Here is a 144179-nt window from a genome sequence, read left to right as displayed (position 1 = left end):
ACAAGTGGAAGACTTGTATGACAAGAACTTTAAATCTTTGAAGAAAGAAATTGAAGAAGACATCAGAAAGTAGAAAGACCTCCCATGCTCTTGGATAGGTAGAATTAACATAGTAAAAATGGCAATATTCCTAAAAGCAATCTCCAGATTCAATGCAATGCCCAGCAAAAGCCCAGCGAAATTCTTCACAGCCTTGAAAGAATGGTACTCAACTTCATATGAAAAAGCAAAAAGTCAGGATAGCCAAAACAACCCTGTACAATTAAACAACTTCTGGAGGCATCATAATCCTTGACTTCAAACTCTATTACAGAGCTACAGTACTGAAAACAGCCTGGTGTTGGCATAAAAACAGACAGGAAGACCAATGGAACCGAATAGAAGACCCGGATATCAATCCATACACCTACGAACACCTGATTTTTGACAAAGAAGCAAAAAATATAAAATGTAAAAAGAAAGCATATTTAACAAATGGTGCTGTCATAACTAGATATCAACATATAGAAGAATTAAAATAGATTCATATCTATCACCATGCACAAAACTCAACTCTGATTGGATCAAAGATCTCAAAATGAACCAGTCATACTGAACCTCGTAGAAGAGAAAATGGGAAGTATACTTGAATGCATTGGCACAGGAGACCACTTCCTAAATATAACCCCAGTAGCACAGACACTGAGAGAATTAATAAATTAATAAATTATTAATTAATTAATAAATGGTACCTCCTGAAACTGAGAAGTTTCTGTAAAGCAAAGGACATGGTCAACAAGACAAAATGACAGCCTACAGAATGGGAAAAGATCTTCACCAACCCCACATCAGACTGATCTCCAAAGTATACAAAGAACTCAAGAAATTGGTCATCAAAATAACAAATAATCCAATAAAATGGAGTACCAACCTAAACAGAGAACTCTCAACAGAGGAATTCAAAATGGCTGAAAGACACTTAAGGAAATGTTCAACATCCTTAGTCATCAGAGAAATGCAAATCAAAACAACTCTGAGATTCCATCTTATACCTGTAAGAATGACCAAGATCAAAAACACTGATGACAACTTATGCTGGAGAGCATGTGGAGTAAAGGGAACACTCCTGCATTGTTGGTGGGAGTGCAAGCTGGTACAGCCCCTTTGGATATCAGTATGGCGATTTCTCAGAAAATTAGGAAACACCCTTCCTCAAGACCCAGCAATACCACTTTTGGGTATATATCCAAAGGATGCTCAATCGTGCCACAAGGACATGTGTTCAACTATGTTCATAGCAGCTTTGCTTGTCATAGCCAGAACCTGGAAACAACCTAAATGTCCCTCTACTAAAGAATGGATAAGGAAAATGTGGTACATTTACACAATGGAGTACTACACAGCAGAAAAAAATAATGTTATCTTAAAATTTGCAGGCAAATGGATGGAGCTATAAAACATCATATTGAGTGAGGTAACCCAGACCCAGAAATACAATTATCATATGTACTCACACATAAGTGGTTTTTAGACATACAGCAAAGAAAACCAGCCTACAAATCACAATCCCAGAGAACCTAGATAACAATGAGGACCGTAAAAGAGACAAACATAGATCTACTCTACATGGGAAGTAGAAAAAGACAAGATCCCCTGAGTAAATTGGGAGCATGGGGACCATGGGAGAGAGTTGAAGGGAAAGGGAGAGGAAAGGAGGGGAGCAGAGAAAAATGTAAAGCTCAATAAAATAAAAAAAAAAGAAAATGTGTTTGCAGATCATTGTTCAAAATAGTCTTTAATAATCTTTTGAATTCCTGTGATTTGAACTGTGGTATCTTCTTTTTCCTTTTTGCTATTGTCTTGCTTCTTCATAAAAGCATCTCATTTCATTGAGATTTTATTTTTGTTTCTATTTATTTGTTTGTTTGTTTATGATAAATTCTTCTTCTGTGTCCAGGCTTGAATTCACTGTGTATCTTGGGCTGATCTTGAACTTGTGTCTACTGTTGTGTTTCAATTGTGTTTACAGGCATGAACGACCAGCTCTGGCCACTCTGGTCTCTATTGCTTTTCAAAAGTTCTAACAAGGGGCCGGGCGGTGGTGGCGCACGCCTTTAATCCCAGCACTCGGGAGGCAGAGGCAGGCAAATCTCTGTGAGTTCGAGACCAGCCTGGTCTACAAGAGCTAACTCCAGGACAGGCTTTAAAGCCGCAGAGAAACCCTGTCTCGAAAAACCAAAAAAAAAAAAAAAAAAAAAAGTTCTAACAAGTTCCAGCAGCATTTAGGGCCTATCTAATATGCTGCCAGACTAAGCAAATGTCATTGACTGAGTGTGGTTTAAAAAGCACTAGAAGACTCTTCTGTCACTCAAATTTCTCAGACGCTGGTAGCATTATCCTCTGCCAGTCTATATGTTCTGCCACCCCTGGTCCATCCTTATCTAGAACATGCCTTAAACACTGCCCTATTTCTGCCCTTACTTAAACACTTACCCTTAATTCTGGTAGCCATTACCAGAATTACACATTGATTATTCAGACGACCTCTGCAGAAAACCTTCTTAAAAAGCCCAAGTCTGAAAAAGAAGAGGGCTTTGGAGTTTCCTCCCATCTTCTACCCTCCTCCTGATTCACACACACACAAGCATGCACATACACTCACACACACACAAACACACACACACACACACGTGCGTGCATACACACGCTCCTTTAGGCCACACATATCTTCATTCCCACTCTCCCCAATTCCATAGCAAACCATTCTCAAAACGAGAAGTCATAAATGTGTTTACGTTAAAGTGTAAAGTGGGAATTAGGTTCATCCCTAACATTGACAGAGTTGCTGCCTTGATAGACATACACATTAGGTCAAGCTTATGTTTATCTCATGCAAAAATGTCATGGCAACAGAAGGGGATCCAGGGCCTTCAGGAAAGTACCGCAGCTAAACCCCTAACCCCTGTACTTTTGAAAGAGGCTGAGAGAAACTCACGGCTGAAAAGCAAAATATCCCTTCACCAACTGCCATCTCCCTGAAAAACTCTGTTTTGAATGCAAAATTATCTTCTTTTAAAATGAAAAGCTCTAAGCATAAGGCTCGGGAGCTTATCTTAGTCACATATTATGCTATATATGTCATGTAGTTAGTTAACTTACATATAACATTAAAATAACTAAAAATTAAGTCAATTAAGTGTGATTTATGCAATTCTAAGGGAACCACAAACTCAAACTCAATTAAAAAGCTTTTTTTTTTCTCTTCTTTTTCTGGGATAGTAATGATTCCAAAACCCAAATAAAAGAAGGCTTCGGCTCCTGTGGGTGATGGGTCAGCTTTCTTGTGGCTGCTGTTGTTGACGCTGCTGTTGAATTCACCCAGCTTTTATCTCTTTCTGTTTCATTTTCCCAGAAATAAAAACTGTTTCCATCCCATTATTTCTACTTTCCAAATTAAATCACACACTAAGTGAATCATCCTTCATGCTTTGCCCCACACCGAAAGCATCCGACCCGCATTTCCCTTCAGACTTTTCCATATCAGAATCCAACGTAGTACTCGGTCTTGGTTCCTTCTATGGCTCCTCCTTATTTCAATAGCACACTGGTCCCTTCCTTTAGAAAGCACCACAAGAATCCAAGGGAATAGCGACTGTTGTAAATCTCTCATTACCATTCCTCCATTACTTGCGTCCCTGATACCAGCAGGCAAACCTACTATCAAAATTCCGAGGAAGTGAAATTCTGAAGCCATGAAAGGAATCACTCAAAGGTTAGACTTAGGGTCCTGCTCTTGGAGTGTCTGGGTGCAGGGTTAGACTTAGGGCCCTGCTCTTAGAGTGTCTGGGTGCAGGGCAACTGTACGTAACAACAGAATGGTAGAGAAGATCACAACTATGTAAAGCGTGTAGGTGACATATGGATTTCCTTCCAAGTTAAGATCCTATACGCTATTAATTAAAATTACTTTGGGGCAATTTCGTGGTCCCTGTCTTGATGGGCTGTCCCTCTCCTGGGGAAACGCTGCATTGTAAATGGTGTCTTCTACCGCTCTACAGTAGCTAAGCCTGGGCTCCCTGCAACTGCTGCCAACCCAACCCAGAAATGAAGCAGAAAATGGACACTGAGTGGGTAACTTTAAACACAAGCTGCTAGACTATGGGAGACTTTCCAATAGTTGCCAATGTGGTATATAAAAATGAAATCTGGAACTACCATGGAAGTTTGAAAAGAAAAACCACAAAGGATAAGAATCAAAAGATGTCAACTGGTCAATAGAAAATATTGTTTAATGTTACAAGTGAACAGATAGCTGGTTGTGGTGGTGCACGCCAGTAGGATTTGCTGAAGGAGGCAGAGGCAGGAGGATCACGAGTTCGAGGCCAGCCTGGGCTACACATTAAAAAAAAAAACCCAAGTGAATAGATACATTTTTTGTTTACTTGCTTTTTAACTTAATGGAATGGCTTGTTTTGTTTTGTTTTGGTGAACCAATGAGGTTTACGGGAGATACTTAAAGGAATATGGACAACAGACTCAAAGTTCCTATTATGAAACCCGCATTGATATGGCTCAAGAAAAGTGGACATCTAAAGAATATTGCACATCTACATGTGAAAGAGCATCCCATCTTGGTGGCTCAGTTTGTTCAATCCTCCTTTTCTTTTTTAATTTTTTATTCATTTTACATACCAACCACAGTTCTCCCCCTCCCCTTCTCTGGCTCTCCCCAACCCATCCACCACCCGCTCCTCTGAAAGGGTAAGGACTCCCATGGGGAGTCAACAAGGCCTGGAACATCAAGCTGAGGCAGGACCAAAGGGCTCCCTCATGTATCAAGGCTGAGCAAGGCATCCCACCACAGGGGATGGGGTTCAAAAAAACTAGCTCATGCATCAGGGATAGCACCTGGTCCCAATGTCAAGGGCCCCCCAAACAGACCAACCTACACAGCTGTCTCTCACATGCAGACTTTCAATTTCAACACGTGCCTAGTTCGGTCCCATGCAGGCTCCCCAGCTGTCAGTCCAGAGTCTGTGAGCTCCCACAAGCTGAGGTCCCCTGTCTCTGTGGGTTTCCCTGTCATGATATTGACTCGACCTTGCCTTATAATCCTTCCTCCCTCTCTTTGACTGGACTCTCAGAGCTCTGCCTGGTGCCTTGCTGTGGATCTCTGCATCTGCTTCCATCAGTTAGTGGATAAAGATTCTAGGATGATTATTAGGGTTGCCACCAATCTCATTCAGGGGAAGGCCAGTTCAGGCACCCTCCCCACTATTGCTAGGATTCTTGGGGGGGCAGGGCTGGGGGGTGATCCTTGTGGATTCCTGGGAATTCCCAGGTTTCTCCCTAAGGTCGTTTCTTCTGGGTTGGGATGTCCAGGTCTTGTCGTAGAGCCACTAGGTTCCGAGGGTGCCCTATTTCTCTTTTATGTTGCTGAATGTATCTTTGCACTGGCGTTTATCCATCTCTTTCTCCAATTGGTGCAGGCAGCATTACTCGTATTAGCCAGAACCTGGAAACAACCTAAGATGCCCTCAACCAAAGAATGGATAAAGAAAATGTGGTACGTTTACTCAGCTGTGAAAAAACAATGACATCATGAAATTTGCAGGCAAATGGATGGACCTAGATAAAAATCATCCTGAGTGAGGTAACCCAGACCAAGAAAGACAAACACGGTACGTACTTACTCATAAGTGGATACTAGATGTAAACCAAAGGATAACCAGACTACAACCCACAGCTGCAGAGAAGTTAGTAACAAGGAGAACCCTAAGAGGGATGCATGGATCACCCTGGGAAGAGGAAATAGATGAGATCTTCTAGGTAAACTGGCCGGGGGGGAGGGGGGGAGTCAGTAAAAGGGAGGATGGGGAGAAGAATGTCAGGAACGGAGTGGTCAAGTTGGGAGAGAAGCAGGGTAGGAGAGCAATGAAAAAGATGTCTTGTTAGAGCGACTCAGTGGGATGGCTTTTTAGTTTAACAGTCTGATGATTTGGTTGGGTTTGGTTACCTGGGAGCCCCAGAAGCAGCATGGAGGCAGAAGGCGAGATATATGTTCTCAATTTCCCCCACTTGCCAATGCACCGAAAGGCCTGCGAAGTTGCTCTATTCAAATCCCCATCAGGTCCGAATAAGGGAACCATGCCTTCCTTGTCTTGGGTCACGGTGAGCCCCTGATTCTTACATGCTCCTCAAACCATTGTAAATAGTCCCTGTGATAAAGTACCTTATCATTGCTCAATCGAAGGACGCCATTTGATAAAGTGGCCGGAAATCATAGTAAAGGCCCAGCAGCTGCAGTTGTAGACATGCTTGAGTCACATGATCATATGAATGCAGGAAAAGTCGTAATGCCTCGGTTGTAGATCATTCCTCACGTCTCAGACCTTTGTAACTCATCTGAGGATTAGCTTTGCCTTTAAAATAGGAAGGAGCTGGAAAGATGACTCAGCAGTTAAGAGGAGTTGCTGCTCTTGCAGGGGACTGAGGTTTCATTCCCAGCACTCACATGGTTGGTTACTCATGACTATCTGTACCTCCAGTTCCAAGGGATCTGATATCCTCATCTGGCCCCTTCAGACAGCAGGCATGCATGCGACGCACACACATAAATGTAGGCAAATATTCATACACATAAAGTAAAAATAAACATGTCTTTAAAAAGAGGGAAAAGAAAGTGAGTTTTGGAAGTGTGGGAAAGTTGGGGCTTTCATTTCTTTATTGGTTGTTGGAATATAAAATAGTAGAGCCACTATGAAAAACAGTTTGATTGGTCCTCAAAATGTTCAACATACAGTTGAGCATTTATTTAGTAGTGAGGAAGTTGCCAAGCAGGGGTGCAAGGTCCTGGGTTCAGTGCACAGGGTTGTGGGGATAGGAGGAGTTAAACACAGAATTACAATAAAACCCAGCAATCCTACCCCTGTGTAGAGGCCCCCAAACATGGAAAACAGATCATCAAATAGATTAATTATCATAAGCAGCATAAATTGCATAAATTATAATAGCTAAAGGTTATAATGGAAATAACTGATATATCTTCTATTTAACCATGGTCAGTAATTAAAAAAGTAGGATTCTGGTAAATATAAAACCATATAGACTAAACAATATCTTATTTAGTCTAAGCAAAGTAAACCAATCACAAAAGGTCACTTATGCTACTATGATTCCATGTATAGGAAACAGTTACAACTAGTAAACCTAATGAGACAGAAGATTTGGGTCCTGAGGGTTAGAATTAGGCAGGAATGAGAGGTAACTGATGGGAATTTGTTTTTGTTTTGTTTTGGGTTTTTTTTTTTTCCTGAGACAGGGTTTCTCTGTAGCTTTGGAGCCTGTCCTGGAACTAGCTCTTGTAGACCAGGCTGGCCTCGAACTCACAGAGATTCGCCTGCCTCTGCCTCCCAAGTGCTGGGATTAAAGGCATGCGCCACCACTGCCCGTTGATGGGAATTTGTGTCAGAGACTGTGGTGGTTTGACTGTGCCCACCCCCATAGGCTCATAGAGAGTGGCACTATTAGATGTGGCCCTGTTGAAGTATGTGTGGCTTTGTTAGAGAAAGTGTGTCACTGGGGGCGAGCTTTCGAGGTTTTAGAAGCTCAAGCCAGGCCCAGTTGACTTACTTTCTCTTCCTGCCAGTCCCGATGGAGAGCTCTCAGCTCTTTCTCCAACACCATGTCTGCCTGTGCACAGCCATGCTTCTCGCCATGATGATAATGGGCTGAACCTCTGAGCTGTAAACCAGACCCAGGTAAATATTTTCCTTTATAAGGGATGCTGTGGTCATGGTGTCGCTTCACCGCAATAGAAACCCTAAGGCGGCATGTAAATATAACCCAGCATTCGGAGGCTAGTGCAGAAGAAACTCAAATTCAAGGCTAACTGTTATGTTTAATCTTGGTTGTGAACCTGATGACGTTTGGAACCAATGAAAATCCGAGCTGCTGGGCCCATTGTCGTAGATTTTCTTAGGTTATTTGAGGTCAGAAGACCCACCCTAAATGTGGGCCACACCTTCTGGTGGCAGCCCACAGAAAAGGATATGAAAGAAGGAAGTTTTGCTTTCTGCTGGCTCACCCTCACTCTCACTGGACGTTCCTCTCTCGTGGCAACAGGTGTTAAAGTGTCTTCAGGATTCCAGTATGGAGAGACGGTTAGCAGCTCCCCAGGAATCCTATAGGACCCTAGTACCAGATCGGGACAACCTGCTTCCTCTCAGGGTGAACAGACACTTGTCCACGTCTCTCTAGGAAGTCTGTCACACAACAGTGTGTGTATGCAACCACACACGCGTGCACATGAGCGTGCATGAGGAGGTCAACCTTGGGTGTCATTCCTCAAGGCCCTTCTTACCTTGTTTTTTGGACAGGCTCTCTCATTGACCTAGAGAACACTGATAAAATTAACTGGCTGGCCAGTGAGCCCCAAGGATCCACCTGTCCTCACCTCCCTAGCGCTAGGATTACACACCACTAAACCTATTTGTTTTTTAAATGTGGGTTCTGAGAGATTCCACCCAAAAAGCCAGCACTTTACCAACTGAACTATCTCCCAAATTCCCTTACTCTTGTTTTTTGAAACTTGCCATGTAGGCTAGGCTGGCTGGCCAGTGGGCTCCAGGGAGCCACCTGTGCCCACCTCCCTGGAGCAGGGACTACAGATGCATGCTACCATGCCTGGCTGTTAAATGTGACCCAGATCTTCATGCCTGTAAAGCAATCACTTTGCGAGCTAAGCTGTTAACCCCACCCCAAAATTGTTTTTGAAACAAGGTCTTCCTGGTGGCCCAGGCTGGGTTTGAGCTCACCACAGTCCCCTCTGACTTGGCTTCCCAAGTGCTGGGCTCACAAACTTACTCCTCAAGGCTTAACTCCAGCCTCACAGCTACCTCTCTACTTTGTGTATTTCTTCAGCCTGTTGAAATATCCCTCCATGCCTTTCCCCCAAAGACTCAGTGAGGGGTTTCGTCATGACAGTCCCACATAAAAGAGAATGTATTTTGATCATATTCAGCCCCTATATTACTCTTTTTTATCCTATCTCTTCCCCTCCTTTCCTCTACATATTACATATGAGGGAAAAGGTGTCATATTTGTCTTTCTGAGGCTGGCTTGTTTCACTTAACATGATGATTTCCAGTTTCGTCAATCTCCCTACAAATAATTTCATTCTCTTTAAATCAAGCTCCACTGTGCCCATAGGCCACATTTTCCTCCCTCGTCCATTAGTAAGCACCCAGAATGATTCTGTATCTTGGATGTCGTATATACTGCATCAATTACACAAATATGCAGGTGTTCATATTTTTTGAGGGGAGGGATGCTATATATTTAAGCTGGATCATACATTAGTTCTATTTTTTAATTTTTGGAAGAACCTCTCTTATATGATCGCCACAGTACCAGACACGTTCTCACCATCACTGTGTACACTGTTTCCCCCAACACCCCCAAACACACATGTCCTTGCCAACGTCTGCTGTTTCAGGTTCTTGGTGATGCTCATTCTGAGCTCACGAGATAGACCCTCAATGTAGTTTTGATCTGCTTTGCTCTGAATAGCTAAGGATCAAGGGATTAACTACCCAGCAACACACTGATGGCACAGCTTATACTTTAAATCTGTAACATCATCCCTCTCGGTTTCCCTCACTAACACCTGTGGGGAAACATCATAAGACATGTTTTACCAAACCCGATGGTGTTATATAAACTCCCCCAAAGGCCCAGCCGTGGGAGGATGCTATTCCACTCACTGATCGGAGCCAAGGCTTCCCCTCAGTGTTATTTTTCCCCTCTGGGTATCAATAAAGCTGTTCCCTTAACCTGGTGCCAGAAGATAACAACCTGGCAGAAGAAGGATCCTCTCCTGAGCTTCAGTCCAGCCATCTTCTTTGCCTTCTTCACGGTGTTACCTCTTTAACCTGCCAACTGGGACCACCTAGAGTGGTATCTTACCTTCTTCCCATAAAAGAAAAGAGGGGAGAACTGTGGTGTGGTGGTTTGGATGAGAATGGCCCCCAATCATCTCATATGTTTGCATGCTTAGTCCCAAATCGGTGGACTCTTTGGGAAGATTAGGAGGTGTGGCCTTATTGGAATGGGTGTGGCTAAACATGTTCAAATAGAGATTATCTTGATATGTTGTTCTGAATTAATAGGACCAGAACAGCAATCTTCTCCTTTGTGAGACTCCTGTTAAAGATGAAGACAGAAGTCCTTCATTCCTTTCTGCCACCATATTTGCTGTGCTGTTCAATACATGGAGAAGATGGCCTTTGTTCAGGACTCAGATTCAAACAAGAGACAGGAGAACTCTTCTGAATACATCAGGCCCACTCTTGGATAAATGACATTGAAATAGTCTTCTTTCCTGCACCGTTGACACAAATGATTTTTTTAAATCTTTTTTTCAGCCATTTATAATTTTTCTATTGAGAATTGTCTTCTGATTGAATTATTTAGTTTGGGGTGTTTCTTTTTAATTTCTAAAAATATTCTGAATATCAGTATCTCTGACATGGATAACTAGAAAAGATATTCTTTCTTTCTGTAGGCTGTCTGCTCTATCCTCTGATTGTCTCCTCCTGTCTGCTGACAGAAACCTTCCAATTTAATGAAATCCAATTTGTCAGTTCTTGCTGTTATTTCCTATTCATAAAGTCACTACTTGAGCCTAGATTTTTTAGTATTTCCCCTGTGCTTTTATCTAGTAGTTTTATTGTTGTTATTGTTTGGTTGTTTGGTTGTTTTGGGGGGGGACAGGCCAAGAAAATGCCTTGGCCATTTTGATACTCACTATGTAGACAAGGCTGGACAAAACTCACAGAGATCTGCCTACCTCTGCCTCCCATCACCACACCAGGCCTCACCTAGTAGTTTCCAAGTTTCGGGTTTTACACTAAGGTCATTGAGCCAGTCTTAATAAGTACTGTGCACGGTGAGAGATTCAGATCTAGTTTTGCTTGTCTGTATACAGATATTCAGTTTTCTTGTCGCCTCTTGTTAAAGTCAGTGTTTTCTCCAAAACATGCTTTTTTGTTTTTGTTTTTGTTTTTGTTTTTTTTGTTTTTTTTGTTTTTTCGAGACAGGGTTTCTCTGTGGCTTTAGAGCCTGTCCTGGAACTAGCTCTTGTAGACCAGGCTGGTCTCGAACTCACAGAGATCCGCCTGCCTCTGGCTCCCGAGTGCTGGGATTAAAGGCGTACGCCACCACCGCCGGGCTCAAAACATGCTTTTGAACCTTTGTCAAAAATTAGATGACTATAGTGTGTGGATCGACTCTGAGCTTCCTAGCACCTAGAAATCTACATGCCTGATTTTCTTTCAATACTGTGCTTATTTTGCCACTACACTTTATACAGTATAATTTCAAGTCAGGTGGTGCTGTGATACCTGCAACCTTGTTCTTCTTCCTTAGTGTTACTTTTGCTCCTCGGGTTTGTTTGTTTGTTTCTTTGTTTTCTTTTTTGTCTTGTTTTGTTTACTTCCACAGGCATTTTAGGGTTGCTCTTCAATTTCTGTGGAGAATGACATTGAGATTTGTTGGGGATTGGGTTGGATCTATAAATCATTTTTGATGATATGGCTGTTTTCACAGTATTAATTAGACTGAACCATAAACAATAGACAGACTTCTCGGATTCTATTTCTTTAGTTTTTGAAGTGCTTTATTGTTTACATTGTAGAGATCTTTACCATATTTAGTTAAGTTTCATGCTTAGGATTTTGTTTGTTTGTTGTGAGATTTTTTTAATTATTACAAATGGGATCATTTTATTGACTTCTTCTTTTAGTGAATTCATTGTTGAGTATCATATATTCTTGTAGCTAAAAGTATCAATCTAAAAACATCCCTTCGTGAGCTGAGGTTACTTTCATTTTTCTGTTGCATTACAGAAAAAAACCCATAACTTTTAATATGTTAGTGAGTGATGTGGGATTCCCCTTTGTGATTACCATTAATGAATAAAGAAAACTGGCTTGGCCAGATAAGGTAGAACAGAGATAGGCAGGGGAAACTAAACTGAATGCTGGGAGGAAGAATGTGGAGTAAGAGAGAAGCTGTGGAGCCACTGCCAGAGACAGATATACTGGAACCTTGCCAATAGGCCACAAGCTTCATGGTAAAATATAAAATACTACAAATGGGTTAATACTAAATGTAAGAGCTAGCTAGCAATACACTTAAGTGAGTAGCCAAGCAGTGATTTAAATAATATAGTTTCTGTGTGATTATTTCAGGAGTCTGGGCAGCTGGGAAAACAAACAAGCAGCTTCCTACAACAAGTAAGTCTACAAGTCCTACAAGTAAGTCTCTGTGGCAGATTATCTAAGAATAAATAATAAGATCTCAACAATTTTGGCAGTAATATGAAAACCAGTAATAGCTAGTTTTCTGATGCTATGATTAAAACACTATAACCAGAAGCAACTTAAAAATCTTCATTCTGACCTATAACTCCAGGGAGTTAGAGTCCACAATGGTGGGGACAGCTCAGCAGCAGGGGAGGGGAGCTAGCTGATCACATTTTGTCTGCACATGGACATCAGAGGAAGTGGAAAGCAGGATGGTGTGTGGGATAATCTTTCTGCATACTGTGAATATGTATTCCTCTCATTGGTTAATAATAAAAGCTGTTTGACCAATAGGCAGGCAGGATAGAGTTAGGCAGAACAATCAAATTGAAAACTCAGATAAGGAGGGGCAGAGTGGAGAGAGATGCCAGCCGGCCACTGAACAAACAGGACATGTAGAAAATGAGGTAACAAGCCTTGAGCGATGTGGCAAAACATTGATAGAAATATGGTTTAATGTAAATGTAAGAGTTAGCTAGTAATAAGCCTAAGCTATTAGTCAAGTATTAATAATTAATGTAAATCACTGAGTGATTATTTGGAAACAACTGTGGGATGCGGTGAAACAGAGAAACCACTGTTTACAGAATGGGCTATAAACTCACAGAAAGGATGAGAAGAGACTCAAAGCAAGAGAGTAAAGTACACATCATAACAATCACTCAAAATATAGCTAATTTAAGCAAACTGATGATGACAATTTAAGGGTTAATTTATAGTATCAGATAATCTCAATTTTAATAGAAAAGCTATTGGTAAAAAACATTTAGCTTAATAAATAAAGACACAATTGGTGGAAGTCCTAAGAAATAATGTGAAAAGCACTATTTCTCTAGGGGTCCTGATTATGACAATAAAGAATTAGAAGAAATAAAGTATAAATATAGGCAAGATCAAAAAATTCTAAACCTGTGCTTCTGGAACACCATGTATCAAAAAGATAAAGTCTTTTTAAGAACACTACACACCTAAGTAGTTTATTATATTGCTTACAGTTTCTTTGAGTAACTTCTTCATGGAGAATCCTCCTGAGTCCACAGGCAAAACACAATTCTCTCTCCTACTTATAAAACACACTATTAAAATATCTACACAAGACTACAGAACTACTTCATAGAAATTCAAGATTATAAACCCTGCTTGGTCAAGGTTTTTGTAAAGCTCAGTTCCAGCTTCAATCTTAATGAAGACACTCTCTACAAGCAGAACATTAGTTTCTCTTGTTTGGCAAAAATTTTGCCTTTCGTTCTGCATGATTACTTGACTGTATCTTGGGGATAAATCAATAGAAATACACATCTGGGCACAGCATCTAATAAACAGAGCAAGCTGTTCAGATATATTATACACCCCGGACTGTCCTCAGAATCAGCTCTTACAAGAACTGGATGAGAGTACAAGGCAAGCATCCTTGTCTCCCGCGGCTTTCAAAGAGCAGCTGAATATGGTGGCACATGTATATAATTCCAACACTATGGAGGCTGAGGCAGGAGGAACGATTAGGCTGAGGCTAGCTTGACCTACATAGTATGAATTTATCTCTTTTGTCATTTTTTCCATCATTTGCACAAGCCAGCCCTAAAATGCCCAGCTGAGATGGTCCAGATGTGAGCTTCTCCGGTGAAGCAGCTCATGGGGTCGGTGTGATATTGGCTTGACGCTCAGTCCTTGCATGTGCAGCTGCGGCTCCTTCCTGGTTCTTCACCCACTGGTCTCCACTTCCCCCTGAGCCCTCTGCAAGCCTTCCCAGCATACCCAAGAGGAACTGTTCTCACCTCCAGAATTCGACAAGCTGACTGGAAGGGCTGCCTTTCCTCTGTTAGCAGACCTAACAACGTCGGCTTTGAGCCTAGCCCCGTGAGCATCACAAGAGCACCATGGGAACTCAAAACACGTGCTTCCTTTCCAAGCAATGCAGATTATAGAATGACATGTAGAAATCACTTTGCAATTATAAGAGAGGATCAATTCTATTTGCTAGTGATATAAACTGGGAAATAACTAAGACACATGAAAATGCTACTGATAACCTTAAAAATCTATACAAAGAAAATATTTCTTAGCCTGCTATCTCATCCAAATTACAAGCTCGAATTTTTAACTTTCTTTTGTAAAGAATGAGCATATAGTTCATTGATTTGAGCATTTATTGAGTCCAGCACTAGGGAGGCCGAGGAAGGAGAATCACAAATTTGAAGCCATCCTGGGCTACACAGGAATACTCAGTCTCAAAACCCATTTACTAGCCGGGCGGTGGTGGCGCACGCCTTTAATCCCAGCACTCGGGAGGCAGAGGCAGGCAGATCTCTGTGAGTTCAAGGCCAGCCTGGTCTACAAGAGCTAGTTCCAGGACAGGCTCTAAAAAAGCTGCAGAGAAACCCTGTTTCGAAAAACCAAACCAAAAAAAAAAAAAAACCATTTACTGATCATATATTAGGCCTGTGTTTTACAATGAAGACACAAGAGCAGAGCTAAGAAAGAGGTTACTTTCATAGTGACAAAAATAAATATTCCGTGTAGATAAAGGGTGTTGTAGAAGCGTAGACCAGTCCCCTAATTGTGCTACAGGAATGAACTAAATCCCCCAGGAAAGTGACTCCTGAAGAATGAGTAACATAGGGAGGGGCATGACTGCAAGCTGTTAGGAAGAAAGGGAGGGGAATGATGGCCTCCTGCCTAGGGGCAGGAGGGATGAAACTAATGGGTGGGTGGCCGAGCTAAAGAGGACATGAAACTGAAGAAATGGATAGCTAAGCAGTAAGACAAGAAAGGGAAGAATAGAAGACACGTGGGTGCCGGGTTTGGACAGGATGGTACCATTCCCCAAGACAGACAACACAGGAGGAGAATCATCATCAGAGGGGAATATGGCCGTAGGATTAGTTATGCTTCCAAGGGATAGGGAGAAAGAAAAGAACGGGAGAGGAGAGGGGGCAGAGGTGGAAGGACCGAAGACTGGTGGTCTGGGAGTATTGACGACTCCCTGGATTGTCGATGCTGGAGATAACAATTGCCCCGACTAAACTTATGTTTGCCCTTTCTCACTAGCGTGGGATCAGTTGCTATTACACCCCTGTGTTTGGAGACCTGGACCACATGCCACAGCCTTGCTTCCCTTCACTTGCTTAGGTTGGGAGCACGGTGAACGACTGAGAGCAAAGCTATCTTCTCGGCCTAATTCCCCTGGGATCGCAACTCACTAAGAGGAAGGATGATGTCTCAAAACAATAAAACCCAAACAATCAAGGTGCTGCAGAGATGGCCAGGGTTATGAGTGTGGCGGGCAGAGGACCCGAGGGCAGAGGACCTGAGGCTGATTCCCAGAACCCTCATCAGGCGCCTCACAGCTGCCTGGAACTTCAGCTCCAGAGGCTTCAATGCCCAGTTCGGATTTTGAGGACACCTGTACTTAGGTGCATCCATGCCCCACCCCAACATACACACGAAATTACAAAATAGTAAAAATAAAAAAATTTTATGAAGACCAGAAAGGAATTGATTCTTCAGAAACCTTAAAGCTGGTGAAGTTAACTCATAGTTCCACCTAACACCGAACAGCCAACCGTGACAGCTAGGACAACAAGACCAATCCCTATCTCAGTGCCACTAACTTGAGGCCCGTAGGAAAGGGCTCAGGAGAGACGACAGGGTGCTTCGGGGTGGAAGAAGAAAAGCAAAGCTATAGACTGCTGCAGAGACACGAAGATCAAGTGTAAGCTCAGAGTGCACGAGGGGTCCTCTTTACCACTCTGCGCGCGCACGATCACCTTCTGAACGGGCCCTCTTGTCCACGCACCACGGCAAACCACGCCTCTTTTGGTAGAAGATCCAGATGACTGAAGTCTTTGAAGTCAATGAGTAAACCTTCCCAGGAAATTTGCAGAACATCTCCGAGTAAATAAATATCTGATCTGGCACAGGCTCAGTCATGCACCTGTGGGCTAGGCAGGGTGGGACGGGCGTGCGCAATTTCGCAGCCTCCAGGGCAAGTCACGGGTCTGTTGTCACTTAGATTTGGCATCAGGAAAGCATAACGACGACCTGCTGAGTGTGCTTGTTTTCATCTTAGGGTGCAGCTAACTGAACAGAGAAAGTCCTTTAAGCCAAGTTTATGGAAAGACCCTTCGGACATTCACTTTGTCAGAAAAAGAGACCTTTGCTGTCTTCCCTTGGGAGAACAGGCAACCATCCTTTCCAAGTTGTGAAAGAGCCCTCTTCCAAAAAGCACAGGCTCCTAAACAGACCAGGGCCGGGGGGGGGGGGGGGGGGGCAAACTCAGGTTTACAAAAAGGCCTCTTAATTACTGTGATCAATTTTCCCAGCTAAATGCTTGCAGCTCCTATCCTGGAACCTCTAGGGCTGTGTTATGTTATTGGCCCTGGCAAGCATCGGTGGGGTCAAGAGGAAATCCAGAAGACAAGGTGGGGATGTCTGGTAATTGTTTGTCATTAGCAGAGAAAAAAAAAAAAAAAAGGTCCGCGGCACTGCCTGGAGAGCTGGCAAAACGGAGTTTCACCTCAAAAGTGAATTCTGAAGGGCAGTCCTTGCGGGTCACCTAATTCAGGCACAGAGCAGTTTGTTAGAAAATGTTTTCTTGCTTGAAAGAGTTTATTTATCTATTTACTTTTAGTTTATGCTATGGGCGCTTTGCCCGCACGGATATCTGTGCACTGTGTCATGCGCTGCCCTCAGAGGCCAGAAGTGGGCGTCAGATCTCCCTGGAGCTGGGGTTACAGAGGGTTGCAAGTTGTGTGGGTGCTGGGCATTGAACCTGGATCCTCTGCAAGAGCAGCCGGAGCACTTATCCCCTGAGCCATCCCCTCCCAGCCCCCTAGAAAATGTTCTCAATCACACTTGTTTTGCATGTACCAAAATGGAAATGAAATTATTTGATTATGTAGTGGCCATCTATAAAAGCAGAGAGTAGAGTAATGTTTTAAATGAATTCAGTGAGGAAGGATGTGGCCAGAGCTGACTTGACATCAGTGGATCAAGTTAAGAGTCGTCCAGCAGTTTGACTTGATCTGCAGATAAAGACCTAAAATTAAGGGGAAAGCACACAGACAGCATGTTCCTTTCTATTTCCTCAATTTGTTTCTCTCAACAAAGATTTTAAATAGGATCTGTGAAGGCTTAGCTTATTCTTGCTGGCAATGTACGACAAGAGTTAGCAACTGGCATCCACTTCCTATTTCTCTGTTGCTCACAGGGTAAAATTTTTTATGTTTTTTTAAATGGTTGAAAAAGTCAAATGAAGGGCTGGGGATACATTTCAGGGGTAGAGACTTTGCCCAGCATGTGCAAGGCACCCAGGTTCAACTGTAAGCACCACGGCAAGGGTAGAGGTTAAGTGGTGGGGGTATATTTTTTTCATATGTAAAAATTACGTGAAATTGAAATTTCAAATAAAGTTTTATTGGGACACAGCTATACCCATTCATTTACTTGTCTATAAATACTTTCCTATGACAATGACAAAGGGACATAGTTACAACAGGAACTATTACTTTTCAAAGTCTAAAATATATACCCAGTGGCCCATTACAGAAAGGTTTGTCAACATCCAGAATGTACTAATGATTGACAACAAACCTATAACTCCCTTGAAATCACACACCTGAGCAACAGAGTTCCATCACAGCGGCCACTCTTAGAACTCTAGGTTCCAAGGGATCTAGAGATGGAGTCAGAGTGTACTGCAGGAGGGCTCATTAAATCCTGCTCCTGCTGATGAGAGGTTTTATACCGTGTGTATGCGCATGTGTGTGTGTGTGTGTGTGTGTGTGTGTGTGTGTGAGGGGGGGGGGTCAAGGGCAGGGCCGATGAGTATGCCTCACCGTGCATGTGGCAGTCAGAGGACAACCGTGTGGGTAAGTTCTCTCCATCCGCCTTTCCCCAGGATTCAGGGATGGACTGCAGGTCTCCAAGGCAAGCACCTTTACCCACTGAGCCATCTTGCTGGCTGTACTCCTATCTTTACAGGTGGAAACAGACTTCAGGTAAAGGCACAAGTCACAGAATTTCTACTCTTGATACTATTAAAATAAACAAAAACAAGAGAAAAAATGTAAACCTACTAAATACCCACCCGAACCTGGCAATACCAATCTTTTCTGCACTTCAGGAACTGATTAGCAATGGAGGGGACACCGGCAGCAGCAGTGTGGAGGACGGGTGAGTTAGCAGTGACTTAGCTGCCAGAATCTGTGCACGAAAGGAGATGGGTCAGCAGGGCTGGGGGGCTCGGTACAGTCTGCAGGGACAGGAAGGACTCTCACTTTCCGTGATCCTGTGCTGACTTGCAGAACTGGAGAAGAGAAGGGAGACCTGACGTACTCCATTGCCTGAGGGAAGAGAACTCAAATCTTACTCTTCTGAGGTGCTACAAAAACCTCAGCAAACACAGCGGAGCCCAGATACAGCCTGGACTCAGCTCTGCCTGTCTCTCCTCTCCTAGCCAAGCTGGTTTGCAGAAAAATGGGGAGACAAGTAGCATTTTACCATTAACAGAGGCCAAATGAGAATGGATGAACAACTCCCAGGGAAGGTGGAGACAACAGCAAGTTGGATGGTTAGTGTGGCAGAAAATGAGAGAGATGACACAGGGGATAAATATATATATGCTAAGGCTACTAAGAGGAAGGAGGATACAGAGAACAAAGAAAAAAATCCTTCATAAAGATAACTGGCCTCAGGTCACACATTTGGACCTCAAGGGGCTCTTGCTGCAAGATAAGAAAGCTTTACTCTTTAAAGACAGCAAACATTTCCATGGAAGAAAGTTAACAAAGACAGGAGAACTGGAAATCTCAGGAATGTTGAACACTCCAAGAAAAAAAAAAGAGTTATTTCTAAGAAACTGCTCTCTAGGAGGCATCTGAAATCTTGCCAAGAAATGCTTTCAGAAATAGTCTTTCGGGCTCAGTAGTGTAACTTGGCAGAATTCCTGCCCAGGATGCGTGGAGACCTGGATCCCATGCTCAGGGGTACATACAATTACTCACTGTAGCGCACATCTGAAATCCTCAGGGATGGAGACAGGCAGAGCAGAGGTTCAAGTTCCCTCAGCTGCACAGTAAGTTCAGGGCCAAAGCACCACGTGGGACCTGTCTCCAAAAAACGAGACAGAGACTGGAGGGATGGCTCAGTGGTTAAGGATGCTTGCTGCTTTTCAGGAGGACTCAGGCTCTGTTCCCAGCATGGACATAGGAAAGGCTCACAACTGCCTCTATCTCTGAGGATCTAAAGCCCTCTTCTGGCCTCTGCAGGCACACACATGCACACACATACACACACATACACACACGTGAGCGCACACACAGATGCGCGCGCGCACACACACACGTAAATAAATACATAAGAGGTTAAAAAATAGAAAACACCTCAGCTGGAGACAAGGCTCATTTGCAGAGAGCACTTTGCCTAACATGAGGTCCTAAATTCAATTCTTTGCAATAACAACAAAACCACACTACCATAAAATTTGGGAGATTAAAAGACATAAAAAAAGGGGTTTTTTGTTTCCTTTTACAGTTTTTTTTTCTTTTGGAGTGTGTTGTACCTGAGAGACATGCACCTTCTTTTCTTCAAGAGAATCTGGTTCTCAAACATGAAGGTTTGAACAGGCTTAACTTTTCTCAAACTTAGTTGAAATTTAAAATTACCTAGGAAGATTTAAAACTCCCGACAGCTTATATCCTAAAACAAAATCCTAATCAGACTCTCAAAGGAAGCTAAGTATTAGTATAAAATTCTGACATGTAACATAGAAATTTTAAAAAAAACTTTCTTTATACTTTCAAGTGTGAGCATCACTGGACAGATGTCTAATAGCATCCAATTCCAACTCCTGCTTCCCTTTTGTGCTTCTTACTACTTTTAAAGAGATGCTATCTCCTTGTTGACTAGGCAGGCTTTAAATGTCTCAACTCAAGTGGTCCTCCTACCATAGCCCAGACTCAGCTGGCTCACACACTACAGTGCCTGGCTGTGACCTCAATTTTCTATTCATGTCTAGTCCCTCAAGTGTAAGTCAGGTTCACTCTATAGAAGCTGCAGAATCCCTGTTGTGGGGCAGAGGTGGGAGGGATCCTCCTATGATTGTTAGGCAGTTTCTCTTGTCCCAAATCCTTTGGGGCCAGGGGCCATCTCCCTCGAACCTTCTGGTTATCAGATAACCAAAGAATCTCTAGATATTGCCAAATGTCCTCTGGTAGGAGACACCCCCAGCTCACTAAGAATCCTGTTTTTCACAAGCCAGTGACCCAAACACAGTTTAGGTCAAAGGATCTAACTGTTTAGGTTTAGGACCGCCAAAGCCTCTTCAGAATCAGAGTGGTACAAGCTTGTGTGTTTCATCCCATTCTCCCGTACCTCCACCCCACCCTTATATTAAATAAATTAAGGTTCAGTCCTCAACAGCCAGCAGAGGGCACCTCTAAACCCCAACTGTTAGTTCCAGTTTCTTCTGAGCCCCTGGGGATAATGATAAGATAAGGGCAAGGGTTAGCTAGCTGCTTGACCCCAAAGCCCTGTGTATTAGAGTAGGGGAGTGTGGGCCAGAAGACAGGAGTGTGCCTAAAGATAAGAGATCTGGGGAACTGGCAGGCCCGGTGGTGAAGGATGTGGACCACTGGATTAGAAATTAGTTCTAGAAACTGAGAAGGATCCTAGTTAATGGGAGAACTTAGGTCACTTCCAGTTTCCTGGAAAGGCCAGGAAGGAGTGTGCAATGACATTTAAAATTCTTTTTCCTTTCATGTGACCTAACCAACCAAATTAAGCATTAACAGATGGAGCCATGCACTCTTGTTCTCCTAGGAGGTCGAGGCAGGAGGACTACGAGCACAAGGTGAGCCTGGTCTGGATAGGGAGGCAGTGGCACAGAAAACACAAACAGAAAACAAACCAACCAACCAAAAAGTAACAACAAAAAGGCTGTAGGGTGTAGCTCAAAGGCTGTAGGGTGTAGCCCAAAGGCTGTAGGGTGTAGCTCAAAGGCTGTAGGATGTAGCTCGAAGGCAAAGAACTTGTAAGACTCTTCATCTACTCCTGGCACTGCTCGAAATAAAACAACCCTCTCTGAATAGGACTTTAGACTCCTCCCCTCTGCCCCGACCTTGTCCAGGAGCCCAAAATACCACGTTGCAGCTGCCACCATATCTCAAATTATAACTGCCACAGTGTATTGTGCATTAAGTATATTTGTATCTGCAACTTTGTAATGGCATCTTTTGAACACAGACTGAGATTTTCAAAAGCCAAAATTCATATTGTTTATTATGGTCTTTGAAGTATATCTACTTGTAACTTTCAAAACATATTTAACTCAGTATAAATACCCCTAAAAAAGATGGCTGATTCTAGCCTGGGATCACAAAACTTCTACCTACACTCTATGTTGGGTCTGGGGCGGGGGGGGGTCACGCAAAGATGGGGACAGACCACCAAAGTCTAATAAATAATAAACCAGAATCCAGGAAAAAAATTAAAAAAAAAAACCTCCATGGGGCACAAAAAGCTTATCAGCTAGCTGATACCACAGCCAGAGATGGTTTTTGTAAGGCTGTGGCAAAAGGCCAGTTTTTGAACCCACCTTTTTATAGTAGGGGCACCAAGCATTAGGTCTGAACAAAAGAAGTTTTACAATCTCAAGGTAAAACTCAGATACAGATTGTCTTACTTTATAATCTCCATTAACAGAGTTTTTCAGTTAAACCAGTGTTTGTACTTATTCTATTGTCTTCCCTGGTACTTTTGAGTGGTGTTTACTGAAGCCCTGTGGTCTCCCCTTTGATACTGCCAGTTTCACATAGCAGGGATGATGCATAACCCAGGGGTCATATATCTATTTCCTAACAGTTGACTCAGCTCATATCCATAGGCTAGCTCTCAGTTTGCAGAGAGATGCTTTGGCCTTATAAATAGAGCTACGGGTTGTAAAGCGAAATAACCCACTGTTAATAGTTAATCCTTAAGCTACTGAGAAAGCTGCTGACATTCTGCTCTCATTCTCCTAGACTTATAACTTTATTTTTTTATTTCTAAATTTCTATTTCTGGAATCTACATTTTTATATTATTATTCTCAGACCCTTCACTCTAGAGAAAACACAGGCAGATTGGTCCTACAACCCCTTTTAAAGCAATCTTAATTCTATACACTTTTATACTAATTTATTAATGTCATTTGTTTTCATAGATGGCAGTCTTTGGTAAATTACAAACTTTGGACACTTTGACGTAAAATTGGCCTGTATTTGAATGCTGTTGATTCTACCTCTTGAGGTGAAGAAGACAATGGTCACCTTTGACCTAACATTATTTTCCATAGTCATGACTAAGACTAATGACCATACAAGACGTAATGCTTTGAAAAACATCAAGTTTTCCTTAAATCACTATTTTTTGTAAGAATGGTACAGAATACAATCATGCTTGATAGTAGATTAGTTACGTCTACAAGACTTTAAAAAAAGATACTGAGGACATAAAACACTTTAAACAAGTTATGGGTGGTAGATTTTTGTACCCTGATATTGTCTCTCCATCAATGCAATAAACCAATCAAGCCGAATTAAAGTCCAGGTTTTAATTTGGGCAAAGCATTTCCAGATGATCTCAGGGGAAGAGGAGAAACCACAAGGGGAAATCCATGGGCCAGACCTTAAATACCCTCAGGGGGTGGAGCCACTGCTTTGTGGGTTTTCTTTGGGCAAGGTCTGAAGAGGACAGCTTCAGGTGTACTTCAGGAGGGGCCACTGCTTGGTGTACTATAGTTGTGGCTCCTGGAGGGCAGCTCCAGGGGAGATCTCCAACAATGGGAACAAGCCAAAAGAAGACACAAGGGGGATATTATAGAATCTGAGAGAGACACAGAGGAACGCTTTATTAAAAGATTATGAGATATCTGTGAATCCACCCCATGAGAACTAAACTGAGAGAATTAAATAACAACCCAACTGGAATTCACTCAGAAAAGGAAATGAAGCACCCTGGGCAGTTTCATCAGGATGACCAAGTGTTTTACAATGGGTGAAGTCAACCAAATTCCATGAATTGCGCAGAATCCGGTCAAGATGAATAGAACGGCTAACTCTAAGATCACAAACAACCCTAAACTAACTCAACGTGGCATCTAGGGAAATGCACACTGAGTGTGCCTGCACAGAAACTGAAGCAAGTTTCTCCTTGAAATTCATTCTCAGGAACACCTGTTTTGCTGCTGATATTTGGTTGATTGCTTCTTAGAAACTCTTCAAACCCAGAACTCAGACATCCACAGCAAGAAGTCAATATAAAGTTCCAGATGCTCGTAAGGAAGCCACTATCAGAAACCAGCAACAGTAACAGGATGACAGCATAGTGATTGCCTTAGGCTGGGTTTCTGTTGCTGCGAAAAGACACCATGACTCTTATAAAGAAAACACTTCATTGCAGTGGCTCATTTACAGTTTCAGAGGTTCATTTCATTAGCATCACAACAGTGTGTATTCGCTGCCATTTTGACTGAGACCCAGGTCAAGTGACCAAGTTCCACTGTCTTTACTGAGGTATTCCCTGCCTGGTTCCCCAGTGTTAACTCTGTAACATGGGTGACCTTACTGCCATCTTAACTGAGGTCACGTGACTTTACCACCATCTTAACTGAGAGCTAGGTCAGGTGACCAAGTCCCGCCATCTTTACTGAAGTATACTCTTCCTGGTCTCCTGGTTTACTTATGTTTTTGTCTCTAAATTCCTCTTGTTGATTCTGTTGCATGTGTGTTTTGTGCAGTGGCATGCCTTTGGTAGGGCCTACCAAGAGCATCCACTTCACCCAATTTCTGTTGACTCTGTGTATATGTGTTTATACACGTAACTTAAACGCACCCATGTTACTGTTAAATGTTATAATTGTCTGTTCATTGCATCTCATTTCAGACTACAAAACAGTAAGTCTCATGTTTTAAACTGGTAGGTACTTTTAAGTCTCTTACAAAAATACTTTATATTTAATCCAACCCTCATTTAAAATATATTAAGGTGTTCTCTACTATTGTCAGTTCTGCCGTTAACCTATTGCAAGCAGTTTTTTCTTCTTTCTTTTTATGAGTGTAAATCTTACCTGTTAGTCAAGAGCCAGTACAGTCAAGCTCAAACCCAGCTCTCCAGGCAGATTCTATACTGTAGTTACACCTGATAAACAGCTCTCAACTGCTCAGAGATCTGGGGAATATGGCATTTAAATATTTAATTATTAAAATTTTTTTCATAGCAAAAGAGACAGGTTGACTTCTAACAGCAGCACACTACTTCCTCCAAAGAAGACAGAAGACAAATGGACACAGAACAACGTCCATCTGCAATTTGCTTCAACTGCCAAATGCTGACCACTGGGAAAAACTGCTTTTCATCTAAAGTGAAGATCACCAGACAGTGGACAGAATCGCTGGAATTGACAACCTAGCTGCTCAGGTCCAGGTAGGCTTGTCTTCCTATAGATTTCTTAGTCCACAGGATCTTCTGGAGCCTGGCAGGCCCTGCGCTAAGCAGCAAAAGGCAAATACGACCTTCAGTGACCATAGAGGACCCTGAGGAGTGGCTCTAGGTGCCAACCAAGTATTTGTTAGTTTTTAATCAATAACTCAAATAAAATTTTATCCTTTTCAAAGGTCTCTGATGCAGTTTGACAGCTGAGAGGTTTTGTCAGTTTAAAAGGACAACCTCATCAAACAAATACAGTAAAACACAAATACAAGACCTGAAAGTTATAAAGGTGTGAGGACAAATACAAGTTATCAAATTTCTCTCTCACTCTGCCTTCCATGGTCTCATTGGAACACAGAAAGGCAGTTCCTAAAAGGTCTAAACACAGAATTACTCGTGTAACAATAAAACACTGAGTCTTTGTCCAAAAGAAATGATAGCTGGACTTAAACAGACATCTGCACATAAATGTTTATAGTAAGATTTATCATAAGAGCCAAAACATGGAATCCACCCAAAGTCCATCAACAGATGAACAAATAAGTAAAATGTGTGCATGCATAGTGAAATATCATTCATTCATTTATTAATTGCTACAGGGTCTTACTGTATAGCCTAGTGAGGCCTTGAACTCTCAACTCTCTTGCCTCATCCTCATGAGTGCTGGATCACAGGTGTGCAACATCCAGATTGAGATTCAGCTTTTAAAAGGAATGAAATTTTGATACGTGCTACAAAATTAACAACATGGATTAACAACAAAACTATTATAATTTATGAACTAAACCAGACACAAAGGACAAATATTATACTTTTGAATAGAGAGCAGGTACTCAGTGAACAGATAAATTATATAGACCCAGAAATATAATAGAGGATACCAGTGGCTGGAGGATATTATAGTCCAATGAGTACAGGATATGAGATAGATATTGGTGATAATCACACGGCATAGCGATTATACGTATTGTCAATTCATTATACACTTTAAATGATAACTTTTTAACCACATTAAAAGAAACAAATAAGCAAGCAAGCAGATACTGGAGCAAAAGTCTTGCAGCCACTGTCAGCGCAAGAGGGATTCCTGACAGAATAAGAGAAAACACTATAGTTACCAATGTAGGTACCACAGAGAAAATGTAAATTTAATTATTAGCTTCCAACATTGGTTGCTATCAAAGAACCAAATGGAATAAAATGCAAATGAGTACATGGAAATCAAACACATTATTGACAAAATTAAAAGCCCACTATTGGTCGGAAGAGCTACGTGAAGATAGCTGAATAGTGAACCAGTGAGCTGACAGATCAAGCAGAAGGATTTTCCCAGGATTCAATGGAAAAAGGCAAGAGGCAGAGGTATAATGGGAAAGACTCAAGCCATGACAGAAGCATCTACAAGCTATGCTGTTGGTATAAAAGGGGTAGAATAGAGGACAGGGAGATGTTATCAAGGGAATTACAGGGGTCATTTTCCCTGAGGGGAGACTCCAGTCTTTGAGTTAAAAGGAGGGCACATAGAGTATCACTCATGGGGAAAAATACAGTTAGACCCAGGTTGGAGGAAAGAGGTCTGAATTCTAAGAAAAAGAGAAATTTGAAAGTCTGCAGCAAGGGACTGGGAAAGGAATACTTTTAAAGGCATGAGGGTGAAGTTAACACCAGAAGTTTCATCTTAGATGGATGACAGAGGACAATGGAACATTTTGACAGTGCTGAGAAAAATAATTTTGAGCCCATAATTCTATATTTAGCAAGCCATCATTTAAGCCTGTGGGCAAAATTAAACCATGTTTAGACAATTAGGGCTTTGAAAAGTTAACATTCTGAACTTTGGCTAAAATAATTACCTGCAAACAAGAAGAAAAAGAATGCAAAAATAATTTATAAATGTGTTAGTTACTTGTAAGTCATTGTTGGTAGCATACTTGAAAAGCCCAATGTAGGCACCTCTTAAGAAAAAGAAGGACTTAGGGTTTAGCCCCTGGGTCCTCTCAAGAGTGGCGCCCTCAGCCTTAGGCCATCAGACATGGCCTCATTGGGAGTTAACTTGGGGACATAACTTTCTTTGGATGGTTTTCAGCCAACACATAGCTATCTGAGGAAGACATGGAGCCCAAACTTCTTGTCTTAGTTCCTGTTCTATTGCTGTGAAGAAGCACGTGACCAAGGCAATTCCTGTAAAAGAAAGCATTTAATTGGGGTCTTACAGTTTCAGAAGGTCAGTTCATGATCATTAAGGTGGGAAGTAGGCAGGCATGGTGCTGAAGCCATGGCTGAGAGCTTTATATCCTGATCCACGGGCAGCAGGTAGAGAAAAAGAGGAAGGGAGGGAGGGGACCCAGGAAGAGAGAGTCTGGGTCTGACATGAGCTTTTGAAAGCTTAAAGTCCATTCCTAGTGACATACCTCCCCCAACAAGGCCACACCTCCCATTCTTTTCCAAACAGTTAATCAGCTAGGGACTAAGCATGCAGGAAATTCTCCTTCAAACCATGATACTTCTCTTCCAGAATGCACAATTCTGAAGATGGAAATAATAGAGAATGACAAGAAAAATTAAGAGAATTTGAGACAACGAATTTTAAATGTGAAAAAAAGGACTGCTTCCCATTTGCAAGCTTACTATTAATGTGTTAGACATGTCTAAATGCTGCCTGCAGTTGGATATGGCTTTATTTATGGAACTTAAATGTGTAACTATTTAAATAATAAACATTCCAGTTTACCTGTAAATTGAAAACAACTAAGCAAAATACAAGAAAAAAATCATCATAATAACAATCAAAGGGGTATTTGTGTGCGTTGTATGCATGCTTGTATGTATGTACATGTGGAGTGTGCATACACCACATACACTACACAGCCCTCAGCACTAGGGTTTCAGAGATGGAGGCAAAGAATCAAAGTTTGAGACTAGCCTGGGCTTTTTAAAAAAGTCAAGTCACTTACATGGCATCTGATTATTCTGTTTCTTTTCTCAGTAACTGCTTGCCCTGACTGTTATTCTTTGTGTTTACATGTGTAATTCAGTGGTTTTCACTATATTCATAGTTACGCAACCACCACCATTTTAGAACATTTCCATCACCACCCCCAAAATAAATTCTGTACCACAAAACCCTCACTTGGTAGCTTTGATGTTGATCGATGAGCATGCTGCTTGGTGACACGGAACTACAAATGTGTGGCTTTCTGTGTCTGTCACTCCCCCTGCATTTACTAATGGGACCATTTCATAAAAGAACAAAACAAAACAAAAACTATAAAAAAAAAAGCTTTAACAACCAATTGTTTGGTTACCCTAAATTCAGTTTGAATTGAAAAGGCAGGCTACATGGCCTCTCTCTCTCTCTCTCTCTCTCTCTCTCTCTCTCTCTCACTCCCTTCTTTCTTGCTCTACTCTTTTCATTTGAGACAGTATCTCACATAGACCAAATTAGCCTCCAATTCCCTCTGTAGCTGATGTTGGCCTTAAATTCCTGTCTCTACCTTCAACGCTGGCATTACAGGTGAGTACCACCGTGCCTAAAACTTCTTCACTTATTAAAGATAAATTGTGCCTGGTGATAGAGCAGCAGATGAATGTGCCTGCCACCAAACCTGATGTTCTCTGTTCTATTCTGGGACTCACATGGTAGGTGTAATGATTGTTCTGTCTCTTTAAGAGACAAGCCACACCCACTCCCTCCCCCATCCACTGAGGTAGCCTGAGCTCTCTCTCTTTCTTTCCTATCCCCTCTCTCAGAGAGGCAGCTTCTGCCTCTTTCCCCACTTCTCCCCTCCCCCCCTTTTCTCTTCTCTCTTTCTTTCTCTCTCTCCTCCTCTCTCTCTCTCCCCCCTTTCTCCCCTTTTTCTTCCCCTCCATAACCCCTTGAATAAATATTCAACCTCACTCTGCATGGCTTGTCTATCCATGTCTCTGTCTCTTGCCCACCTACCACATGTCTCCCTGCTTGGGACCAGCCACCACTTGGGGACAGGTAGCCCGAGCAGACAACTGTGCCTGGGACTGGCTGCTCTCAGGGCCTGCTGCCTGCCGCCAAATGGCCAGCTAACACCGCTTGGGGACCTACAGCATTTCTGCTGCCTACTGCCGCCAGGGATCCTGCAGCATTTTTAATTTTTCCATAACAATAAGGAAGAACAGATTCCTGCAAATTATCCTCTGATCTCCAAGTGTGAGCCATAGCACACAAGCACCTACCCAGGCATGCACACTACACACACACATACACACCACACACACACACACATACACTAGGTGTATATGAATTATGTATGTATGTACATATGCAAGTATGCAAGCATGCATGCATGTACATCAGTTATCATCAGTGGTGCCTAATGAGGTTAATCATGTTTTCCACGTATGACATGAGTCAATACATTACAATTAATGGTCCCTTTTCTGCTGCCCGTACTTTCCTCATTAGTGTTTAATGGCTTTCCTGTTTTCAGTATGAGACAATGCTCCAGGTTTAGCCCAAGCACACCCTACCTGGAAACTATGATCTACTATTTCCCTAAGGAACTCAGGTTCCCTTTAGCTGGAAATGGAAACTATGAGACGAACACTAGGGTGTTCACTGCTAAGTAGGCACAAGAAGAAAGGGCACACTGACAGCTGGGCGGCAAAACTATAGTGATATTTCCCCTTTAAGGCTTATTTATATTAAATAATAAATTCACTTTATTATAATTGCATCATAAATAAAAATATCACACAGCTAGTTTAAGGCAGCCACTCAAACACTTGTCCCACCCCAAACACTGTGTATCTCAATGAATACACAATTAGGACAGTCATTCTGAAGCCAGGGAACTTATCTTAGGGTTTTAATCTCCCATTATCAACTACATTTTCATTTTGTTTTACTTTTTTGAGACAGGGTTTCTCTGTGCTTTAGATGTTCTGGAACTCGCTAACCAAGCTGGCCTCAAACTCACAGAGATCTGGCTGCCTCTGCCTCCCAAGTGCTGGGATGAAAGGTGTGTGTCACCACTGCCCAGCTCGTTATCGGCTACATCTTTATACACTATCCAATAATGTAATGTAACAAAATAATGGGAAAACTGTGGCAGAGTTAAAACTAGAAAAACAATTAGCTTTATACATCATGACTCTACAACCCAGCCTTCCTCATCACCTAAATTAGCCTTCCTTTCTAAATGTTATACAGCTTCACCTCCATATCTACCTTAAGGTTAGGATCTGCAGATAAGGGAGAACATGTGTTTTTGTTTTTGCCTTTCTAAGTTTTTGTAACCTTGCTCAGTATTACACTTTTGCAGCCTATCTATCTTCATGTTATGTCCAAATCCGCAATCCCCGCAAGCCGACAAGAAAACCAAGGGTCCCATATGTAAAAGCAAAGGGTCCCATATGTAAAAGCAAAGAACCTTTATTTTAATCAAGTTTGTAAACTCAGTCTCTTCGCATGTCCAACGTATTGGAATAACCAGAGAGCCCCGAGATCAATTAGAATTGGGTTTTTATAGTAGTAAAGGTGGGGGTGAGAGGTCTCTGAGGTTCAGGACCCCTGATTGGCTGACATTTGTCTAGGGGTGTCCTGGTGAGGTGCTCTGGCAGGTGATCCTATCTACAGCGGTTGGAATGTCAGGCATTTCCTTTGAATGGTCTGCTCTTGGTTGGGGGTCAGGTACTCTCAGCTTATGGTGTTTTCCTGCTACCAGGTATTGCTTCAGGGTAAACTACTGAGACTAGGGCCTCTTGTTTAAATTTATTCATGGCCAGAGTCCCAGGTGATAATGGTTGGAAGTAAAGAACTTCCTTTGGGTGACCTGCCCAGGCTTAAATTATCATGGCTGGCCCCCACATGCATGCAATTTTCATGGATTAATTTTTCTTTATAGCTGAATAATATCCCATTTTCATATTTACCACATTGTAAGAGCTCACAGTTTTGAATCCCTTCCATCTTGACTAAAGGTCAGAGAGTTCAAACCTATTCTTGCTCCTCAAGGACGAACAACAGGATGCTTGACCAAAGGTGTGGTGACTGGATACTTTGTTCCTCAAAGGCTAGACAACAGGATGTTTGCCTTTGGGTGTGATTACTAGGAGTTTTGAGATATAAGGAGGTAGTTACACTGGCTTGTTCTTTTATCATAGATGTCTGTGCCCTCCCCTTTTGATTGGGGTATATAAGGGCTACAGTCTTCACTGGAAGTCTTCCCACCTCTATCTTCTGTCTCTTGTCTATCTCTTTCCTCAACCCACGTAAGGACAAGTCAGCCAGTCCCAACACCACATTTCCCTTATCTATTCCTCTGTTGGTGGACAGATAAGTTGGCTCTTACCACATAGCAGAAATAAACATGTGTGTGTAAATAGTTCTAAAGTAGGGTAAGGAGTTCTCTGGGCATTTGCCCAGGAGTGGAATAGCCGGACAGTTTTAGTTTCAATTTCTTTGAGGATCTTCCAAAGGGATCTCCATAATAACCGCATTAATTTACACTCCCATCAGCAGTGAATAAGTTTTTCTCTTTCCCCACAACCTCTCCAGTATTTATTGTCAGACTTGGGGATGGTAGCCATTCAGAACAGGATGAGGTTGAATCTCAAAGATGTTTTAATTTGCAATTTCCTGAAGACAGGAATGTTAAACACTTTATAAAATAGTTACTGTCCATTTGTGTTTCTTCTTTTGAAAGTGTCTATTCATTTCGTTATTCTGTTTATTCATCACCAATTTAACTTCTGTAATTCTCTATAAATTCTGGATGTTAGCTGCTGTCGGGAGGATAAGAGGTAAAGACTTTCCCTGTTCTGTGGGCTGTTTGCTCCATTCATGGTTCCTTTGCTGTGCAGACATATTTTTGTTTCATGTAGTCCAATTTGCGGATTCTCGGGGCTAGTTCCTGTGCTGTTGGTGCTCTATTCAGAATGTCCCTGCCCCTTCTCCAACTTTGCTCCTTGATACAGGCATCCAATTTCATTAGGCTTGATCTGTTATCTCTGCTTCTGTAAAAGTAAAAAAGCACACACCTGTGCACCATCCTGCCACATAAAGATGCAGTTGTGTAAGTCATGCTTTGTATCTTTTTTTTAGAAACTCGTTTAATTTTTATGTATTTGTGTGTGTGTGCGCAGGCATGCACAGGTACCTGCAGATCTGCTACAGCAGGAACTGTGGGCAGTTGTGAGCCAACTCACAAGGGCACTGAGACCAAATGGGTTCTTTGCAAGAGCAGTAAGTGCTCTTAACTGCTGAGCCATCTCTCCAGCCTCTGAATCTTACCTTTTATACTTAAAATATATCAACAGTAAGTCCATATAATGTACAGAAATCTTTCTCGCTGTCTAATATAACTGCATGGTTAAGAGAGATTTTATTAAAGTAAACTTCAGGGTATGGAAGTTATCAGCTAGAGTCTTTTAAAGATTTAGACTCGCAATAAAAACCGAACTCCTCAACTTTGTTCTCACAGACTTATCTATTTTCACTGTGTATCATTGGGTGTGGTCTTGAGATCCATAGGCCATTTACAAACAACTATAGGCTGTACATTAAGCACCTCTCCAGGCTCTACCACCCTCCCTTTCTTTGCCCCTCCCATTAGTCCCCTAGACCATTCCATTTCTGCTTTCATGTCTATTGGCATATTCTATATAAATCTAGGATCAGCAATAAGAGAAAAATGTGATGTTCGTCTTTCTGAGACTGGCTTGGCTCCTTTCATATGATCATCTCCAGCTGCATCCATTTCCCTACAAATAATCTTGCTTATGGCTGAAAAATATCCATTGTTTATCGATGCCACGTTTTCTTTATCCATTCCTCCATTGTTGGACATCTAGGTTGGTTCCATAACTTCATTCTTGTGACTGGTGCTGCAAATGACAGAGTGTAAGTGTCCCTGTCTGTGTGTCCTGGGAGTGCTCAAGGCTTTGTCTTCTCTGAACAAGCTATGGATGATAGCACAGGTCTGTAACACCAGAGGTGGAGAGCTGGATACAGAGGGATCTCTGGAGCTTAGTGGCTGCTGGCCTGGCTAAATATGTGAGTTCCAGGTTCACTGGGAGACCGTGTCTCAACAAGTCAGGTAGAGAGTGACTGAAGAAGGCACTTGATGTCAACCTCTAACCTCTGTAATAAATACACACATGGGCATGTGTGAATACACAGGACAAAACAGCTGTAATAACAGAAACAGATAATATGCATTGGCAAAGATTTAAAAACTACAACCTGAAGACATTATTGGTGGAAATATAAACAGACCAGTCTTATGGAAAATAGTTTGATATTTCCTCAAAATATGAAACCAAACTAAATGACCAGAGGACAGCAACTCCACACTCCGGAGCTGTGATAATTAATTTCATGTGTCAGGTTGGCTAGGTCACGGTGCTGAGACACATGGTTAAAAATTATCCTAGGCATATCCGTAGAGGCATTTCATGGATAAAATTAAGTTAGTAGAATTTGAGGGAAGCAGAGTGCTTGCCACAGTGTGGCTGGGTCTCAGCTAATCAGTTGACCTTAACAGAAGGAAGACAGATCTTTTTTGAGCAAGAGAACTATTGCCAGCTGACTCTACTTAGGCTCCAACTATAATTCTTCTTACATCTCCAACCTGCTGCCCTGACCTCAAGAGTTAGGACACACTAACTCTCTACAACTGGGGAGTCTCTAAAATAAATGCATACCCCAAAGACATAAAAACATATGTCTCTATATAAAAAAGCTTATGCAAAAGCTTCTAAAAGCATTATTTATGACAAGCAAAAAATTTAAAAATCTATTGGTGATAGATAAACTAACAAAATATGGTGCATGCAAACTGTGCGATCACTCAGCTTCCAAAGCAGTGAAGCAGCTGGGAGTGGCGGCACATGTCTTTAATCCCAGTATTAAGGGAGGCAGAGGCAAGTGAATCTCTGTGAGTTAGTTCTAGGCCAGCCTAGTCTATACATCATGAGTTCTAGGTCAGGGTTGCATAGAATAAATAAAATATAGTGTATGTATACGGTGAGTTACTGATCAGCCATAAAAATGACAAAATACTAACATAGAAAACAATGTTATTAAATTTCAAAAGCATTGTTGAACAACTAAAATCCAGATACTAAACAATACATGAGCACATGCACCCCCCCACACACACACAACTTTAAACAACAGAAACCAGAAGAACTGTAGTTGTCTGTGGAGAGAGAGATGAAGGAGATGGAAACAAGAAGGAACATTCCTGGTGGCAGAATGTTTGGTATCTTTAACAGAATGTTACATAACATTTATTTGTAAGAAACAGTAACACACTTCAGTCTTTCAGAAATTATTTCTCAGAATATATCTACTTAAGTTTATGAAATTCAATGGCTATAATCTACCACACTAGTGAGCTGAAAAAGAAAAGTTGCATGGTCATATCAATGAATTAGAATCAGTATTTGACATAAAAAACTAATTTTTATGATGGAAATGGAACAAACAAGAAATAAGAGAATTTCCATAACTTTATAAACATCTCCAGAAAAAGCCAATAACTCTACATTTCACATCACACCTGTGTTAATCAGTTTTCTGCCACGTTATCAAAGCACCTGAGGCAATTTGCTTAGAGAGAGAAAAGGTTAGTAGCTCACAGTTTAGAGATCCCAGTCTGTGATCACATGAGTCCATTGTTTTGGCCTGGGCCCAAGAACTCAGTAGTATGACATCATGAAAACACTCTCTCCTCTTCTTCCTCTTCATCCTCTTCCTCCTCTACCTCCCCCTCAATTTTCTTCTTCTTTCCCCCTTTCTCTCTTCAACCTCCCTCCTCTTTTCCCACTACATCTTCCTCAACCCAGCTTTTCTCTCAGCTTAAACACATTCTCTTCATGTGCCAAGGGAAAATGGCCACCCACAGTTCCCATCTTGTACAACTACATCTTGCAAGTTTAATCAAAGGAAAAACTGTAAAGTGTCCCCTTCTAATAGCTTCACATTGATCCAAGGAAGGACCCTAGTTGTCCCGAGGTGGGTCTAGTACCCATGCCTGTGGTAAGCAGGCTGTACAGCATCTTGACCAATTGCTCTCTAGGACCACTGAGAATGGAAGCCACCTCCCATAGAGCATGAAAGTCTAAGGCTGGTCAAAATCACCGATGTCCACTATGACCAAAATGTGATTTATCAAAACGGGCTAAAAAAAAATCTGAATATGCTGCCAACCCCAAATTAAATTAGAAGAAGTTATCTATTATCTACTGCAAAAAGTATTGCAGTTTTAAGAACTACAGTTCAAAGCCAGGCCTAGTGGCTTACGCCTTTAATTCCAGCACTTGGGAGGCAGAGACAGGTAGATCTCTGAGTCTGAGGCCAGCCTGGTCTACAGAGCGAGTTTCAGGGCTACACAGAGAAACCTTGTCTCGAAAAACCAGGGGAAAGAAGGCACAATTCTAGGCTGGTTCATAAAACTGACAAAGAGCCAGTCACCTCTGAGTTGTGTAAGTCATTCCATCTCCATAGAGAGAGAAAGAGTATGCTACCGAACAAAACCCATGCTGAGCTCTCGCCAGCGCCAGAGAAGAATAGCATGAAGGGAGAAGATTACAGGCAAATCTCACGTGTGATTGTAGTCACAAAAGTTCTTACAGAGACTCTACAAAGTCGAGTCCGATAAGGTATGAAAAAGCCTAGAGCAGACTAACTTAGCTCAACCCAGTAATATTTATCCTAAGAGATTATGGATACATTTTACCACTCTTGACAGATTAGGTGAGAAAAAAACCATTTAGTTGTGTCAAGAGATTTCATCATAGTTCTACTTTTTAATTTTAAAAGAGGCTTATCTATTTTTATTTTCTGTGGATGAGGGTTTGTGCGCATGTATGGGTGCAGTGTGGGTGCTGTGTGGGTGCAGTGTGGGTGTAGTGTGGGTGCTGTGTGGGTGCTGTGTGGGTGCAATGCCTACAGAAGGCAGGGGAGGTGGGAAGTGACAAACACCAAAGATTCAAGAATGACATGACAGAAAGAAAGAGTTTCTTACAACCACTCAGAATCCCAAAGGGCACCAATTCTTAAGAGTCAAGATTGCAACATGAAAATACAATATGGAAGTAATATTTTTATGAAAAATTAATATTTGAGGTGGAGGTATAAAAGCCTTTATTTTGACTACAAATGTCATTCCCCACCTGCCACACATGCGATTTCTTTCTTAAAGTTTCTTCTCTTTGGAGAGAGAGAGATTCTCTAATGAAATCCATTTGCACCCTTAATCCTTTACAGCAAACCTGTATTTTGTATTCATTGCAAGTCCTCCAGAACACTGGTTCTCAACCTGTGGGTCACGACTCTCAATCTGGAAATCAGACAACCCTTTCATGGGAGTCACCTAAGATCATCGAAAATATCAGATAATTACATTACAATTCATAAACGTAGGAAAATTACAGTTATGGAGAGGCAATGAAAATAATTTTATGGTTGGAGGTCACCTCAACATGAAGAACTGTATTAAAGGGTCACAGCACTAGGAAGGTTGAGAGCCATGGCACTACAGAAAAAGCAATGTTCTCTTTGTATTACACACCACATTATCTTGCACACATTAGGTACAGTGTGGTCATCCACTCTGTCACAACAAAGAGACTGTGGAACAGGTAAGGGGTTGGAGATTGAGGAGGGAAAAAAGGGACTGTTCCCCTAGCAACCTGGTGGAGACAAGAACAAGAGTCTTACCCTCTCCTTTCCTGGGAAAGCCTCCATATCCAAAAAGCTTGTATTTCGAAGTCGTTGAGAAAGCAACACCATTAGAGCAGAGTTCTACATATTAATATCTGGCTAACTTCCAGTGAAGACCAGAAAATATCCCCCCTTACAAAATAGCCAAACCGTGGGGTCTATTTCTGGTGCTTTATGTAATTTTGATTGGACTTTTCTTTCCCCCATTGTGCTGGTTAGTTTTAACTGCCAATTTAGTTGACAATCTAGAACGGGTTAGCCTGTGAGCATGCCTAAGGAGGATTATCTTGATTGTTACTTGATGTGGGAAGACCCAGCTCATTGTGACACCTTTCCCTAGGTGTGGCAGTGGTCCTGCAGAGTATGAGAGGAGAAAGCTCACTTAGTGCAAGCAAAGATGCATTTGTTCTCTGTTTGCTCTTGACTGTAGATGTGATGTGACTGGCTTCTAGAGTTCCTGTCTTGACTTCCTTAAAACAATGGGCTGTATCTTGTCATTGTAAGCCGAACAAACCATTTTCTCTCTGACATGGTTCTGAGTCTGGGTATTTTATCGCAGCAACAGAAATGAAATTAAAACATTTTTTCCCTACATTTCCTAAAGACTTCTTGCTCTTTCTTTGCTCAGATCCCTATGTTGGCCTTTCTTGTCTTCTGTTTTCCTCCCCTAAAACTAGATGGCTCAGCCAGAAGCCAGGGGGCTGAGAAGGCCTTCGACTGTGTGTCTGATTCAGTCTTGTCCTCTGTGGTGCAGGAGTAAAAACAGAACTGCGGGGGGGGGGGGGGGGGGGGAGGGTAAATTGGCTTCCAAAGTAGTTCCATGTAGTCATGACAAGGACCAGGACAGCAGTACCAGCTCCCGCAGAGGGTTCTTGTGTGGATTAAATAAGATTCTGCTGACAACTTGCCTGGTTCACGATAGACACTTGGCAAATAACACTCATTGGGGAACTACGAGAAACATGGGAAGGATTAGTAAGGCCTAGTCCAGCTTCCCTTTCCAGTCCCTCCTCACCCCCACCCCCATTTTACAATCGAGTGGAGGTGGAGGGGAGAAGAGACAGGTCATATGAGCAAAGCAACACTATGATTTCAACTGTTTTTTACTTTATTCTGTGGCCCTTGGGATTTAACATAGGGCCTCACACATGTTAGCAAGCATTGTGCCACTGAGATACAAACCCTGCTCTGTCTTAGGGTTTCTATTGCTGTGAAGACATGCTATGACCACGACAACTTTTGTAACATTTCAATGGGGTTGCTTAGATTTTCAGAGATTCAGTCCATTATAATCATGGCGGGGAGCACGGCCACAGGCAGGCAGACAGGGTGCTGGCTACATCTTGATATATAAGCAACGGGAAATGGTGTGAGACACTGTGTGGTATGTTGAGCATACATGAGACTTCAAAGCCAACCTCCATCATAATGTACCTCCTCCAACAAGGACACATTTACTACACAAGGCCACACCTCCTAATAGTGCCTTACCCTTTGGGGGCATTTTCTTTCCAACCACCGCAACTACCAAGTTAAAAATCAAGGACAATGCAGAGCTTACTTGGCCACGTAATCCCAGCACTAGAAAGGCTGAGACAGTTCAAGGTGAGCTTGGACTATATAGCTAGACCCTCTTACAAAAAATTCAAGGACTCAGAGACATGACAGCTTTTATTGCAGATGGCCAATTTTATAATTTATTACAGAAATTATCTAAGCAGTAACACTGAATTTGGCGGGTGGGAGGGAACCTCAAAGAGAAAGTGTTCAGGGAAAAAATCTCAACTGAAGCTGACCCACTCAGACTGCTCATTCGCTTTCAAAGAGAAGCAGAAACCTGGTAATGCCATTTCTCTCCTGGCCCCAGTGACAAGGGATTTCCAGGGTCCCAGAAAATAACAGAGGCTCTTGTTTCTCTCAGACAATAAGTAAATACAACAGACTCCCCAAACTCACAGGAGTTCTGTAGAAAAAAGGCACAAGAAGAGTTTTACCTAATTAGTCAAATTTCCAGATATCTTCTATCTGTTCCATAAAATATAGAAACAGAAATGCCTGGATACCCATCCCAGTGGTAAGGAGCTGTGCCTCCCTGGAACGTGGCTTCAAAGGAAGGAGAGCCCCTTTCGGGGTCTCAGTCATCTGCACGGGTGCTGTGTGCTGAATCATTCTCTGATTTGGGGTGGGTGGGGGCTCAAAAGGGTAAAATATCATTTTAGCACAAACAAGCTTCATTGTTTTGGCTGCTGTTCAGCCCTGATCATATCTAACTCGGATGTGAGTGAATCTCACTGTAAGTCATAAAGAGAGCGCATTCCAGTTACCGCTAGAGCTATTTCATCTGCCTTCCTGTTACTGTGAGTCATGGCAGAGAATCCAACGCTTGCAAGAAGAAACCACAATCCACTAATGAGCTCCCTAAACCTCCGTGCCCAGAACAACAATCAGCAATACATCTCATTATTAATTCTTCTTTAGCATCTGCCATGTCCCTGCATTGCCCTGGTTTTATGGATATATATGTATATGTATATATCTACATATATACACATTATGTACAGGACGTAATGACTGACCCTTAAGTGTTTAACATGTTGTTTTCTTTATAAAGAAATCAGCATTCTTTTTATAAGTCCTCTGATATGGAGACTTTAGGGGGGGGGGGGGAAAGCAATCCAAAATAGCTCAGCTTTCATTTGCCTTTAGAGCAAAGATAAATGACATTAGCATTAATATTTTCAAGTTTCATCAGCCGTAAGCCTCTTAATTTGCTTGACCACAGGCAGTCTAGTCTCTCAGAATCTCTCCTTCAAAGCTGTTTCCTGGAGCCTTCCAAAGAGCCTGTGAATACCCATGAAAGGAGCCATGGATGTGAGATGCTGAACCCACTTGATCCAGCCTCAGAGTGTGACGTGCTTAGAACAGTCTTTCCATTGGCAGCTTTAGTACGTATGCACTAACAGTGCATCCAGGGGTTACAACATCCTCTTGGTGATGACTATCCATCCATCCCATCATGACTTTGGAACACAAGAGGTGTGTTGTCTGAACTCACTGATAGGCCAGATCCAAGCCTCTTGTTGTAGGGGCTCCTTAGCCCTTGCAAACCAGGGCCTGACGGTCTCATCTGACTTGCCCAAGCCCAGCCCCAACCCAGCCAAGATGCTCTGTTCTACCAACCCGCTAAGTGTTAAAGGACAGACAAATAATATAGTAGGCATGCTGACAATGGGAGAGGAAGCATTCTTAGGACAAATTAGTAATTTCTCTTGTCAGTTTCCCAAGCAAGGGTGATATGTATGATAAGAAGTCTCCTTAATGAAACTTAACGAGAGAAAAAAATCACATTGTCTACAAAATAAATTTATTTACTTATTTACTTATCTATTTATTTATTTATTTGGTTTTTCGAGACAGGGTTTCTCTGCAGCTTTAGAGCCTGTCCTGGAGCTAGCTCTTGTAGACCAGGATGGTCTCGAACTCACAGAGATCCGCCTGCCTCTGCCTCCCAAGTGCTGGGATTAAAGGCGTGCGCCACCACCGCCCGGCCAAAAAAAATTTATTTACAGACAACTATTTTTTTTTTTTTTTGGTTTTTTTAAGACCTGGTATCTCTGTAGCTTTGGAGCCTGTTCTGGAACTAGCTCTTGTAGACCAGGTTGGTCTCAAACTCACAGAAATCTGCCTGCCTCTGCCTCCCGAGTGCTAGGATTAAAGGCCTGTGCCACCACCGCCCGGCTTGTTTTGTTTTTAGAGACAGGGTTTCTCTGTGTGACAGAGCCCTGGCTATCCTGGAACTTGCCTTATAGACAGGCTTGCCTGGAAGTCTCAGAGAAAGGAGTGCAAGGACTGAAGGCATGCCTCCCCACTTTTCATGTCAAACAGTTTATAATATTTTATGTCAGATTATTACGGGCCTAGGGCTGGAAGCAAGCAGCAGTAGAGTGGAAAGGGTCTACCTGCGGGATCTTAACGTCTCAGTGTAGCAATCCAGCCACAATTCAGTTCCCAAAGCGACGAGGAGCTGAGAAGGTGGAGCGGGAGACGTTACCATTTCACGGAGTTTACGTACCTGTGTCACATGATCCCAACAGGCTTTAATGTAGGTGCTATCACTACCTCTAGCCTGGAGACAGAAAATTTTAGATTAAGGGAGCCCAAGACGTTTAGCTGTAAAAGGCTACCCTATAAGCCTCAGGCCCAAGGCTTCCTGCCTCCTTGAGGGTATCAGTCTGGAGTTGGGGTTTTTGGTAACTTCTGTTCCCGGAAGACCACTCACCCACTGCATTTGTAGAATAGGGATGTGCAACCTGCTTCTCAGGAAATGGGAAGGAGTCTCTGAGAGACCCAGGCCTACGATTCTGCAGAAGCCAGTTCTGGGATGTGGGCAGTGTGAAGAGGGTCAGCATTGCTATCAGGCGCGGTGACGTGTGATTTGGGACAGAAAAAGAATGTAACGCTTATCACTGACTCCTGAAAAAGGAAGTTTGTGCATCTTTGGACTTAGTTAAACTCGCACACAAGCCAGTTTTTTAAATCTTTGTTTAAAATTAACCAATTTGGGAAAACAGGAACGATTCTTTTTCTGTCTGTTTTTCATTCTTCTGTCTCAGCAGCCAAAAGGTTTTATTTTTTGTACATAGTCAACTCTTATCATCCCACAGTCTCTCAGAACATGCTTTACTCTTTGATTCTCGGAGATTGTCATCTGCCTTTTAATATTTCACAAAAGCAGCTTTGCTCAACATAATTCTGTGAACAAGAAATCCATCTGAGAAGAAATCTATCTAAGCTATAATCTCGTGACCATCTCAGCTTGTCCTGACTTCTCAGTATTTAGGCAAAATCCTCTGGAAATGCATGATTTACATGCTCTTCAGAGGCTGCTAACTAGAAGTTATACCCTTGTTGGCTCCAATACAAAGTTCTCTTTAAAGACTAGAGTGGAATGTATTTTCTGGAGTAAACTGCCACACCCGCCACTTTGCTTATCCAACTCTTCATGCTGATTTGAGGAAAAACTTTTTCTTTCTTTTTCTTTCTTTTTTTTTTTTTTTTTTTTTTTTTGAGATGGTACCTGCTAAAATTACAGGGACTGTGAGAGTCAGTGGTTAGGGGAGCAATGGCTTTCACTAATAGCACCATGGTGAGCACTAAGGTGAAATGATAAACACATCAATCGATCTCCAGGGAGCCTTCCCTGACAGAAAGAAAAACGAGGAGGCCTTGGGCAGAAAAATCAAATAAAATCTGATTGAGTTTCTAAAAGCAGCAGTTGGAAATCAAATACTTGTGTCTAAATTTGCCAGAATCCTGGGAAGTTTGCCAAACACAGATTCCCATAAGTAAATTCTTGGTAGATATTTCAGTTTAGAGGGTCTGGGGTAAGGCTTTCAAATCTACATGCCCTTGACATTAATTTTAAGGATGGATAGCAAACGTACAGAAAATGTAAACACATAATGAAACAGCATCAAGAGACACAAACGGGAAACTGATCAGACCAAGATGTGGCAAAACACCCAGAAATCCTTTCCTTTTTTTAAATCCAAATGCTGCCCTCCTCCCCCAGGGGCCAACATTGTGGATGCTAACAGCCTAACCTGGGGTTTGTGTTTTCGAATTACATGTTAAAAGAATTATACAATTTGTACTTTTCTGTTTCCGTTTTCTTTGCTTAGTATTTTGTGTGTGAAATCTATTTTGTCATGACATCAGCGGTTTATTCATTCCTGTCACCAATCCGATGACAGACACTTAGAGTATATAGGATGGTGTTTTCTTTCTGTCGAATCTGCTGCCACTGAACTAACGTGATTTGAAAGTAGTTGCCATGTTGCCTTTCTTCCAACTGCTCCCACATATCAAACAGTGTCGTACACAGGCAGGCGATCAACAGATAACTGTTGGACGGGAACCAGATTAAATTTTCTACCTGTATTAGCAGATGACGGGCACTGCATTTTTCCATTACCTTGCTATGCTACAGAAGGGCACCCCAAACAGGATGGTAGAAAGGGAAACACTGACCCATCCCAAACAGCCATTGCTTCTCACTTCAAGGAGACCACTCCCCAGATATCCTCAGGCCTGTCCAGGACAAAAATCTCTTAGGTCACAGGTTGGCATCACTACAGACAGTCAATTTAACAAGCATTTGCTGAGCCTGTCGAGTTTGGATACTGTTTTAATGATTACAATCAGTTCCAAAAGAAAACTAGGTGATAACCTTCAGAGCCACAACCTTCACAGGAGGCTGCTGCAGCCCAGCTGCTCAGGGATTCCAGACAGAACCTCCCTCTCTTCGCCACCATGGAGGAGACATTCATGTTGGTCCAAATTCACAAGTTCCACTACCCAGAGTTGGTAATAACAATGTTTTTGATCCCTCTGCCTCTTGCTCCTGAGTGATTACAGGCACAAACCCACCAGACCCAGTCTCCCTCCTTGCTGGGGATCTGGGAATCGAACCCAGAGATGCCTTTAAGCCATGAGCCACTTCCACAGCCTAGAGTGAAAGATTTTTCTTTCCTCAAATCTACCTTACATATGCAGTCTTAATCTCAAGTCCAGTAACAATCAGGTTCCATATAATAATAAGGAACTATTTTATCCAAAAGAGGTATATTATAGTCATGAACTAAACTTCCTACCGTTTTTGTAAAATCATTATGTACAAATGTCTAAAGAGTAAGAAGGTACATTGCCTGAAACGTCACTACTTAAAGTCTGCCACAGAGGTGAAACGTAGCTGGAAATGCCCAGAGGAGGCCCTGGCTCTTCCTCAGGCTCCACCTGAACAAACTTGTGGAGATGGGCTGTGGTCTGCCCAGCTTCCAGGAGAGTTCCGGCCCATAAGAAGAAACAGGACACTCCACATGCCCCAGTAAGAAAGCCACCGCACATTCCTCGAGCCGCAACTAGAGAGATGAAGAGATACTGTCCTCCAAGGCTGATTTTTTTTTCCTCTCCATTTTTCCTTGGAAACTGCCCTTGATGCTGGTAAGAGTGAATTTCTCTGAGATGAAACACAATTTGAGGTAATAAATAGTGGAAATGTTTGAAGATTACGTTTTGTGGTTAGTAATCCCAACCTTTTCTTCCCGTTGGGGAGCCACTCAAGATTTCTGGTTGCTCATGAATCCACCAGGAAGTAGCAGATTTGGAGATTCCATGGCAAAAATCTATGCCTATAACTAGTTCCAGAAACAGGCAGGGCTCCTTTTCCTTCACATCTGTAATAGTGATTACATTCCAAAGTAAACACCGAGAATTACGGTGGAGCAAGATTTGTGGAGTGTCCAGTATCACACAACTAAATATGGCATTACACAAACTATTTCCCCAAAGTTTTAACTATTGGTTGGTTGTTTATGTGGAACTCCTCACAAGCCTTGAAGGTTAATCACATTTATTAACGGCTCTGAGACACTGGGAAGAAAGAACACAGCCAACGGCCAGATGATTGATAGCTCCTGTCTATTGTCAATCTTTTCTCTTAATTTGAAGGGTGGGTTGCATATGCCCTGGTGTGTATGTGGAGGTCAGAGGACAACTTAAGGGATTTGTTTCTCTCTCATGGCAACTGGGAATGGAACGCAGGTCACTGGGCTCAGCAGCAATCGTTTTTACCTGCTGAGCCTTCTCCCACATCTGCTACTGTTCACTTTAGATGAAATTCTCTTGTTTTCAAGGATGTAATCTATACACTTTGAAGTTCAGAGAATAAAAACTATATATATATACATATATACATACACACATTTTATATATAGTTATATGCATAACTATAATATATAGTTGTATATGTGTATCCATATATGTGAACATATATATTAGCTAGATTAGCTAGAAGGGGTTCCAGGAGGGCAAATGAATAGCAACAATATAAAGAGTCAAAGAGGAGACAGAGGATGTTGGCTTCCCTCCCTTCCCTACTCTAGCAAGTGGGGATGAACCCCTGTTGACAAGTACTGTGTCTTCCTTCACAGTTTACCACACAGTCCATACATCTAGTAACTTATTGGGCTATCTCAGCACCCTTGGGGAAGAAACATCAGGTGTGTATCTAGTGTCATGTCTAATTAAGTTTTCAGGCTTTGAAGTCATACTACAAGGGTTCAAATCTTGACCACTGCAATCACTTCTTGCTAGTATGATCCTCCCCTGACCCTTTCTGAGATACGGTCTCAGTCTGTAGCTCTGGTCAGCATGGAACTCATAGAAATTCTCCTGCTTCAGCCTCTCAGCTGCCGAGATTACATAAGCTACCACACCTAGCTCCGGTGTAACCGTAAGTCATTAACTTCTCTGTGCTTCATCTGTCTTGTTCATAGAACAGTGATGATAATAAAATTCCCTACCTCACAGAACTGCTGTGAAGACAAAAAATGAGGTAACCCAAGGCCTCCATATAAGTCCTCCAACATAATAATTCATAAGAAGACATTAGCTATTATTTGTGTTCGGAATTTGCTTATGTGGTTTCTGTATATGGTACCACATCACATGTCATAGTTTGAGCCTGGAATGTCCTCCGTAGGCTGATGCTTTCAGCACATAGGCTTCTGGTGCTATCTGTGGGACCTTTAGGGGAGGGATCTGGCTGGCAGTCGATCACTAACAAAGTCATTTGAAGGTTCTTCCTGGGTCACCATGGTACAGACAGCTTCACTGTATCATTCTCCTGGTGCTACAACTGAAGCCGCTGTGCCTGTCTTCTGCAGAAGGGCAACTGAAATCCATCTGAAACCATGAGCCACCACAAGCCTTTTCCCTGGAATGTTGTTTCTGCTAGGGAAAAACTAATGATGTAGCATGAAAAGTTCTGTGTCCCTAAGGTTATGTGTTCACCCATATCTCCTTTAGGGTCTTGAGTTCTACATTTCAGTCTTTTTGTGTTCCTGGAATCTGTTTGGATATGCGCATAAGGAGGAGATCTAACTTTTTTTTTAATAAATGACATAATACACAACACAGAATCTCAGTGTGTTTATTATGTACAGCACAGCAGGAAGAGTTCGCTAGTCTCTGTAGGCAAACAAGTCTGGGCTAGAAACAGCCAGGAGGAGGAAGGTGGAGTTGCTAGTTTTGCATACATTGGTCAGTTGTTTACAAAAACGCATCCTTGGAACAGGGAAAGGTATTGCCATCCTGAGCCTGACCGGAGGAGGTCTCTGACACTTCCATTGGCCTGAGGCATTAGTGCTTAACATGGCCATGTGGCAACAATGGGCATTCAGCCAGGGCTTCTTTCTCTAGACACACACACACACACACACACACACACACACACACACATGCACACACGCACACATGCACACACACACCTAGGCTTCCACAGGGCCATCCTCGTCTGTCACCCCTGATTTCCACTCCATATCTTATCCTCCTGGACTGTCTTCAGGGGCAGTAACCTTCATGCAGCTATCATCCGTATCATCTGTGAGAGCAAGGCCTTCTTCTGGAATTTCCCATCAGGCCTTGCCCAAGGCTGTTCCTGAGACAGGTCTTTCTTTCCTTTGCTCTTCTGAACTGTGCCCGTGACTAGTTAGCTCCTTTTCTTCATCGATGAAGAAATCCACCTGCCTCTGCCTCCTGAGTGCTGGGATTAAAGGCGTGCACTACTATGCCAGGCTACATTTATATTATCTTTTAAAGGCAGTGCCTCTCTCTGTAGCTGTAGCTGGCTTACCTTTGCCTCCTGAGTGCTGGGATTATAGACGTCACCATGATTTGAGATGCCCTCGCCGATGCCCAGAGGTGTGCCTTGCTGTTTTTGCAGGCAGTTCTCAATCCAATCGAAAATCAGGATGGCTAACCATCACATACTCTATGTTGGCACTGTAAACAATACATTGTAAGCCGGGCGGTGGTGGCGCACGCCTTTAATCCCAGCACTCGGGAGGCAGAGGCAGGCGGATCTCTGTGAGTTCGAGACCAGCCTGGTCTACAAGAGCTAGTTCCAGGACAGGCTCTAAAGCTGCAGAGAAACCCTGTCTCGAAAAACCAAAAAAAAAAAAAAAAAAAAAAAAAACAATACATTGTAGTGGCTGTTGATGTGTTCCTCGAAAGAGTGCTAGTTTTTTGCTTATTTATTTCATTACCTAATAATACATTGCCTGAGCTCGGAGTCTAAACCGTCTCCCTTGCAGCGGTGACTGCCGAAGTTTTGGGTAAGTATTTCTAGACTCATCTGGGCAGCTTGCAGTCTGCTTCAGATAAAGATGTTAACCAGTTAGTAGGCTGTAGTGTGCCGAATACAGGGGCTTGATGCTCAGGAGAGATATTTGAACTGGATATGCAATATTATGAAGAACCAACATAAAGACAGTATATACAACTATAGGCACAGGTAAAACCAACATAAAGATGGAAGATACATCCATCAGCGTAGGTAAAACCAACCTAAAAACTGTAGATACATCCATCAGCACAGGTAAAACCACTAAGGACTAAGTAAGAAGAAAGGAGAAAATGCTGGTTTTCTGGGCTGGGTACCATAGACTGGGCGGTTCAAAGGACAGAAACTGACTTCCTCGGGAATCTGGAGGCTAGGAATCTAAGACCAAGGTGTCAGGAAAATTGGTCTCTTCTGAAGCCTCTTGGCTTGACTTGTAGAAGGTGGCCTTCTAGGTCCTTGCACACTCTTCCCTCTGTATGCAGCTGCATCTGGGTTTTCTTATCTCATAAGGACACAGTCATTTGAGACCAAGACATCGCCCACGGCACCAGTCAACTCTTTTCAACATAATTCACATTTTAAAGATCCCACCCTCCAATACAGTCACAGCTGAGATTATAGGGTTTAGGATGCCAATGCATTGTGGGAGCAGAGGCCTGGGGTGGGGGATGGCATGCATGGCACAGCACAGCCCACGCAAGGAAGTGAGATGACTCAGTGAGGAAAAGCACCTGGCGTGAACCTGACAAGCTGAGTTCTGTCACCAGAACCCCTGTTAGAGGGAGAGAAAGAAACAACTTCCAGCCAGGCAGTGGGGGCGCACACCTTTAATCCCAGCACTTGGGAGGCTGAGGCAGGCAGATCTCTGTGAGTTTGAGGCCAGTCTGGTCTACAGAGAGAGTTTCAGGACAGTCAGAGCTACATAGTGAGACCCTATCTCAAGAGAGAGAAAGAGAGGGAGAGAGAGAGAGAGAGAGAGAGAAATTACCCAAAGTTGTCCTCTGACTTCTACATGCAAGCTGTGGCCTCTGCATGCATGTACATGCGCACACACACACACGCGCGCGCACACACACACACACACACACACACACAAATACAAATACATTAAATAAATAGATAGAGATCCAAAGAACTCTAGCAGTTGGGGATCAGGAAGTGGAAGAAGGGCCACTGAAAGAGACCTGAAAATGCATCGTAGAAATATGAAGGCGCTCGGGAAACTCTTCTGAGAATAGGTTCCAAGGTGTCATAGTCAACAGTGCTAAATGCTACTGTGAGCGCCAACGTGGTAAGATTCAAAGCTATCCGGTGGACCTAGTGCAAGGAAAAATACTATGGTCTTGATGAGAACCATTATGATGCCATGATGGAAATAAAAATCTGGCTGAGCTGGGCAGTGGTGGCGCACGCCTTTAATCCCAGCACTCGGGAGGCAGAGGCAGGCGGATCTCTGAGTTCGAGGCCAGCTTGGTCTACAAGAGCTAGTTCCAGGACAGGCTCTAGAAACTACAGGAAAACCCTGTCTCGAAAAACCAAAAAAAAAAAAAAAAACAATAAAAATCTGGCTGAGGTCTACTGAGCAGCGAGAGAGAGAGAGAGAGAGAGAGAGAGAGAGAGAGGGAGAGAGAGAGAGAGAGAGAACACTGGGTTTGGAAACTGAGAAAACATAATAGGAACTATGTCAGGCATTGTTGTGGCATTTGTTTTGGTTCACCTCATTAAATCCTGACTTTAAAAATGCCTTTTGGCTAGATCAAAAACAACAATGACAACTTATGCTGGAGAGGTTGTGGGGGGAAAAGGAAACACTTCTGCATTGCTGGTGGGAATGCAAGCTGGTACAACCCCTTTGGATGTCAGTGTGGCAATTTCTTAGAAAATTAGGAAACACCCTTCCTCAAGACCCAGTAATACCACTTTTGGGTATATATCCAAAGGATGCTCAATCATGCCACAAGGACATGTGCTCAACTATGTTCATAGCAGCATTGTTTGTCATATCCAGAACCTGGAAACAACCTAAATGCCCCTCGATCAAAGAATGGATAAGGAAAATGTGGTACATTTACACAATGGAGTACTACACAGCAGAAAAAAAATAATGACATCTTGAATTTTGCAGGAAAATGGATGGAGCTAGAAAACATTATTTTGAGTGAGGTAACCCAGACACAGAAAGACAATTATCACATGTACCCACTCATAGGTGGTTTTTAAACATAAAGCAAAGAAAACCAGCCTACAAACCACAATCCCAGAGAACTTAGACAACAATGTAGACACTAAGAGAGACTTACATAGATATAATCTACATGGGAAGTAGAAAAAAGCAAGATCTCCTGAGTAAATTGGGAGCACGGGGACCTTGGAGGGGAGTTGAAGGGGGAGGGGAGAAGCAGGGAGGGGAGCAGAGAAAAATGTATAGCTCAATAAAATCAATTAAAAAAATGCCTTTTGGCTTCCCTTACCGAGCTGTATTCATTACCTGTATTTAATATTTGTTGGAAGCCAATATGCCAGATGCTGTCTCGAGAGGTTGGCTACATCTATGAACAAAGCAGATGACTGTGCTCTCAGGGAGCCTAGATCGCTGCAGAATCAAACAGAACATCCGCAATAAGCCTAACAATAAAATATGGTTTGATTACAAAAATAAGCTGTAAGGTTATCTAATGTGTTTAGAGCTGCAAGTGCTGTGGGAAAAGAAGGGAAGCAAACAGGAGTCTAAGAAATGCGGAAAGAAGGAAACTGAAGTCCTAAGGCTCAAACATCTGAGTTTAAATGATGAAAAACAGTCTTTTATGTTAGAATGACAAAAATAATAGAAAACGTTAAAAGCTCAAATGTATGGGAAAATGCACCACGTTCATGGAAGGCTCGATATTTTTAATACGTTCAATTCTCTTCAAATTTAACAGCAGATTTATTCTAATCAAATGAAAACTGTGGCAATCTAGGTTTTGCAAAAGCTGGTAATCCAATTTTAAAATGTATATGCAAGTGAAAAGATTCTGGAAAAGCCAACAAAATTATGAAAAGGAAAAGAAGAAGGTGGAGGACTTTAGTTCCTGAATTCCAAGACTTAACTCTCCAATAACACAAACAGGCCCACCTGTCAGTTTCCTGCCGGGACCCTGAGATCTCCATGCCTGCTCCCCTCTCACCAAATTACCTTTCATACAGTGACAGAGTCATCAAGGGAACAGCCAGGTCAAACACCTTACAGAAGATGCAAACTGACTAGACATATGTTCATGTTTGGTGATGTTCTCCATAGCCAAGGACAAAGGCAAACATTAAGGAAATTCTTGCTCTCGGAAGAAAACAAATGGCCTGCTGGAAATTTATGTTCATTTCTGCTCACCTCAGTATTTTCCAAAATATATGACTCGGGAGTCGTGTTTCATGAAAAGGGAAGAGGGGAAGAAATTGGGGGTTGTAAGTACACAAAGATGGCGGGTTTGCATTTGAAACCTTTTGTAAATTAACCAGTGTCCAGTGAAACAATATGCTTTCAAAACTATCTCAGGACAAGGGAGAAATGTAAACAAATAAATATATAGTTGTATTTTATATTATATGTTTATGTTATATTATATATATATATATATTATATAATTCTAGAGGAAAAACTTAGTCCTTATCCTTATGGGGGAAGACCTTATTTTTTTCAGTGACCCCAAGCATCCTTTTAATCAAAAGAACACAGGGCAAGAAGCCAGGGATAGTTGCCCTCTTAACTGGCTGTTGTGACCTTGAGTAAGGACCACTCAATCTTTTAAGTTTGATTTCTTTCTTCCAGTAGCAATAGCAGAAATCCCCTGGTCAGAGCTCCCTGTGGTGGGAGTCAAATATAAACGTATCTTAAAAACACAGAGCAAGACAGAATTTCAAATACAAATGGAAATTCCCACGCTGCCCAGTTAGAAATTCCCTCCAATTTTTCTGCTTCTTGCTTTTTAAGTATTTGACCACAGTTCGGTTTAAGTGTCCTCAAAGGCAGAATGTTAAAGGCTCACACTTACTTAGGGCAAGAGTCCTGGAGAGGAAGTGGGGTAAAGTCAGAAGGGATGAAACCAGCCACAAAGTCAGGGAGGAAGGATCTGGTCTTGCCTGTGGCTGTGTTCACTCAAATGTTCCCTATTAGTCAGGCCTATGGGAATAGCTGTAAGGAAAGAGTAATACAAATCTGAAATAATCTAGATGATTAGCTCTGAGGGAAAGAACAAACAACAAAAGGAGGACTGCTAAAAACTTGATGGGGTGTGCCCGCCTCAAATACCTCCTAACGTATTTTGCTCCTTCTGTCTTGTCATTGTGAATTCTAAAAGCCAGAAGGACCTGGACAGATGTTCTACATACTCTAAGAGACCTCAGATGTCACTCCAGACTACTCTACTCACCAATACTTTCTGTTGGGAGCAGTGAGATCCCAGATCCTGAATTTCTTGTAATCCCCTGATCTGAGTGCCTACAGCTGCTCTGAGCACAAGACCTTCAGGAGTTCCTGATGGCAGGAGAGTGGTTTCTGGTGGGTTTGGCTGGGGCATGGCTATCTCTATATAATCTGCCCCTGAACACAATAAAGGGGGCATTCTTGGGGAATTCAAGGATGACCCGTGTCGCTGTCTCTCTGTCTGTGTGTGTGTCTGTGTATTTTAACCCCCTGCCCCTTGCCCGAATCTCGCGAACTGGGTGCCAGCGCACTGAACACAGACATGGGGGCGTGGTGCGCGACAACTTTCAAACACAATAGGAGGAGAAAATCAGATATTCTATGATAAAACCAAATTTAAGCAATATCTACCTACAAATCCAGCCTACAGAAGGCACTAGAAGGAAACCACCAAACTAATGAGATTAATCACACAATGAAAATACAAGGAATAAACAAGTTCAGAATTTGAATCCCAAATCTAAAGAGGGAAAACATACACACATCACAACAACAAAATGAACCCAAACCACATAAAGACTCAACAAAGAAAATCACTGAAGGAGCCCTCAGAAATGAATCCATTCCACCTTGACTAAAGGTCAGAGAATTCAGATCTATTCTTGCTTCTTCAAGGTTATACAAAAGGATGTGTTGTAATAAAACCACTTGTTGGTTCCGGGCCGCTCAGCCCTGAAATAATCACACAGAAACTACATTATTTAAATCATTGCATGGCCCATTAGCTCTACCTTCTTATTGGCTAACTCTTACATATTAATTTAACCATCTCCATTAAATTGTGTATCACCACGTGGCAGTGGCTTACTGGGTAAAGTTCCAGCATCTGTCTCTGGCAGGGCTACATGACTTCTCTCTAACTCCTTCTTCTTTCTCCCAGCATTCAGTTTAGTTTCTCCTGCCTACCTCTTTTCCCTGTGTAGGCCCAAGATAGTATCTTTATTAACCAATGGTATTCACAGCATACAGAGGGGAATTCCACATCAAGGATGCTTGACCTAGACAAAAGGGTATTTTGACCTAGGGTGTGGTTACTTAATGTTTCAAGTTATTGAGGAAATTACTTTGTTCTTTGTATCATGGTAAAGACATCTTTTGCCCCTCCCTTTTGGATTAGGATATATAAGAACTTTGAACAATAAACTTGAGGCCGATCTCAGTATTCACTGAATGTCCTCCCAAGTCTCTCTTCTGTCTCTCATCTATTTCTTTCCTCAGTTCACACTCCCCTCCTCTGGAAAGTACTGACCCATTGGGCCAGACCCAACAAATGACCAGTTTCCCTTCTGAACATACATACAAAAGTACTCAATAAAACACTTGCAAACTAAATCTAAAAACATATCAACAAGATCATCCACCATGATCAAATAAGCTTCATCCCAGAAATGCAGGGTTGGTTCAAATATGAATCTCAGTAAATGTAATCCACCATATAAACAAACTGAAAGACAAAAACCACATGATCATCTCATTAGATGCAGAAAAGGCCTTTGACAAAATCCAATACCATTTCAAGATAAAACTCCTGGAGAGATAAGTAATACATGAGACATATCTCAACATAATAAAGGCAGTTTACAGGAAGACCATAGCCAGCATCAAGTTAAATGGAGAAAAATTAAAGTAGTTCTACTAAAATCAGGAACAAGGCAAGGCTGTCCACTCTCTCCAACCTGTTCAATACAGTACTTGAAGCCTCAGCTAGATCAATAAGACAAATGAAGGAAATGATACAAACAGGAAAGAAAGAAGTCCAATTATCTTTATTTGTAGATGATATAATAACATACACAAGCGACCCTAAAAATTCCATTGGGAAAATCCTACAGTTGATAAACACTCTCAGCAAAGTAGCCGAATACAAAATTGTCTCACAAAAATAAGTATCCCTCATCTACTCCAATGACAACTGGTATGAGAAAGATATCACAGAAACAACACCTTTAACAATAGCCTCACGTAATATAAAATATCTTGGGGTAACTCTAATCAAGCAAGTAAAAGACTAGTATGATAAAAAGTTTAAGACATTGAAGAAATAAATTGAGAAAGGTAGCAGAAGATTTCTGTTCCTTTTATAGGCCACTAATCAACCCCAATGGGGGAATCTGTCAGCTCTATCATAGAAATACCATGTGTCTGGATTGATGCATTATCAGCAACCATTCCTATAAATTTGGATATCCTAAACCAAATTGATTTTTTTTTTAGGAAAAGTTTCAAGTGGTGACTCTAAACCATCTTTATTTCTTCCTATTTTAGGGGCATGGGCACCTTAATACCATTATAAGGGCTACTAACGTCTGCTTGAGACAAGCAATCCCAACCCCATGTTTGTATGGGGACCAGCAAACACAGTGGCCATGCTGATGCTGTGTACCCTTCATGATCTCTTCATCTTAGTCGCTCAGAACTTTGTCTTACCTGGGCTCCACAACAAATCAAAGCAGAGGAAGGTGACCACGTAGGCTATTTTCATGGCTTAAACTATAAGCAACGATAGCAACACCAGTGCCAGTATCAATAAAACCAGAAAGCCCTTACCATTTAGGTAAGGAGTTAAACAGGGTCATTCCCTTGAAAAGTGTTGTGACCACACGATGTGATATTTTTGTGCTTCCAACCCTCTGGTTTCTTCTTTCTAAACTTCTTCAGTTCATGAGGTCATAAGGTAGTAACAGCGATTGAGTGAGAGAACATTGTTTACTAATATGTTTCTCTTGAAGACATTAGTGACTTAATTTTTCTAGAATAATCTTTATCGACTATACCAGGAAAGCAACAGTAACACCCTTCAAATTTATCCTACTTTCTCTTAAAATTAATCCCACTGTATCTGGGAGAATGGATCCCCAGATTCCCATAAGCATGACTTGTATGCCCCCACATTTCCATAGGCATGGTTTGTATGCCCCCAGATTACCACAGGCATGGTTTGTATGCCCCCTCAGATTACCATAGGCATAGGTTTATATGCCCCCAGATTACCATAGATGTGGTTTATATGTCCCCAGATTCCCATAGGCATGGTCTGTATGCCTCCAGATTCTGTAGACATGGCTTGTATGCCTCCAGATTACTGTAGGCATGGCTTGTATGCACCCCCAGATTCTGTAGATGTGGTTTGTATGCCTGTTGCATGCAAGAACCATATTCCTAGCTCCTGGCAGGTCTATCTAATCCTGTGCTCCCTTAGGTTGCTGCTGAGAAATGGAACACTCTTTTGTTTACTAGATATGCTACCTAAACTGCTGATAGATTCCCAGAGGGGACCCCCATGGATGTTTTCCCGATACCATGGGTAGAGAGGCAAATTTGGATATACATTGATTATCCTAATCTGTCCCATTAGAACACCTGGGACACATGCCTGGTAGAGGATGTGTAGAAGTTGTCATGTCAAAATTATCATTAACTGTTGCAATGAGGCCACTTATTCATCCCAGCTGCCCAGAACCAAAATAACTACACAGAAACTGTATTAATTAAATCACTACTTTGCCCGTTAGCTCTAGCTTCTTATTGGCTAACTCTTACATCTTAATTTAACCCATCTCCATTAATCTGTGCATCACCGTGAGGTCATGGCCTTCCAGCAAAGTTCCAGCATGTCTGTCTCCAGCAGCTCCATGGCTTCTCTCTGACTCTGCTTTCTTCCTCCCAGCATTCAGTCCAGTTTTCTCCACCTACCTAAGTTCTGTCCTATCAACAGGCCAAGGCAGTTTCTTTATTCATTAATGGTAATCACAGCACACAGAGGAGTCTCCCACATCACCTCCCCTTTTCTGTTTAAATAAAAAGGAAGGTTTTTAACTTTAACATAGTAAAATTACATATAACAAAACAGTTATCAAGCAAGAATTATAGCTACAATATTTATATCTACTTTATCTTTTATCATAACTAAGGAAATTTTATTATCTATCTATTCTTCAACCCCATCAAACACTCCAGAAGGATATAATATTACCTAAGTAAACTGGAAGTGCATTGTAAGCAACTTCCAAAACTCTAGAACTGACAAAGACCTCTCGCTGCCTAGACAGTCACCCAAAGTTTTTCTGTACCATTGGAGCATCCACCTTCAGCCTACAGGCCCATAGTATCCAGTACATTTTTCCATGAAGCAGGAAATTTCAAAGACAGGTCTGCCTATATTGGCAGTTTACTAGTCACTTTCTTCTGTATCCTGCAGAATGTCTGGCAGACTCTCATGAAGCAGGAACCTTGAAGGATCGTCTCACCTTTAGGCAAGTTCATAAGTCCATTCTCTGTGGATCCTGTGTGCCAGTTAAGCAGTCCAGGCAAAAACGGTTTCTTGCCCAAATGGCTAACCAGCTCCATAAGGAGCCTCTTTGATGCCCATCTTTCTCTTGAAGTAGCTTGGTGTTGCCAGGAGCAGATGAGTCTCATGGCAAAGATTCGACATGTCTGACTCTGGTGGCTCCATGGCATCTCTCTGACTATGCCTTCTTCTTCCCAGCATTCAGTTCCATCTTCCCTGCCTAGTTCTGTTCTTCCCTGCCATAGGCTCAAAGCAGTTCTTTATTCATTAACCAATAAGAGAAACACATAGACAGAAGGTCCTCCCACACCAATTAACCTGTCAAGGTATCACAGAGCACCTCCAGTCCCTGGCTCCCACACTGAAAGCAAACTGGCTTAGCTGGTCTAAGTACTCACCATAAATAAATGCTGCAGCAAAAACAATATTTTAAGGATTCTGCATTTCAACATTTTGGGCTACTCTGATGTAATCACTAATAGTGTGCTTTTGTAAGCTAGGAGCCAAAATCCTTTGTGCATCCATGCTAATGCGTTAAAAGCCAATCATCTGGTTAATACACATGTTACCTTGAGCACCAACCACTTATCTTCTGACTGCTTTAGTAAGGTGAGCAAGAAAGTCATCAAAAGATTCTGAAAGGTCCTGTAATGTCCTTATAAAATCTGGGTTGGCTCCCTAGGCTCAGACAGATTTGGTGCCACAGTCACCAGACAGCAAAAGACATCTGTCCATAAGTTTGTGGCAGATAGACAAGTTAGTGTTGAAATGGCGGCAAATTACTTTCATTTTCTGTATCTTGTTTCAAAGGGATGCTCCAGCTGAGGAATCTGAGGAGGAAATGCACAGATGTCTCATACTGACATTTGCTTTCCTGTGCCCTTGGAACCAGAACAGCTTGCTGGTGTAGGAGGTTCTTCTGTTCATGTGTTGCTTTCATTGGTTAATGAATAAAAAAGCTGCTTTGGGCCTGATAGGGCAGAACTTAGGTAAGCGGAGAAGACAGAACTGAATTCTGGGAGGAAGAAAGAGTCGGAGAGCTGCCATTGAGCTGCCAGGTCAGACATGCTGAATCTTTCCCGGTAAGCCACTGGCACATGGCAATACACAGATTATTAGAAATGAGTTAAATTAAGATGTAAGAATTAGCCAATAAGAAACTAGAGCTAATGGGCCAAGCAGTGTTTTAATGAATACAGTTTTTGTGTGATTATTTTGGGTGTAAGCTAGCCGGACATCTTACAACAGCTTGCACTAAACACTCCCAAAATGTTTCCAAGGTGGTCTTTACCAGGGTTCATGTTTAAAGTAGCAATAGGAATTTAAATACGTGCACACTGCTTTCTTCAGAACCTCACCAATCTGGCCCCATGTTTCCACAGCCAGCACATCTGCTTTTGGAAACCACGGGCATGCCAGCATTACTCACTGACAGTTCCTGTAAAGCCCCAGGACTAACCGCAGCCTCTGCTTGTTTAAGCAGACAGCACTAAAGAGCCAAATAATGATGTGAAGATGATTCTATCCCATTGTTACCCAACCTTGAAAAATCCCCCATCAAGCCACAATCTGGTGAACTGAGTGACTCACCAATCAATGTCTTTGTTTGGATGCCACTTGCCAGAGAGAACAGAACTCAGTCCCCTACAAAAGAGTCAGTTTCCACAATGTGAACTTTCAACAGGGGACACAGGGGACCCAAAGAGGATGGAAGGAGCTCTAAAAATCCAGAGTGTCTCCAGTGCTGAGTTTTGATCAAATACAACCGCACACAAAGATACTATGCCTTAATGTGCCAAAGGTCGGAGTGTTCTTGGGTACAGTGTGTGTTTCTTTCTGCTGACAACAAAGTGGGGGTGCTCTCAGGTAGCAACAGAGAAGTGCAAATGTGGAAAGGTTATAAAAGGATGTTTACTGCACACTGCCCAATCCCATGGCTCTTGCAGCTTAGCTGTCTTCCTTTTACTCTTCCTCACCTTGTTTTCTTTTGGAAGATCCCAGAAGGCTGAGACTGGGGTCAGGCTCTATTATGAGCAAACTTAATTCCTCTAAGTTAGACCAACAAGTTAAAAATTGTCTATCATTATGATGGCCAAAAGCAGTACAAATCTCCAAAGGCCTCTTTACATGAGAAATTTGGGGCTCTAACCTACTCATGAGCTGGGAGTTTTCCTCAGTATGCAGTTGGCAAATACTTACTGAGTGCCTACTAGGTGCCCAAGAACAATCTCTACCTACACAAAGCATAAAGCCAATATTTGCATCTTAATTATGACTCAGAAGGGAATACATGAGTTGCCAGACTTTGTTTGAGGATAACTCTCTCAATGAGGATGGCTAGTGAAAGTCCCTATGCAGAACACTCGGGTATCAGGAATTGGTGGATACTCTGCACCGCACTGGTGTAATAAAGCAAGAGGATCTGGCTAGGATGCAGATCTTATCCATGATCTCCACTGACTTCCGTATCCCCTAGAAAACAGGAAGTGTGTGTTGTTGTCTCCAGCCCGTCCTCCAGGCCTCTCTGTAAGCCATTTCTTTTTTTTTTCCAGTTTATTTATTTTTTATTAAAAATTGCCATCTCCTCCCCTCCTCCTCCCCCTTCCCTCCCCTCCCCTCCACCCACACCCCTACTCCCTCCCTCTTGAGGCCAAATAGCCATCAGGGTTCTCTACCCTATGTTGAGTCCAAGGTCCTCCCAACTCCCCCCAGGTCCAGGAAGGTGAGCAACCAAACTGACAAGGCTCACACAGAGCCCGTCCATGTCGTAGAGACCAAGCCCATCGCCATTGTCCTTGGCTCCTCAGTCAGACTCCACTATCAGCCACCCTCAGAGAGTCCAATTTGGTCGCATGTTCCATCAGTCCCATTCCAAGTGGACTTGGTGGTCTCCCATTAGTTCTGTCCTGCCGTCTCAGTGGGTGAACGCATCCCTCATGGTTCTGACTTTCTTTCTCATGATCTCTCTCCATCCGCTCCTCATCAGAACTTTGGGAGCTCAGTCCGGTGCTCCTATGTGGGGCTCTGTCATTTTCTCCATCCAATGCCAGGTGAAGGTTCTATGGTGATATGCAAGATATTCATGAGTATGGCAATAGGATCTGGACATTTCTGGCACCCTCTCCTCAGCTGCCCAAGGACACCTGTCAGAATGGCTAAAATCAAAAACACCAATGATAGCCTTTGCTGGAGAGGATGTGGAGTAAGGGGTACACTCATCCTTTGCTGGTGGGAATGCAAACTTGTGCAACCGCTTTGGAAAGCAGTGTGGAGGTTTCTCAGGAAATTTGGGATCCACCTACCCCAGGACCCAGCAATCCCACTCTTGGGAATTTACCCAAGAGATGCCCAATCATATTACAAAAGCATCTGTTCAACTATGTTTATAGCAGCATTATTTGTAATAGCCAGAACCTGGAAACAACCTAGATGCCCTTCAGTGGAAGAATGGTTGAAGAAAGTGTGGAATATATACATGCTAGAATACTACTCAGCGGTAAAAAACAATGACATCTTGAATTTTGCATGCAAATGGAGGGAAATAGAAAACACCATCCTGAGTGAGGTAACCCAGGCCCAAAAAGATGAACATGGGATGTACTCACTCATAATTGGGTTCTAGCCATAAATAAAGGACATCGAGCCTATAATTCATAAAAAATCCTAGAGAAGCTATATAAGAAGGTGAACCCAAAGAAAAACATATAGTTATCGTCCTGGATACTGGAAGTAGACAAGATTGCCGGACAAAAAATGGGAACATAGGGGTGGGGTGGGATGGGGGGAGGGGGGATGGGGCGAGAAAAGTGTGAAGTGGAGGATGGGAAGAGCTTGGGGGAATAGGATGGTTGGGATATAGGAAGGGTGGATATGGGAACAAGGAATTATATATCTTACTTAAGGGAGCCATTCTAGGGTTGGCAGAGGCTTGACTCTAGAGGGGTTCCCAGGTGTCCAGGAAGATGCCCCCAGCTAGGTTCTCTGTAAGCCATTTCTAATCACCTACCTAAATAATCCATGTGGCTCTGCTAAGTATTCCCCATGGCTCTGGTGATCTATGTTCTGAGAAACACAGCTCTATACAGTGCATCGTATAGTGTCTACCAAACAACAAACACTGGCTGGAAGGGTGGACACATAGTTTGTAGAACAAGCATGCAGTGACGCTGTGGGATAATCCTTCTGCATAAATTACACTGTGATTGGTTTAATAAAGAAGGTGACCGGCCAATAGCTGGACAGGATAAGGTTAGGGGGAGAACCCAACAGAGAGTGCTGGGAAGAAGAAGGGTGGAGTCAGAGGAGGAGCAGGCAGATGCATAGAGAAGCAAGAATGATATGAGGTACTGAGAAAGTGTCCCAAGCCATGTGGCAAAGTGTAGATAAAAGAAAATTATTGGTTAGTTGAAAATCTAAGAGTTAGCTAATAACAAGCCTGAGCTATTGGCCGAGCATTTATAATTAATATTAAGCCTATGTATGGTTATTTGGGAGTAGTTTGTGGGACAGAAACTTCTGCTTATATGGCAATGTGTTCTGTTGTGTCTTTTTTGTTTTATATTTTTTTTTCTATTAGCACTTGCACTGCCAGTTGAGGGGCTTTATTTTCTTTAAGTATGATATCATCTTAGGTCCCATTGTTCACACCTCAGTGTGTTGCTGATAAGTGGTTCAATTGAGCAAATATTTACTGAGCACCTAGTAACCAACTATATGTAAAGCCCCCTGAGAGTTGTGGAGTCCACACAGATAACTAACTTGTACCTTTCCTTCAAAAAGATCTACGGACCCTTTCTGATGTCACTGGAACTTTCCTTAATCTTCTTATTAATTTCTTTTCTCTGCTACCCCACTTAGAACCTTCTGAGACACACATTTTCTAGATATGTAGATTGTTACATTTGTGAGGGCTCCAAATGAAACTCCCAGTGAACCCTAGGGTTGTACTTTTCTATATTGGACCCAAGTATGATCATAAACTTTCTTTGCCAGTGGACACTGCCAACCTGATATAAACCAGTTGAGGTTGAATACCCATCTTTCTCTCTCTCTCTCTCTCTCTCTCTCTCTCTCTCTCTCTCTCTCTCTCTCTCTCTCTCTCTCTCTCTCTCACACACACACACACACACACACACACCGTAGCTTTTTCTCATGGAATGTCGCACTGCTGTGGGAGGCTGGTCATGGAAACAGATATCTTACTCTGTCTGGGATGACCCAGACAGTAGGTGGATATACCTGCTGAATGTAGCTGTGATTGGGAGACAGACCAAAACAACAGTCCATCTGGGGCTACAGAATCACTCAGCATAGTTGTTGCTGAGGTCACTGGTTGTTTTCCTGTATAGAGACAATGAAACAAGCATTCTTTTTAAGGTTCTCAGTTGGTCCATTCTGCTAGTGGACAGCACACGGGTCCTTCAGTTCAGCTTCTGATGGTAAAGACTTCTTGGCTCCGGAGCAGCAGTGCTTCCTCCAAATTCTCTGTGCTTAGAATATTATTTGGATCTCTTCACTTTCAGTGTGTGTCTTTCTCAGGGAGGCAAGTTTCTCCCAGACAGAAAGTAGTTAGAAATATCTTCCAATAATAACCCAAAATTTAGATGGTTGTTGATGTAGGAGGTGATGTATGCTGTGAATATGTTTTATTGCCATTGGTTAATAAATAAAAATCTGTCTTAGCCTGTGATAGGGTAGAGTAGAGAGAGCTAGGCAGGGAAAACTAAATTAAATGCAGAGAGAAAAAAGGCCGAGTTGAGAGATGCCATGTAGCCACCAGAGGGAAAAGACGTGAGCTGCCAGCTAAAACCTTGCCAGTAGGCCACGAGACTTGTGGTAAAATACAAACGAATAAGAATGGGTTAATTTAAGATATGAGTTAGCCAAAAATACGCTTAAGCTATTGGCCAAACAGTACTGCAAATAATACTGTGTGGTTATTTCGGTTCTGGGCAGCCAGGAAGAACAAGTGGGCTTCTACTGCAGGTTGTAATTTTCTACTTTGAAATGTAAGATGACTAACTAGATTAAAAATCATGGTCAAACTTTTTCTTACTTCATCCTATTTCTGTGTTTCCTGGTTTAATAATGTTTAATTCTGTCCCACTTCTCATTTTTTTAACCCATTTTTCTACTAAAATGTATTCTTTCTCAAAGCTCTAATGTTTACTGATATTTCTCTTCTCTCTATAGTGTTATTTGAAGGGTCTTCTGCAATACAAGCATAGAGGTCATGGGTTGCTTTAGTGTATGCTTATCATGAGAGTTCTTTCCCCTTCGATTTTAGTTTATTATTATTGTTTAAGGAAGAATTTTTATTATATAGTGCTGGCTGACCTGCAACTCACCGTGTAGACTGACCTCAAACTCAGAGAGATCCATTGGCCTCTACCCCAGGGTGCTGGGATTAAAGGCCTGTGCTATCCCACCCAGCCCCCTTCTACTTCAAAGGACAACACTGCTGGATGTGGTAGTCTCAGTTAGCAGTGATTTGCTCCAGGATTTAAAATACACCAGGTCAGACCCCATTTGTCCTGGTCCTCGGTGTTGTTTTAAACTTCAATGACTGCGCCTTAATCTACTGCTAGTTCTGCCAGCGGTGGCAACTCTGTAGTTGCTGGCCTGCTTCTCTTGGAGCAGCCTGGCCGCTCAGGTGGGGGCTTGGTGGAATTCTATTCCTTCAGGCACCAATTCTGTTGCTGCCCATACGGTAATTTAATTAAATCTCTATCATTCTGTTTCTAAATAAAACTCAAGATTCAAAGGCTGGAGTGAAAACCTGCTGGCTCAGAGAGCCTGGATCTCAACTAACTAACTTTCTCTCCTTGGGGACATCTCTGAAAGATCCATGCTTCTGCTCAGCCATACCAGAAAAAGCTAAGCCACGCCAAACCCTACCCTACTACTTCCTGTGTCCATCGCTCCTCGATTCCCTGCTATGCACTATGATTACTTTCTGTCAACTAGTTGCTAACTTAGCCTCCTGACCCAAGGTTAATTCTATTTAAATCAATGCAAAACAAACTCTGGGTTCAGTGTGATTGAATATCCCTCAACACTTCAGCGTTTATACTGAAAAGTCTGCTGTTACTCTGATAGGTTGGTTTTTGTGTGTGAATTGGAATTTCTTGCTTCCTGATTTCCACATTTGCTCTTTGTCTTGTACTCTGGGCATTTTAACTACAATAAGACATGGAGAATTTATTTTCCGGTCATGCCTATTTGAAGTTCCAAATGCCTCCAGCACTTGAATGTACATTCTTTTCTTTTATTTTGGAAAAGTTCTGCCTTAATTTAACCAAAACATTTCTACACCTTTTGTTCACATCTTGGTTTCCTCTCCAACATTGCAGATTCACAGGGTTGACACCTTGGTTTTGTTCCAGGCATCTTAGATGTTGTAGCCATGATTGCTCAGTTTTACTCTTTTTTGTTTGTTTGTTTGTTTGGTTGGTTGGTTGGTTTTTTTTGTTTTGTTTTGTTTTGCTTTGCTTTGTTTTGTTTTTTGTTTTTTTGACAGGGTTTCTCTGCATAGCCCTGGCTATCCTGGAACTCACTCTGTAAACCAGGCTGGCCTCGAACTCAAAGAGATTCACCTGCCTCTGCCTCCCAAGTGCTGGGATTAAAGGTGTGTGTCACCACACCTGGCACTTAATTTTATTCTTAATTGTTATCTGAATATAGTAATTCCTCAATTTTATTTTCAATCTGTGCTATTCTTTCTTTAACCTGGTCTACTTATCATTGGTTCTTGGCATTAAACTTTTATTTTATTTACTTTTATTTTATTTTATAAGGTTTACATTTCTTTTCTTTTTTTTTTTTCAATTATTTTTGGCTGGAGTTCTCATTGGACCTGTTAACTTTCTCACCCAAGCAGCTGAAATTACTCACCAAAATCTTGAATTGACAATTTTATTATATTCATCTTCTTAATGAATCTCTGGGGTCACTGACTAGTCTCTTGTGGGATCAGTCTCAGTATTGCTCATAGTAAAAGCAGACAACCAGAATAACACCACCAAATCAAACTGGATTTAGAAACACAATTACAATGCAGCCAATTAACCACCAGTGGGGGCGGGAGTAGAATGTAGAATAAATCGTGACATGGAAGTTAACAAAGGTGAAAGAAGAGCAGAGAAACAGAGTAAAGGTGGGGCCAGTAAGAGAAAGAAGCCGTGGTGTTAAATAAGAAGAAAAGGAATGAGAAGAACACATTTAAAAAATCAAATTACAAAATAATGAAAAATATGTAAATAAAAATAGAGGAGGAAAATTATTAATACTAAAACATATTTTTTTTAAAAAAAAATTAGGGGCTGGAGAGATGGCTCAGTGGTTGAGACCAAGTCTGCTCTTGTGGAGGACTCAGGTTTGACTACCAGGACCCACATGGTGGCTCACAACCGCCTGCAACTCCAGTTCCCAGGGATCTGGTGCCCTCTTCTGGTTTCAATTGGCTCCTACCTGCACATGGTACACATAAACTCATGAAGGCATACACATACACCTTAAAGGTAAATAAATATTTTAGGTTTGTTTTTTTTTTTTAACGATTTAAGAGAAGCATCTTTTTTGTGTCCTCTAACATTCTGTTCTACCATATCGGGGATATAGTCCGTTGCAGCTGGAGTCTACTGTATTCTTCTCTGTCCCCACTGTACAGACTGGGCCTGTATATAGGCTGAGGGCTAGGTCTAGGTTATGTTGTCAGGGCTCTATTCACTTTAGAAGCTTCTCTTCCTTGCAAACCAGGAGCTACTGCGGACCTTAAGGAGCTTTAGCACCTGCAGGCCAAGAGGGTTACCATTCACTGATGAGTACCCCCACCTCCATCTATGCACCCAGGAGTAGCAAATGTCCAAGTCAAATGTCCTGAGAAAATCATAACAGAAAAACATGTAGCTCACTGAGCGCTACACTGGAGGGGAGGGCCACAGGCACTCCGCCTGCTACTCTCGCGCTTTCAGACCCTGCTTGCTGGAAGTATGAAGCTGTGCAAATGGAGTGACCCATTAGACCTGGGTTCTGTGCTCTAAAGCCCACCCAGCAACAAATCGTATTTGAAAAGGAGGGCCTTCCAGAGGCCATACAATCTGCTAGCCACAGATTTGGATCTTCCGGTCTCTGTAGTACCAGAGGCTTAATAACCCCACCAGAAGGTGGTCCCAGAAGCCCATTTGCCCTCTATAGCCTAGCTAAAGCACTCTGAGATACCAAGAGCTGGCCTGCCACACAGGGCATCATTGCCACCCCAAACCCTTCCATTGGATTTAAGACATGCAAGAACTGTGTGCATTTCTTCTGGATCTAGACTGGCTGCCTGTTGTCACCAGGGCTCACCTGGTATTGTGACTTCAGCTTCCCTTCCCTAACAGGAGACCTGGTTTAGAGCTGAAGTCTGTTGATCTTAGTGTTCTCTTTCTCTCATCCAAGTATCATGCATATTGTCACCCTGACTCTTCATTCATGGAATCATGCAGACGAAGTTTCTAATCTGTTATATTACCCTGGAAGTAAGATTCCAGCCTTTGAACAACTTCACAACTATTAAGACTGAACACTTAGAAATAGACTAATTGCATTTTGCATTATGGGATGGCCATGAGGCAGCAGACGGTGGCACATGTCTGTTATTCCAAATTTAGGAGACAGAGGTAAGAGACCAGGAGTTCAAGGCCATCCTCAAGTACGTGGCAAGATTAGAGACCAGCCTAGATTACATAAGACTCTGTCACATAAACAACAGAAGAAATGGCCACAGGTCTTTGGAGGCCAGGGGTAGACTATTACGAAATATCTTCCATAAGCTCATGTGCTGGATGCTGGGTGGCTAGCTGGTGGCACTGTTTTGGGAGGTTACAGAATGTTAGATGAGGCCTGACCGGAAGAAGTAGGGCACTGGAAGGGAAGGGGGTACTTCTGAAGGTCATACTGGAGGTATCCGAAGGGAGGAAGGCACCCACCTCTTCCCTTCCCGTTCACCATGCGATGAAGGAAGAGCCTCCTCCATCACATACTCCTGCACTTCTGTCTCCTGTACAAGCGACCACAGCTTCTGAAGAAGGGAAGCAGATGGTGGTCCTGCCCAGCCAGGATGCCTGTGACCCACAGCAACAAACATGGCACCATAACCCTAAGGGTGCAGCAGTGGCACTCATGCCTTGGCAGCAACCAACAGGTCTCTACCTGGACTTAAGGCCTGCTCAACAAGAGGGAAACCATGCCTGGCCACTACCCAGGGCTAGTGAAGTCACGGCTCTTGGAGGAGAACCCACAACCATCACTTTACTAAACCAGCATCATCTCTAATTACATTCTAAATATTTGTCCTTATACCTACAGATAAGTGTAATCCTCCCTGCATGAAGGAAACTTCTCTTTGCAATAGATGGAGACCGTTACAGAAAACCACCATCAATCAAAAGGCAGAGTTGTGGAGCCCAGTCCCAATAGATAGATCCACCTACAATGTAAGGCTTGGGGACTGTTGTGGAAGAGAGAGTGTTAAAAAAAAAAAAACAAAACAGAGGATCATGGGGGCGGGGTGGCTGTTAGAATGTTTCTCCTAGGAACGCCCTGATAGATTCTCACTATGTAGCTCTTGCTGGCCTGGAACTCAAGCTGACCTCAAATGTGAAGACGTAAAGAGAGCCTCCTGCCGCTACTTCCTGAGAGCTGGGATTAAGGCTGTGTACCCCCACACTGGCCTACACACAAGATCTTAAACAGATCTTTAACTTTGAATAGCTTCCAATTCTTCATCTATAAAATTAGGAGACACTTACCTTTAGGGTGACTTTAAGAATCTCCTAAACTTTTGTAAGATTAATTGACATATGCTGGATGCTTGCCAGATTTTTCTGGATATGCCATGATTCTGGAGTGTTTCCCGCCCCCTAAACCACTGACTGACCCGTGGGAATTCCTGGTGGGAATCTGGTTGAAATTAAGACAATCAGCTTCTTGGATGTGGCAGATTACAAGCTGTCTTTATGTGATCCAGTGAAAGACAGGAGACAGGAGTGTGTGTGTGTGTGTGTGTGTGTGTGTGTGTGTAAACACACATATCATAAGTAATGTGTATATATATTATACATATTATATACATATGTATTATATTTGGTATATATGTTTAGCATTGTTAGATGCTAAGAAACAGGAACAAAACAGATCTTCCCTCGTTTGAACTTTTGACTTCCAAACCTGGAAGGCAATCAAGTTCTGTAGTTTTAAGGCATCAATGAGGGGTGCTTTGTTAGTAAACAGAGACATCCCCATACCATGAAGGCCTCCTGGGCACAGTGGGGACTACACTCACATCCTGTCAGGGTTGTGGTTTTATTTGGGTCAGAGCAGCTATCTCTAGCCACTTTCCACTCCACCCCTACACTCGCACAATTTGTTTTCATTTTGCTCTAAGGAAACTGAAGGCCTGGGTGGAAACTCCCGATAGACCAGCCCACAGTCAACCCCTGTGGAACTGAGTTCGGAGCCCAGTTTCCAAGGGACTCGGACATCTGAAGAAGATGCCATTTGTGACTAGCTGTGAGAAAGGAGAAAGGACACAATGACAGCCACACACTATGGCAGAGCCTGCAGCAAGGCAGGCGCCCAACATTTCTACGGTGTCTGGGCAGCGTGTGACAGCCGTGCTGAGAACACAGGGATTGTCTTTCTTTCACCCATCTACAGGACCTGGGAGGGCCAGCCCAGAGCACAGAAAGTGGAAGAGTGGAGGACATTCGGGAAGGGCAGCAAACAAACATACAAATTTTTCCGGGGGTGGGGGGTTGTTTTTGTTTTTTGGTCCCCCAGAGAGCTGCACACAAGACAAACCCCCAGCAAGGCTGTCTGGCCTTGCCAACAAGCTAATAGAAGACAGAGATGATTGGCGCACTACCCACAGGGGATAAGAGGCGCCCATGCTGAGACCAGTGCTGTCCAGCTGGAAATAGAGTCTCTGCGAGCTGCAGGAGAGGTCCGGACGATGAGCTGGCAATTGTTCCCCAGCCGCCCTGCAGAGCTTCCCTTTGGTGAGACCGCGCGGCGCGCGTGCGCGCACGGCCTCCTCACTAATCCCTCCAGCCCCCTGCCGAGAGGATGGGGAGGATCTGGGACGCAGCCTCTGACTCAGTGAGAGCAGCTGCTGGTTGCATTTAGTGTGCAGAGGGGAGGGAGTAGGAGTCCCTTCCTCCAAGAAGTAACCCGAGGGCACGTCAGAACAACCAAGCAGCCTCCTTCTGCAGATGCTTGGCACTCCGGGTTTCCCAGTGTTCTGGTGGGGTTGGGATTACTGTTCAAGTGAGGCCAGCATCAAGGAGAGCATCAAAATGCGGTGCCCGCCTTTAGGAGAGCCGGGTTCGGATGACTGAGACTGCACAGGCACCACTGAGTGGGGCAGGCTGCTCTGTGCTCCAGCAGGCTCATATAGGCCACCGGGGACCAGCAGCCACCATTCTCCCGCTGCCCCAATCCTCTCACCCAGTCCAATCCATCCCCCACTCTCTTCACTCTAAGCCATTGGTGTTTAAGAACTGGATGTGGGAAAGATGAGAACGCTACCCCACAGGCTCATAACGCACCACGTTCTATAACTTCAGACCATTCAGGAGCTCCGAGGCCACCGGAGAGTCCTCCCTGCGACGGGAAAGACATAAAATTCTGGGTCTGTGATATTTGGCATGGGGGAACCATTGCTTTCAGTTTTGAATACACCACTGAAGGGTATGCAAAACCTGTTGTGGGTAAGGCAGCAGCCGTACCCGTGCCCATCCATACCATACCTGTCACAATGGAAGAGGGTCAGCAGTAGCTGCCGGAAAGGCACTCACTTCTCTTGAGCATGGACCCCATGAGAACAAGCTGGAGAAAAACTGCCCAGGCTGAGGAGACGCGACCACGGGCTGGCTAGCTACCGGGTGCGTGGAAATGGCTAGAGCAAAGCAGCCTGAAGAGATAGATGGAGGCAGAAGTCGAGGTTCACCACAGGCACTCTGGGCACTTGACAGACATCACCCCGCCACTGCCTGGGACAACTACACACAATGTGGGAAGTGCACTGCTGAGCCCGGCACTCCTGGTGACAAAGGTAGGCACAGTAGGCAGGGCCTTCCACTGGCAGGAAGAGAGGGGATCCTATGGGCTTTCTGGCCAGCCAGTCTAACCCAAATCAAGAGAGCCAGATTCAGTGAGAGTCTCTGTGTGGTGGCTTGAACGATGATGTCTTAGTTAGGGTTTCTATGGCTGTGAAGAAATACCATGACCTTCAGAGTCTAGACTATTATTGCTATGGTGGGAAGCATTGGGGCACACAGGCAGACAGGGTACCAGAGAAGAACAAAGAGTTCTACATCTGGATTGGTAGATAGCAGAAAGAGAGAGAGAGCCACAGAGCCTAGCTTGGACATTTTAATCCCAAAGCCCACTCCCAAATGACACACTTCCTCCAACAAGGCCACACTTCCTAATGCCACTCCCTAAGCCTTCAAATACATGAGTTTATGGGGGCCATTTTTATTCAAACCAGTCCCCATAGCCTCGCATATTTGAATACTAGTCCCAGTCAGTGACCTGTTTGGAAGGATTAGGGGTGTAGTCTTGGACACTGGGAGTAGACTTTGAGGTTTCAAAAGCCCATGTCATTACCAGGTCATTCTCTCTGCCTTGTGCTTGTGGACCAAGCTATAAGCTCCCAGATACTGCTTCGTTGCCATGCCTGCTTGCCTTCTGCCATACTCCCCACCACGATGGTCATGGACTCTAACCCTTTAAAACTGTAGCCCCCCCCCCCCCGCAAGAAATTCTTCTTTAAGTTTCCTTGGTCAGGGTGTGTAGTAAGAGACCACTAGTTCATTTCCTGACCGTCCAGCAGCTCAGACCCGAAATAATCACACAGAAACTGTATTTATTTATTTTCTTGTTGTAGGAGGCTGCTTGTTCATCCCAGCCGCCCAGAACCAAAATAACCACACAGAAACTATATTATTTAAATCACTGCTTGACCCATTAGCTCTAGATTCCTATTGGCTAACTTTTACATCTTAATTTAACCCATTTCTATTGATATGTGTATCACCATGTGGCTATAGCTTACCGGCAAGATTCCATCTGGCATCTGTCTCTGACAGGGTTACATGGCTTCTCACTGACTCCGCCTCCTTTCTCCCAGGATTCAGTTTAGTTTTCCCCACCTAGCTCTGATCTACCCTATCACAGGCCCAAAACAGCTTCTTTTTAACCAGTAGTATTCACAGCATGCAGAGGGGAATCCCACATCCAGGGTGTGTCTTCTCAGCAACAGAAACGTAACCAGGACACTTGGAAAATAAGGTGGAGTGCAGAACAGGAAGACATCAGGTGTTTGCCCTCTGGCCTCCATACACACAAGCACAGGCATGCATACTCCACTCCCAGACCCTGCCCATGCATATAACACACACGAATGCAAAACAAAGAAAAAGGAAATCCTTGTCATCAGGAAGGACGGATACACAGAGACTTAACTTGCTTGAACTACTGAAAGGAGCAGCCCACCCATCCTCACCTGCTGAGACTGACACGAAAGACGATGTAGGGAGGAGCAACCACGCCCTCTCAACTAGGAAGGAAGGACTAAGCCTCTCTGATTCCTACTGCATTTTTTAATCTTATTTTAATAACTGTAATTATTCTGTCACTGTGCTTACATTTCTATCTCCCCTGAGTACACTCCATGACTGGTCTAGTACCTTCTGTACAAGGATTTCTCCCTTATTTCTGATCCCCAACCCATACCTTTTCCTCCGGCTCACACTTTACTCGCCATTTTCACCTCCTCCCATTTCCTCCTCATTTCACTAGATAATTACTGACACCCTTCGCTCTCAAGGGTTATGGACTACATATCCCATCAGTACCCTGGTGCCACTGGCTCTGGATCATGACTGGGACACCAGTTCAGTCTACAAATAGCTTCTACTGAAGGTTGACACCAGGACTGGTGCCAAATTGTTCAGTCTGCAATTTCAGTCAACTTCCCTCTAAACAGAACTGAAAAGAACTACCATACGACCCATTATACACTTCTGAGCATAGACCCAAAGAACTCAAAGTCGCGCCACAGAGATCCATGCACATTCATGTTTTTACCATGCTATTCACAGTGTCTAGGAAAGGCCTAGATGACCACCAATGGAAGGATGAAGAAAAAATGGTACATACACCCAACAGTATCTCATCCAGACTTACAGAAAAAGAGAAGCGCTTTACAGGAAAATGGACAGAATTAAAAAGTGCTGTATTAAGTGACATAGCTCAGATTTAGAAAGACACATGCTTTTTGTTTTCTCTAGATATAGATCTCTAGGTATAGATCTGAGCTCCTATCTCTCTCTCTCTCTCTCTCTCTCTCTCTCTCTCTCTCTTTCTCTCTCACTCTTTCTGTGTGTGTGTGTGTGTGTGTATGTGTATAGAAGGAGGACAGGTCATGAAACTAGAAAGGTGACCAAGAGTAGGGAGGAACCGATCTGGTGGGAACACACCAAACAATAGTAGGTAATAGAATATATAAGACCAAAAAAGCAGAAATGGAGGGCAAGGAGTGTCTGAAAAAGGGGGCGAAGAGAAGAGGGGTGCGGAGTGAGAAAGGATAGCTAAAGTGCATATAAAATATCATATTGAAGCTCCTTACTCTATACACTAATTTAAAAAAAATAATCAAAAGTACCCTCTCCACTATGACTTAGATTCTTAGCTGGGGTCATTCTTGTATTTCCTGGGACTTTCCCTAGTGCCTGGTTTCTCGCTAACCCCATGATGGCTCCTTCTTTCAAAGTATCTCTTTCCTTAGTCTCCCTCTCTGTCCTTCACCCAACTCAACCTTCCCAATCCCCCATGTTCTCCCCCTCCCCCCTCCCCTTCTCCCTTCCCCTACTACCCTCCCCCCAAAATACTAAGATCTTGTCTTCTTCCTCTTCCCAAGGGGATCCACATGTCTCGAGTCTCAGGGTTCTCCTTGTTTCCTGTCTTCTCTGTGGTTGTAGACTGTAGGCTAATCAGATTGATGGCTACCTTAATTGTCATCATAGAACTTGATTCAGTAACTGAAAGGAGCAGATGCAGAGATCCACAGCTAAGCACTGGGCCGAACTCCTGGAGTTCAGTCATTAAAAGGGAAGAATGACATTATGAGAAAAGGGGCCAAGACTATGATGGAAAACCCACAGACACAACTGACCTGGGCCAGGGGGAGCTCACTGATTCAAGACTGGCAATGGGGGAACCTGCATAAGACCAAACTAGGCCCTCCGAATGTGGGTGACAGTTGTGTGGCTTGGGCAGTTTGTGGGGCCACTAGCAGTGGAACCAGTATTTATCCCTAGTGCATAAACGGGCTCTTTGGAGTCCATTCTCTTTGGAGGGATACCTTGCTAAGCCTAGATACAGGCAAGAGGGCCTAGGTCCTGCCTCAAGTGATGTGACAGACTTTGTTGACTCCTCATGGGAGGCCTCACTCTCTCTGAGGAGTGGATGGGAGATGGGGTGGGGAGAAGATGGGGTAAATGGAAGGATGGGAGGGAGAGGAAACTGAAATTGGTATCTAAAATAGGATTGATTTTTTAAAAAAATAATTATAGTAAAATAATTAAAAGTAAAATTAAATTAAATGAAAACAATCTTGAAGCTAGAACACCCTCAAGTACACTTTACTGTTCCAGACCCTGGAAGTTAAAGAGATAAGCAGACCATTTCTCCTTCTGTATTGTATAATTCCACATGAAAGCTCCAGGAAGAAGCTCTGAGAGATGGGGGAGGAGGTTACCAGAGTGCATCACCTGGTCCAAGCTGGTCTCCCACAAAGTCTCACATTCTTTTTTTAAAATATTTTATTATATATACAATATTATGTCTGCTGTATGCCTGAAGGCCGGAAGAGGGCACCACACCCCATTACAGATGGTTGTGAGCCACCACGTGGTTGCTGGGAATTGAACTCAGGACCTTTAGAAGAGCAGGCAATGCTCTTAACCACTGAGCCATCTCACATTCTTATTGCATCATGATTTAGATGGACTAAACAGGATGCTGACAGACAAAGCCCATTTTTACCTGAGCGTGTCTGAACTGTTTTCAGTCACTTATACAAAAAAAGGAAGAAAGAAAGAAAGAAAGAAAGAAAGAAAGAAAGAAAGAAAGAAAGAAAGAAACTACACTGAATAATTTTAACCATAAGTATAGTTTTCATGGGTTTGGGTAACAAAAGATAATTGATTTGCCTTTGCTGTGACCAGCAGCAACTTGGAGAGGAAAGGGTTTATTCTGATTACATTAAGGAAAGTCAGGGCAGGACTCAAGTTGGAGCAGAGGCAGGAACCCTGGAGGACTGCTACCTACTGGCTGTCTTTCATGGCTTGTTCAGCCTGGGTTTTTTGTTTTTTGTTTTTTGTTTTTTTTTTTTTGAGGTAGGGTTTCTCTATGCAATCCTGAAACTTGCTCTGTTGCTGTGGGATAATGCTTTTGCATACTGTAAATATTTGTCACTTGCATTGGTTTAATAAAATGCTGTTTGGCCAGTAGCCAGAGAGGAAGTATAGGACAACCAGACTAAAAGAATTCTGGGAAGAGGAAAGGCTGAGAGAGAGTCACCTGCCAGACACAAATGAGGTTGTCATTGAGAAAAGGTACTAAGCCATGTGGCTAAACATAGATGAGAATTATGGGTAATTTAAGTTGTAAGAGCTAGTTAACAATAAGCCTGAGCTTATGGACCAAACAGTTTATAATTAATATAAGCCTCTGTGTGTTTCTTTGGGACTTAACAGTTGCAGGACTGGGCAGGACAGATACTTCTGTCTATACTCTGTAGAATAGGCTTGCCTTGAACTCACAGAGATCTGCCTGCTTCTGCCTCCCAAATGTTAAAGGCATGCTTCACAAGCCTGGTTACTTGTTCTCTTATATAACGCAGACCTACTTGCCCAAAGGTGGCACTATTCACAGGGGGCTGTGCACACCCACATCTATCATTAATCAAGCGAATGCCCCCACAGACATGGCCCCAGGATGATCTGATGGAGGCGGCTCCTCACCAGATGTTTCCTCTTCCCAGCTGACACCAGACTGTGACATCTGGACAGTGAGAACACTACAGTGAACAGAAAGGCTTTAGTTTTCTTTTAAAAATAGGAAAAAATCAGGGGTTGCCTTCCCACCCTTCCCTCACAGTGTTCGTCCTGCCATCTCTACACAGACAGGCACCAAGGTAGATGTGCTGGTGACACCCAAGCCCTGTGGAGGCACTTCCAGATCTCACTTGGGTTCATGCTCCAGGTTCACCATGGGCTGTGCAACCTGGAGCCTCCTGGCTTTTCTAAACACAACGCATGTCTGTGAGGACGACATCTGTAAGGCAGCAATACGTTCAAGTCAAAGCAGACAAGGGACCCGTTGGCAGGCAGCTGCTCTGAGAACAATACTCCAAGGAGGAGGAGGCAGGTTAACTAAAGCAGCGCTGGAGCGACAATCACCTGGGCGCCTCGCTCTAACCTTTTCAAGGATGCAGGAGCACCTCTTTTCAATTCCCCCAAATCTTAGACTTGTTTTTACCTGACAGAATCCGCTGCCCAAGTAAACACTACATGAGGGAAGAACGAACAGTTCCATAGTATTTTATTCGTGGGTTGTTTTTGATTTTTTTTTGAGACAGTCTTGATATATAGCTCAGTGTCTAAGGATTTTATTGCTGTGTAGAGACACCATGACCACAGCAATTCTTGTAAAGGAAAACATTTAATTGAGACGACAGCTTACAGTTTCAGAGGTCTAGTCCATTATCATTATGGTGGGGAGCATGGCAGATGTAGGCAGGCATGGTGCTGAAGGAATGGCTGAGAGTCCTACATCTTGCAGGCAAAAGGAAGTCAACTGAGACACTGGGAGGTATCTCAAATATAGGAAACCTCAAAGCCCGCCCCCACTGGTGACACACTTCCTCTATCAAGGCCATACCAACACCAACAAAGCTACACCTCCTAATACTGCCACTCTATATGGGAGCCAATTACATTCAAACTACCACACCCAAATTGGCCTTGTGTTTGCAATCCCCCTGCCTCAGTCACCTGGTGCTAGGATTTCAGGCATAACATGGATTTGCACACTATTCACAATAGCAGTGGTTCTTGGCATTTGGATAAAAAATTCCACAAAATACACATGGCCTATCCTGCACTCTGGCACTCAGAATTCTGGCAAACAGAACGGACAAATCAGAGGACTAGATTGGCTGGCCCTCTCCTGTTCACCTGAGTCATCCTCCTTTTGCCAAAGCTATTTTTCATATTGTAATGAAAGTGCCTGCTTGATGGAGGACTTTCATTGGTTAATTAATAAAGAAACTGCTTGGCCCAATAGGTCAGAACATAGGTGGGTGGGATAGACAGAACAGGATTCTGGGAGAGAGAAGACAGACGCTTCAGGCAGTCGCCATAGGCAGTGGCCATGCTTCTCCTCTCCGAGATGGATGCAGGTTAAGATCTCTCCTGGTAAGCCACCACCTCGTGGTGCTACACAGATTACTAAATATGGGTTAAAGCAAGATGTAAAAATTAACCAATAAGAGGCTAAAACTAATGGGCCAGACAGTGTTTAAATGAATACAGTTTTCATGTAATTATTTTGGGTAAAACAGGTGTGGCAGGAAGCGGCCCTCCACCGTTCCTTCTACACCTGCTACGCCATCCCTTCTACCCAAAGGTATTTGCCATGTGTTCTTTCTCTCTTCTCAGGGAAAGGGATAGGGCCCGCAGTGATTCAGTTATCCTAGCCTGAGTTGTACAGGGGTGGGCTGAATCATACACGCTCAAGAGACAAAATTCAGGACTGAAAATAGCATCCACTTAGGCAGGAAAGCGCTCCTAGAGTGTACACACACACAGGAGTGACTGCTTCAAGAAGCACCCGTGTGAACTCTCCATTTTTGAGAACTCAGAGTAACTACCCAGGCTCTTTGCTGGAGAGCCCATCCAGAGAACAGGCTAACAGCATTCATGACAAGAGCTCATTTTACGTACAAAAGCATCTTTCCAGAAACCCACTCACAAGGCCCAAGCACTCTTTCCCATTCCCAGAAACCAGGCTTTTTGCCCTGAAAAGCCATATTTTTTCCAAGTTTGGTGGTGCAGATCTGTCACCCCAGCTACTTAGGATGCCGAGACATGTTCAGAGCCTTCCTGGGTTACAGAGTAGGCTCAAAGAGCCTGAGCTTAAGAAGTCCCTGTCAGACATACACCCACACCCACAACCCCTCACACATACACACATATACACACACACACACACGCGCGCGCGCACACACACACACACACACACACACACACACACACACAGGACTAGAGATGGAGTTCAGTAGTAGAGCACTTGCCCAGCATGCTCAGCTTTGTATCTCAGTGACATGCTAGCATGGAACACCCAAGTCAAGATTTCTCTAAAACACAGGCATCTGAGGACTCAGATGTGACTCGGGTCAACCACAGACATACAGCAGGTCCTCATTTCTCCGGGGTCCCTTTCCCCAAGTATTTCTCCCTAACTTCTTTTGACCTCAGCTTGCCAAGGACTCAAAGTGGGCTCTAGGGGCACACTGATGAATAGTCAATGCGATTCTCAGAAAACTGGGGTCTTTGTAACAATCACACAATTGGAAAAAGGAAAGTTCCATTCTAGCCACACATCTGAATTTTCTAATTCCTGAAAGCCCAGACAAGGAGATATAGCTTGGGGCCTGATGGGATAAGTAACTATTGGTTTGAAACTCAGATACGTGGATTGTCAATGTTATAGGTAGGGAGGGGATAAAGCCTGGCTTTTCCACCTCAAGTCCCTTAGGTTGCTCAGCTTCTCAAAAAAATTTCAGTCAAGAACTTATTGTGGTGACACATACCTGTAAATCGAGCACTAGAGAGTCTGAAGCATGAAGATTGTGAGTTCAAGGCCAGCCGGGGCTGCGTAGTAAAGCCTTGTCTAAAAAAAGAAAAGAAAAGAAAAGAAAGGAAGGAAGGAAGGAAGGAAGGAAGGAAGGAAGGAAGGAAGGAAGGAAGGAAGAAAAAAAGAAAATGTAAGATTACTTTTTCTAAAACAATACTACTGTGCCAGGAACACCTAAATTTCCACCTTCAGAATAAAACATTATGTGGCATTGTCTAGTTATAGTTTCTAATGCTGTGATGAAACACCATGACCAAAATCAAGTTGCAGAGGGAAGTGCTTATTTGGCTTACACTTCCACATTGTAGCCCCTTATTGGAGGAAGGGAGGACAGGAACTCAAACAGGGTTTGAAACTGGAGGCAGGTCATGGAATGGTGCTGCTGACTGGCTTGCTCAGCTTACTTTCTTACAGAACCCAGGACCACCAGCCCAGGGATGAAATGAAATGCTACCCTAATTAGTCTTAATAATAAAAACCTGGAGTCAGATATTGGGGTAAAAGCTGAAAGATCAGGGAAGTAAAGGACCAGCTAGCCACCTCTTACTTTTCCAACTCCTCAGACCCAGAAGGGCTGAGCTCCCGTCTCTGCCTTGCTTTCTCACTTCCTCTTTTGGCCCAGCCTTATCACTTCCGGTCTGTGCAGTCCTCCAGACCTCCATGGTTAACTGGGGGCTAGCTCCACTCTCTGACCTCCAGGCCAGCTTATTTGTCAGAATGCAAAGAAAATATCACTACACAGGGATGACCCCACCCACAAGGGGCTGGATCCTCCCTCTCCAACCACTAATTAAGGAAATGCCCTACTGCTTGCAGCCCCACCTTATGGAGGCATTTTCTCAATTGAGGCTCCCTCCTCTCAGGTAACTAGTTTGTGTCCAGCTGATGAAACTAGCCAGCACAGACATTAACAGTTCTCTTTTCAGAACGGGGACAGGTTCAAGCAGTTCGAGGTGGCAAGTTACACAGAACATTTCAATTGCATGACTATAAATTTTCACAATGTTAATGTACTCACTTCCGGGGTGGGGGCTGCAAAGTGTTCCAGGTCTGCCTATATAATAAGCCCATTCCGGGGAAAGCCCAACATGTCTCCACGGAATGCCTTCTTTGTAGCATGAATAATAAAAACTCAGAGACAGATATCGGGGTTCAACCTGAAAACCAGAAAAGCAAAGCAGCCAAGCCAATAGAGAAGTCTTACCTCTATCAAGGCTGGATGACTGCAGACTAAGCAGACTAAGCCTCTCTCTCCTCCCATTTTATATTCCCTCTAGCACTGGGATTAAAGGCATATGACTCCCTAGTACTGGGATTAAGGCGTGAGCCATAACTAACTGGACTTTTTCCTGCAATGGTCTTGTGTAGCTCAGGGTAGCCTTGAACTCACAGAGATCTATCTGCCTTTGTCTCCCAAATCCTGGGATTAACAGTGTGTGCCAACACTGCCTGACCTCAAAGTGACTTAGTTTTGCCCTTCTGATCATTAGGCAATCTTAATTTATTAAAACATAAACATCACTGTACCTCTTGGGAATACCAGAGACCCCACGTCAAGCCCAGTCTTCTAGTCTAGAACACTGCCACCAGCGAGAGAAAGCAAACCAGCAGGGCAAGCCCTTTGGCCACCATCACTGCATCAGCATCCATGAAGTCTCTTTTCCAGGCTACAGCCACTTCCTAAATAAGGTGCTATGGCGGAGACTGCTTGTTCGTTCCCAGCTGCCCTGACCCGAAATAATCACACAAACTATATTAATTACAACACTGCTTAGCCTATTAGCTTATGCATATTTCTAGTTAACTCTTACATCTTAAATCAACCCATCCCTATTAGTCTGTGCATCACCACAAGGTCATGACCTACTGGCAGGGTTAAACAGACTCCAGCAAGCATCCTTCTCCTTCAGCAGCTACATGGTTTCTTGTTGACTCTACCCTCTCTCTCTCTCTCTCTCTCTCTCTCTCTCTCTCTCTCTCTCTCTCTCTCTCTGCATCTATCTGCTTGGAATTCCTGCCTTGCCCTATTCTGCACTGCAATAGACCCAAAGAAGAAGCTTTTTTGTTTTATAGCCTATGGTATTCACAGCATACAGAGGGGAATCCTACATCAAGATGGATGCACAGATTTTGTTTTGTTTTGTTTCTTTGAAGATGGGGCAAAGGGGACTTTAAATTCTTAATTGCTGCCTAGTTTTTAATATCAACTTGACATAAGCTAGAGTCATCTGAAAGGAGGGAACCTCAACTGAGAAATTGCTTCCATAAGATTCGGCTGTAGGTAAGTCTATAGGGCACTTTTTAAGGCAGAGCCGCCATGGAGAGCATGAGCTGACATCTGTATGAGGATGCTCTCTTTACCCTAGCCAGGTCCTACCTCCTCCTGGTACACTCTCCACATGATGCTCCCATATCATGAACTGGTCATGGACACTTCTTGGTGTAGGTCACCAACCACACTGCTGTTCCTCTTTCTAGCCCAAGAATACTACTGGCTAAAATGGTCACAAATTTCTTTAGTATCTATCTGGGCATTAGCCTTCCTTACTATAGTTCTAGAAGATTCTGGATGAGGACAAGGGTCAGCAGGAAGTACTGTTGTCGGTTGTTTATGACTCTTTGATGTAGATGGAAGTTTCTATCCCACCCAGTCCCATAGCCATTCAGTCCCAAATAAACCCAGAGGCTTATATATCAGTTATAAACTGGCTGGCCTATTGCTCAGGTTTATTACTAACTAGTTCTTACAACTTAAATTAACCCATAATTTTCATCTATGTTTAGCCATGTGGCTTGGTACCTTTTCTCAGTAAGGCATTCTCATCTTGCTCCCTCTATGGGTGGCAACTGACTCACTGTCTTTCCTCTACCCAGAATTCTCCTAGTCTGGCTGCCCTGCCTATACTTTCTGCCTGGCTACTGACCAATCAGTAATTATCACCTATAGCATTTTCAAAAGCCAGAGACTCAATTATTTGTCTAACTTCTGAATTTGGTATCATTCTATTTACTGTTGAAGTAAATCTTTGTAAGAAATCTATGAAGGTTTCCTTTGGGCCCTGTATAAACTTTAGTAAGTGACTCAATTTTCTTCCCCACTTGTCAAATTCTGTCCCAAGCATTCAAAGCTGCTATATGGCATAAAGCCCAGGTGTGGTCATCATATAGAGACTGTATTTGTACATTTGCATAATCTCCCCCTCCAAGAAGTTGGTCTTGGGAGATTTCCATACCTCTAGCCCCATTTTGTTGTTCAATGGTTTTAGCCTCATCTTTCCACCAGGTCATCCATTGTAGTTGAGGACCAGGCTCTAAGACTGCTATAACCAAGTCTCTCCAGTCTTTTTTTAAAATTAATTATTTATTATGTATACAATATTCTGCCTACATGTACGCCTGCAGGCCAGAAGAGGGCACCAGACCTCATTACAGATAGTTGTGAGCCACCATGTGGTTGCTGGGAATTGAACTCAGGACCTTTGGAAGAGCAGGCAATGCTCTTAACCACCGAGCCATCTCTCTAGTTTTGAGGGAAAATTGTATCACAAGTTGACCATAAGTTTAACATCTGCTTCACAAAAGGTGAATGTATGCCATACGAGACTATCACTTCCATGAATCTCCTTAAATATAACATTTCCACAGGATTCCAGTGAGCACTTAAACAGCCTTGGGGATATTTGCCATTTGGCAGTTCCTGTAAGGTGATTGGACATATTAAGGTTGGTTGTCTGAAAACCTTAGGCTGTTCCTCTCTTGTAGCCAGAGGCCACTTGTTCGTTTCCCGGCTGTATAGACCCACAATAATTACACTGAAACTATATTAACTCCAACACCGCTTGGCCAATGACTCTAGTGTAGTACTAGATGTGAGGCTAATTGCTACTACATAGAACAGTAGAAGCCTGAGTGGGTTTTAAGGCAGCTAACTAGTCTGGCAGGAACCACAGTCCACTGGGAGAGAAGGAAAACCCAGCCAGCAGAGCAGTGACTCTGGTCTCTTGTAGCTCTGACCTACGCCGGTGGCTTTTTTGTGAATTTGTGTCCCAAAACTTGCATACCAGATGTAGCACGAATTCTAATTGGTCTTAATAAAAGTGGGCTCCAGGAATCCTGACTGAATGCACTAAGCTCCTGTCTCCTCTCACGCCTTAGCCTTATATTCCTCTCTCCACCCAGTCAGATCCCTTCCTGTCTGCACTTCCCAAATACTGGGATTAAAGGTGTGAGCCACCTCTGCCTGGTTCTGTTTCTTTTAGACTGGATCAATCTCCTGTAGCCCAAGGTGGCCTTGAATTCATAGAGATTAAGTCTGCTTCTGACTCCTGAGTGCTGGGATTAAAGGTGTGTGCCACCACTACCTGGCCTCTAAGGGTAGTGATTTAGTTCCATACTCCATAAACAAAATATCACTACAAAGGCTCATGAAATAAGTGCTTGAACTTCACTTCCTTTCATAGTAGGGTTTGTTCATATCTTAATGGGAAAACCGAGGCTCAAAAAGACTGTAAATTGCTCAAACGTAGGCCTCGGCTATTAGATCCAACCTGACTCTTGGATTTGGCTGACCTTTTCTACTACATGATGTTTCATGAGGCACCAGACTGGCTCAGAAAAAACATACTGGCTTATGCAGTCTGAGAACTGCACACATTGTTTTCTTTCTGGGTGGAAATGGTTGTTCCTTACCGCTGTCTGGCAAAATGAAGAGGGAGCTTTAGATCTACCTGGCAGTTCTGAGCCAGCCAGGGCTTTCATTCTGCCTTACTGGCTGGAACACATAGAACTTCCCTGGGATGCCTGTAGGCCTCCTTTTTAACTCTGTCACCTTGTTATGGGGCAGTTTGACCTCAAGTTGCATGCAGGTGCCATAGCTTATATCCGGTCTGTTAGCTGAGCACCTCCAAGGACTAGATGTAAAGATAAGCCCTATGACTCATGTTGACATTAACCTGTTAGATGAAAAACTACTTGGAATATACACCAAGGACTGAACAGCCAAAAAATTATCCCAATCTCAGATTATTGCTTAATAAATGCTTTTAACACTGGTGTGGGGTGAGGCAGATGCTCTGTAGTATCAGAAGAAACTAAGGGTCTGAAGGATGGCGAGGCAACCCAATCTCAGAAGCCAAAGGCTTCCCTCAAAATGACCTTTAAAAAAGGCTTAAAAACCATCAGGTTACTAGTCACCCCAAATATTAGAAGACATACCCAGCGCTTAACACTGTGAGTTAAACATGGAAAGGCAATTACCCGTATGATGGATGCCATGTAAGGGGTCGAGGGCACCTGTGAAAACAGGGAGAAGGTGGAGAGGAGCCAGGGCCTCTCCCAGGAACTGCTAAAACTGAGGAGGCTCAGAGAGAAGAGGGAAGGGCTTGGTTTAAATTCCTAGGTCTTCTGAGCATCATCAAACAACACACTAAAATGCAGCCTTACTCCAAACCTCTACAACTTCATAGTTTTCCCTTTGAAAATTGACTGGGGGCCAGACATTTAATTCCCTGACAATCAGTGTCCTTACAAATCCTGTGACCGTGGTTTCCAAGGGTATTTTTTATTGTATTTTAATTTTTAAAGAAATTTTTATGATTTACTTAACTTTATTTTATGTGCATTGGTGTGAAGGTGTGAGAAACCCTGGAACTGGATTTACAGATGGTTGTGAGCTGTCATGTGGATGTTGCGAATTGAACCCAGGTCTTCTGGAAGAACAGACAGTGCTCTTAAGCACCAAGCCATCTCTCCAGGCTGGTTTCCATAGATTTTTACAATTAAGCTGGAAAGCATTTATTCTGCTTTCTGGGTATTTAAATATTTTTGCTCTTTGCAATTTGCCACCAGTATTACTCCCCCCCCAACCACCATTTCCTGCCAATATTCTCATAGTTATAAATCTTAGACATGATGCCTTCATTCCCCAGCGGGTAAAATAGCAGTGACCCACAGAGCTCTAGACAGAGGGAAGCATGTGTCTGGGGAGGGAGTTCTAGGAACTAAACACCCTCAAGTTGCTTGTCATAACTGAAGCTGGATCCCTTCACATAGCAAGACAGCTAGACACTGCAAAATCCACGGCCTCTAACATCCTTTCGTGAAGACTGAGAGCTTCAGGATGACCGGGCACACCCAGACACAGCAGCAGGAAACACGACTGCCCTTACTTCAAGACCAGCAGCCACCCTGTCCTAGCCAGGTCCATCAAGGGGACAGGTAAGAGCACCATGTGCTGTCACTGGGCTGGGTACTTTCATGTTTAACAAGTGCACCATTTCCTCCCAAACTGTAGCAGAGAAAAACTCACAACCTAACCAATCTTAATAGTTTTTGAATGTGAGGTTCTTTGAAGCATCGGAGATTGTGGAGAGAGGACTAAAACCTATCCTGAGCCCTCCGGGAACCCAATGTCAGAATCACCTAGGATGTTTTCCAACAAGTACAGTCAGGACCTGTCCTCCAGGTTGGGTCAGACTGTCTCGACAAGCAAAAGCCAAATATGACAAGGACCTAGAGCAGTCCTACACCCAGCACCCTGACAAAATGACAACTTCTGTTTGAGTAAAGGAATGATGTGGCTTCATCCGACAGATGTCAAATACCGATAAATCATTCCGCTCAAATGACTTCTTAGTTGTGGCCAACAAAAGCACATAAAGACCTGGCCTGCTTCCTGACACTGCCACTGTTAGTCACTTCTAAAGAACAGGCTGGGGTCACCTGAGTGTGAGGTTCTGACTAAGTCCTGGCCTCTTGTCTTTGCCTGGATGAGTGGAAAACGGAGACACAGGCTGGGCACAAAGACCGTAGAGCTGAATCCCCATTCCTCAGACCCGCTACAACCACATGCTAAATTCGTAAGTCTCCATCCAACGCAGAGGCAACTCTTCTCACATCCTTGATTAAAGCCCAGTAAATCCACGTATTCAGCCTACCCTGCTCCCTTCTCAGCCAGGTAAGTCATTCCTACTACATCACCAAAACTTCAGAGTCCCTTTCTCCAATGGAGTTCAGTGACCTTCTGTACTTAAGAGTGGCCTATAATCTCAAAAGATAAACTGCAGGGGGCTGGAGAGATGGCTCAGAGGTTAAGAGCACTGCCTGCTCTTCCAAAGGTCCTGAGTTCGATTCCCAGCAACTACATGGTGGCTCAGAACCATCTGTAATGGGGTCTGGTGCCCTCTTCTGGCCTACAGGCATACACACAGACAGAATATTGTATACATGATAAATAAATAAAACATTTAAGAAAAAAAAAGATAAACTGCAGCAGAGCTTTGTGTCAACTTAACCAAGGTCAGGGTAATCTAAGAAGAGGAAACTCCAACTCCGAGTAAGAAAATCTCTTGGATTGATTAGCCTGAAGGCAAGTGGGCGGGGTGGGGGGGCACTTTCTAGACTAAGGACTCAACCGTAGGAAGGTCCAGTTCACTGTGAGTGGGGCCAGCCACAGGCAAGGTAGTTTGGAGTCCTGTAAGAGAGCAGGCTGAGCTGAGCGAGCCAGTAAGCAGCATTCCCTGTGGTCTATCCTTCAGTGTCTGCCTCCAGGTTCCTGCTTGAGTTCCTGCCCCGTCTATGACTAACAAAAACCCTTTCCTCCCCAAGCTGTTTTTGGTCACTTTTATCACAGCAATAGAAACCAAACAGGATAGGCCAAGACAGGAAGCCAAATTCCCACATCAGATCTGCCAAACAGAATTCAAACACAGAACTAAGCACTTCCAGAACAACTCCTGGTGCGTAGAGCTAGACCAAGACCAGAGTGGACAGAAAGAGCCGAGCAGTCTCCAGACAGCAGCCGGCAGAAGACTCCTGCCTACCAAAGGGCGCTGCTTTGAGAAACTGAAAAAGGACCAAGAATGGCTGTGTTTGTGTTTGTGGGGATGCAGCCCTGTGATCATCGTACTCCGGAAGCTGAGGCACTGCAAGTCTGGACTATTTACTAAGACCCTGTCCAAACTGGGGGGTGGGGGAGACCTCGCTTTTCAGTAATATTCACCCCTGCTCCCAGATGTTCCAATTCCAGAAGTAGCTGTCGCAGAGGGCTGGAACGCACCAGACACTCCAGTGTTTAAATCAGACACAGACAGACATGTCCTCCCTGCTGCTTGCGACGATCTGCTTGGGCTCCTACCCGCTCCCTGATACTGAGCAACAGTATCATTCCCAAAGCAATATGAAAGAACCGGAGGTCCCTTTTGTTCTTAAAAAGATAGTAGCTGGGCAGCTGCGTGTAGCTGCGCGGAGACTCGCGGAACACGTGTGACCAGGGCGGCGGGTTAACTCGCACAGACCCAAAAAATAGACATAAAGCTTTATTAAAGGGGAGAGGAAGAGAGGGGGGGGAACAGAGAAGGGGGGAGAGACAGGCGCGTGTGCACATGCAAAAGGGGGCAGTGAGAAGAGGGAGAGGGAAGAGAAAAGATTCAGGATGACTCCGAGAGACCAGAGGTCGCTGGGAGTGGGCGTGGAAAGGGGCGGGAACCAAAAGAATAACAGTCCCCATTGGAGAAAACCCGGCAGTTCAAAGCAACATGGCCACTTTGTTCTGGTTGAGCGGGTCTGATTTAAAACAGTGGTCTCAAAATATACGGTAGACGCGATTCTAAGATGACCAAACACTAATTCAGAGTGTCACGACTGCCTAACCATAGACATGAGGGGTGCCCGGGTGGGGCTGCTGTACCACAGACTGTTTCAAGCTAACGTTCTCTCCAGCTGGTGTCCCGAGAGGAGGTCAGATGCAGCTTAAATGTCAAGGATTTGACACACAGCCTTGCAGGCTCGAAACAAGGGGTCAGGAGAAAGGGAATGCTGGCAGAGCTCACAGGTTCTGCACTTTTCCCCAGAGCCTTCAAATGAGAGCCCGAGGTGCTGACACCCTGACAACCACCTTGTGAGATGTCGTGTGGGGACTTTAGCCACACCTGCCACACTGCTGACCTACCAACTCTGGAAGGGTGAGCGAGTATTGTTTTAAACCGTTATGCACCAACAGAACACGACTATAACATGGAAATCTCTGGGCTCAAGGTCAGATCTCCAGCTCTGCTCTTCAGTCAGCAGCAAAGGACACTGCCCTTTCAATGAAAAGGAAAGGGTCCTAAGAAAGAAGAGCGAGGCCAAGGCCACCCTGACTTCCGAAGCCTGTCCCAACAGGGAGAACGCAACTGGTCCCATACGGTGTACACGTCACATATAGAATCTACTGATGGGGGGGGGAGATCTGCCATGGTCCTGGGACCCCTCCACATTCTCATCGGTCTCTGCCTAAGTCCCTTTTCAAAACTGTGCTTGCAGTAAGCAGTTCTGAGGGGTGAAAAGTCTTTTCAGTAAAATAAAGAACAGACTTGCTAAGAAAAAGAAGAGTCCTCAGCATCCCGTGCCTTGCCTGTGATGCAAATTTTACTACACACACAGCTGCCCAACCAAGCCCTTCCTTCTACAGCAGGATTTGGCAGTAGGAAACATCCGTTGAAATATATTTATGCTGCCTGTTATGCTATAAAGTTCTATCTCTGACCCAGGACTTTGATAGCTAGGACTCTGCTGGCTTCCATGAAACAGGAATATTAGCTTACAAGTAGGAAAGTCCTAGACCCTGCTTGTGATGGCTTTAAACCAGATCTACAGTTTTTGCATTATAAACATCAAACAAAAAATCCTTTCAAATTTTCTTATGGAAATAATTTACACTCTAGTGATATTAGAAGAATAAAAACAAAATTTATGCCATACCTAGGATACAGAAAACCTCTAAAGACACCCCATAACTGCCCTCCCCTATCCCAACCTTGCAAACACAGCATACCAGATGAAGTTCAGCATGTGCCCACACAACTTGTTCACAAGACAAGGGATAAAACAAATGTCTCAGCCCCTGGCATTCTCAAAGTTTGTCATGATCAACAGAGGGCTTCCACACTCACTGCAGCATTAGTCCCCCACAAAACCACAGTCCAAAGACACAGGAGTGTTCTGGCAGCATGACCACTTCCTGAGGGCCCCTCCTCCAGGTGAGTTGGGAGGCTTACAGCGTGGGCCTCTAAGGAATGCCACTGTCACTGGAGAAGCAGCTGGAGGTCACATGGTAGAGAAGTCTTTTATTTGCACATCAGTATTTTCAGTGGTAAATTAGTTATTAAGCCCTCAGTGTTACGAGGCTGTCCTGTCCAGGATGGACACATATGGACTTGTCCCTTTGGTCCTTCGCAGCTTCTGCTTCATCGGTACACAATGGAGCCTTATGTTGCGACAGTGTCACTTGAGAGTCTTGCTGAGGTTAGAGAAGCCAATACCAACGCAGGTCATCAGCACTTTGTCCCCACCCTTGAGTTCTTCACCGCACGGCTTGGTTTCAATTTTAAACATAACCTGGAAAAAGCTCTTCAAGTGCCGCAAAAATTCTATCCTAAAAGAAAATGATGAAAACATTCATTTTAAAAGAATCTCTGCCCTCTTAAAAGCTAAGACTTTAATTTTTGAGACTAAGAAGACTGAAACTAAAAATATCTAATCAAAACCGCTTAAATAATATTCAAAGGCTGCCAGCTTCTCAAGAGGATTAGAGCAGCCTGCAGAGACACACACGACTGCAGCAAGGTTAAGTTGGCTGGAAACAGAGGCTAGAGGTTAGTGCAGACACCCAGCCGCTTGGTCCCACACGCTTGTTAGAGGAGACATAAATATGGAGGTAACTTTGAGTGGTCCGTACAACATTTACCTCCATGAGTCACAGCCTCATGGGGTAAAAAAGATGAACAGAGGCTATTTCTGAGACTGAACTCCAGCAACTGCCTTCCACTGTCTCAACGATATTTCCCAAGTGTCTCTGTTAGCTCAGGCACTGTACTAGGTTCCTGCAGTCAAATGAAAGGATGAACAAAGAAATGCTTCCCCCTGACAATTTCCATCTGCTGGCACAAACTAGATAAGTAAGTTCAGTTTTAAGAACAGTTACAAAATTTTAAATAAAGCAACAGAGGAGAAGGGAGGTTGCGGATGTGGCTTGTGGAAGAGCCCTTGCCTAGCAGAGGGGAAGAGCTGCATTTGTGCACAGTTAGCAGGAGACAAATGGTAAATAAGGCACCAGGGAGGAGCTCACAGTGAACACTGTCAAAGATTCATGAGGCTGTTTCTTACCATTTCCTGTAAGAGAAAGAACAGCATTCCTGTCAAGGGGACCTGAGGCAGCAGTTTTTCAGGTGGGCTGCAGGGCCTCAAGCACAGCCCTACTAAGTTCAGAATGACCTGGCTCACCTGGAACATTCACCAAATACATACGAGGTTCCTAGGAGTTGGAGGAAGTGTCCTCCTGGAAAAGCCTAGACTCACAGCACATGCAAACGCATGCTCTCCTCCTTCCTTTACTCTGTGCTGTCAGAGCAAAGGGCCAGGAATCTACTATTGCAAGCATCCCTGCTGGGTCTCATCAAGCAAGCTGAAGAAACAGCGCTAAGTGAAATACCTGTTCATCTGCAATAAAGCGTCACCAAGACGCTGCCTGTGGGGTGCTGCTTCCTGACCCAGCCAACCTCCCTAGCAGCCACACAGTTCTAGGTGCACATGGATTGCCCAAGGAACTTAAAAATACTGATTCCGGATGTGCACATCAGTGGAACAGAACTGAGGGTCAAGAAACAAACCCTCAAATTTAAGGCCAAGCTAACAGCTTGATCAGGAAAAAATTACACAAATGATATGGGAATAACTGATTATTCACAAGCAGAGAACTGGACCTACCTCTTCCTCCCATTACACACAAAAATGAACTCAAGCACTTCAAAGGCCTCGGTAAGAGTTGAAATTCTAGGGTAAACCTCACTACTGTTAGATACTGAGCAGTTTCCTGACAACCGCTGAACCAGAAACACCAAAATCACAGCAGTCAGAGAAAATATAAAGAATTCTTACTACAATTGAGGAAGGCAATTAAAACGCCAGGTAAGAGATCCAAGCAGAATCCCCTTAAAGAAAAGTAAGTAGCAAGCATGTGAGATGAGGCTCTGGATCTTCTGCCATTCGGGAAATGAAAAGGCAAAACCGCTAGAAGAAACCACTCCATGCTCAGCGGGACGGCAGCACTAAGAAAGCCACACAGTCACAAGCGTGGTGGAGCGGGAACAAAGTACTTCACAGGCTCTGAGAGCAATGTAAAGCACCACTGCTTGGGAAACACCAGCCCCTCAAACTGAAGCAGGAGAGGAGTTAAGTATGGTCCACCACCTAGAAACATGCCTGAGAGAGTGAAGCGCACAGCCCAGGAAAACAGCCGCACACACAAACATTTGTAACAGCGCTGTTCATAAAAGCCGAAAGCAGGAACAACCCAAATGGCCACCCACTGCTGAGAGAATAAATGTGTCAAATTCAATGGGTGCTACCCAGCTTTCTAAGTGAAGTGCATGTTACAGAGATGCTACAACATGGACAAGATTTGTAAACCGTGCTAAGTCAAAGGTGGTCACTAAGTACCACACATTATATGACTTGTTTTCCATGAAATGATCAAAACAAAAACCTTATTTCTGCAGGGTTTAGTGGTACATGTCTTTAATTCCAGAACTTAGGAGGCAGCGGTAGGTGGATCTATATGAGTTTGAGGCCACCCTGGTCTACAAACAGAGCTCCAGGATAGCGAGGGCTAAACAGAAAAACACAGTCTTGAGAAAGCAAAACAACAACAACAACAAACCTCCATTACTGAGGCAGAGAGCTGGAAGAGTGGGCAGAGTGGGTAGAGACCACAAATGTGTACAGGGTTTCTTTCCGGGTGATAAAAATGTTCTAAAATTAGACTGTGGTTATTCAACTCTATGAGCATACTAGAAACTGTTAAACTGTACACTTTAAATGGGTACACTGTATGGCCATGTGAATTATACTGAGATATGGCTGTTTAAATAAATACTAATTTATGAGTTTTTAAAAAGCGTACTGATCCCGGATCTTACCTCTCATCAGTTATGTATGAGAAAGTAAGGATAAAGCCTGCTGTGGCGAGTAATGAGCCTCCCCTGTGCTTCTGATCCAGTCACAGGAGGGGAAAGATACCAAGAGACTAAAGGGTGGCTGAGCAACTCACCCTGTCTGAGCTACCTGGCATGTCACAAAAAAGGAACCAATCACTAAGCTACTTGGTAGAACCAGAGCTCAGGGGAAATCTACTTTGCTGTCCCTCCATCTAAACACACAGGCGTCATCTTCATAATCCAAGCCCACTGTTAACTCTTCCATGGAGCCTTTCTCAGCACAAACACCCATCCGTGTGATTTTTCCCTCCATATGGACTTCAGTGTTCCCTGCTTACGAACTACTTAAGTTATTGCCACAACTGTGCCAACCCCTGCACACATCATCTATGCGTCTACGGTGCATACATGACGTTCTCTCTGTGCTACTGAAGGGATTGAATAACGAAGTACCAAAGAGAACAGAGGAGTTAGGTAACAGAAATGACTTCAACATTCTTGGTCATTAAAGGAAGTCAGTTCTCCCCGGCTGGCTTTCTGGTCTTACTAACCATGGGAGCATTTTCCTGTTTTTCTTTTTCCATCCTATTTCTCTACCCATCGCACCACCTTCCTCTCGTCTTAGAGGAAAAAGACAACAAAGACATGACCCCCACAGATAAATAAGCCCCATCTGTGGCCAAACTTCCAGCTGGCAACAGCACAGAAAACACCAGGCCCTCCCCCCTTCTGCATGCCAAGGGGAAACAACTTGTCCCTCACTGCTGTGGTATACTAACACGGGCCTGAGGCAAGCATCCCTCTGGGTCTCTCCCAGCTACCTCACTCTGAATCATTCAACTGTGCTCAAAAAACCAGACGCCCTCACAAGCTGGCAGAACTCCTGAGGACTTCAGCCTGTTTGGTGTCTTGGAGGGTGGGCGGGATGCAGAACTGAGTGTGTGGGCCTGTGTGTGTGTGCAGCCCTGAGGGATTTGTAGCGTTTGGAACAGTAAAGAAAAGCAAAGGCTGTTTGGGCTTTCTACATGGTCTTCTGCCAACTGTTGAAGCTGTCTGAGGAAGGCTGCACCAGATGGGGCTGAGGTATGTATAAGAATGTCCTTCTCTCATCTCCAGCCTCCTCCCCACATCTGTAGCTGGGGTATTCAAAAGCAAAAATGAAGTTGAAAGACAACCAGGGATGGCATTAAATCCAAACAGCTTCTTTAGCAAAGGAAAAAACTGACCTTAGAGCAAGGAGCAGCTTTTCTTATAGGTAAGCCAATCCAGGCAACTGTAGTTTTATACAACTTTTAAATAAAGAATCTTAACTCTTCACTTGACAACTGGATCTATGACTTGCAATGTTATTTTTCCCCCAGAACTAAGTGATTCACTGTCAAAACAAACAAGATTTTTCTATGAAAGACTCCAGTCTATCTGACAAGCAAGTTTCAGAATTCTGGAAGCAGAGATAATTGTCTCTGTAGATTTCCAAAGGTTGGTTGTTCCCACTGCCACTGTCAACAGGTAAGGACCATCTGCCCAGAGAATCCCAACAAGCAGAACTGGACAGGTTCAGACACAGCCCCTCCAAGTGCTCCAGGAAGCACAAGGAGAGGGAGCAGTAACAGGTTGGCCACTCGCTAGAGACTCCCGCTCCACCAATCCAGGAGGTTTCTCAAGCCTGGATGGGGGTTAGCTTCAGCAACATGCTAGGTGTAAGGGTTCTCCCTAGAGCCTGAGGGACAAGATCTGAGAGGAAGAAAGACTGCTTCCCATGGTCCCCTGCAGTCAGTACACGGAAGCTTTTGCGATCAGTGGTGTGTTTGATGCCAACAACATTTAAGCTCTACTCAAAGAATGACGTTATTAAGCTCAGTTAGAGGCAACAGGAAACAGAACCAGGCTGGCTGCACTGCTGGCACACAGGGAGCCAGGCTGAGTTTAGCCAACCACGCTGCACAAGCAGGTGCCATTTCATTTTTCTGTCATGCAAACACATCCTAAGGCTGAGATATAAGAAGTGCGACAGGACGGTGCAGGGGCTCCCAGCAGGCAGCAAAGCCAATAATCAGGAGACTGTCACACAGGTGTGCTTAGCCACGTGCGCAAGGAGCCCTGAGCAGCTGAGGTTTAAAAAGGCTTTTGCACCTCAGCACTCCCATACCTAAAGGAAAGAAGTCATTATTACAGTTTAAAGGGTGTGGCAGAAGCTGGAGACAGTGGACAGGATCCCAGCTTACATGAGCTAACAGTGGTAAGAGAAGCAGCACCCCCAATAGAACTGTCCCAGTCAGAACCCCACTTGCTTTCTGTGTGACCTCGGCAAGTGACATGTCTTATCATCTAAGATGATGCTCACGATGGCACCTTTCTTGTCACTCACACAGGGTTAGGCTGAAAACTACATGAGTTAAAAGATGTAAAAGGACATCTTTCTGTCTAACACAAGAGAAACCATGCTTGGACCTGGAAACCCACTCAACTATGCAGGGCTAATGAAGCTGTGGGTCTTGGAGGAGAGCTGATAACCACCACTTTTCTAAAGCAGCATTAATTCCTAACGACATTCTAAATATCTGTCCTATACACAGAGAGAAACAGAGTCCTCACATATCAAAGAAATTTCTCTTTGCAGCAGATGGAGACCATCACAGAAAACCATGACGAATCAAAAAGCAGAGCTGTGGAGCCCAGTTCCAGCTGATAGATGACTAAAATTCTAGTACCCAACGCTTGGGAAACGTTTTAGAGGGGAGTTGGGAGTGTAAAGATTTTATGAGCCAAAGGAGATTCTACCTTCTAGAAATGTCAGAAGCGACACCCATAGTCTCACCAACATGACTGCTTAAAGCATGAGCTGAACAAGGAGAAGAACAGACATGGTAACGAGGAAGAGCGTGGGGAGGCCCCTAAGGCCTCAGCCCTGTACAAAGGCTAGAGGCAACTACAGAACACTGAGAACAGGAAATAGTCTTCCCCAGGGAAGGGTGCATCCAATCCAATACCAATGGTCAGCCCTGAAGACAGATATACAAGTAACATTATACAGACTGAACAGACTACATTTATGTATTTAGGAATAGTGTGTGCACATTCATGTATGTAACAATTAATAGAAAAAGAGGCCATGAATAAAGAGAGCAAAGAAGGGTATATGGGAGAGTTTGGAGGCAGGAAAGGGAAATGATGTAATTCTATTACAATCTCAAAAAAATAAAGGAAATAAAGAAGTAGTTTTTAAAAAATTATCGGGAGGTTGAGGCTCTCTGGCTGAGTGGCAGAGCACTTGCTTGGCTGAATAGCATATAGTACCGGGTTTGCTCTCTAGTACCAGAAACATAAAAGAATAAAAATAAAAACCAATCAAACAAGTGCTCTGCTCACAGTAAACACTATGTCTGTTAAGCAAACATTACCTGCACGATTCTGGGGAGGAATAAATAAGAATGTACAGTTTGTGAAGGACTATGACTAGGAGTTAATTGCAATCTTAAAAGTAAATGATTTAGAGACAGCTCGGTAGCTAATGGACAGCTGATTTTACCTCCTGGTGCCCAAAGTGCCATGATGGGGGAACGAACTGAATAAGACATGGGGGCGTCCAGGCAGGATGAGCTCGTCAGGTGGTACCATGAATGCTGCTAACACCTGACCATCCACCTTATCGACAGAGGTTGGGAGATGCTCAACATCGGCCTCCCTAGGGGTTGCGTGGCACAGACAGAACTTAAGTCCAGACAGGTCGGACTCCAAGGCCTATGCACAGACTGCCGAAGCCCAGCTCTGACCGTCTGTCTCGATTTCTGAGCGTTCTAAGACACCTGATGATTGATTGATCTCATATGAATATATATATATATATATATATATATATATATATTTGTTGATGTTACTTCAACTTTTAGATAAAGTATAATTTCTCCCTAAACTATAAATTAAGCTTGTGGGTACAGGGTAGAAATACTGTCACCAACTGGAAGCCAACAACATTCAAATTCAAAAGAGAGATTTCCTTCACAAGTCTATTATATCCAATAATATTTATTCTACTGAGAAAAACTGTCTGGTCTCAAAAAGTTCAAACATCTTAGACTTTTCAAACATGTAGACTATTTTCTCAAATAGTACAGAGGGATGGAAATAGCAACCTTCTCTAGCAATAGGGAGAGCAGGGCAGGGAGGGACACAGCTCCCCTGACTTCACAACAAGGGCCTGAACACAGAGAGAAAACATTCTTGTCCTGGTGCTCAGAAAACTCTCAACAGAGGATTCTAAAATGGCTGAAAGACACTTAAGGAAATGCTCAACATCCTTAGCCATCAGAGAAAAGCAAATCAAAACTACTCTGAGATTCCATTTTACACCTGTAAGAATGGCCAAGATCAAAAACACTGATGACAACTTATGCTGGAGAGGTTGTGGGGAAAAGGGAACACTTCTGCATTGCTGGTAGGAGTGCAAGCTGTTATAGCTCCTTTGGATGTCAGTGTGGCGATTTCTCAGAGAATTAGGAAACAACCTTCCTCAAGACCCAGTAATAATACTTTTGGGTATATATCCAAAGGATGCTCAATCGTGCCATAAGGACATGTGCTCAACTATGTTCATAGCAGCATTGTTTGTCATAGCCAGAATCTGGTAACAACCTAAATGCCCTTCAACCAAAGAATAGATAAGGAAAATGTGGCATATTTACACAATGGAGTACTACACACCAGAAAAAAATGTCTTGAATTTTGCAGGCAAATGGATGGAGCTAGGAAACATCATATTGAGTGAGGTAACCCAGAACCAGAAAGACAAATATCACATGCACTCATTCATAAGTGGTTTTTAAACATAAAGCAAAGAAACAACACAATCCCAGAGAACCTAGACAACAATGAGGACCCTAAAAGAGACATACACAGCTCTAATCTACATGTGAAGTAGAAAAAGACAAAATCTCCTGAGTAAACTGGGAGCATGGGGGCCATGGGAGACGGTTGAAGGGGAGGGCAGAGGAAGGGAGGGGAGCAGAGAAAAATGTATAGCTCAATAAAATCAATATTTCTCAAGAAAAAAAAAAGATGTCACTTAAGACACTACTACTGTAAATCAAACACACACAAACTGCCAGAAGAAATACACATTTTTTTTTCCCAAAAGAATTCTCTTCTTTCTGCTTTCCTTGAGGAAAGCGAGGTTCAAAAACCGTATTACTATGACTTTAATGGCACAATAAAATGCACATGATACTCCTCATCCCCATGATGAGTCATGGAGCCTGTCTCATCAACAGATATAGGCAATTATGCCTGTGCGGGCCCATGCTCACCTTCATCTTTCTGAGATGCTGGAGCTTCCCACAAGATTAAGGACAAAAGGATCCCAAGCACAGAATGTCTTTTCTGAACACAACTCCCTTTCCTTCCTCTGTGTTTGCTTACAACTAAAGTGCTTGGGGCAGGTGGGGTATGCGTGTCGGGGGAGGGTTTGTGGTGCATGTTCCCAGCCTGTGAAAAGCCCCTGGGAGGAGCATGTGGCCAAGCCTCAGGCCCAAATCTTCAAGCCCAGAATGTTCCCATCTGGTCTACTCTTTTAAAGCTCCACTCAGAGCAGACTGCTGTTTTCCCAGGAGCTGCAGTAAGTTTAGGTTTCTGAAAGAAGGAAGGAAATCTGAAGGATTATGTGGTGAAGGACATAGTGAGGAGGGGAACAGTCACATCCTAGCCGTCTCCAGGGAGGCTACAGACAGTAAAACATTACACAAGACCCCAGAGCCAAACCGAATCACTGCCCAGAAACAACTTCTTAAAAAACCTTTAATAAAACAAAAAGATAAAAACATATATTCCATGTTCACATGATGTTCTGCCAAGGCCCCAGCCCTGGACCACATACATTTGGAGACAGTGCCTCTTGCTGTCGCCAGGAGAGCCACAAGGCCTCCACTGCCCTGGGGCAGAAGCTGAACACAGCACTGACCAGCTAAGAAGCTGACAGCCTCAGGATGCTCACACAACCGCCAGCTGCTTCAGGCAACCCTGATGGGAGGCGAATCCTGCACCTGGGGTGCTGTGCTCACCTCCCATCTCCTCTCTGAATGCCCCAGCACCATTCTCTTTGAGCAATGCTGACTACTAAAAGTTAGCGTGCCACTCAGATTGCTCAACTCTAGGTTTCCTGGCCTGTGAAATACTTTACACACATTATCAAGAGATAACGTGCGGCTTTTCAGGTCCTGCTTAACAGTCTCCCCTGCTGCTAAAACAGTGTATTCTCTCTCATCTTCTGTTCCAAAAAACTTACACTGCCAACTCGAAAAGTAAAAGAATCTCTTTCAAGCTCCCAGGTCCCAAATCCCCGCCCCCAACGTGATGGCACCACCATTCTTCAGTTATCACAGTACTGTACCTTTCAGATATACAGCATCGGTACCATGATAACCGAAAAAGGACAGTTCAGTCTCAGATCTACCTGCACCCCCCCCCCCCAATTTACCACCCTAGCTGACCACAGCTATCTTTAAGTCTGTAAGCATGTAAGTACATGTGCATGTACACACGTACACACACACACACACACACAGACACACACACAAACCTGTTTCTATACCTGATCATTTATTCCTGACTAGAAACGCTTCTTTCGCTTTGAGCTCTGTAAGTTGAGTCTTCTGGCTAGCTACTATTCTCGGAGTGTGCAAATTTTTATACCTTAGCAGTTAATTTCTGCTAATATCCACCTGATACTGCCTGAACTCACCTCTGTAACTTCCCAACTGGTTTGGTAACATTCCTATGAATTTATCTCTCCCAGCCAGCTAATACGTTATATCACTGGAAAAATAGCCCATTTGCCACAGTAAGAACGCTATTGGAAAGATGGGACTGGAAAAACTTCAAGCTACATAAAAGTTTATCTCGAGAATATTAACAAAACATCAAGCACAGACACAAGATCTGCCCAATATATATCTGATACAGCTGTCACGGAAGAAGGGCAGGCCCAAACCCATGTGTGACTAAATAGACACCAGCGGGCAAGCAGTCACAAGTGTGGCTGGTTAAAAATCAATACGAGCAGGCACACTGCTTTGGTCAGTTTGTTGGTCAGAAAAACAAACTGAACAGAACAATGAGGCCAAATGAAAACAGCTTACGTGTAGGGGGAGAGTGGTCCCAGCAGCACTTTGGAAACGTCCTGCTGTCCAAGGGTCATGAGCAGCAGAACTAGACTTTGGTTGGTCGAGTCCACACATCCGCCCTGTAAACACAAACATTCTAATGATTAATCATAGTACAAACCAGAAAAGGGGACCCAACAGGTAGAGAGAGAGGAAGGCAGAGACACTCAGAATACTAGAGGTTCCAGAACAGCGGATTAAAGTTCAAACACTCGTAGGTTAGTAGGCCTTTTGAAAACCCATCCTGCTCAAGTTAATAAAGAACAAGAATCATTTTTCATTTCATTCAGTGAACTTTTAGGACAATAGCTCCTTTTCCATGCAAAACAGGAAATCTGATGAACAGAACTAGTTGGTTCACGGCTCTTGTTCCATTTTCCTGAGCCTGACTAAAATTAAACTTTTCTCTTCCGTCTGCTTCCTAGACTGAGCTGCTATTGCACCATCCTCAGCTGACTTGGATTAGGTACTGAAGAGATCTTAATACAGTAAATATGTCAGGGTCCATGTACAGGATACCATGGAATGAGGGGTGATGGCAGGCTTACAAGATGTGAGGGCACAGATATGGGTACTATTTGCCCAACAACAGAAGCAGGCTTTGGGGAGCAGGCATTTGAAACGGCCTGGAGGGATAGGCAGGCCTTGGAAAGAAAAGAAGAGCAGCATGGTAGAATGTTTCACAGCCAATGGGAAGCGGCCAGGCTCTACAGAGACACGTGTACTCTCAGGATTAAGAGAGGTGAGTAGTACCTGAGGTGGGGCTTTTCTAACTGCTCACAAATACCATTGTATTCCGGGAAGGTAAGCAGTCAGAGTAGAGACTCTGCTCACAGACAGAAAGAGACCAAGCCCAAGTTTGGAGGGAGAAACATAGACTCAGAGAGGGAGGCTGAGGAGGATGTGGGAAAGACTGCCCCTCTGAAGACAAGAGCAGCTCTCATGGGAGTGCGAAGTGAGGTGAAGCGGAAAGAAAGCAGGGCAGTGGACAGAACAGGACAGAACCAGCAGGGCATGGTAACCCACAGGCAGAAGGAGCTGGGTCAGAGGCTCACAATTCTGATTTAAAAAAAAAAGAGCATCTTCAGATGGGTTTTTATCACCTAAATGTCACACCACAGACACACAGAGAATTAGTCAAAAAAGCAGTATTTTCATCCTTTTACTAAAGACTAGAGACAGTCACACAAAGTTTTCTTAGTGACTAAAACAAAGCAAATTTGGCTGAGGAACAATAATAGCTTTTAAAAGATCTCAATTAAAGATAAGAATCCAATAGCTAATCCAGGATGTATATTTTCCTCCTGGAATTGGTGGGCCATGTTTTTACCCCAGGGCTCGAGTCTGCTATTAATGAGATATGAAACCCAAACTCCAGCTGTGCCCATGGGCACCTGCTGAACTTCTCTGGAACACAAGGTTTTTCATTCTCCCATGGTCTACTAGAAAGGAACAGAAGTGTCCCCACAGTCAGAGAGGATAAAGCAACCACGAGGTCAGGAAATGAAGACCTATACAAGCCAACAAGTACTTTAGAGACAAGACAGAGACAGCTATCCCCATACCTTTACCCAACCCAACGTACAGACAGAACATTTAATAAAACCATGATTAAGTAACTGGTGAATCGATGGCTCCATTACTTACCCACAAACATCTAATCATCACTTGTCTTTCAAAACCAATGCTAAATCTGTCATCAAAAATGAGCTGATGTGGCGCGCGCGCCCACACACACACACACACACACACACACACACACACACACACACACACAAGCCTGAACCAGACCTGGCTACACAAGATTCCTGACAGGCCATGTCTTGAGGAGGCCCTCACTTCCTGCCTCCCCTGCTCCCAGCAGCAAGCACAAGGCTATGCCATGCTCTTCAGGCACATCAGGAGACACTCCCAGCTTTAATTAGGTTAGAAACAGCCACTGAGGACCAGTGCTTACTTAATTCTGAAACAATTCAGTCTCCCTGATGCCACTGTGAGAATGCCGACATTCTGTCACATGACCACTGAGCCGGTTTCAATGCCAGGCTTGGCACAGGTGAGCAACTGCAATGTTAAACAATCCTCTACTGTGTGGTCATTCTGGGGACTGTACCCATAATGTGCTCCCTTAGAAACATATTTTCCTTTTCCAGCATCTCCTCTTCCCCCACAACCTCCTCCTTACTTTCAGTCACCTTAGACATGGCAGAGTGAAATGTGTGCTCACTTATGATTGTGTTTATTGTGCCTGTGATCAACAGTGCTACATCCTACCCGGAGAACTGCAGATGCAAAATGGTAACCAGCTGAAGTCTCTCTTTCCCACTGCCCAGTTCTCACACAGCCTCCTCCATGCTGTGACAGCCTGGGTTTTCTCTAGATGGTCTTCAGTACTCTAGAGATACTGCAAATTATCCACGTACAAATCCAGATTTCCACCTTGATAAATCTGAAGGTGAGCCCATAAGAATGTTTGGTGCATGTGCAGGGGAAGGGGGGGCATAAAAAGAATACCCCCAGGGCTAAAGAGGTGGCATGTGGTTAAGAATACTTGCTACTCTTGCAGAGAACCAATATTAACCACAATACCAACATACAGTGGCTCAGAGTCGTGTGTTGCAGGGGATCTGACCACCTCTTCTGGCCTCTGCAGGCACAGGTATGCATGTGGTACACACATACACATACAGCAGGACACTCATGCACATAAAATAAAAGCAGATGAGGATAGAGAGAGGGAAAGAGGGAATGAGAAGTCAGTGTGCCAGTCTCCATCTCACTTCACCTGCTCTGTGTCCTACTGAACTTCACTCCCTTTTCTGACTGCTCCATTTCTCTCCTGTCTCCATTAAAACCTATTTGTTCTATGTCTCAACAAATCTCTGCTCATGGACTAATTCGATGAACCCATCAAACTAGTTCATTCTAAACACCTAGTGCACAAGCACAGGACAGCTCGCTAGTGTACGTGCTTAGAAGGAATAAAGAAGGCTATAAAGACATCCGCTCCCTTCTTCAGATTGCTCCTTTCCCCGCATCTGTGAGGCAGGGGCATACCCTGTAGATTTCTTCAAGCAGCAGCTTCGCACAGTTCCTGCCGAGGTCCTCAGGAAGAACGGCTGCTCCCTGGCCCTGGGGATTAGAGGCCAGTTCAGCGCTCAGGAAGGTACCGTTGGTAGTCTCTGCCACCAGCGACAGCCCAAAGCCTGGAGACCTAGTGATTCAAAGGCAGACACTGAGTAAGTAAAGGCACACATGGCAGCATACAGCAACGGGCATGCCTTCTTCATTAAAGACTACTGGGGCGCACAAAACAGAACCAAGGCAAGAGGCAAGTTTGCATTTCCAGTTAGTCTTCTATTCTCGTACTTTCTCCCTCCCTGCCCTTTGCAAAGACTCTCAATGTGTTCATAACAATCACAGAATATAATGTCAACAGGCTTCTAGGTACCGAGCATGCACCAGGCTATTTCAGTCTTGTTGAGAAGTTACCACTGCCTTCATTTTACAAATGAGAATATGCTGGGAATAAGCAACCTGAACCAGGTCCACTCTGTTCAAAAGTGACAAAGGTAAGTCTCAAATGCAGGCCCTACAGATTCCATAGTCTAAGGAAGTTCTCCAGTGTCCATTCGACCCTGAACTAGAGAGCCCATTCAGAACTTACTACTACCATCTGCCTTCAAGCCTGAGAAATACCAGATGCTTCCATAATGATAAGAATGAAACCAGAAAAGGCAAAGGAGTTCCACCTTTGCTCTTTTGTCTGGAGACAGCACTAAAATGAGAATGTACCTAACTATAGTCAACGAGCTGGCATTGTGGTCTCTGCCATGGTTCCTACAATATAACAGCTAAAACCTAATCATCTTGTCCAGGACCACAGCTGAATTACTCATGCATCCAACAAGCAAGCACCTGAGGGAAGCTTCCACAGCCAGGAACTGGAAGGAAGCTGGGTAAGCGCCTAAGAGTCTGACCTCACAAAACAATGACAACCAATTTAGCCAGAAGAGAGGAAAATAAATAACCAGTCCATAAACAAGAAAAAGAAGCACCTCTCCACAAAACTGCCAGATTTGATGCTCAGATGAACTTTGTCCATTGCAAAGTAAATACACCCCTCAAAAAGCTTTCTCAATGGCACAGTCCATACACAATTGCAACAGTGCTGCCTCTTTTTAACACTGCTCAACGCTGTTCTCAAAATGTTCTCTATATTCAGAACACTGGCCAAAATGATTCCAGAAAAACTAGAAGGATAATTATGTTTATTTCATTTTTCTTTTTAGAGACAGTATTTCACTATGTAGCCCCCAGCAGGCCTCAAACTCACAAGCCTGTTGTCTCAGCCTGCAAGGAGGACTAGGATTATAGACATGCACCACCAAAGCTGGCTAATGATGGTTTGCATGCACGATACTGTCTTCCTATGTGGAAGAATTCTATTGCCCAGTTTTTAACTTCTTGAAAACAATTATCTACTAAGTCAGAGGTTTGTACCACCTACCAAAGCCAAGGTTCCAGAACATCTGACTCATATTTAACAAACATCACTCATCACTAGAGACACATATAAAATTCTAGTGCAGCATACAAGATGCCTTTGAGTCTCAAGGCAGAACTGCACACCTAGCATGGAGGCAGTACACGCATGGCGTCACTGAGGATCGCACTGGCAGTTTGCAAAGCTCAGCTTCCCAACACAGAAAAAAATAATTTATTACCTCTTTTTTTTAAAAAAGTAATGACTGTGTAAGTCAAAATGTACCACACTGGGCTAATGTGCATGATGGTCTAAGTACTAACAGATGATACTAAGAGGTGCTGGTTCCCAGGGCTCCAGGTCTCGAACACCACATTGTAATGACCCTTCCTCCTTGTGTGGCTCCACCACTTGATCAGATTGGGGCAATCCAGACATGAGTTAACAATGATTTATGACCAGTAACTTGGGATTTAAAGACTAAACATAAATGAAAGTCACATATTGCTTTTATACATAACTTTCTAAATGGACTTTGAAGCTAATGAACATCATGTCCATACCCTGATCTATATGTATGGCTGCTACTCACAGAAACTGACACTATACCAGGACAGGTAGGTCAATGACACTAGAAAAAACTAAACTATAGCTGGTGGCAGGCAGCACAGCCTCCAGGCCTGCACTGTTTCCCTCCTGCCCACTCTAGTAAAGCAAGAGATCCCAGAACCGACTATCCTGGAACACTCAGACAGCTTCACTACCACGAATCTTTCCCCAGCCCTCCCAATCCCTTCCAAAACAGAACTGACCCATCGATTCCAGACCTACAGCTAAGGTAGAAGGCAGGAAGAAAAGGCCAACATTAGGAGTTACCACTTCTGTCGTATGCACTGAGTGCTAGACACATTGATAGAACACATACACTCTCTTTAAATGTAATGTTTACAGTTATCCTAGGATACATCATTACACTCAATGTGTAAATGAAGAATGTTCTGGTGGTTGAGTAACAAAAGGTACGGAAGTGTCAATGACCTTTCCACCCCCGGGGGAAGGGCCAGCTCTGTGTACACATCCTTCCAGCCCTAACCTCTGACACCATCACTTTCCACTGGGCTGTGTGAAGGCCAGACTGCTCACTCACACTCATCCCCGCTTCTTCACCTCAGACAGCTCTGAGGACCAGCCATGCTGCCCCTTAGAAGAAAAGCGACATCTTAACCCAAGTAGAAAAAACAAAACAAAACAAAAAAACAAGTGTTTTTATTTTCGAAAGAGAAACCTGAAAACTTTAGATTCAAACCAATAAAATGAGAGGTGAAAAAAATACATAAATAAAAACCAGAAAGGAGTGGTGCAGTTTTCTCCCTTGGCAACCTGTTTTAAAATGCACTCACTTCCCAGAGTTAACGCCTTTCATGTGGTCTGTGTAAATATAGATGTCGGGAATGAACTTGTTGAGGATGCTCCTGGCAGAGTCCACAATCCGGTTTGCCATCTGAGGGGATACGCGCACCGAGTACCTGCAGCCCAGGGTCAAGGAAGTCATGATATTTGGATGACAGAGCAGAGGGAAGCAGGTTAGAAGGCTAGCTAGTTTGTGTCATGCTGGGATTTACAAATCCCATTGTCGTCCAACTATTATTATTTAGCTTAATAGTTCCATCACTTAATTTTTCATTATTATAAAAAAATAGTTAAAAGCCATGATGAAAAAAGAATCTAGACTCCTATAATGAAAAGTGTAAAGTCAAGTCAGATGGTGGTAGTGCACACCTTTGATCCCAGCACTAGGGAGGCAGAGGCAAGCGGATCTCTTGAGTTGAAAGTCAGTCTGGTCTATAGAATGAGCTCCAGGACAGCTAGGACTACACAGAGAATCCTGTCTTGAAAAACCAAATATATCTATTTGGTAAAAGTCAGCTTCTACAGCCCAACCCTAACTTCTGAACAACCCTTTCTCTGTAATTGTTCCACTCTACAGTGTGACGATGTCTGCTTCTTCAAACCACAGCCAGGCTCCCTGTGGAGACCAGAGGACACTCTGGTATCTTTGTGTAGCCAGACTGCTATAAGAAGCCTCTCTAGGAACATAAGGTCAGGCCAGATACCAGACTGGGGTGGCCCTGGGTCAATCCCAGCCCACTGCCCAGGATGTCAACAGAGGGGACAGAGAAGCAGAGAGTGAAAGACCAAGAAGTCTGCTGTTTGAAAGACCATAGGTTTTCCAATAAAATTTTCTATTATTTAAGAGTTAGTTACTGCATCTCTGAGGACATAGGGGCCTCTACTTGCTGCTCTCTGGAGAAAACTACTACCCTGCTTCCTACAAGGAACCCCAGAAATGGAGGAAGAAATTAGCAGAAAGGGTCAGTGCTTGAGGATGTGGACCCATAACCCCAAATTAAAACTTTGTAACAGAGACAGACTCTCCCTGACCCTGCTTCCAAGGTGCGGTGTATCCTCTCTAGAGCTGATATACAGATACAGATGCAGGACTAAGCAATGAGAACAAAAACATGCTGTCTTCCCACCACCATGATAATCCATATGGACTCCAGTGTGATCTGCCCATTCCCACAAAGCTGTTCAATAATTACTATTAATAAGACAATTTTCATTAGAACTAAGAAACAAATGCTGGCACGGGGCCTGGCCTGACCAGCTCCTCTCCGTCTGGGTCCGAACACTGCTAAAGAGCACCCTCCTGGATCCTGCTGTCCAGCCTGCTCACCCCAAACTGGAATTGCCGCCTATCTCCATCCACCCAGTCTTCACCTCAGCTGCCGTCCGTCACTCTTCAGTCTACAGATACCTCCTGCGTGCAGCCCTCCAGCCAGCACCCGACTTGAACGTACCACGTTTCCCTTCAGACACATCTTGCCCTTGCTGCATGCGGGCAGGGGCTTTACTGCCGTGTCCCACACAACTCTCCAGTTCCACTTTTGTACTCAGAAACATCCGATAAATATTTGACTTGACTCAAAGGACAAATCAAAATGGAGAAAGAGCAGAAAAAGGGATTTTTCAGTACACAAAGAGCCCAGTTTCATCACCATGTCTCTGTCCAGAATGCACTTTGGACAGTTTAGACAAACACTTTAGCTGTCACAGTCTCTGGACTAAGAGGGTGCCATCTTTTTGGAATCGGAGCCTAACCACTCTCCCTAGGACAGCTCAGAAGATGTCCCCACCCCGAGACAACCCCACAGTACTCATGGATCCCAAAGCTCTTTCACATACATATCTCCTTATTGTATGCTCAAGTCAACCCTGTGATGGGGCCTTAAGTCCTAGCTCTTGCGCTTACTACAGGGTAAGCCCTTGGGATGTAGAACCAAGAGAGACCCTTGCTCAGAGCTAAAGAGATCTGACTACAAAAAAACAAAAACAAGCCAGCTTCCTCTTACCCCTCCCAAGACAGGGAAAACAGAGGACAAGCGGAGGCTGTGTCTGAGGTGTACTGCACGTACATACATGTGTGGCACATGAAAAAGAAAAAGACCAAAAGACTCAAACTAGCTTCTCTACTGATAGGAGAAACAGTCAGATTGTGCCACAAATCCCAACCTCCCCAGCTCTGCCTGTCCTCCCAACCCACCAGGCTCTCCTGCCCGTCCCCAAGCTTCTGTACCTAACTCCTCCACACGGAACCATGAGCTCTGGATCAGCAGCATGAAACAGAGAGAACGCGAGTGGGCAGAAGGCAGTCACTAAAAGGGGACTACTCTGTAGTCACAGCTGCGGGCCACCAGCAGCTCCTTCCCAGGACCTGTCTACTTAATCACGGACCTCAAAGAGGGAAAAGCAGCACTGGGGGTTAGGGGTAGGGGGATGAGGAGGTACCAGTTAAAACCACAGATCTCCCAATGCAAGAACAAGGAGGCACTCAGTCCAAGCCAAACCAGCCCACAGTAGCAAAACCCACAGAATTAACTACAGCTTTTCCTCAGGTTCTGAAACAGGCAAGGTAGAGAAGCAAGCCGGCATTGCTTTGAGCGGCCTGGTAAATGACAGTTTGGATAACTGGGGGCTAGAGAGTTTGGTCTAGACAGGAATGTGACCCAGGGCACCAGGAGCAAGGGAAAGTCAGGGAGGACAAAGTTCCACCTTTACCACTTCCCGAGACATAACACCAACAGTTTTCTTCCATTCGATCCCTTGTTCTTTAAAGCACACACACTTATGTCCGCCGGGCCTGACCTTCAATCTCAGGCTTCCAATCCCTTGACCTCTGCCTTCTCCAGAAAGTGTGGGTTCTGCCACCTCACTAAGTGATGCCCATCCTAGCAAGTGCTTTACCCTGCCTCTCCACCCCGCCTCTGCCAGGTGCTCCATCCCTGGAGAAAACAGGCTCTCTTGCTCATCGGCATCTCCTGCCAGGTTGCCATCATGAAAAAATTTCCACTTCATCTGAACCCTTGCAGCTGTTCCCCGCGTCTTCTAATCATCGTCAGTCACTGCCCCACACTGTGACAGCACACCTCTGCCATTCCTGTCACACCTTTATTCCAACCCCGCCCCGTCCCGTCTTTGGCCTCAATTCAGCACATCTCAGTTTGAAAACTCATCCCAACCCTTCCTACCCACCTCCACGAAGTTCTACCTTGAACAAACCCTGCTGTATGCTCGTCAATGTGAACATGCACCCTATGAACAAGAGAAGCCACCACCTACCGACGGCATACCTACACCTGCAGTCCTTACACTGCACATCCCTACCTCGGGTAACTTCATGACAGTCCATGCGGTAGACAGAACAGGCCTGGTGCATGAGTCAACCAACGAATGGGTGAGCAGCAGCGAGCAGAACCACTAAGTCCCGCCCCTGGGATCCGAATCATCTTGTCACTCTGTCCCAGACTCCCCTCACCTAAATTCACTTTTTCCAGCTTACAGAACGCTCAAATCACGAACAACCTTTCTAGTTTGTTTCTGCAGCAGTGCTCGCGTGTGTACTCACATGTGGAGGCCAGAGACAACCCCAGGAACACTACCACATCCCCCTTTTACCTTAACCTGAAACTTATCCAAAACTCCCTTCCAATCCCATCCATACCAGGCGCTGACCAGACTCATTAACCCCGGGCTCCTTAATTAGGACAGGCTGGCTGGCTAGCAAGCCCTGGGTATTGTGGAATATTATTTTAAGATGTGTTACATTTGTTCATGCTGTGGAACATTTGTTTTAGTGAAGCAAAGACGTGCTGCATTATGTTGCACTGGTCCAACTCTGTGAAGCTGTATTACTTTCCTATCTAAAACACCAGGTTGCCCTCTCTAACAGCTGAAGGGCCAGTACCTAGGCCAGAGAAAGGATGGGTGGGGCTGGCAGGCAGAGAGAATAAAAAGAAGGAGATATCAAGGAAGAGAGATCTAGGAGTGAGAAAAGGAGGAGACTTCAGGGACCAGTCACCAGCTACAGAGCAAGTCACAGAGTAAGAATCAATGTATTTATTTTGGGAGCTGGGTGGTGGGCCTCCCGAAAGAGCAATGAGCCAAAAAAGTGAAATAACCAACTACACCCAGTGATCCCGTATCTGCTTTCCCAGTAGCAGAGCTATACACAGGCCACTACAATAGCTGCGGACCCAAACTCAGGTCATGTTTGCAAGGCAAGCCATTTGCCTAGGTACAACCTGTCTTCAAAAGGGAGAGTATTCTGCATGCTCTCTTCACGGAGCCCTCCCCTCATCCTTCCTGTGGAGATACTGCACAGAACAACTCTAACACAGCTGCTTCCGTCCCCCCACAACCCAGAACAGGTCGTGTGTCCTCCGCTTCCATCACTTCTAAAGAAAGCTCTTTCCAGGCCTCAGTTTTCCCCTGCCAAGACTGACTCCTCAGCACCTTAGCAGGTGCTGGCTTGGGCTTCCAGGAGGTCCAGTCTTTACTTTCTAGTTCTGCCAGCCTCCTGGGGTTCCAGTCTCCTCTCTGCCTTCTTCATGACAACTGACTTCAAAGCATTCACTTCTAGCCCTCATCTTGCCCCAGAGCTACAGATCCTCAATTCCAATGTCCTTTCTAGACTCACTTCACTGGAGCTATCAAATTCAGCATGTGTAACCCGGAACTCACCCTCGCCCCCTTACATCCTGCTGTAGCTACTGTCAAAGCAAACACCTCTACCCGTAAGCCTCAGTGAGAAGCATCAAAGCCCTTCCCAATGTTTCAATCCTCTTCCGTGTGTGCCATGTGCTCTCCCTCTACAGCCTCTCTCTCAGTAGCAGCTCTCGCCCATCCCTGCTGGAGGGCACAATACTTCTGTCACCACTACCACTAAGTGGCTGCCATTAGGTGATTTTCCTCCACAACCATACTCTCCAAATATTCCACCGAAGCTCTTACATGACCACTGAAGTTGTTCTCCTAATATGCAAATTTGTTCTCCAGATGAAAATCACTTAAATAAAGACCAACTGCTGAAAATGGCCCTCAGTTCTTCACCGGCTCCTGCTCAATTCCTACCCCACTGTGTGCATCAACGGCCACTGACCACCCAAGTCCTGCTGGCCCGCATTGCTAGCCATGCCCCAGAGTGCCGCTTCCTCTCAAAGGCTCCTTTTCTCACTGAAGCAGCCCCTATCTTGCTCTACCTACTTCACAAGCCTCTACGACTCTTTCAAATGTCCCTGCCTTTCTCCAGGAAAAAAATGTAGAGGTTAAAAGCCTGGGGTTACTGACAAGGTTTAAATCCCAGATGTGCCAATTAGCTAAGTGACATTATTAGCAAAACAGTGCTTTTATACCACAGTTTCCCTTATCTGCAAAGCAGGATATAGTTAACTGAAATATTCTGAAGTTTAACACTGAGGTGCATAAAGTGATCTTCCCCATAGGACACAGAAGAAGCGTTCACAACACAACAGAGCTCTATGGTCCCAGCCTCCCCAAAATCCTCCATTGTCCCGGATCACCAGCTTTTATGAGATTGTTGTCTAAGATGCAAATAGTGGAAACAAGTGGAGTTGTTCACTCCACGAGGCAAGAAAGACTTAGGATCCAACGCAAAGGATACGCCATCCCTCTGATTCGCTTGATTTTCCCTGGGTCTGTGAGCTGAACGGGCTTCAGGACCTTCCTTACAGGGCATGAGAAAAGCACTTCGCCTCCTCCGCCAGGAGGCATTCCCCGTCGCAAGATCTGCACAAAACAATGAGGGAGACACGGGACAGTGTAGACACAGAAAACGTGGCTTCCCGACACCAAACCCAGGAAGGTTAAATCATTCCCACTGTGCTTTGAAGACACCAAGGATTTTTAGGACCTCCGGGTCACAAATTATGCCAGGGTGACTCAGACAAAAGAGTCCAAGGGAAAGACTCCATGTAGTTCTAGTCCTCGGCTAACCAAGAGCTGCGATGTGGTGTGAAGAGCTCAGTACAGTAAAGTGTTTATAACACACCTACTCCAGAGTAAGTATCATGTGACCACTGGCTACTGGTGCCATGGTCATTATTAAAGGGTGCCATTATTTACTAAAGGGTCTCTTTCAGTTCAAGGTTCGAAGCATCACTCCTGTAAATCATCATGATATATGATGATCTGAAATGTGACATGTTTCTTCCAAATAGTTAAATAAAAAAAAAATCTTAGGTATATACAGCCAGCAGCTCACACATTCTTACCTTTAGCTCAAATGACTCTCCATCTATCCCAAACTGTTTCAATAAAGGGAGTGCTGTTGCTTTAAGAACATCAACCTACAAGTTATTTCAAAGAAGAATTTTTAATTAAATTTTGAATGTGTACATAAGAATTCAAGAAGCAAACAAAACTCAAGAGACAGCTGTGACTCACAGAAAACAAACTGGGATCTCTGTTCATTTTCATAGGTATCACATGGCATTATTTACTAGTTTATTAATAAATATTATCTTAACATCAATATATTAATGTTTTCCCAATATATATGCATACTCTTTTTAACACTTAGAGCCGTTGTCTCTCCAGGTCAGAGTAAACGAAATGAATTCCTCAATGTTGGGACCTAAGAATTCTGATACAGGTGCTCACCTCACATGGTGAGGGCTTAGGCGGAATATGAAGCCTAATTACAAAAGCACTGACAGTTCACAGCAGGATTTTGCTAATTATTGTTATCTGATCCATATCCAAAGGGCCTGGGGAGGCTGCACTACGAGAGGAGGCAAGGGTGGTAGCAGAAGAAACCAGAAGAAGCACTAGTCCTGGTCCCAAGCTCAGCCTCTGATGAGCTACATGATCCCAGTCAAAAATATCACAGCAGTTTAAATTCCCTTTCCTAAGACAGGTGTCAGGCCTTGCTATCTCCATGATGCCACAGTCTAACAGGCTGATTCAATACAGTTATCCTCCAATGAAGCTGCAAGAGCAGAAGACAGGTGGTCAGAAGTAGAAAGCTGTAGAAGGCCTAGGAACACATTTAGAATGAATGGGGTTTGCAGGGGCAGAATCCAGCAAAACTATTAAAGGTTAGCTAATTTAATTAAATGTTAATGGTAAACACATCCACAAATGTAAGAGGCACGCATCACTTAACAATCGGAGACATCCTAAGAAACGTGTCCTTGTAGGAAACTATATAGTGCCCTTATGCACACCTAAACATTAGTCTATTCCAGAGTTTCCCTAAAACCTTGTGACTGTTTTCCCTTCCTGTAGTAACTCTCCCTAATTGACCTATCTTGACAGTCTCCTCCAAAACTTAACCATTGTAACACTTATAGGCCCTTTTAGACGCGATTTAGTAAATCAGATGTAGCCTTCATTAACAGACAATGGCCAGTATCAGGAAAGTGGCTTATTTCTCTTTGAAACAAAGTTGTTATACAAGGTTAGGTTTGGTGCAATTCCTCACATGTCCCTCCACCACATCACAAAGTGCACCATCTCCTGAACTTCCCAGCTTCTAGAGAGAAGAGTTTTAATTTACCGGCTACCTAGTCCCAGGTACTTTGTAGTAGCAAAGCCCATTGGAATGAGACAGACTCTCCACGCTGCACATCTGTCAGGGCCAGCTTCTGCCCTCCAGTTTCCAGCTACATACCCCAAGAGAATGAGGAAGAATTAATTAGTCATGAAATCCATTCTTTGTGCAGAGAGCAGTGCCACAGGCGAAGAGAGCAGAAAAGGAGCCTGGGGCCCGCAGGCTGAAGAAGTTACTCTTTCCCCAAAGCAGGCACCTCTGTTTTAGTCTAGTCAGGTAACAAGGTCATTATCATTATAGCTGGCAAAAATAAAGCATCCCCTATGAGAACAGATCTGCTTCAGCAGGCTGTGTAAAGGTTAAAGCACTGTTTCTAGAGAAATTAATTCATCAACTGATCGTTCTTACTAATACATGAAGTGCTTTTTAAATCTTATATAGATCAGTGTATATGAGCATTAGCAATTATAGAATGGGTATGAAACCGAGGGAGGGCACAGTGCTGGAGTCCCAGGCCGGCATTTACCATTATTTGAGACGCTTTACCTACCTACACTCTAACAGTGCCGGTGCCTCCTGTCCTATTTTAGCCAAGGGAACCATTTCCTAGACTCTCCGGACAATGTGGGAGACTGGCAAGAAGCACTGACTATGAAGTCTACACGGTGACAGAGCACTCTCACTCACAGCTGAAAACGGCGGATCTTGCTCTGTAGTCAGCGTCCTGTGAAGTCCACGTAGCTGAGTTTCCAGGAACTGAGGAATAAGTAAGTCCTCAACTGCCCAGAAACACATTACATAATGGGACCATAGTGGGAACTTGGGTAAGCATGAGCAGTCACCATTAACTAACTGTTCCTTTCCAGTCAGGAGGCTCACAGCACCCTGCAGCTGCCCTCAGAAGACCGCGTGGCCTGTATCTACGGAGACAACAGACGCCTCCTCGGTGACGACTGCATGCCGTCCGCCGTATGAAGCCTCTTCCAGACAGCAAGGGGTCCTAAAGTGTGGACGCCTTCCCTCCCCACAAGACATTAACACAAACTGTGTGACAACCGTGGTCAGCAAAATAAAAATTTTTGTTAGGTATTAAACCATTTTCCTCCTATCTATGGGAAAATTAGCATGCTTGGGGAGAAGCTATTTCCCACAACTGCCAACACTCGCACATCCCTCTGCCACCCTCATGTCCACTCGGCCTGAAACTTATGTGAAAAGCCCTTGAGTTAATGGTAGAGGCCTAGATGTTACAGGGTTATACAGTGGCCTCTAGAGCCCAGATGTCATGTCCTGCCCTATAGCCTCAGGTGCTCACACGACCTTCCCAGACTCCCACACTGCAGCAAGCGGGGCCGTGTTTCATGTCAAGCATCTGTTTTGCAGGTCCACAGACACAACAGAGAAAGGCACGTGAATGTTAGCCATCATCTCCACCTTGATGATCACAGGTCTTAACCCAGCTGTGTCTTGGAATAAGTTAACCAACTCTGCATCTCAAGTCAAGCAGCAAGAGAAATCCCCACGAAAACAAAACTGTACTTACAAGAGACTTTCTTAGAAACTGGGCTGTGACAACGGACAAAACAAAATCACACTCTGCATTGACATCAATACTCACCGAAGGGTCAACCTGGTCATTGGTTACTCCTCGCAGGACGATTTTTAATGGGTGCTTCATAAATGGAGCCAGGCAAAGCAGAGCCTCGAGGTAATAGCCAATGCCACGGAGAACACTGCAGTCATGCTCCACAGAGCCACCATACAGGAGGCCAGGCTGGTAATACAAGGTTGTTCCTTAAACCGAGAGGAACAAAAGAACAAACGATGGAGCAGAAACAAAATTAATCATCAACAAACACAGTGACTTCTAAGGGGAATCTGATCAAGACCTCCAGGAACCTCCAATGTCATTCCTGAGAGGCCACAACTTATATCAAAGCTGACTCACCACCACCTAGGCTCTGAACAATAATGAACTGTGGGTATACTTTAATACCAGTAATATATAAACTTCTCCCTGCGCCATGTAAGCTGCCATAGTCACAGGGGAGCACAGAAAGCTCCTGACAGACACCAAGCTTCCAGTACACTCAGATGCTGCCTGCATCCATCTGTGAACCAATGTCTCAGCGCACCAGTGGCCTACATCCTACACATGCCCCTCAAATGAGGTCTGTCACTCACCCCAGTTACCAAACACAATACGCACATAACCCAGGTTCTTGAAATATTGAATACCATCAGTATAATAAATAGGTAGCTATTTTAATTTGATATTAGTTAGTGAAATATCTCAACTTATTCTGTCAGTGGACCCTCATCATTACCCTAGTTCAGTTTTTCACATATTCATGCAATCAAAAAAATATTCATACAGCATTTATCAAGGGGAGCACAGCTAGAAAGGGGCAGGTGGACATATCATTTGAGGACAGTTCTCCATTAGGTGTGGCTTAATGCAGACAGAGGTCAACACATCTACATGGTACAGTGACACCTGTGACTCCAAATTTGCCTTCTTCCTTAAGAGAGTCAGCATCCAGGAAAGGTTAAGAAGCCTTTGTGGAATGTAGGTGGATAGTTCATGGTGTCAACCAGTGTCTGCCCTACTTCCTACTCAATGTGGATAATGGTTCTAGAAACAAAAAAGGAAAAACCATCAAGGAACTCAAATGTAATCAAGAGGGGGTGGTTAATAATGACTCCCCATCTACACAATAAAGTACTAAACCATAACCCACAATAATACAGGGAGCCCAGCACAGGACAGCACAACAGCAGAGCACAGTCCCGCCGAACCGTGACAGGACTGCTGATGCGGAGTGTCTTCTGTATTTGTGTTGCTTTTATTGGATAATGAATAAAGCTGTTTCAGCCAATGAGTTAGCAGAGGAAAGCCAGGTAGGAAATCCGAACAGAGATATAGAGAGTAGGCGGAGTCACGCAGATGCCATGTAGCTGCCAAAGAGGGATACTAGAACCTACCATAGGCCACAGCCTCATAGTGATATATAGATTAACAGAAATGGGTTATTTTAAGATGTAAGAGCTAGCTAGGAATACACCTGAGTTATTGGCCAAACAGTATTATAATTAATATAGTTTTGTGTGATTATTCGGATCTGAGCGACTGGGAAACAAATATGCATAATTCATTTACAGACTACCTAAAGGAAAAGTCTAGAAGAGGAAGGAGCTGAAGGGGTGTATGCCCATATTTCTGTATGGTGTGGCACCCAGGCGCCGGGGGTTGCGTAGCAGCTCTGCAGACAAGCCGTCTCTGCCTAACAGGATGTTTGGTGCTCCTTCCTTTGTAATTTGGAGGATATCTTATAGAGATGCTAATTCAGGCCTATGTGACAGCTAGCATACTCAGCAAACAGGTAGATGTGGACGTGACAAAAGGCCATTCACCTGGTTACCTAGGAGACAGCCTAATGATTTTCCTGCTCAGTTTGTGTTGGTATAAAAGTTGATTAGAAAATAAACACGGGAGATCGTCAGGAGAAAAGACCCTGAGATGCCCTTCAATGATGACCATGTAAGTTGTGTCTGATTATTCCTTGCGTCTCCGTACCAGTCCAGTTAGGGAAGATAGTTTTTTGTGTTGGAGCGACACGGGCTCTAACAAAGGGATTGTCAAATTTCTTGAAATTTATTTATATAAATTTGAATCAAATTTTTAAAATAAAGACTTCAGTACCTAAAATACAGAATATCTGGGAGTTTGCTGTAAGAATTCAACATGATTGTACATACTAAATTCAGAATGCTTACATATATGGCAAGTATATGAAGAACTAAATGCTCGCTTTTGTCTGAAATGGCTACTTGTCCATTTCTCTAAATCAAGTGTATTTCCCTTATTTCTTTTCTTCCAGTGTTAAGGATTGAACCTAAGACCTTAAGCAAGGTAGGCATGCACTATACCACTAACCTACAGCCTTAGTTCTATTATGCCTCTTAAGAATTGGGAGATTTCATACATTTATGCTTGTACTTATGGTATAATTGTGTGTATATATATATATATATATATGTATGTATATGTGTATACCATAAACAAGCTGGGTCTTTCCATTTGAAACTAATATATTAATGATTCAGGATAATGAACTTTTCTTACAATCTCCACTTAGCACTCTCTTAGGTTAGTTTCAAAAGGTCCTCTCTAAACATTCAGATGATAGTTTAGATAACAGAAAATGGTTAGTAAAGTGGTTTCAACATAATCCAGCATTTATACCATTCAAATGAGAAGCAGAGGAATGCCTATGTAGTACATGTAATGGCTTTTAGGAACAGAGGGAAGACGCTTACCTGTTTGGTTGATTTCAATTCGAGAACCATTAGTTAATTTGTCCAACAGTCTTATAAAGCTTGCTTCAAAATCTGTGAGGGGGAAAAAAGATAAAATCTTCCGTCAGGCACCATTTCTAGAGAACAGGTCTCATCCAGGTCCTGAGAAGAGGAGCCTTTGCTTCTGGCGTCACATCTGAGGTTCCTTCTGGAACTGGCTGACAGATCAATCATGGGTTGAGGGACCCGAGGCAGTGAAAGGGCACTGACGAGAGCAATTCAGCTCTCACGTCCAACAGCAAGTGTGTGTGTGTGTGTACATGTACACACACACACACACACCCAGCACTCTATCAATCTAATAGGATGCTCACTTTACCCACATAGAACCTATTAAAAAAGCCTGGTATGACAGCACGCAACTTTAACTCCTGTACTTGAGAGGCTAAGAGGATCAGAGTTCAAGGCCAGCTTTATCCACACAGTGAGCTCCAAGGCAATATAATGAGACTCTGCCTCAAAACTACCCAACCTATAAAGAACCTCAAGGGGGCACACCAAATGTGGTGGTTTGAATGAGAAATGTCCCTCATATCCATACTCTTGGGCATTTGGACATTTGGACACTTATGGCCCTTTTTGGCAAGGTTTAAGAGGTGCGGCCTTGTTGGAGGAAATACATCACTGGAGAAGGGCTTTAAGGGCTCAAATACTTGTGCCATTTCTAGTTCATGCTCTCTGCTTCCAGCTCAGTTCAACTTGTGAGCTCTCAGCGCTCGGCCCTAGCCACCATGTCTGCTGCATGCTGCCATGCCTCCCATGACAAGACTCTCACCCCTCTGGAACTGTTAAGCCCAAATACTCTGAATTGCTTTGGCCACGCTGCTTTATCATGACGGTTGAAAAGTAATTAGTGTGCCAAAGAAGAAAGGGCAGAAAGCACAGAACGTCTTAAAACCAACGTTGTTCTTTATACAGAATGTCTAGGAAGAGATTAAGTAGAGGCCACCTTCCGTTTCACAGATGAGGAATTCCCTTTTTCCCCCTCTCTCCCTTTCTGATCTACAGCTATCTGGAAAGTTCAGTTCGGGAGAGGGGGTTGTTGTTTTGTTTTTTACTGAAGATATTTGAGGGTCTGGGGAGGTGGCTCAGTAGGTGAAGTGCTTGCTCTAGCAAGCACCAGGTTCAGGTCTGTTTGTGCAAATGGTGAGAACCCACCTGTAATCCCAGAGTGTGCAAGATGGAAACAGGTCACCAGAGCAAGCAAGCTAGAATAGCCAAAGCAGTGAGCTCTGGATTCAGCTAAGAGCTCTGCCTCTAACTATATGTAAGGGGAAGAGTGAGCCAGGAAGACTCCTAATGTCAACCATCAGCCTTCACATGCACACAAACCTACCCACACATTGCAAAACTAAATATTTTAAAATTGTACTTGAACATAAAGTATTACTACCATCTATTTTTAAATACATAAAAAGAATGTTAATGAATGGATTTATATTGATAAGAGTGGGTAGAATTTAATTTTATATAAAATGTTTACATTTTATGCTCAAATTTTCTTTAATTTCTTTCTAAGCATTTATTTTTATGTGTATGTGTGGCTTTTGCACCATGTATGTACATGAACCTGGTTTGTGTTGCATTCCCGTGGAGCCAGAAGAGGATGTCAGATCACCTGGAACTAGAGTTAAAGACAGTGTGAGCCGCCATGTGGGTGCTCAGAACCAAACACCGTTCTCTGCAAGAGCAGCAAGTCCCCTTAGCTGCTGACCAGTCAGCCTAGCCTCTCAATTTTGCTTTAATAGATATTATCTAAAACCAAATAACTTGTCAAAAGCCAGGCACAGCGAGTTCACGAGTGCAATTACAGCACTTGGGAGACTGAGGCAGGAGGACTGCTGTGAGGTTGGAGTCAGCCTAGGTGCAGAGTGAGTTCTAGGACAGCCAACTCCTCAGTGAGACCAAACAAAGCCACCAGCAGAGTGGAAGACAGGAAGAACTTTCTCCCTGCCTCTCCTCTAATTTTAACCTCCTAGACAGACTCCACCCCTATAACGAACCAGCATCCCAGAAGTCACATGAACTGACCCCAAAGGGAGAGCAGGTCATGGGTCTCAGCGGCTCCCATCGTCCTGCCCTGCTACTCCATGTGGCCCCACAGCTCCTCACACAGCAGGTTCTCCAATCTATATAAAGAGCACCAAGCCAAAAGTCAGAAAGACACCATTAAATCTTAAAACAGACAGAAATGGTGAACACAACTTACTGGTGTTACCAGAGGTTTACTTTCAGCCACACATCACCCTTTAATCTTCATTATCACAATGCAATGGCGTCATTACCACTTCAAAGAAAAAAGAGGCTGAACCCGGACTGCCAACTAGCCTAACCTGTTCAAATGACAGCAACCACAGAGCCAGGATTTGAGCCTGCCTTCTGCTAAAGACTATGTCCTTAACCACATCATGACGAGGTTGCCTCTCCACTTAACACCTCACAACCAAGCCTTTCCCCCAGGAAACCTGAACTTGTACTTCAGAAGGAAGGATTCTGCAAGCAGTTGAACGGTCTCAGTCAGCACTCCCTTTTAATAACAGAATGGACTACAGTAGACCCCAACCAACCAGTGGTTTAAGTTTCCAGTTTTTGTTTTTCAAGACAGGGTTTCTTTGTGTGACGCTAGCTGTCCTGAAACTCGCTCTGTAGAGCAGGCTGGCCTTGAACTGGAACTTCCAAGTGCTGGGATTAAAGGTGTGTGCCACCACGCCAGCTTCATTTTTTAGTTTTAATTATTTCCAGTCAGGCCTGTGAAATCTCAGAAGATAAAGGCAATGCCACCAAGGCTGATGACTTAAGTTTGATCCCTGGGCCCCACCCACATGGTGGAAGGAGAGGACCAACAAGTTGTCCTCTGACCGCCACATGCACATACAAAATAAATATTTAAGTTTTTAAAAAATTACTACCAGTCAATGACAGTGAAAATATTAAATGGAAAGGTCTAGAAATAAACAATTCTCTTCTGTTCTTACAGGATATGAATCCTACATTTATCTAGCATATGAAGTCATCTTTTCTACCTACCCATTGGTATAGTAAGTCACTTCAGCTATTAGATCCACAGCTGCAGTACTATAGCACTTTGTTCAAGGCATCTCTATCTTAACCAATGATGACCCTGAAGCACAAGGATAGCGATGCTAGCAATGTGGTTATGCCTAGGGGAAGCACATGCATACTACAGAAATCATGCATAGAGGAAAAAATATTTAGCAAGGAACAGTGGTGTGTGCTGGCAATCCTAGAACTAGAGAAATTGGGGCAGGAGGATCAAGAGTTCGAGTTCAGTGTAGAATACACAACACCCTGAGCTACACAGTGAGACCCTGTCTAAAATAAGAACAAAACTATGCAAAACTCGAACTCAATACTACGTGTGTGGGTCAGGCATCAACCAGGATGGGGGGTTTGGCGGGGGATGGGGCATATCTTAGAACAAATGTCTCAAGGAGAAAGGGTATGGTAAGGGTATTCAAGAATCTTTAGCTTCAGTTTTACATGTATATGCAATAAGTTCTTCTATAGGTAGCATCACAAAAACTTCAAAGTGAAGGATGGAATTGGTTACTTCTATAGAACATTCTATTTCTAAAAACAGGCACAATTTGTATTACAATGCCACTTCCTAGTTAGGTTTATAGTAAATGCAAAGTACTTCGAAAATAAGTAAGTGTTTGATTGCCCAAGCTTTCTAGAGAAGAGGCTTTCACGAATGAAGCCTAAAATTAAAGCTTCCTTAGATCTTATAGATTAAGAAAAAGAAGGAAGAGAAGGAAAAAAAATAGAGCGGCAGGGGAGGGGGAGGAAGGGAGGGACTTGAAAACCATTTTGTTTTGCAATCCACAGGTGCCCTTAATCATGACCTCAATCAGAAGCGATCACTTGGCAGGAACATGAGTAGGAAGAGAATGGCACCTCAAAAGACGTCCAGGCAGGATCATCCCAGGTCACTGCAAACACACTTCAGAAAGCCAGACTCGAGCTAGTTCCAGTCTTCCCAGCAGTGAAGGTACAGCTCCATCATCTGGTGCAGAAGATCAAATTCCCTTACAGTGGAGTCAATTCCCCAGGCACATAAGCAGAGGCACCCAGGAGTGTTCCCCATTCACCTCCCTGCCTGCAATCTTCCCTTTGGATCACTCCACTCCTTGGTGTCTAAAACTTCAGGTGGCTGAAAACCTTAGGGGAAACATTTCAAACCCAAGCACAATGCCACTGCACTGTGTGGGAATACACAGCATAACTCAGGGCAAGATGTGGCCACCATCAGAGACACCAGTGCACAGATACTGACTAGGTTCTATTTCTTTACCTGGGTGGGGGTCACACGGTCCATGGTACAATCTCTTAAGCACTCTTTTATGTCTTAAAGTATTTCTCAGGTTCTTTTAAATGTTTTAAATTTACCACATGTGTGTGTGCATGTGTGCATGTATGCCATGGTGTGTGAAGATCAGAGGAGTCAGGTCTTTCCATACCTTTATGAGTATTCTAGGGAGAAGGCTTGGGTCGCCAGGCTTGCTCCACAAACAGCTCTGCCCACTGAGCCATCTTGAAGACCCAGATTTACACTTTATAAACAAGGGTCATGCACATCCTCATCTGCGGCTGAAGGACTAGGACTTAAGGCCAATCTGATATGATACACGGACAACCCTTGTCTCAAAAAATAAAATAAACAAAAGGTAAAAAGAAGGAGCTAATTCCCCCAGTCCCTTTCTGTTTTTCTCCAGACAGTGACTCAACATACATATACACACAGACCCTAGTTACTATGGAATTTGCTGTGTAGACCAGGCTGGCCTCAAACTCAGAGATCCACCTGAAAGGAGCACATTTCAATGAACTGTACTCAACAGCTTCAATTCAAAGGTATTCAAACTTAAGTGTCTGCAGACAGCAGGCTGGCTAGCTCACAGCATGTTCACAGCACAATGCAGCCTTGAAATCAATGACACCTCTGATATACTCAACTAGTATGAGTCACCTCCAAGGTACAACAAGAAAAGCCCTAAAACCATGCAGATGACTATGTAGAAACAGTGTTGGGCGGGGGGCTGGGAAAGAAATTATTGAGACGGCTGTTTCAGAGCGGAGACTAGGAGACAGACTCTGTTCCTTTCTTCTCTCTAAACTTTGAACCATGTGCATGTTTTTTTAAATGCATAAAATTTCACATTCAATCCAAATACCTTTTCACATAATTTAAAAAATGATTTCATCCAATTTTTCAGTTATGAAGAATGTTTTAAAGCCTCACCTGCAAAATGTGATTATAATCTCAGAACTCAGGAGGCTGAGGCAGGAAGAAGAGTTCCAAATCAGCCTGGGCTACACGATAAAGACATTTCTTTTTAAAATGAGAAGATAGCTGGGCGGAGGTAGCACACACCTTTAATCCCAGCACTCAGGAGGCAGAGGCAGGCGGATCTCTGAGTTCGAGGCCAGCCTGGTCTACAAGAGCTAGTTCCAGGACAGGCTCTAGAAACTACAGGGAAACCCTGTCTCGAAAAACAAAAACAAAAACAAAACAAAAAAAAAAAAAAAAAAAGAGAAGATAAGAAAATAAGGTTTAAAGGAATATTCAATTGCACAAAGAAATGTTCAAACTATATTAAAAGAAGGGTTAAAAGAAACATGTTCAATGTGATTTCAAGTTCTTTAGAAAACAACGGGAAAACAAGACAATAAATGGTTAAGTAAAGTTAGGAAGAAACTACAAACACACACTCAATTCTCAGTTAAGAGATGTATAATTACTTAGAAAAAATATTTCCTTTATATATGAGATAATATTTTATAATTTTTTGACCTACAAAATTCTTAAAGGAAATGACATTTTTCCTAGATTGTAAACAGACAAAGGAACAGAATAGAATATCTTCAACAGATACACAAATCAGGAAAAGTATATGGAGGGTTTACTAAAGCAAAAGTTACCACTTGAAAATTTTATAAATTAGAAGAAGGAAAAGCAAGAAACAAGATGAACTGAGAGCTTAGAAATGGGAAAGAAGAGCTGGAGAAATGGCTCAACAGTTAAGAGCACAGATTGCTCCCACAGAGGACCTGGGTTCAATCCCCAACCCCACCTGGCAGCTCACAACTGTCTGTGACTCCAGTTCCAGGGGATCAATGCCCTCTTCTGGCCTCCCTAGGTAGTAGGCATGCATACAAAACAACCATAATAAACTCAGAAAAAAAAGAAACATTTTCATCATCAACAACAAAAAGAAATGGTAAAGAAAATACTGCAGTAATGAAAAATCTGGGAAATGGGGGAACGTTCTGTGGTCTACGAATTAAGGGGTGCAATCTACACCAATTATTTACATTTTGACCAATAAGAATAATTTCCCCAAAGTACTATTACTTTTATAACATAAAGATGAAACCACAACTTTTGTCTCACACATGCAAATTTTGTGCGTATTTTGGTTTTCTTATATGAAAACCAAAGAAATAAAATAAAGAAAAGCCAGATAAATAAAATAAGATAAAATGAAAGAACTAAAACCAACAGCCCTGGTTTTGGATGCTGGGGATCAAACTCACTTCACCAGGAAGCTAGAGCCAAGCCCCCCCCCCACCCCGAGGACTGAGAGCTTTTACAACAAACCAGTCTCCACTACTACACTTCTAATGAAGCTAGCACCCAAAACAAAACAGAAGATATAAAAAGATACAAGGCAAAGGGAAGGAGAAAAGGAACCAATACTGAAGAACAGTGGTGAAGGCCGTGGATACTTTTCAACATTCAAAGAAAAATAAAATTATTGACAAACTGCATCTTCCAAAGTACAAAAAAGAACATATAAAGAGGGCTCCAGAAAGAAAATAACGAACATTAATTTCCAAAAATAAGTTAAAGTACAAGCTAATCTCATTTAATGAAAGCAGATCAAAACCCCCAAATAACACCTAAGAGATGCACAAACATCATCGTGTGATTGGTTAATAAACAAACTGCCTTGGCCTTTTGATAGGGCAGGATTTAGATAGGTGGAGTAGACAGAACAGAATGCTGGGAAGAAGGGAAGTGTGGTCAGATGTCATGCCTCTCCTCTCTGGGCAGTCGCCATGATTCTCTGACCTGAGTCAGATGTGATAGAGCCAGCAGCCAGATCAGACACGCTGAATCTTTCCTGGTAAGACAACACTCGTGGTGTTACACAGATTATTAGATATGGGTTAGTCAAGATGTGAGTAAGAGGCTAGAACTAATGGGCCAGACAGTGTTTAAGTGAATACAGTTTGTGTGTTGTTATTTCGGGGCATAAGCTAGCCAGGCAGCCGGGAGCCGGGCGGGACGAAAAGCAGGCCTGCCCACAGCTCCTCACTACAATCGTGTATTTTTTTAATTACCTATTGGGACTAAGGATGCATCTTAGTCAGCTTGGTGGGAAATGTCTCTTTTCTAGTAAGAAAGAAATGTTGTCCATGAAACACAAGAACGTCTAGGTCACCACAGCACTGATCACACAAATGGCCTAGTGTGAAAAGAACCTGACAAAATTCAGGTCTATTCATTCCATTTTGAAAGGTATGGTGAGTTTACTAATTTTAACAAAAGGGTTATTTCTAAAATAGAAGCCTTAGTTCAAGAACAGAGAAATCTTCCACAGCCATGGGGAAATCAGTGTAAAAACACATAGGCAGTGCTGAGTTCTGAATGCAATAGATTTTTCCTCTACATATTATATATCTATATTTAGTTTGCAAATTAAGTAAAAGACCAACAATAATGACTCATAAAACAACGATTTCAAGAAAATACTGAAAGTTCCATGAATGTGCTGTCTCTCAAAATGTTTTCCTGTACCCTTCCCTTTCTGACGGTGCAGAGCTCACGTGGTATGGCCGTGGAGTGGCACAGGTCTGGGCTGGAAGGGGTACCTGGACACAAGTATTATGATACCTCTGTCATTAAATGTGGGAGCGGGGTCACAGTTGTTACCCAAGTCAAGTCCACCCACTTAAAAGAGCCAAATTAGCCAGGTGGTTGTAGTGCACACCTTTAATGCCAGCACTTGGAGGCAGAGGCAGGTGGATCTCTATGAGATCGAGGCCAACCCTTTCTAAAGTGAGTTTCAGCACAGCCAGGGCTACACAGAGAAACCCTGCCTCAAAAAAACAGAGCAAAAAGAGTCAAATTAAAAGGGACAGCAGAAAAGGAGATTTATTCATGTGGCCACATTGGAAAAGGGGGTAAAATGAGATCAAAATTTAGATGGCCAAGGCTATGCACAGCTAAGCATTCCTGGCCAAGGTGTGTCCCAAAGAACACTGACCTACGCTGTCTAGGCTCTGATCAACAGAAAGTCTACCAACAACAGCAGAATATACATTTGCTCTAAGTGACCACAAAAGTAATACCAAAATAGACTTAAAATTCAACAAATTTAAGAGGTGAAATCATAGCGATATCCTCACACCATACTAAAGTAAAATCAGTATCACAAAGAAAGCAAGAAATAATCCAAACACTAGGAAATCAAACATGCTAATGAATAATCCACGGGTCAAAGGAAGTCTCAAAGGAAAAATTTTAAATCACACTAAACTGAAAGAAAACAAAAATACAACATACCAAAATGTGCGGGATCCAGCTAAAGCACTATAGTATGGTACATTTTTTTGTGTACTACATGCTTTTATTAGAAAAAAAAGACATCTTTCTCAAAACTCCACCTCAAGAAGCTAGTGGCAAAAAAGCAAAATAAACCCAAAACTGGAGAATGAAATAAAAATACAAGCAGAAATTAAATTAAAACAAGAGAAACTCCCTGAAACTGAGACCTAGTCCACACCTCCCCCGTTTCTACAACCATGGATGGGGTGTGTTGAAGACCAGAACCTCAGATATTCAGGGCAAATGCTCTACCACTGAGCTATATCCAGAAATCTCAAGAATACACACAAATAATTATATTTTAAAATGGGCAACGGCATGAAAAGACATTTCACAGAAAACATTAGATATGTGGTGGCATATGCAAATTAATACAATGAAAAATGACTACCTAATAAGCATGGGCCATAATGACTAAATAAAAGCATTTCAATTGCTGGTGAGAAACCACAGCACTTGTACATTGCTGATGAGAATATAAAATGGTGCCCAGACTGAGAGAACCTGGCACCGCCTTAAGAATGAAAGAAGCAACTAGCATGCAACCAGAAAAAAAAAAAAAAAAGACTGAGTCCTCATAAAATCTAGTCTACATGGGGCTGGAGAGATGGCTCAGTGGTTAAGAGAGCTGGCTGCTCTTCTGGGGACTTTGGTTCAAATCCTAGCACCCACATAAATATTCACAACCATTTGTAACTCCAGTTCCAGATCTGATGCCCTCTTCTGCCCTCTGAGGGCATCAGGCATGCATGCAACACACAGACATACATGCAGAAAAAAAATGCCCACATGTTAGAACAACAACAACAACAAAAAAAAAACCCTACCATCTTTCAACTGTGTAGAATAGTTCAAAATTAGGAGTGAGCCAGATATACTTCAAAAGTAATTTTAAAATGAGAACAAGAGAGAAATACTTTCATTTCATTTTTGTACTCAGGAATTTTTGTCTGGTTGTTTTTCAAGACAGGGTTTCTCTGTATAACAGTCCAGCTATCCTGGAACTAGCTCTTGTAGACCAGGCTTGGCCTTGAACTCAGATATCTGCCTGCTCCTGAAGTGCTGGGATTAAAGGCGTGCCCCCACCACTGTCCATTTTAGGATTTTTTTTAAAGTATCAAACTTGATTTAAAAACTTAATGGTCACGCTACAATCCACAAGCTGTATGCTGCCAAGGATAATGAATACAACCCAACAAACTCATAAGCATCATGATTTTTGTTTTTAGTAACTCAATTCTAATAAAGATTCTAAGGTATGAACTTTGCATATAACATTGTTGTATCAAAAAGAAACCCCTGAGAGGTTTGTTGCTGAATGAAGTATGTACCCTGTATACTCTATAATTTCATTCATAAACTTTTTTATATATTTTATTTTTTTGGTTTTTCAAGACAGACTTTCTCTGTAACAGCTCTGGCTGTCCTGGAATTCGCTTTGTAGACCAGGCTGGTCTTGAACTCACAGAGTCCTACCTCCTGAGTTTTGGGATTAAAGGCTTACATCACCATACCCAGTTTATATAACATTTCTGATCGACGAAACTAGGAACAGAATAGAGTAGAAGGAATGAGAGAAGGGAGACAAATAGATGTGAGCACAAAGGAACAATACCACCAACCTTCCCCTTTCCCTTTGATTTGTTAGTTCCTGGGGGAGGGGCAGCATGATGACAGGTCAGGTAGGTAAGGAGAAGAATATATTCTCAAGAGTACAGTATAGTGAACTGGGAGCCAGGAGGATAAATCTCACGAGGAAGGATGTGGGTGTCATTCAAGGCAGTAAAATATTCTTTGTAAGAAGCCGAAGGAGTCTCAGTGGCTTCAGGGGAAGGCAGGACTGTCTTCTCAAACGGTTTCGCAGCACTCAAGTGTGGAGAAGGGAGAATGGTAGCCATTCCACTGACTGGGAATTGCCTACCTCATGTAGATTATGTCAGTGAGGCAGGGCTAGGGAGGCAGAGGTTTGTTACCAGGTACTGCACAGCCAGCTAGGCCTCAGACCCTTCCATCTATACCAACCACTACACTGGCAAGGGCCCCCTGGGGCAGAGAAACATCTCAAGGCCGGTCATCTTCTGCAGACAGTCTGCTGAGATCAAAGCTTCTGTGTGACATGTCAGCTTCACTTTGTACAGGAGGTGCTGCCTGCCCAGGTGCTGCCCAGGCAGACAGCAGAAGTTCAGCTAGCTGCCATCATGAACCACAGGTGTGACGGCCACTGGGCAGCTTCTGACCAAACCAAAGCCATCCAGTTTGACTGTCCCACCACTTGTCACTATGTTCTTTGGTTCCAAGTCTCAGTGAACCATGTAATCGGCACGAAGGAATCTAAGTCTTTTAAAAACTGGGGCATTATTAGATCCTTGATGGGTCTCAGCTGGCAAGACTGATGGGGTTCCTAGACCAGTCAAATACACCTCAGATCTTGGTTTATGTGCCTCAGAAACCCCACCTCATGAACCGTGCAGGGGTAGGGGCTGGGTAGGAGGAAGCCCCCTCTAGCTCTCACCCATTAAGGGTTCTCATAACTCCCTCCACCCTTTTTTAATTGGTGGTAGTAGAGAATCTCACACTCTTGAGGTCCACAAAGTAGCTACTGTGTGAATGACCGGCTTGTCCCACAAGCTCTGGTACCAAATTCAGACCCTGGTTCATATGAAGAGGTGTCATTCTCATACCAGGCCAAGAGCTCTGGGGTGGTCTGTATGGACACATGGAAACCAGGTAATATGGGGAAGTTTTACAGTCGTGAAGACATTCTCTAGCTCCCCATGTCAAGTGTGCATACCCTGGTTGTGATACTATCAGTATGACGGTTTGAACAGATGGTCTCATTAGGAAAGTAGTACAAGAATCTTCTATTTATTACAATTGTTAATGAACCTACAATGATCTCAAAAAGAAAGATTTAGTTTAAAAAAAAAAAGATGGCGCATACTCCCAACCAAATACAGTTCTTATAGCATCTAAGCAAGAACAGAAAACAGGCCGTTCAGATTCTTGACATGTTTGGTATGTCTTGTTTGGGGCAGCCAAAGATCATCACCTGGGAGTACATATTAACAACCAACAGAAGCACTAATTAATTAACAGGACAATATGCAACCTCTACATGTCATTACCTGTCATCCAGCTCACTCCAGTCCTGCTGTCTATTAACAATTCCAATTATCAAATCACAAGGAAAAGAAATTTATAGGTTCGCCCTCCTTTTAGAAGAGCTCATTTACGAGCAGCTAGGTTTATCCCCTAAATGTGTCGGCTAATCAAAAACTGTTTTCCTTCTCAGAGAACCACATCTTAAAGGGTTCTTTTGATTAAAACTGTTTAACCTTCCCACTTCAGAATGTCTACTCAAGCCATGTATAGCATTCCCACCAGCCCAAGTAACTCTTTTAACTTTCCAGAAGAGGACTCCGAAGCCGAACATATGAGCAGCCTGGTAACAGCAATCTTATCAGACCTACACTTATCAACTTTACCCAAATCAAGTGCCTCGTTTGGGAGATTCGACAATTACCTTTCATGTGGCTTTCTCTACTTAGCCCCCACGTCACACAGAACTCATTAGACCAACTCCTGAAGCCCTTGTGAAATCCAGAGGTAAAGACCCCTGGAAAACCGGATGTAATGGTATACATAGTAAGTCCAGCGTTCAGAGGCAGAGGCAGGCAGATCTCTAGATCTCCCTGAGTTCGAGCCCATCCTGGTCTACACAGTGACTGACAGGACAGCCAGGGCTATACAGAGAAACGCTGTCTCAGGGAAAATGAAAGTTAGCTGGAACAGGTACTGTATCATGCCAATGAAGAACATCCAAGTGTATAACAGGAAAAGAAGCCTCTCAGTCTGGCTGGAGCTGGCTGAACACTTAAACCCATCACCTCACTTAACTATCCTGGCTATCTTACTTTCAATAAAATGACAGAAACAACAGAAATATTACTTCCTCTTTGACACGAATAATACAATGAGACAGTATAACTGGTTGTGTTCAAAAGTGAAATATAAGTTGCATATAGTTATACTTTCATTGCTTTTGCTTTTTTGGTATTTTAAGACAAGTTCCGGCTACTTCACTTAACTCAGTGGTTCTCAACCTTCCTAATGCTGCGACCCTGTACAGCTCCACATGTTGTGGTGACCCCAACCATAAAATTATTTTCGTTGCTACTTCATGGCAGTTATTTTGCTAGTTATGAACCGTAATGTAAATATCTGTGTTTTCCAATAGTTTTAGGCAACCCCTGCGAAAGGGACGTTTGACCCCTACCCCCATGAAGTTTCCATCTACAGTGTGAGAAACGTTGGCCTAGCTGACCTAAAATTCACCAAGAAACCCAGGCTGGCCTTTGACCCCACTAACCTCCTGGCTCCATTTCTGAGTGCTGGGGTTACAGCAGCTGTGTGCCACCATACCAGGTATATATGAAGAGTTAACTGGAACCATTCCAGAACCACCTTTCTTTGGAGACCAATTTCTTCTCATTATTTAAACCTCTATGCACAGAAAAAGGGCACTTTTATTTAACATATCAACTTCTCCGTCTGAAGTCCCAGGGTTTGGGCATGACCCAAGTCTCATCTACTTCTGAAATCCAGGGTCTTCCTCTGCAGCCTTCTTCTCTATGATAGGTTACAGAGATAAATACTGCCATGTCTAATTCCTTAGGCAGTTCTAATAATACCTGCTGTTACTCCTAAGAATTTGCAATATAACGCAAAAGCTTAAATTATTAATGTCTCAGAGTTTTTAAACCCCAGTACTGACATTTCAATAAAATTACTACTAATATACAGAATAATTCTTGACTGTGAGGTCCATCCTGTACATTATTGTAGGGTATTAGCAGTTTCTTGGGCTCTCCTATTTGGTAATTCCCCTAGTGATACCCAAAAATGTCTCTAAATACTGTCAACATCGCAGAGGGTAAAGCTACCAACAATCTGCAGATATGTAGAACTGATCACCTAAAAGGGAACTTCAAAGGAACAACATACTTTTGAAGTATTCGGAGTTTCCAATGGTGAGAGAAAGGCTTGGTACAGACAGCACAACTTTACCCACTGTTCAGTAGAATCAGCACAGTAAACCAATCAGCACCTGTTCCTCCTGCTCACTGGGCCCTGCTCATGACAACCAAGTATTAGTTAGTCCCCATAAGAATCCCACAAAGCAGGACTATTTGAGTCCACTTTACCGATAAAAAACTTAAGGCTCAGAAATGGATCTTGCTTTAACATTTGTTTTATGTGTGTACGGGGTGGGTATGTATATATGACCACATGCTAATAGAGGTCAGAGGACAACCGGAGAGAGTACTGTGGCACACTCTTAGACACAGACATATACAGCATGTTAAAAAAATAAAAGTAAACTGCTTAAGAGAACTGTTTCTTTCACCTATAATGATCCCCACAGCTACCGTTTCCACTATCACAATAGAAGGACATCCAGAATGTCTGTCTTCCTTACAACCTGGGCTCCAATGAGTTCCTCCACCACACTAGACCCTTGCTACTTCATGCTATTCCACTCAAGTTCCTCCTGTAGAGAACAAGCTCCCTGAGCGACCAACTTTTACCTATATCTATACTCTGCTACCGCAAAGCCGTGCACATGAGGCTCAAATAACCTTCCGAATGGTTCCGAGTCATGCCTCCTCCAAAATGCACTCTCTTTGAAATGTTTAAGCACCTTTGGGGGATATGATTGATTTTTGTATTTCAGCTGGAGACTATATTGGTTATTCTCAAGTTATTTTCCAAATTCCATAATCCAAGTCAAGAAGAGGCAGACAGAGATAGATGAAGCTCCCATGGATTTGGATTTGACTACCCAAATCATGTGTCTGAGGCTACATACATGTGTTTATGTTTATGTGTATATTATGCACACTTAACCTGTTTACATACTAACATTCATTTTACGCCTACAAATAAAAGTAGAGATATGTATCTGGGTCTCTCTGTAAGCAATCAGACAGATTGTTATAGGATGTTTTACTCTTTTGGCTTTTTTGGGGGGTGGGCACCACCCAGCTCCCAAATAAATCACATATTGAGGCTTATTCTTAATTGGGAATGCCCGGCCTTTGCTTGGCTTGGCTTGTTTCTTGTCAACTTTTCTTAACTTAAAGTATCCTGACTATCTTTTGCGTCTGTCTAGGCTTTTATCTTTCTCTATTTCTGTTTACCTTTCTTTACTTCTTTCTCCGTGGCTTGCTGGGTAGCTAGGCGGCTGGCCCCTGGTGTCCTCCTCTCCTTGTTCTCTCATTTGCTCCTTGCTCTTTCTTCTCCCAGAGTTCTCCTTCTATTTATACTCTCTGCTTGCCAGTCCCACCTATCCTTGTTCCTGCCTCGCTACTGGCCGTTTATCTCTTTATTAGACCATCAGTTTTAGGAAGGCACAGTAACACAGCTTCACAGAGTTAAACAAATGCAGTGTAAACAAAAGTCTCACACCTGAAAATAATATTCCCCAACAGACAAGCATCTAGCTAGAAGGTTCCTAAGCCTTTAAATCAGCACAAGGTGGCGGTCTCTATTATACTAGTACATTGAGGAGGTGGCTAGTTAGGTTTTTCTGTTAATTCGACACAAACCAGTGTCACTTGTCACCTGAGAAGTGCACCCAACACATCAACTAGCCTATCAGTAAGCCGGTGGGACATCTACTTGATTGATGATAAATGTGGGTGGCAACCCCACTGTGGGGTTGGTAGTCTTGTGGTGTGTAAGAAAGCAAACTGGGCAAGCCAGTAAGCAGCATTCTTCCTTGGTCTCTGGTTCGAGTTCCTGCCCTGGCTTCCCCTCCTGACAGACTACAACTTAAGTTGTAATAAACCCTTTCCTCCCTGTGTTCCTTTCAGACATAGTCTTTTATTACAACAACAGAACCCTAAGACATGAGGTAAGGAGAACAGTCTACAGTGGCGCATCCCATAAAATAACCACCTCCCCAGGTACCAGATCCCCTACCCTTTCAGAAAAATGCCAGGGTCAAGTTCATGGAAACATGAACACTGTACTGGGGCACCAATCAAGAGTCAACTCTGAATTGTATCTTATGAGCATTATATTTGTGAAAGAAAGCCCACCTGGGCTAAATCCTGTGCCTAGTGGTCATAGCAGAAACAAGGTCTCCAGGCTAATCTGGGGTTGAAAACACAGCAAAGCAGACCAAGCAATAACTCTTCTTTAGGACCAGATTTAAAACTGGGGGTGGGGAGAGACTGGAGGGAAAGAGCACTAACCAGTGCCTCCGCCTCAACTTTGAGGGTTTTTTTTGATTGTTTGCTTTCAGTTTTTGTTTGTTCATCTGTTTTTTGTTGTTCGGCTTTTTTTTTTTTCTTTAAACAGGGCCTATGTAAACCTGGTTAGCCTGAAACTCACTGTGTAGACCAGGCTAGCCTCTTAACTCACAGAGACCCACTTGCCTCTGCCTTCCAGTTTTTGTTTGGAGAAAAAAAACTCACCTCCGCTGCACAGCTCAGGCTGGCCTTGAACTTGTGATCCTCCTGCCTCAGCCTCCTGAGTGCTGGGATTATAGATGTGGGTCTCCAAACCCAGTGTTTTCTCCAGCAATATAGGGAGGACAGGAACTTAACCTTGACCTTACCAAGCCTTCTAGGGTCTTCCTTTCTAGCCTTCTGTTTCCATCACAAAACTTCAAGAGTGACAGAAACAAAACTATCAAAAAAACATATTCAGACAGATGATGAAATTGGTCTAGCCATCTATTACAAGAGGCTCTGCAAAGTTAAACACATCAGCCTGACCCTCCCTGAACCAACTCCAGGCCCTCTCTACCTTCAGGCTACAGGAAGGTTTTGATTCAACTGTCTTATTGTGTCTCTTAAGATTAAAGAGCCACTTCTGAACATGTACCTAAATTCTAGGGGAACAGATGAAAACCAAAGCCATTTAATGAGATGTGGGTTCAAATGAGAGGTTTAACCCATCTGCCTTTGTGGAGCAAATAAATAAATAAAAGAGCTTGAAGCCTATAGCTTACTGTTTGGTGTTCCTTTTCCTGAAGTCAAGACAATTAGATCTATGAATTAAAATTTTCTCAGCTGAAATGTAGGAGGCCTATAATCCCAATACTCAGGAGGTGGAGGCAGAAGGAATAGGAGTTGAAGGTCAACCTCAACTACACAAGTTTGAGCCCAGCCTGGGCAGCATGAGACCCCGTTTTAAAAACAAAACAAAAACCCATCTCAAAGCTCCTCTACTGCGCACATCAGTCACCAATAGAAACAAGCACATCATTTAAAAATAAAATCTTGTAATCCACTGCCTAAGAGATGTAGGGGACCGAGAAACAATGGCGACAAGAACTGGTGTCCAATGGGGGGGCAGCGGTTTCAGAGACCTGCTTTGGACGAGAACGGGGAACCAGCCAGGGATACTTTCCTCTCCAAACATCTGTCCGTCCACTCACTCACTACTACATGTCGGTCCAATAAACTATTTTTTTCTCCTTTGAGAGGTTTATGGCGAAAGCAAGAGTCTCAAGAGAGGGAAGTGCGTGGGTGACGCCTACTCGTAGCAACACGCCAGCCAGGAAAACGTGTAGCTGTTTACTACCCGCGCCCGGGAGCCGCAGGGAATCGTTCCACGCGTGGCGCAGCTCCGACCAGACCCGCCTCTCGCTCCGCCCGACCCCCAGCCCTCCCACGCGCCCCGCGACGGCTCGAGACGGCGACCTCGGATCCCCGCCCTCCACGCCCCCCTCTCCAATCACCTCGAAGGCCCGGGTTGTCGTCCCTGGCCCGAATCCTCCGGATCTTGACCGGGCGCCCGCTAAGGGTGGACAGGACCAGCCGCTGACGCAAGAAGTTGCACCCCGCGTAGCTGAGGGAGTGCGCCTGGGTCGCCATGTGCGTGCAGTCCGCGGAGGGCCGGGAGCTGGGAACGCGACAGGGACCACGGCGGCCCCCGACGCGTCCACGTGGTTTGGAACAGGAAGACAGAGCGACTAGACACCGGGTCAGAGGGGAGCGGGGCGGAGCTAGCGGCCGCCTGCCCGCCTCCTCGCCTGGCTGGGGCGGCCCGGGCGCCGGGGCACACTGCCATTGGTCCGTGGGGGAGCAGGGCGTTGCCCCTTCTGCGCCGCCATTGGTCCGCTCTGTAGTTGGGCGTTGCTCTGGCCCCTCCGCCATTGGTCGATAGTGAAAGAGGGCGGCGCCCGGGCCCCAGCAACAGCGCGCGGCAGCAGGACGCGTAGCGCTGCGGGAAAGCCCGGCGCCCAGACGGCGGTGGGGTCTGTCTGTCTGTGTGCGGCTTCCCGAGAGGGCCTGAGAGCTAGAAAAAGCAATGACTCCGCTTGGGTGCCCGCAGCTGCCTGGTACTTAGCATCGCATCTGCTACAGCCGCTTGGCGAGGATGCTAGCTGCTCCCGCGTTTTCCCAATAAGAGAACAGGGTTGGCGCGCTTACCCTGTTGTTCTCGCAGTCTGGGTCTGAGCAGTAATCACCGAAGGTGCAGCCTACAATCTTTTTTACGCCTGGGAAAAGGCAAAGCTGTCAGAGGCTGCCTGAACTAGGACCCAAGCCTTTAGACCAGAGGTCACTGCTTATTTTGTAATAAGGTGCCTCGCTTTGTCCCTTTCTTATCTGCCCACTCGTTTAACAGTCTTCGAGTTTGGTGTCAAGACTGATCCTTCACCTCGCACGTCTCAAAATGGACAGTTGAGGCAACTTCAAGACATACATGCGCATGCATACGTGGGGGGAGGGGTGGTCTTGCTTTTTCCATCTTTCCTGTCTTCCAAGCCTGCGCTCCAAAACCTTCCTAAATACTGGGTTATTTTCACTCCTCTATTAAAAACTACCAAATGACGAACAATTTCGGAACCCTGTTGGGTTTGCAACCGTTTGTGAGCGGTAACACCAGAACTCGAGTCCCAGAAAGCACAGTGGAGGATGGGAAAGGGAGCTGAAGAAAGAGTGACCATCCTAAGCGGGTGAGAGTGACGAGGAAACCCCGGAGGAGCCTCTGAAGGGTGGCCATGAGAGCAAAGGCACTGAGTTTAGGGATCAGACCTGAAGTCCGCCTTGGTGGCTGACCGGCTTATGGTAATGCCATTCTGTGAGACTGCCTTAGGCAGATGAACGGTTTGGTGGGCAGCGTTGGAAAAGCTCCAGGACCTTCCGGGGCTCCTCTAAATGCTGTTGTGTGGACTAATAAAGCACCGGGAGAGCGTTCGCACTAGGAATGGAGGTTTTTCTTTCTTTTTTTATGCTATCTCATTTAATTACTCAATAATCTTAAGAAAACCATTATTATTATTCAATGAAGAATGTTTACATTCGTTCAAACCTCACTACTTTCCTTGCAAACCTGCTCAGTTTTGGTCCATTAGCGCCTCATCTCTGCTTCCAGATTTTCTCAAGTCCACCTCGAATTTGCTGTCTTTAAGCAATGACTGACTAGAGTCGACAGGGAAATTATACCCAGGCGCCCTTTACCCTTAAGTGAGGTAACTCTGTGCTGTCCTTTAAGCTCCTGTTACTGTCTGTAGTATTTTCTTGGTTAAGCATCATTTCCTGGCTTCTTTCCCTGTATCTCTTCCCAACTTCCTTCTGATATGTGTTGGAATTAACTCTCAAATAAATTATGTCCTCTCTAAGATCTGCCTCAGCATCTTCTTCTGGGCAATTGAGACTAAGTCCAGACATAAAATTTGAGATCTGAGATTCAGAATGGGGAGAAGGGGCTTGTTGTGAACAACACAGTAAATAGCAAAGTCAAAATGGAAACTCCACTTATCTATCTAGTCTTTTGGATTTCTGAGCCTTCTGTAAGAAAGAAGAAGAAGAGGAGGAGGGGGGGGAGGGGGGAGGAGGAGGAGGGAGAAGGGAGGAGGAGGAGGAGGAGCTGGCTTCAACACAGTTGGAAACTACAACCAAAGTCACATGGAGAGAAGATTGCTAGCTGCCCCTGTTGCCAGACAGGGTCTCAAGTAAGTCCTCAGATGATTTCATTTGTCACCTACCCTCTGACTGGTCTTTGGAGCCACCCTAACTAATGCCATCTGGGGCACAGATGAGCTATTCCACTGAGCCCTGCCTAAATTGCATAGCCACAAACGAAGTATTGCCACTGTTTTAGGCTATGGGCTTGGGAAGGTTTGTTACACAATAACAAATGACTGAAAATGATTTACTGTGGTACAGATGTGTTGTTTCGATTTAGATAAGCTATAATTAACTACACATCCCTGAGCATTAAGGGGTTAGCAAGCCACAACAAATACTCCTATGATATTGCTGAGTGCATGCCTGCAGTCAGTTTCCACAAGATGAGTCTTGCATATGGGATCTGATTTTGTCTTCACACCAAGCTAGCTCACAAGTTGGACTATGTATAGCTAGACGCTTATGACAGAACTCTGCTGAATTTTGCCTCTATTTACATTGTCATGTACAGTTTAATAATCTGCTATTTCGTCATCTTTCCTCAAGTCATCATGAATCTCAGGACTTTTTCCTCTGCCTCAGTCTGGAACAAATGCTTAATTCTACTCCAGTGTTAGGGTGAGTTTCTGTGTCCAGTCCTCCTCAAGCCCTTACAATGACTATTTAAACTCTGTTTGAGCATATACTCTTTAGACCTTTATCACTTGGTCATGCCTGTCTCTCTAACACACTTTGCAGCCAGGGAAGGCAGGTCCTAGAGTTTCTTATGATGAGACAGTTTACCATGACAAGAAGAAGGTCAATATTTTCATTGTATTTGCAAAGCTTATCACCTAGTGTAGTTTAATGGAAGTATAACTTGACTGGAATTATAATCTAATCAGTTGATTTAAAGAAAGGTAAATCAGTAAAATAGAAAGCATCAAAATCATTGATTCTTAAACTTTGGCCTTCAATTTGCCTTGAAGGGAGAGCTGGTAAGATGGCTCACCAGGAAAGTCTAGTGACCTGAGTGTACTTAATCCCTGGAACCCATCTAAAGGTGGAAGGAGAGAAACAACTCAAAATTGTCCTCCGACTTCCTCATGCATGCTGCAGCATTTGTGCCTATGACACATATATCATGCACACACATACACACACAGACACACACAAAAAAATATATGCCTAAAATTTGCTTAAGGAGTTTCGCGTAAAAAACAAAACAGGTTGTCTCATAAACAGTGGATCTTCAGGATGTCTAGGTGGGGCCTGAAAATTTGTATTTCCGACTATTTCCCAGGAGATGTTGATGTTTCTGGCCTCTGGACTATGCTTTGAGAAGTGTAAAAGAAATCAGGATCTATTAGGCGTCTTAAAATTCTAAATGTTCCAACTTACACATAAACGAAGTTGGGAGAGGGAAGTCGGGGAAAATGGAATAGCAAATGTATAAAGAAATCATGGGCAATGGCTTCCAACTTTGATTAAATACACGAATCTAAGAAGCTCAGCCAATTTCAAGTAGAATATACTCAGAGGTGTGTGTCAAGATGTAATATCACCAAACTATGGAAAGAGAAAGAACCTTGAGGGTGGCAAAAGAGAAGATACTCACTGCTCACAGGTGGCCTTCAGTGGAATGAACGGCTGATTTCTTACCGGAACCATCAAGGGCAAACACAAAGGGGAAAGCTTTCAAAGTGCTTAGAGGAAAAAAATGTCAATAATTTATATTCAGGACTGGAGAGATGGTGCAACATTGCTGAAAGAAGTCTAAAATAGTATGGTCACTGTAGGAATTAGTCTGGTGCTTCTTTAAGAAGTTAAACACGGCCAGATGATGTAGTACATGCCTTTAATTTCAGAATATGGGGGCAGAGGCAGGTGGATCTCTGTAAATTCAGGGCCAGCCTGATCTATATAGCAAGCTCCAGGACATCCAGAGTTACATAATAGAGACTTTGTAAAACAAACAAACAAAACACCAAAAACAAAACAAAACCACATACAGCAGGATACAGTGGTATATGTTCATCATCCAGTACTTAGAAGACTGAGGCAGGAGGATCATGAGTTGAAAGCTAGCCTGAGCTACAGTGTGAGACACTGTCTCAAAAAACCAAGAGCTGGGTCTTGGCTCATTGGAAGAGCAACTGTGTGGAACATGCCAGGCCCTGGGTTCAATCTCCAACACCACACACACGCTCATTTGGTGTCTTTCTGATGTTTGGTTTTTGTTTTGTTTCCTCTTTTTTAAAATTTATTCTACTCTCATGCAATACATTCAGCTGAAACTTCCCCTCCCTCTGCTCCTCCAGCTCTTCCTGCTCCTCCTGCTCCTCCCCCACCTCTCCTCTCCTCTCCTCCAGGTCCATGCCTCATCCTTTTCCCTTTAGAAAAAGAGCAAGCCACCCAGGGATTTCAACCAAACACCGCATAACAAGATACAATAAGACTAGACACAAACCCTCATATCAGGGCTGGACGAGGCAACCCACTAAGAGGAAAGGGGTCCTGAGAGCAGGCAAAAGAGTCAGAGACACCCCTACTCCCAATGTAAGAAGTACCACAAAAACAACAAGCTACACAACCTTAACATATATGCAGAGGATCTAGTACAGAGCCATGCAGGCTCCATGATCACCAGTTCAGTCTCTATGAGTCCTACTTAGTCAATGTCTGTAGACCATGTTCTCCCGGTGTCCTTTGGTTCCTACAAATCTTCCTCCCTTCTTCCACTGGGGTTCCCAGAGCTTGAGGGGGAGGAACCTGAAGAAGCTCTCCAATGGGCTCCCTCTCACAGCATAGACCTCGAATTAAACCAGTCATTGGTTGGCCACTCCCAAGTTCCACTCCTACATTGCCCCAGCACATCTTTTAGGCAAGATAGAGTCTAGGTTGAAGGTTTTGTGTTTGGGTTGATGTCCCGATCCTACTACTGGAAGTCGCCTGGTTACAGAAGATGGCCGTTCAGGCTCCAGTACTGTCCCTTACTAGAAATCCTCACTAGGGTCACCCTTGTAGAATCCTGGGAGTTTATACTGCTAGGTTCCCACACCACCCCCCAAAAGCCAGTTCCAGTTGTCTCTCCCCATACTCTCTCTCTTCATCCCCCTCCCCCTGTCCCTAACATACACCTGATATGCAAGGGCCTAGGTTCAACCTCCATTATTACCACACTCTCATTTGTAAAAACCAAAACTTAGAAGCAGCTCAAATGTCCATTGGCTAGTGAACAGACAAAATGGTGTTTCCATATAATGAGAAAGGAATATGTACAATAGGTACGAATCTAGAAAACATTAGGCTAAACGAAAGAAGCAAGACACAAAAGGTCACAAGATTTATGATTCCCTGTATATGAAAGGTACAAAACAGAAAAAATACGGAAAGAAAGTAAAGTAGTAGTAGCAGTTCACAGGGGATGAAAGCTGAGAAAGATGGGAGGTGTGGGGTTTCTATCTGGGGTGACAGAATGTTCTGGAATTAAAAAATTATAAATGTGATACAATAATGGGAATATACATTTTAAAGCCATAGACCACATGTGTACTTTGAAATTTTAAAAACCGGGAGTTGTATATGATGTGGCTTTTATCTCAATAAAGTGTGTGACTTGTGAGTTAGAAATAAAGAAAATAATGACAACCATAGTCTAAGCAGAAACCTGACAACTGGCACAACAACCTTGCTGATTAAGTCAGTAAGGCCTAAAGCACATTGTCATTGCCGAGGGCAGTCATTCTCCAGAAGCTGCTACATTTGGTATTGACACAGACATCCTGGACTCTGCTAGTATTTATGTGGTGTTGAGTCACATTAATTAGGCCATGTTTATTACTGTATTATGATAAAAATGAAAAGAAGAAGAACATTTCTTCCTGTAAGTGGCCTGAGACGACCGAAGACTGTTCTCGCTACTCTCTTGACCCAGAAAACCCTATAAAATCATGCAGATAAGGACATTCAAATCTTTGTCTTCACTTTAAGAAACCCGAGAAACTGCTCGAGCCATCAAGCACATGCATATCTAAAAACTCACCGAGCATTGTTTTGTTTTGTTTTTTCCAAGACAAGGTTTTTCTGTGTAGCATTCGCTCTGTAGACCAGGCTGGCTTCAAACTCAGAGATCCAAGTGCCTCTGCCTCTGAGTGCTGGGATTAAAGGTGTGTGCCACCACTGACCAACTAAAAGATTTGTTTTTTATCTTATGTGTATGAGTGCTTGCCTGTACATGTGTGCGCACCATACGAGCTCCTGGTGCCTTCAGAGGCCAGAAGCAGGCAAGGGGCTGTCACGTAGGTGCTGGAACAGAACTCTAGAAGAGCAGTCAGTGCTCTTAACCACTGAGTCGTCTTTCCAGCCCCAAAAAACGTCTCTTTAATGTGTGCTGGCAATATGATGGTGGAGTTGGTAGGTGTGTCCATGCTAAACTGTGGGGCTGGATGCAGGGTTGGTGACCCAAAAGAGCACTGAATTTCTGTTACACCTGCTTTAAAATTCAGAGATGTAGATTCTCCAGTCATTGAAAGTAGCCAGGTGAACAAATCATCCAAAAGGTGTCATTGAACTTCCAGAGCTCATGACTGGATTAACCCACACATGAGCCATATTGAGGTGATCCTCGCAGAAAAGAACACATTGTTCCGAAGCTAGAAGAGGAGGCTGTGAAAAAGGTATCCCTGAAGACACAAAAATGGGAATAAATTCATCATAAAATAAACGCAAATGAAAGTAAAAAGGAAAGGAAGGAAGGGAGGGAGGGAGGGAGGGAGGGAGGGAGGGAGGGAGGGAGGGAGGGAGAGAGGGAGGGAGGGAGGGAGAGAAAGGCACAGATGTCACAAGATCAGAAGGTGCTAACACACTCCCAATGACAGAGAGAGCAACCACTACTAAAGCTGTCCATGGACATGGCTGGAGAGGTGGCTCAGTGGTTTAAGGTGCTTACTGCTCCTGCAGAGGACCTGGGTTCAGTTCCCAGCACCCAAGTTAGATGGCACACAGCTACCTGTAATTCCAACTCTAGGAGATCTCCAGGGCATCCACATACATGTGACATACACTCACACATACACATAAATTTGAAAGAAAAGAAATTGTCTATGGCTCTTCTTTTGTACACAGCCTTATTTTCCTTTTTTACTGAAGTATCTTTTTATTAGATTGCCAATCAGAAGTGCAACACAATTTAAATATTTGTGAGTTGGCTTGATAAGAGATGCAAAATATTTAGACTATGACTGTTATGTATTCATATAGTCATTCATCAGATCTTACCCTAATACATAACATTATTTCTTAATTAAACATAGCCCAAATCAGCTGGATGTGGTAGCTCACATCTGTAATTTTGGAATTTGAGAGGTTGCAATAGGAGGATTGCTGTGAATTCAAGGTCAGGCCAGTCTATGGGGAAAGGTTTAACTCAGCCTTGGCCACAGCACTCAAGAGGCACAGGCGGGTGGGTCTCTGTGTTTGAGGGCAGCCTGGTCAAAATAGAGAATTCCATCCAGAGTTGCATAGTAAGATCTTGTCTCAAAAACAAAACAAAATGAAAATCAAAACACACTACTAGGTAGGCAGGGGCAGGTGGATTTCTAAGTTTGAGGCCAGCCTGGTCTATAGATGTAGTTCTACTCAAAGCAACCCTTGTTTCAAAAACACCAAAGAGAGAGAGAGAGAGAGAGAGAGAGAGAGAGAGAGAGAGAGAGAGAGAGCGAGAGAGAGAAGAATGTGTGGTGGTTTGAATACAACTGTTTCCCCGGAAGGAGTCACACTATTAGGAGGTGTGACATTGTTAGAGGAAGTGTGTCACTGGGAGCAGGCCTTGAGGTCTCAGATGTTCAAACCAGGTCAGTGGCTCACTATCTGTTCCTAATACCTGTCCATCCAAATATAGAACTCTCAGCTACCTCTCCAGCACCATGTCTGCCTCTGAGCCACCACACTTCCTGCCACGACAATAATTGACTAAACCTCATGACGATAATGCATTAAACCACCCCTAATTAAACGTTTCCTTCCTAAGAGTTGTCGTGGTCATGATGTCTCATCAGAGCAATAGAATCCCTAACTAAGACAGAAAGGAAAAGAAAAGGTTAGGAGATAAATAACTAAAGCTCTACAAAGCACGTCATTGAATTTAGAGGAAATTCTAAGAAAACATATGACAGAAAATGTTGAGTAGGATTCACCATTATTACACTTGCAAAGCTCCCACTTATTCATAATTCTGACGTTAATATGCTCTTAATGGACTTTGTAAAATTTTATCTGCTGGGTGCTACAGGTAAAACCTGAGAACAATTAGAGACTCGTCTCTTTAACATGTGGCTTCCCTAATTCTCCCAAAGTCGAAATGCAGTGTCCCAAAAAAACTGCCCTTGGCCAGAGATAATGAACATCAGGCATGAGACCATCCTGCCACAGGTATTTTATTTACAAAGCTGATCCCTACCCTATTTCTCTTTACCTCGAGATTTTCTGTGTCCAGCACAAACGACACAAGAGCTCCCATCTTCTCAGATACAAATTGGTCATTTGTACAAAAGTCCTCTGCTCTTAGCAAATACCACAAATGGCAGCCCTCAGCTAAGAAGGGGTCTCATTTTGGCTGTTTCAACAATTACGGTTGAGGTTACTCTCTCAAGTGATTACCTATTGCTTTACTTAGGGTTTCTATTACTATGAAGAGACACTGTGACCATGGCAACTCTTATAAGGAAAACATTTAATTGGGGTGGCTAACTGTTTCAGAGGTTCAGTTCATTATCATCCTGGTGGGACATGGTGCAGTGCTGGCAGACACGGTGCTGGAGAAGAAGCTAGGAGTTCTACGTCTGAATTCACAGGTAGCAGGAAGTGAACTGTGGCACTGGAGTAGCTGAGCATAGGAGAACGTAAAACCCACCCCCATGGTGACATACTTTCTCCATTAAGGTTGCTCCTAATCTAACAAGGCCACACCTCCTAATGGTGTTCCTCCCTATGGGAGCCATTTTCTTTCTAATCACTACAACTATCATATTTACTTTCACAAACATGAAACTGTGTTTTTCTAACAGGGCCCCAGACCTCGGTAGTCCCTTAGACCCTAGCACAACTGACTCCATGATGGAAATGCCAGTCAGGCTGTAAAACTCGGCATGTAGACAGCACCACCTGCCAAAACTAAAACAAAGGTTTTATTCATCAAAGCCCATATAGTTCTGGAAAAGTGTCAAAATGTACTAACCTTGCCTTTTAGCTTCCCTAGTTCCAATTCTGACTAACTCTTCTTGTTAACTGAAATACGTCGATCCAGAACATGATTTTTGGGCTTAAACATTGATCCTGAGAAAGGCTCTGGGCTACACTGGGATCCTAAGCACCCAGTTTAGTTGCCAGCTCACTAGAAAATAATTTTCTATTGGCTTAAACCCATGTCTGAGATGAATATGCCACGCCATTCCTAGAAACCCCAGTGAGATTCAGAGACCAAACCTCAAGACACTGGGGATCTCAGAGCCCCTTGGATCAAGGAAGAGTGTGGTTGGTGGTCAGGGAACTCTTAGGAATCGTTCAACCTGAGATGTCCCAGGTTCCCAGGGTTCCCTCTGAATCAATCACTGTCCAGTGATTTGAAGGGTCTACACCTCCACCCCCAAAAGGAAGGAAATTAGGAAGTTGCCTCATCTGGCACCTCTGGGTGTAAGTCTGATTAAGGTGTCCTCTGTTTGGACACGTAAGAGAGGCCAGATGTGGCTGCTGATCAGTGTCTGGGATCCATGTGAGACATCATGGGTTCCTTCTGTCTGTTCAGGTGTATGAATGTGTGGTGGTCATCACTGGCTGCCTTTACTGTGTTTCTCTGTGTGTCTCTGTGTGTCTTTCTATGTATTTCCATCTCTCTAGTGTGAGACCCTCCCCACACCCAGCTTAAAACCTGTGTCCTCTTCTGTTAGGGACCCAAATCCTTTTGACTCTTCCAGGGCACCCAGCAAAACTCCAAATCCACCACCTGAACATCTCCAAAGCAGGAGCACTTGTTGGTGTGGTTGCTTGCCTCCTGCCCATGGTCAAGGTTGGTCCCATATGAAGGTGGGGAGAGGTCTGGCCTCTCATTCAGGGCCCCTACCGTCTAAAGGGGATGCACATGGGGTGGTATAGGGGAATGGTTCCCCAGGTGAGCACTCTCTGCTCTGCTCCATGCCTACTCTAAGAAACACCAGGAAAGGGAAAATGTTCCTCTGGGCTGAGCCCAAAGAAAAGGAGAGAGCTCCACTCTTTTTTCTTGCATGATGTACAAACAGGTAGTCCATAAAACTTGCCACTCTCTGAAAGAAATAAAAAAGAAAAAAGCAAAACAAAACAAACGCCCCTGGGCTGGGCAAGGCGGCGGGGAGGGGGGGAGGGGGGAAGGGGAGGTTAGAGGTGGGGGGGTGGAGGGATGGGGGGGTGGGGGATTATAGCCAGACAACATAGCCTGGGCAGAACCCATTTTCCCTTCTGTCTAACACTGACCAAAGAGAATATAAACAATTTTCACTAGGCTTTTTTTTTTTAAAGGATTAAAGACATCTTCTAAAATATTTCCTTTGCCACCCAGTTAGCCCCAGATTTTAGAGAAAAAGTTATAAAAGTTAAAGTCACCATCAGATTCTCTGGTGATGAGATGCAGTTAGATTTACAGATACCTGGCAAAATTTTGGTGTCATAGCCTCTGTCAGAAGGAACCAACCTACCCAGGACTGGCCCAACACCACGCTCCTATAATTGTTAGCTACCCCCATCCATATTAAACAATACCCAATGACCCTGGAAACAAAAGGAGAAATTTGCAGTCCATATTGCCTGACTTGAAGACACAGGCATCCTAATGCCCAGTCAATCACCCCGGAATACTCCTCTCTTGCCTGATTCTCATGAGTCTGATTATTCCAGAGAAGCAGATGTGCACTCTCCTGGACATGAAAGACCCATTCTTCAGCCTCCATGGGCAGAGGTGAGACAACCCATCTTTTCTTTTAAATGGAAAGACCCAGTAGGAGGTTATGGCAAACAACATACCCGGACCAGGTTGCCCCAGGAGTTAAAAATGCTAAGTGCAGACTTTCTGCCCTTCCTTCAGAGGTTTCCTGGAAAATAAATTATAAAAGGGCCACTGGGAAATGCTTCAAGAGTTACAGACCTTGGGCTCTAAAATGTCAGCTAAGAAAGTACAGTTTTGTACGTCAGAGGCTACCTACCTTGCCAGCCTGCTGAGGGGAGGCACAAGGAGCCTGTCTCAGAGTAGGATTGCTGCTGTCCTTCATATTCCAACTCCAAAGGCTAAGAGATGGGGTCGAGAGTACCTAGGTGCAGTTGGATATTGCTGCCTCTGGAGGCCAGAGTTTGTGGAAATAGAAATGCCTCTAATACGTAATCACAAAAGGGGGCACTAGACCCCTGCTCTGGACTGGGACCTAAAGAAGGCATTTGAGGCTTTAAAAGCAGCTCTGACTTCTGCTCCACCCCTAGAATTTCCAAATGTCTCCAAACCTTTTCAACCATTTGCGAAGGAAACAAAAGACAAAAGGGGCTTTAAACAAACTTTGGGGCCATGGAAACAACCCGTGACATACCTGACCAAACTACCGGACCCTGTAACCACAGGATGACCCACTGTCTAAGAGCTGTGGTGACTGCTGCTAGTTTAATAAAAGAAAAGAAACAAGCTGACTCTGGATCAAGATCTCATACTCCGAACACCCTCCGAAGAGCACCCTTACACTGGCTGTCCAATGACTGCACAACCCAGCACCAGGCCCTACTCGAGTCCAGCTTGAGAAACCCTCTGCCATCCATTCAGCTGCCCTCTTGCCCGATGACTCAGGTGCTCCAGCATGACTGTCAGGAAATGAAAACTGAAACCAGCTACGTGGGAGCTGCAATAATTGCTTTAACCGAAACCATTTGGGCCTGAACCAGGTACCTCAGCCCAGAAGTCAGCCTGAGCTGACCGAGGCTTTCAGATGGGGAAGAGGCAAGTCCACCACCATATACACAGACAGTTGCTATTCTTTTACTACGGGGCGTGTCCACAGCGTGATCTATAGAGAAAGAGGACTTCTCATCACCCGGCAAAAGGACATTTAAAAAAAACCTTGACCCTCCCTCCTAGAAGCTATTTGGCTTTTCCTACAAATTACTGTCCTCCGCTGCTGGGCTTCTGACCTAGCTGCTGGACAAATGGCCCTAAGATCAATGCCGTCTATTGACATTCTGATATTCTTTTTTTTTTTTTTTTTTTTTTTTTTTTTTGGTTTTTCGAGACAGGGTTTCTCTGTGGCTTTGGAGCCTGTCCTGGAACTAGCTCTTGTA

General features: G+C 43.7%; 1 protein-coding gene across 1 annotated transcript; it reads right to left on the bottom strand.

The window, feature by feature from the left end:
- Nucleotides 1-86118: 86118 nt before the first annotated feature.
- Rcl1 (RNA terminal phosphate cyclase like 1) lies at nucleotides 86119-131918 on the bottom strand. The gene is made up of 9 exons (XM_038324874.1): nucleotides 131681-131918; nucleotides 114255-114326; nucleotides 111553-111728; nucleotides 108655-108729; nucleotides 108045-108169; nucleotides 102424-102549; nucleotides 99595-99751; nucleotides 96514-96617; nucleotides 86119-86823 (listed from the first exon to the last, which is right to left on the bottom strand). Exons 1-9 carry the CDS (start codon nucleotides 131814-131816, stop codon nucleotides 86673-86675), a joined length of 1122 nt encoding a protein of 373 aa, XP_038180802.1. The 5' UTR covers nucleotides 131817-131918; the 3' UTR covers nucleotides 86119-86672.
- Between the last annotated feature and the right edge of the window lie 12261 nt (nucleotides 131919-144179).

Source organism: Arvicola amphibius, chromosome 1 (genome assembly GCF_903992535.2).
Source record: "Arvicola amphibius chromosome 1, mArvAmp1.2, whole genome shotgun sequence".
NCBI classification, from domain to species: Eukaryota; Metazoa; Chordata; class Mammalia; order Rodentia; family Cricetidae; genus Arvicola; species Arvicola amphibius.
Note: the sequence above shows the minus strand (reverse complement) of the source record. Positions and strands in the feature narration are given on the sequence as shown.

Coding starts and splice junctions, on each gene's coding strand:
- Rcl1 (XM_038324874.1), bottom strand. CDS start 131,816: ATGGCGACCCAGGCGCACTCCCTCAGCTACGCGGGGTGCAACTTCTTG. Junction 108,730..111,552: donor ATGACCAGGTTGACCCTTCG/GTGAGTATTGAT, acceptor AATAACTTGTAG/GTTGATGTTCTTAAAGCAAC. Junction 99,752..102,423: donor AAAGGCGTTAACTCTGGGAA/GTGAGTGCATTT, acceptor TTGAATCACTAG/GTCTCCAGGCTTTGGGCTGT.